The 107,500-nt window shown below is 43.1% G+C and overlaps 1 protein-coding gene and 1 pseudogene across 2 annotated transcripts; both read right to left on the bottom strand.

The window, feature by feature from the left end:
* Positions 1-24,867: 24,867 nt before the first annotated feature.
* Positions 24,868-75,714, bottom strand: LOC147009150 (uncharacterized). 2 transcript variants are annotated; one of them, XM_085862785.1, is made up of 8 exons: positions 75,154-75,714; positions 62,467-62,529; positions 60,855-60,917; positions 55,521-55,664; positions 38,435-47,028; positions 38,040-38,317; positions 33,863-35,837; positions 24,868-26,369 (listed from the first exon to the last, which is right to left on the bottom strand). In XM_085862785.1, exons 1-5 carry the CDS (start codon positions 75,302-75,304, stop codon positions 45,665-45,667), a joined length of 1,785 nt encoding a protein of 594 aa, XP_085718911.1. In that variant the 5' UTR covers positions 75,305-75,714; the 3' UTR covers positions 24,868-26,369; positions 33,863-35,837; positions 38,040-38,317; positions 38,435-45,664. The 2 variants fall into 2 exon arrangements, with proteins under 2 accessions (XP_085718911.1, XP_085718910.1); XM_085862784.1 differs by lacking the exon at positions 24,868-26,369 and having other exon boundaries at positions 33,347-35,837.
* Positions 69,548-69,688, bottom strand: LOC147009151 (signal recognition particle RNA; annotated as a pseudogene).
* Positions 75,715-107,500: the final 31,786 nt, after the last annotated feature.

A 107,500-nucleotide genomic window follows, 5' to 3' on the forward strand; every position in this document is an offset into this window, starting at 1 on the left:
AGTCATTTATATTAGATTAAAAATAATATCATAAATTTTTTTATTTTTGTTGAGTTGAAATAACACATATAGACATAATTGACCACAACACTTGGAATGTTTGATAAACACCATTCTGTAAGAATTTTATGACTTCAACAGGTGGTGGAAGACCAAAACTATCAAAATAATATTTGTCTTGACTATAAAAATACAAACCCAATGAGAACCGTTCCCATTATTATCTTCTAAGTTCATAATAATATTCTTTGTATGTTTCGGCACATTTGTTAATTCATCTCTCATACAAATAACCACATTATGAATTTTTAATTTCTTACAATATTTGACAAGTTGTAAATTTGATGTTGTATTCTTTCCAAATTCTTTAAACCACTCATCAATGCTCATTTATTTATTAGAAAGATATAATCCATTACCTCTTTTCATTAATTTTACACCTGCTTGTGCTATAGAAGAAAGCATATCTCCAACTAACAATCTCGCTTTATCAGGCAGACCTTCAAGTTTTTCAGCAAAATCTACAATTACACCAGTTCCACTAATTTGTTTCTCCAACTCTTTGTTATGTCTTTCCAATTCTTTTTGTGCCTGGAGTTGAGCCTTCCTTTCGTTGGCAGTTTTCACCGCTGTTGAAATACCACCGTCAATGCTCCAACCGCACTTAAACCAGCAAATAAAGGAATTAGAAATGGGAGAAATCCTCCACTCGTCTCTCTTATTGAATATTTTTTCAACATTGGTTTTGTCATTTTAATTTTAAGTGAGCTAGTGTCATTCAAGATTTTAACCTGTTCTCTTGTGAGCAAAACATCAATTCTTACTGCTCCTTTTCTCAGAATTGTATTAACGTTAATCGTACAAGGCTTTTGATTTTGAACACAAGATGATAGTTTATGAAGATTGATTTGATTAACATATACCCCAGTTGGTACTTTGCCACTCATTTATTGAACAAAAAATTATGTGAGACTAATCATCACACCATTATCTGTATTAATCTGCAATTCTGTTTCTTCCAAAAGCAAACAATATGTATCAACTTCTTCACTCTCTCCTCTTTCAATGTATAGGGAAGTATCCACTCGATTAGACTTTATAGTTTCCTTTTGAGCGCTCAGGTCAAACGCATAGATTGTATACAAACTTTTAAATGCTGTCATATCCAAAATAGGTTCTTTATTTCCATTACTTTCACACACCTTTTGGAAAGACTTGTATGCTTCAGCAAAATCATTTTTTTCCCAATTAATTTCCAATCTATCTCGTGGATAAAATGTTCCATCGAGAGAAACGCGAAGTTGTTTCACCTTAGCATTATCACTCAATGCATTATTCTTATCAGTCGCAGTATCACCATCTGGCTTTTTAAAAATGATCCACAGATATCGTGGCTTTCCTTCCAGAACACCCAAATTCCACGTGTAAGTGGTTTGGTTGAGTTTAACATGTTGACATCTTCTTTTGAGGTATGATACACTGAGTGGTTTCTTTGAGTTAAGTCTTCTATTCAAAATCTCTTCTGTTTTAAGATTAGGAGTATATTCACTGATATACCAACTCATTTCCTCAATTACAAATTTATTCTGTTCACCAAAAGCACTACCAACACCAAAAAGCAATCTATTCTCATTATCATTCCTTTGTAGTTGAAATCTAATTTTAAGACCATACAGAACTTTATCATGATCACAAAATCCAAATATACCTTTAAGAGGAACTGCCACAGTAAAGCTATTTTCTGCTTTTGTATCATCATTATACGCTCCTTTCCTTTGAGTATATCCAGGGTCTGTGTTTGTTCCCGTTGACATATCAGGAATAAAGCCTTTGACAGACCCCTTTCCCATTCTATCACTGAATGTATATAGTGTAAATTTCATCATTTCAGATTCAGCAGAGACATAATCAACCCCTTCAACTTCTTGTGTTCCAATATACAAACGCACACTATCAAACATTTTCCAGAAGATCATTTACAAGTGTAGCGTTTGTGTTATTCCCAGCTTTAGTGAATTTAAATTTACACAACAAGAAACTTTCGGAGAGATTCAAATAGGTTTGTTGATTATTTATTTCAAAACTTTTTGTACCATTCGTATTCCAGTCTGTTCCAGTTATTGCATTTACCTTGAAGTAATCTTCTTTTTTAGTGGAGTTTGAGATAATAATAGTATCATCCAAATCATAGATACTATCAATTGCTTCCATACTTGTATTTATTTAGGAAAAAAAGATGTGAAAACTTTTGAAACCCTGATCCAAGTATTCGAATTATTTTCTGTCGTTCTTGGGGGGACAACTGAGTTTTGCCTTTCTTAATTTCTTTCATTGCTTGTAATTTATGAGATTCCTTCTGGGCATCTTTTATGCTCTTTACAGCACCTGCTGCATTTCCCACAGCAGAAGCAGTTGAACCAATTAGATCTTTATGTTTTAGAATAGTTGAACCAATACCCATGAGAGTATCAATTATCCCATCTCCTCTAAATTGATGTCCAACACCCCTTTGTCTCTTAGGTTTATAGTATCCTCTACCAAGATACATACCTTCACCCTTGTAGTATGGGGAAAGGAACATCCCATCCCCTGTAATTATTTTATATTTTCCCAACTCGTGTTTCCTCACAATAACCATCGTATTTATTTATTGGAAAACTTCACGTAGGTGAATTCTGATGGATATAACTTCTCCATTAAAAGAAATCATACGATTATCTTGGTCGGTTATCCTAAAATTTACTCTGTGTATGGTTTTTCCTGACACAGGGAGATAAACCAAATTTTTGGGTTCCATATTGAATTTATAACCAATTGGGGTTGAGTATGTGCTGAATGAAAATATTGTATTTGTTTTTTTTTTTTCCATCATTATAAGCACCATCAAACAAATCACAGTGAATTAACACCGAATTTATTCCTGAGGATATTTGAATGACATTATCACTGTAAAACGTCCCATTAGTTTCAATCTTTTTTGAGGAGAAACCCAATAACTCTCTAAATGAATTATCAATTGTGAAATCAACCTTGTAGTTATTTTTAACTTTAATTGTTGATTTTGAAGTATGTTTTTGAATGTCTATAACAATATTTTTTGGTTCATCACCCTGTTCTTTCATAAGACGCGCAATTTCGGAAGATATTTGAGAAATCTCATATGCTCCGGGTGAGACTGTTATCGTTTTGTATCCACTTCCGGGATTATAACTAAACTTGTCATTTTTATCAGTTATATTAAATAAGGTATCATAACTTTCCATGGACAATAAAGATGCCTCATATTCTTTTGTTGGGTCAAGTTGTAGTGGGTATGGGAATGAAGATGTGTGGTCACTTGTTGTGAAATTAAAACTCAGGATTGTGCTTCTCATCTTATTTAATATGAGATAAAATGTCTTTATATTGAGATTTATTAATTATTTTCATGTTCATCAACTGGTCTAAAATGGCTGATGCTTCATTAAAACAATTGTTATTTCCAGCATTCTTACTATCTAACAACAATAACAGTCTATTAACTAATTGTGATGGGTCATTTGGAAGAAAACTAATACCTGAACCAAGGATACTTAAAGCCTGAATAATGTGTTTCTCCTTCTCATTTTTGCTACTTTTACTAGAAATACGAACCCTATAATTTAGAGTGTTCAGCAGATCAATATATACTCTATCATCATTATTTTTCATATCCAATGGTTTATCAATATACTTTGATTCATCCCTCACAGTTGAACCTTGTCTTCCATCTTTTGTGAGAATAAACATTAATCTCGGAGTTAGTTTAACAGGGGGTTGAGCAGAACCCAAGAACCTTAATTCATCATTAAATATCAATACCTTTTCTTGAACAAGATGAAATATTGCTGGTTGTTCTGTTGGAATGAGTCCTGTTTTGGTTTTTGAATCCGCTGAATATTCATTGTTTTGAAGAGCATTCACAATATAATCAGGGGGTCGATTAATCTCTTTCAGTTGTTGAAATAAACCTTCATCTTCATATTCTAATTCTCCTAAATGCTCTAATTCTTCCTCTGTCATTTGATCAAAATCTTTTCACATTTGAAGTTTTTTAGGATTATATTCTACTGTGGGAACTGTGGAAGCATCTTTCATTTTTTCTTGGGAAGTTTTTAAAAGTGGTTTAAAAAATTTCTCGTTTTCTTTCAAATGCTTCTTCGCCCGTTAGTTTCTGTCTGCGTTTCTTCTTTATGTCTTCCTGTTGTTTTACAACTTTTGAAACCAACTCTTGATGTTCCTTAAATCTTCTTGCTCTTTCTTTTGCATCCATTTATTTATTGTAAAATATCATTTAATGAATTGTAAAGATCAACAGAGAAATTTTCCTTTTCTTCATCATTCAAGTAGATGTGTTCAAATAAATCCTTTTCTTTAAATATTTCATCAAATTCTTTATTAACATTAATGCGAGTTGTAATTTCTTCTTCACTAATACTTGCATCTCTGCTTTTCATACGTTTGCGTTGAGTTTCTTCATCAACATCAAAACCGAATGATAAAATCTTCACTCCGCTCAGATGTTTAATAATTTGTCTCGTTCCTTCTGGATTAGTTTCTAATATCCCAAGACCACCAGATTTTAGTTTCCTTAACTCACTCTTACAATGTGAATATTTTGTTGTACCAAGAGAAACCTCCTCAAATATTTGACCTTCATTCCTCAATCGCATATGTTCCTCCATGGAAATATAGTGATAATCTTCACCTTTTACTTCTCCAGGTCTTATTGCTCTAGTTGTTGTTGATACAATGCGTATCACGGGGTGTTTTTTAAGTAAATTTACAATATTCTCATTTGTACTACACAAGAACCTTGATTTATGAAAGTTTTTTTCCAGAAGCAGATTTACCCACAAGATTTACAATAATAGTTGTCATTTATATATGTAATTGTTTATAAAACAAAAAATATATCCCTTAATATCTCATCTTGTTTCACAACAATATATTTATATTTTTCAGTCGTGTGCTTCATGTAATCCTCAAATTTCTTTTTACTACATTATGCAGAACAATTATCTCTCCAAAAATTATTGATATCTATTGAATTTAACTTGAATAAAATAAAAGTATTAGCATTGTTTCTGATGGAACGACGAGGAAGTTGAAAGTACGATTGACTAAGATAAATACAATTACAAGAAGAATGTCTCCCTCTTGTGTAGTAGCTGTCCATTACCGTTTGGTTTCTCTCATTAACACAATCATCAAAGATAACGAGGTTCTTTTTTGATTTATCCAAATCTTGGGGAGACGGTATATCATCCGTATTATCACTAAGAATACAAGTTATCGGATTTGATTTCTTTTTACATCTGTGTATCACAAAATAGTTGAATTATATCTTCAATGTTATAATCACTTAGATTTTTTTGACGTTAAAATAAACCGATTATATCTTCTTTTTGAAGACCAGCATTAAAACCTTGTGAGAGTAGTTGATACTCTGGTTGAAAACTCGACTTTGTGAAAATTATTAAATTATCATAATCTAAAAAGTTGGGAGTGAGGAGCATCTTTAAAAGTAAGCAGGTTTTTCCACATCCACTTGAACCAACTATGAGACATCTTAATGAATTTGGGAGATTTTTATGGTTGTTAAATTTTATCTTATTTTCCCAAACAGGTAAAAAATCATTCATTTATATATTTGGAAAACAGGTTATTTAATTTATTATTAGCTTTTTTAGAAACTCTATATTTTATCCTAAGTTCAGGTTTAATTTCAAGATAATCCATTATTTTATTTATACAATATCTTGTGTTGATATTTCCCTGAAAATCACATCCATGAATAATATATAACAACAATCCTTTGAACATTTCTCTAATACGTTCAGTTTCTTCCCTTGTAAGGAAAGGTGTGTTATCACCCTCATACTTTACATTCATTTCTCTAATCAATCTTGTAAAGTAATTCATTTTTGGTGTAAATCTAAAAGAATTATTTTCCTTTTTATATTTTTTATTATCATTAATTAGAAGATAATCACAGAATATACATTGTTTATAGGCTTTTGACTCTGTGTTTAATCCCGGTCTTTCACACGCAGGACAATTCTTAAATTTGTCATATGGAGAATCAGGAAAGTCTAGCATATTTATAAAGTAAAACTTTACTTAAACTGAAATTCATCTATACTTTCAGTTGTATATTGACTCATATTTAATAATATTACCATCGATATCGATATACTTTTTTTCATTACCAGATTCAACGACAACATTTTTTTATATTAAAGGTTATTTTCAAATGATCGTTAACTACTATTGAACGAAATGTCATTTCACCTGATATATTAACATCCTTTATTTCATCAGGATTTACATCTTTAGGGTTGTTGAAAAAAATACAAATTTCTCCTTGCATATTACAGATGGTCTTATCTTTTCTTTCTAAAGCTTCATCCAAAAGGTTTTTGTTTTTTGATACTTTTTCTTCTTTCATTGCTTTTTCTAGTTTTGAATATATTACCAGAAGGAGAGGAGAAACTTTTGTGAGAGATACTTTAATTGATGTTCTACCAGGTATACTAAAAGCCCTTCCACTGAAGGAAATTGAAGAACTCATATTATTTACCATAATTGTTTTTATCCAATAGTTGTTATATTTATCTTTGTTCAATTTTACATCCTTGACATATTTCTCAGTATCTTTAACAAATGAAGAGATTGATTGAAACTTGTCTTTTGTGTCTTGAAACATTGTATTTATTAAGTGAAAAAGTTGGAGGATAAAATGGTTTTCACACAACTATTTTCACACAACTTTCACAAAAGTTTCACACAACTTTCACAAAAGCACAGATTCACCTGAAAAAGAAACGAAATTTTCATCAAGAAAATTTTAGTTTCAGCAAAGATTTATTATATAAATATGGTGAATACAACATACTGCGATGTTTGTAATCACAAATATAAACATTATAGAAAACACCTCCGAACCAACAAACACACATTTAATCTATTTCATAAAATATCTCCTCTTGAGTTGGAAAGAAAACATTGTGATATCTGTTCAAAGGATGTTTTGAAGAGAAGTTATAATACACATCTTCAATCACAAAAACACAAGAAAAATGAGTTTAAAGTAAAGGGAGACTATTATATTGAAAACACTGATGGGGCATTTAAAGGGCATATAAAAATAAGGATTTTTCAATTTGGAGAACCCGGTCCATCATCAATAGCTGAATCAATTGAAATAGTGAAACCTGATGTTGAAAAAGTTATTAAAAAGACATTAAAAAAATGAAAACTTTAAAGTTTTATATGGGAGTGAAAATGAATATGAAAAGACAAGATGAAGAACAAACTCCTTATATGAGAACAGATCTTCATTTTATAACATCATTTCAAGATTTTTTGAATAGTGGGGTTTATGAAGAACTATCAAAACAAGAGGAGGATGTTGATAATACAGTGGTAGGAAGTGGATTCAATATTTTAAAAATCATCTTTTTAGATATACACATTCTAAAATCAAACCCTCTTAAAGCTTCTTCTTATATTGAATTACCAAAAGAAATAAAACTAAAGAAGGCAGTTGTTAATATTAAGAACAATTATAACAAATGTTTTCTCTGGTCTGTTCTTGCTCACTTTCAGCCACCAAAATGTAATTCAGAAAGAGTAAAACAATATATGAAATATGAGAATACCTTGGACATGAAAGATTTTAAATTCCCAATGCCACTAACAGATATTCCTAAATTTGAGAAAAAGAATAATCTTTCTATTAATGTATATGGATTAACGGATACAAACAAAGTTCCAATATTAAAAATTTCAAACAACTATAAAAATGAAGAAACACACATTGATCTTTTATATTTTAGTGTTGGAAATAATTCACATTACACATACATCAATAATTTATCAAGATTAATCTCTTCTCAGGTATTCAGAACAGCAAACAAAATATATCCTTGTAAGCGATGTCTTAATTCATTTCATACAAAAGAACGATTAGAACAACATTCAAAATATTGTAGTAATCATAAATCAGCTGTAATTGCAATGCCTAAACTTGGTGAAAAGATTTATTTTGAAGATTATAATAAATCTATCATGCACCCATTTCTGATATATGCTAATTTTGAGTGTATCCTTAAAAAGATAAATACTGCTTCTCCTAATCCAAAAGAATCATATACAAATAAGTATCAAAAACATATTCCTTGTGGTTTCTGTTATTATATCAAATCATCTGTTGGAGAAAAGTATAACAAACTTGAACATTATAGTGGGAAAAAAGCTTCACAAGAGTTTGTAAAACGATTAGAAAAGGATTGTATAAGACTCACTAAATTAATGAAAGAAACAAATGAACCGATGAAATTAAATTAACCAAAGAAGAAAAATTAGAATTTAGAAAGAACAATATCTGTCATATTTGTGAGAGGGAAATTAAGGTTTCCTGTTGTAATCTTCCCGCTCATTCCTGTTGTAATCTTAATTATAAATTACCTTCTTTTATTCCAGTCTTTCTTCACAACAGCGCCAACTATGATACACATCTATTTATAAATGAACTTTCAAAAACACCAGGGAATATTTCTGCCATAACAAACACAAGTCAAAAGTATATTTCATTTACAAAAATGATATTCACAAAACCTTTAACTCGTATTAGGTTTCTAGATTCTTCCAAGTTTATGGGAACACCACTAGCCTACCTCGCATCAAATCTAAGCTCCATGGACTCTTTTCCAAATCTTAATTCATTCTTTCCAAAAGAGGAAATTCTCACTAAATAGGAAATTCAGATTAAAGAGAGAATTCAAAGTAAAGAGGAAATTCAAATTAATGAGGAAATTAATGAAGAAATTCTAACTGAAGATGAAGTTCTAATTATAAAGAAAATTCGAACAATGAATGAAATTCTAACTAAAGAGGAAATTCTGATTAAAGATGAAATTCTGATTTAAGAAGGAATTCTCACGAGAGAGGAAATTCAAACAAGGAATGAAATTCAAAGTAAAGAGAAAATTCTTACAAGTAAGGGAATTTATCCTTATGATTATATGGATTCATTTATGAGATTTAAAGAAACACAACTTCCTTCAAAAGAAAGTTTCTATAATAACCTTTATGAAGAAGAGATAAGTGATAAGGAATATAAACACGCACAAGAAATATGGAAAATATTTAAGATAAAGAACCTTGGAGAATATCATGATTTATATCTAAAAACAGATGTTTTATTGTTAGCTGATGTGTTTGAAGCTTTTAGATCACTCTGTCATAATAAAAATTGTTATGGATTAGATCCTGCCCACTATTTCACAGCTCCTGGTTTAGCTTGGAGTGCAATGTTGAAAATGACAAAACAAGATATAGATTTAATCAGTGATGTTGATATGCTTTTGATGATTGAGAAGTCCAAGAGAGGTGGAATATCACAAGTATGTTCAAAAAGATATGCTAAAGCAAATAATAAATATCTTCCAAATTATGATAGTGAAAAAGATAGTAATTATTTGATGTATTTTGATGCTAATAATTTGTATGGATGGGCAATGTCTCAATATCTGCCTTATGGTAAATTAGAGTGGGTGGAAGAAAAGGATTATGAAAAGGCTTTGATGAATATTGTTATTTCTTCTCAAGAGGAATTGAATGACGAAGAAGAAGGTTATTATTTTGAAGTTGATTTGAGGTACCCGAGTGATCTTCATAATAAGCATAAAGACCTTCCTTTTGCATGTGAGAAAGAAACCCCAAAGAAAGAATGGTTCAGTGATTATCATAAAAGTTTTAATATTAAAGGCAAATCAACAGAAAAGTTATTAACAACATTCTATGATAAAGAGGGATATGTTTTGCATCAGAGAAGCTTAAAACAGTTTTTGAGAGAAGGATTGAGAGTAGCTAAAATTCATAGAGTTTTAAAATTTAAACAAAGTCCTTGGGTGAAAAAGTATATTCAATTCAATACAGATATGAGAGCAAATACAAAAGTAAAATTTGAAGGGGACTTTTATAAATTAATGAATAATGCTGTATTTGGAAAGACTATGGAAAATGTTAGAAACAGGCAAAACATTAGATTCGCAACATCTTGGAAAGAAGCTTCGAGATTGATAAATAAACCAAGTTTTGAGAGAAGAGGATTTTTCAGAGAACTTTTCTGCTATTCATATGAAAAAGGAAAGTATTGTAATGGATAAACCAATTTATATTGGAACAGCAGTTCTTGATTTATCAAAGATATTGATGTATGATTATTTGTATAATGACTTAAAGAAAGAGTATGGTGAAAATGTTTCATTGTTGTATATGGACACTGATAGTTTTATCCTAGATATAAAAACTGATGATGTTTATAAAGATATGAAGAAAAATATTGGAGTATATGATACAAGTAATTTCAGCAAGAAGAGTGAGTTATTTTCCAAAAAGAATGAAAAGGTTATTGGTAAGTTTAAGGATGAGTTGGGTGGAAAAGTAATGAGTGAGTTTATTGGATTGAGAGCAAAGGCATATGCTTATAAGTATGGTGATCAGATTGATAAGAGGTTAAAGGGAATAAAGAAACATGTAATAAAGAAATCAATAACTTTTAGAAATTATTATAATTGTTTGATGAATAAGAAAGAAGAATATAGGAAAATCAATACAATAAGAAGTTATAAACATAACATATATACTGAAGAAGTAAATAAAAAGGCATTTGGAGCCTTTGATGATAAGAGATTTATTTTAGACAATGGAATTGATTTTTTTTTTTTTTTTTTGTATACCTTGGTCGAGGCTCGTATGAGAGCTAACACACAACTCACAGCAAGGAGGCATGAGACAAGAGGGGCGGGAGTGGAAGGGACAAAACAGTGGGGAACAGACACATTAGGTGAACTGTGGAAGGGAGAGGGATGGGGATGGGACGGGGAACATGGCGAAGAGAAGATGGACATTTCAGGGACTTTCAGGAAGGAAAGCAGGAGAAATGAAGGAAGTGGGCTTGGATGGATTATCGGGGGTAGAAAAGATCGAGGATTTGGATGGGGGAAGATAATAGGTGGTGGTGAACAGCTGTTTTGAAAGCCTGGAGGGAAGAATGGGAAAGAATAGAGTGAGGAAGTTTATTCCAAAGGCGGGAAAAAAGAGGAATGAAAGAGTGAAGATGAGCAGTGATTCGTGATTTTGGTAGTTTTACCAGAAGGGGGTTGTTGGCGGACCTTGAGCGCCCTGTGGAAATGTGGTGGGGACAAATCGCAGAGAGAGCAGGGGGGGGGGGCAAGGCTGGAGAGGAGTCGGTAGAAGACAGAAAGACCACCGACCAACCTGCGGTGATTGAGTGAGAGGCCCAAAGACTCAGCTTCATTGCGGGAGATGCCGATGATCTTAAATGCCCTGGTTTTGACAGCGTGAAGCCGAGAAAGGTGGGAGGCAGGAGCACCAGCCCAGAGGGGAGAGCAGTACTCCATCAGGCTACGGACAAAAGCTTTGTAAGTGGTCAGAAGCCCAAACCCACACCACCATCCCGTCGAATCGCCCCGGATCCCTCCTCTTGCCGAGTCTTATTATTTCTGGTTGGAGAAATAAACATCATTAACTCAGTGAAAAGCGACTCGTGCCACCTTCCTCGTGGAAGTGCCACGTCCCGTTTGCGTGCCACAAACGGGAAGTGCCACTCGTGCCACGTCCCGTTTGCGGTAGAGCGATTAGAACCGCCATCTTTGGGTTGTAAAGGATAAACCGCCTCCATCGTTTCGGCTCATTCTACGTTGACGGGACTGTTCAAGTCCCGTGAACGTCACAATATATATGTATATATATATATATATATATATATATATATATATATATATATATATATATATATATATATATATATATATATATATATATATATATATATATATATATATATATATATATATATATATATATATATATATTGTGAGAAAAACCATGTTCTCACCAAATTTAGTGTCCCGATCACAACATCATGTGACCTTTTTCAGGCTCCCAGGGATTGGTGGGTGAATCAGTACGTGGTGGGTGGTCCGCGACAGAGCCGGGGTGCCATTGTTGGCGACGGACGTGGCTCTAAGATCTCGCGTGGAAAAAGATATCGAGCGCTCCGAATCGCATGTTTTAATGCGATTTCAAGTGATTTTAAAGACTCTCGACAGCACCGTCGTGCTGATCGTTGATAGCTCCGTCTAACGGAATGAGTTAAATCCGGAAGAGTGTGATCGTTATTCCCGGATATCGTTGAGCGGAGCTGTGAGTTGTACGACCTGTTTTTGGAACTCTATTGTTGCCAAGAGTTCTGGCAGGTTGTTGTGCTGTGTATTCAATTCTGTTACCAGCCATTTTTGAGATCGAGCCAATAAAATATCGTGCCTACCCCTAGAGGCCGATTTGAAACACAGTGGTGTGTTTTGTTGGATTCGCTATATATGCGAGATATCCGTTATTGTCGGGTTTTCCGTGTGTGTGTGTGTGTGTGTGTGTGTGTGTGTGTGTGTGTGTGTGTGTGTGTGTGTGTGTGTGTGTGTGTGTGTGTGTGTGTGTGTGTCTGCAACGCGAGGCTCCACAGCACGAACCAGCGAACCGATTTCGATGAAACTTTGCCAACAGGTGCCATATGGGGTGGGAATGTGGGCGTTTGAATTTCGTTGCCTAGCAGCCACCCGTTGCTGTGCAGCGGCCGAAAAACCGCGTACAGTATTTTCAATACTTGCCCTTCAGTTTTGAATGTAGAGAAACGAGACTTCGGAATTAAACACTTCGAGATATTTAGAAAATTTTACTCGAGCCGATTTTTGATTGAGGTTTTATTTTTCAAATGGTAGTCCTTCAAAAATCGGGTGTCTATTTACTGTCATTTTTTATGAGGGGCTTAGGAACGTGGGCGGAGCTTAGGGAAAGTGGACGTGGTTGATGAAAAGTGGGAGTGGCGTGGGAAAGTGGGAGTGGCATCGGAAAGTGGGCGTGGCTTATGAAAAATATTGTGTGGCTCAGGAGGTGTGGTCAAACAAGAGCATTGAGAGAAGTTGATCAGGTTTTCCGTCTGTGTGTGTGTGTGTGTCTGTGTGTGTCTGTGTGTGTCTGTGTATGTACACTAGCGTGGACTGGCTCGATGCACCCGCTTCACTACACATTGCTACAGTAGGACAAACTTCACCATGTAATTCGAGACACCTCGCTGCTATATTGCCCAGGGACCTAACACATGCCCAGGGGCCTCCCTGGTACAGGAGTTATACCTGCAACAACTGTAGTAAGCGGGGACACATGAAGTGTCGTTGTTCTCGATCCAAGTCGAAGAACTTGTCTCCTGCTCATCACATTGGGGAGAACCCTGAAGCAGTGGACGATAGGTCACAGAGCACAGCCTTCAGCCAAGATTCAAGTGAGAATCTTCGTGAGGTTTTCTCTGCTGGAACAAAGAGCTCCGATGCTCCAATTATAGTTGATGTAACAATGGAAGTTGATACCGGCACTTCCAGATCAATTATGAGCGAGAGCAAGTTCACCTCCATCTAACCTCCCAGAAAGGCTCCTGCACTCCAGCCTATATCTACTGACTTGAGAACATACACCAAGGAGGTGATTCCTGTAGTTAGCTCAGCTAACGTAACTGTAGGATATGGAAACAGCACTCATGTCCTACCTCCACTGACAGTGCAAGGAGAAGGACCAACCCTCTGAGGCGAGATTGGTGATGAATAATCAGACTTAATTGGAGTGACGTAAACAGAGTCTCCAACTGTGATGCTGGATACAATATGATACCGTGCTCAACAAGTACCCTGGCTTGTTCCGTATTGGTGTTGGCACCTTTGCAGGACCAAAGTGAGGATTCATGTTTCTGCAGATGCTCAGGAATTGTTCCATAAGGCGAGACCTGTGCCCTACATGATGCGATCAATGATCGAATGTGAGCTTGACAGCCTGCAGAGTGAGGGCATCATCTCACCAGTCGAGTACTCCGACTGGGCAGCACCCATCATTCCAATATTCAAAACAGTTGGAACAGTGTGCATTTGTGTGGACGACAAAATGACGATCAACCGCTATTCAAAGCTGGATGGCTACCCTTTGCCCAAAGCACAGGATCTGTTCAACACTCTCATGGATGGCCAGACATTCAATAAGCTTGACTTGACCAATGCCTATGCTCAAATGGAACTGGATGATGATTCCAAGCCCCACACATGCATCAACACTCATCAAGGACTCCACATGTACAACGGATGCCCATTTGGCATACACTCTGCTGCACCAATCTTGCAAAGCAAGATGGAGATATTATTCAAAAATGTAACAAAGACAGTCGCTTTTCAGGATGACATACCAGTGACTGGCAAGTCACAACATGAACACCTCGAGAACCAAAACAAAATCCTCAATCGGCTGTCACAAGCTGGGTTACGTCAAAGGCATGAGAAGTGTACCTTTATGGCACATGAGGTTGAATACCTTGGTCATCAAATCTCCTGCCAAGGCATTTTGCCTTCTCCGAGCAAAGTTGAAGCAATTGCGAATGCATCAATGCCACCAAACATTTCAGAACTTCGTGCATTCCTGGGTATGCTGACCTACTTTGGTAATTTCCTGCCTCAACCAAGCACAACCGTCGAGCCTCTGCATCTTCTCAGGAATGGCATCGTCTGGAAATGGGAAGCCGCCCAAACAAGAGCATTCAAGGCCTCTAAAACCATGCTGTCCTCCTCGCTGTTACTTGTCCATTACGACCTATCCAAGGAACTTGTTCTCAATTGTGATACTTCTTTATATGGCACTGGGTGTGCATTATTGCAACCAAATGAAACTGGTAATCTCCAGCCTGTTGCGTATGCATCACGAACCCGATCTGACACTGAACGTCGCTATGCTCAAGTATTACGAGAGGCGTTAGCATGTGTCTGGGCCACCTTAAAGATGCAACAATATGTCTTTGGAAGACATATTACCATTGAGACTGATCACAAACCCTTGTTAGGTCTCCTGGGAGAAACCAGAGCCATTCTGCCCACATAATCAGGTTGTGTACAATGTTGGGCGTGACCCTTGTCAGTTGTGACTATTCATTGGTTTACCACCAGGGTAAGGAAATGTACTGTGCTGATGCGCTCAGTCGCTTGCCATTTCTCATAACCATCCCAGAACCTCCACAATCTGGTGATATCATTCATCTCATGGCGAACATCATTCACGATGAGGCGCCCGTAACCGCAAATCAGATTGATTGTGCGACCAAAAGCAATCCAGATTGTCACAAATTAAACTCTGTGTTATGTCAGGTGATTGGGCATCACAATCAGAAGGGGCAAAACCTTACCTCACCAGAAGAATGGGCTCTATTAATGCAGACTGCCTGCTTTGGGGTAGCCGAGTGATAATTCCGCTAAAACTCTCCGGGAAAATGATCAGTGAACTCCACAATGCTCATCCAGGCATCGTCACCATGAAGACTATTGCCCGAGCCCATGTTCGGTGGTCTGGTTTGGACAGTGACATCGAGTCCACTGCACGCCATTGTTACACTTGTCAAGCCCATGCCAAGACACCGCCACAGTCTCCATTAGCCATGTGGTCGTGGCCATCAAAACCATGGTCCAGACCGCACATCGACCATGCTGGTCCATTTCAAGGGAAGCTTTTCCTGATCGTAGCTGATGCCTACTCCAAATGGATTGAAACTCTCGTGGCGCCATCCTCATCCTCTGCTGTAACAATTGAAGCTTGATGTGCCATGTTCGCGCAACATGGTATTCCAAACTCCATTGTATCAGATAACGTATCATCATTTACGAGTTCAGAGTTGCAGAACTTTTGTAAAATGAAAGGCATTAAGCCCTGCACATCTGCCCCCTACAAACCTGCCAGTGATGGTCAAGCCGAACGTGCTGTTCAGATCATCAAGAATGGTCGAAGCCGAGTCAAGGAAGGCTCCATTCAATGTCGTCAAGCTCGTGTGTTGCTCAACTACCGCACCAGACCACATCAAACCACCGGTCGCTCACCTGCCAAGCTTCTGATGGGTCGTGAATTAACAACACCGTTATCATTAGTGCACCCGGACGTAACGGTCCAGGTCAAGAAAAAGAAGCATCAACAGAAATGTAATCACGACCAAACGTCTGTACACCGCAATTCTCGATCAATGATCCTGTTTACGTGTTGAACTCCGGATGTGGAACCAAGTGGTGAACTGGCATCATTGTCAATAATACTAGTGAAATGATGTTTCTTGTGAAGTTGTGTGATGGTAGATGTACACGTAAACATGTTGACCAACTCAGGTGACGTCGTGGGGAGCCAAACATTGAACCGGCTCAAGTGCCAAGTTGTCACTCACTCCTGAATCAACACCACCTGTGTTTGAACCTGAGGTGTTTCCTCATGAAAGCTTTTCACCCATCAATGTACCTCAACTCCTTCCTGACCCTGCACCCATTATTGAGAACCCCACAGTCGTCACAAGCAAGGAGAGCCCTCCACTAGCCCCGAGAAGATCAGCTCGTGTCTGGAAGCCTCCTGAGCATCTTGATTTGTAAAATTAAAATAAAAAAATAATAAAGGGGGGGGGAGGGGAGATGAGATGTGTCAGTTGTTTATGATAATGCACACGTGGGTACACCAGGGCGTGGTTCAGTCAGTCATGTGACCCGCCCATGTTCTGATGCTGTGTTGTGTTGTGTTGTGCCTGTGTCCGAATTAAACCTTTTGTTCCAACTTCAGAGCCTTCGTCCCTGTCTATCGAGTGCATTACATCTACCATAAATCCGGCACTGTCTGTGCCATTTTACCTCAGTATTACACGGTAATCTCTGCACTCTTTTACCTCGGTATTGCACGGTAATCTCTGTACCCTTTAACCTCGGTATTACACGGTAATCTCTGTACCCTTTTACCTCAGTATTACACGGTAATCTCTGTACCCTTTTACTTCAGTATTACACGGTAATCTCTGCACTCTTTTACCTCAGTATTACACAGTAATCTCTGTACCCTTTAACCTCGGTATTACACGGTAATCTCTGTACCCTTTTACCTCAGTATTACACAGTAATCTCTGTACCCTTTTACCTCAGTATTACACGGTAATCTCTGTACCCTTTTACCTCAGTATTACACGGTAATCTCTGCACCCTTTTCCCCTCAGTATTACACGGTAATCTCTGTACCCTTTTACCTCAATATTACCCAGTCATCTCGGTACCTTTTTACCTCAGCATTACACGGTGATCTCTGTACCCTTTTACCTCAGTATTACACAGTAATCTCTGTGCCCTTTTACCTCAGTATTACACAGTAATCTCTGTACCCTTTTACCTCAGTATTACACGGTAATATATGTACCCCTTTAACTCAGTATTACACGGTAATCTCTGTGCCCTTTTACCTCAGTATTACACAGTAATCTCTGTACCCTTTTACCTCAGTATTACACGGTAATATCTGTACCCTTTTACCTCAGTATTACACGGTAATATATGTACCCCTTTACCTCAGTATCACACGGTAATCTCTGTATCCTTTTGCCTCAGTATTACACGGTAATATCTGTACCCCTTTACCTCAGTATCACACGGTAATCTCTGTACCCTTTTACCTCAGTATTACACGGTAATATATGTACCCCTTTACCTCAGTATCACACGGTAATCTCTGTATCCTTTTTGCCTCAGTATTACACGGTAATATCTGTACCCCTTTACCTCAGTATCACACGGTAATCTCTGTGCCCTTTTACCTCAGTATTACACGGTAATATATGTACCCCTTTACCTCAGTATCACACGGTAATCTCTGTATCCTTTTTCCTCAGTTTCCCACCCAACTCAGACGATCGGGAGATTCAAATTTTAAATGAGTTCCTGAAACGGTGCACAGCACGAACTCAAGACGGAAACGGGAAGAGCAAGGTGAGGAAAGAACTTTACGTACCGGGTTCCGATTCTTTATCCCTCAGGTGGACCGTTCCTGGATCCGCGGTCTGCTGGAGAACCTCCCGGAGGACCACGTTTCCGCCATCGCAGCCGCTCCGAGTTCTTGGGAGGTTCGATCTGTGATCTTCAGTGGAGAAATCTCGATGCATGGCGCACCGGAGGGGACTGAGGTCGATTGTAAACGAGTCAGGTACTGTGGGGTAGAATGTAATCGAGGAACGTCGTGTAGTGCATTGTTACACCATGAGACGCGAGTAAAGAACGTGAAGAATTCCGATAAAAGAGAACCACGTGCCGCGTAACTTCTCCAAACAATCTTATTCACGAATTCCACAAGGCAGATTCTCCACTTTAATCACGTGACTTCTACAATTGGGATGAATGGCGTAAAAATTTCATTATTCTACTAATCGTGGGGTTTGTGGAGGGAACAACCTCTCCCCACATCGGGTTTGGGGTCTGATAGACTGATGGAGTCCCTACATAGAAAGAGTTTCGACAACCCGGAATTTGACGCCATTTTGTTTCCATTCTTTGCGCCACGCACAAGCGCACTGCCCACTACAGCGTGTACATGTGCTGTGCTGTGAAATTCATGACCTGCCCTGTGTCCCTCGCTTTGAATACGATTTCATCCAAGATTTAGACTGATGATTTTGTTAATTATTGCAATAATCATTGTTTAAACATGTTGTTTTATCAAGGAGAAGTGAGAAGAAAAACGAGGAAAGAAGGGACGGAGAAGAGCGTTCAAGAGGATGGGATATGCAGGGTGGAGTGGGCAGGTATATCAGAAAAAAAAAATAAAGGGAAAATGATATGGACTAAACTGGAAAACTTCTTGTATTTTTCTTTAAATCATGATCATTCAACCACCATGCAGGTATGTCATTTTTACATGGAATCCTGTTTCTACACATTCTCTTGGTTGACATAATTCATTGCAACTTACAATGTTTTTTATGAAATATTCTGTCTCTGTCTCTGTCTCTGTCTCTGTCACTCTCACTCTCCCCTTCACTCTCACCTTCACTCTCACTCTCTTTCCTTCTCTAATTTGCTGGTCTACCTCACGATGATGTCTTATACATGCAAAGGTAAATTGTTGTACACACACATACACAGTGATACACACACCGAACAGCTCTCCCGTTTTCGGTAATATCAGACATGTCAGTCTGACTATATTTCAGCTTTATGGTCGTCAAATCATATATCTGACCCCGTGCTGCCATCACACCAGGTTCAGATTGCAATCGGACTTGGACTCATCATTTTCATCATGTTCATGCCGACCACTACCAGTGGCAGTGGCCAGTGCCACTCACTCACTAGTCGCCCTCCGGTCAATTTGAATTAGATTCCAGACTAATTAAAGTTGTGTTTTCTTCAATAAATAGACTAGACCCCTAGATCAATAATATTCCTGAAAAAAATGAAGACTACACATACACATAGCAATAATATTGTATTTACTTGGTACCGTATTATGAATTTTTATTCAATTTGACTTCATAGACAAAATTAAACTCGCGAGAAGCAATCAACAGTTAAAAAAATAATAAGGCCGCATCAAAGTATGTGTACGGGACTACTATACTATGACTAACCTGACACAAATGACGAGGTCAGTTCCCATCCAACTCTCCGGACTCTTTTCACCCACAGTTTCCTTCTTTCAGGATTTCTCGGGAATCTGTACATGTGAAATCCCTTCTCCGACCGATTACTGCACCCAAAGGCACAGCAACCCGTCATCTTTCAAGAAATTATCAAATGTAGACAACACAAAAATAGTGATCTTCGATGTAAACAAACGCAAAGTGCAAAATGTGCCAAGAAAGCCGGAAACAACATGGCGTCCACAGACCACGTGACCACTTTTTTTCCAGACTCGTCATGTCGTAACTCTTCTATGTAGAGATTCCAGGGTCTGAGACCCCTCCCCCTTCTCCAGTCTCCTGTGTGTCTGTCTGTCTGTCTGGTTGTTTGTCTGTGAGCACGATATCTCAAAAAGTTGTAGATGGATCCGGATGAAATTTTGTGCGCATGTTCGGTTTGTGACAAGGACGAACTGATTCGATTTTGGTGAAGATCCGGATCCGACGACTAGAATTTTTAAAAAGTGATTCTTCACCATTGAGAGATGGGACCAAAAACGATATATTTATTGGGCGTGATATGTTCTGTTGGATCAGGCAATGCGCGGCGGAGTCTGCGTTATAGCGAGTGCCCTTCTAGTTAAAAAATATTTTTCATTCTTTTTCGTCAGATTGGTTGAAGTAATGTGTTTGGGTTATTGAATGTGTGATGTAATTAACCTTGCGATTTGGACAAAGGTAATAATTCCAATTTGAATGGACCAACACATGGCTTCGAGCGGGTTCATTTCCACCACGTGGTCCGAAACACGTATACATGGAGATATTTGGGGTCCTCCCCCCCCCCCCACGCTGAGCCCCGGGACTATGAATCACCTGACTTGAGTCACGTGCACGACCTCGTGCACAACAACCCTTGATAGTTTAATGGGAGGGATTGTGGAGTCATACCTTGAAGTGAAGCATACCATCCATTAAAGGAGCCATGCAGACACAAGGACGACGGACCCACTCCACTAGATCGTGTTTTCCCTTGCTGTTTGACTTGGGTTCCAGTTCCACGCATTCGCTGTTAGTTCAGGAAGGAAGGATAAAGCTAACACCATTGCTGACATGATCAAGGAAACATCTCAAAGTAAGAATGACTCATTGTGTGGAAGTTCAAACGCTGTTATTCAACAGGATGATTGCGCCATTTAATGCGAACTCCATCGATTCTGATTTCATGCTGCATGCCAGAATGTGTCCAAGAGGTTGTGTGAGATCATCAGTGAATTTGACAATGGGGAGAGCAGTATACATTTGGATTGCAGAACATGCAATAAGAGTGCGGAGAACTTTGTTATGCTACATGAACACTCTTCAAACTCAGCAGACCAAGCTTGAAGGAGAAGTTAAGCGTTTGAGATCCGAAATGAAGGACAGCAGTGACAAGTGTGGTGAGAGATAGAGTGAGATGAAGAAGGAATTTGAGAGGATCAGAAATAAGGGAGTTTTTCAGCTGCAGACCAAACATTCATGAGAACTCCCAACAAAATGCCGATTGACTCTGCAACTGAGATGATAGAGAGGTTGGTTACTTCCAAGATGGATAAGTTGAATGAGCGGGAACGTAGAAAGAGTAACCTCATCTTCTTCAGGCTTCCAGAGTCTGAGGGTGATAGTTCAGAACTCACAAAAGAAGAAGGCAAATACAATGTGGAAACTATCATTCATCCGATGAATGATAGTTTCCACATTGTTGAATTTTAACAATGAATTTCATCGGGATCTGAGGGTCCCCCTCATATGAGATTAAGGCAGTATATCGTCTCAGGAAGAAAGTGCAGCATTCGTTTCGGCCCTTAAAAGTCATCTTGGGAAGTTGTGAAACAAGAGGTGAGGTATTGAGTAGAGTACGTGACATCCGTACAGATTGCTAGACACAGGAACATTACGGAATGTAATGAGCACAAGAAGCTCAGTGAAGAGCTGAAGTCCAGACTCGGGGGTGGAGAGTCACCTGACCATATGGAACAGGAGGATAATGAAGAAGAGGTTTCATCCAGGCCCAGCACGAACTGGGAAGTTGATCATGTAGTCAATATGATGACCATGTAAACATGTTTGGTTCAAGTTGAACTTCTACGGGTTCCTTGAGATCAAGTTTGTTGACTTCATGTTGTTCTTCAAATTCAAGGGCAGATACAATCACGAGAACAAGTTTTAAAACTCTGAAATGTCTTTGTACCAAATGTGACTCGATACTCAACAAAAGGGATGTGGTGAAAGCTCGAGTGTCGATTGATTGTCCTGATGTCATTGCATTGACAGATTTTGCTGAAAAATCCTTGTAACGACATTCAACGTTGTGAACTGCATTTACAAGGATATCAACTTTTTGTTCCTGGCATTATGAAGAGAGGAATTGCAGTTTGTTTTGAGGTCACGATGACAGCATCTATTGTCGGCATGGACGAATTGGTAGGTTCATCATACTATTGAAGCAGACTCGAGTTCTTTTTTGGATTGTGTTCATGATTTATTTTTTTAATCAACATGTCAATGAACCCCATGCAGATTCAAGAAGGTTCAAGAGCCAAGCTTGCTCGACTTGGTTTTTATCAAATGAGGAAGATTTGGTAATAAATTTGACTCGGTGTCCACCAATAAGAAAGAGTGACCATGTAACACTGTTTTGAAATATATATGTATCATCAGTTAAAGTGTGATAAGTTGGATGGGAAGAGTCATTATCATGGAGACTATGACAGTAAGAGGAAAAGTTTAAGCTGCATCAACTGGGACAACATTTGGCAGAACAGAACAGGACAAAAAGCATGGAAGATGAAAGCTTGCATCAAAATTTGTTCAAGTGCAGAAGAAGAGTACAGAGAGTTCTCTGTTCTTGCATCTGGCAGCTTGGCTGCCAGGAAGCTACCATTTCTTGGAAACACAGCTGTGCCCCTCTCCCACATTTTTTTTCTCTGGCTAAAATGACCACCTGACTGTTGTCAAAGCTGTGACTATGAAGGTTCAAGTACGGATACACAGCAGAGTTGAAACCGTTTTCATGCACTGGTCGACAATGTTGGTTCATACGGGCCTTAAGGATTTGCCGATTCTCTCCTATGTAGGTCTCGGTGCATGTATGATGGGTCTCCACATCTGATGCCACACACCAAGAAAGTCACGTTTCCTATCCTTCTGTATCTTGTCCTTGACATGAACAAGACAGCTATGCGACCATCTCCCTTTAATCACCAACCAATCTCCATGTGATCTCTCCCTCAATGGTCTCACACTTGTCTGAACATGTTATTTCCCTATTATCTATATATTACTAAAACTCTCATCTTGTGTGTATGTGTATATATATACATATATATATATATATATATATATATATATATATATATATATTGTTACGAATTCCACCGGTTCGACACCACGCACGACCGCTTACGGCCCAACCGCAGTCGCGCGTCCGCCGAAAACCGGAATCCAGTCGTAGCTTCCGGACAACTCCAGAAACCTGCTACGGGTGCCTTAACGCACCATAAACTGCCAATATTCTGTCCATGCGGTACAGGGTTAATCGCCAAATCTCGTTATACCTAATTATCCGCGAAGACAGAAGTACCGAGAATTTATACCTCGACGGAATTCGTACGGAAACGAGCCACTTAGCACACTCGTTCCGTGTGCGATGCCGAGCGGTTTTAATCACCAAGTTCTGTCGGACCAAATGACCACTTTTATTGGCTTTAACAGCCTGCTAATTTCCCGAACATGCCGTGGAAGTCAATGGGAGGAAATGGATGCAACGAGCAGTTTTACATTCAAACAACGGGGCATTTATTAAACAAGCAAGCAATCAATGGGGGAAGGGGCATGACACGAGCAAAGCCTACAGCCGATGTCTATTCACTTATGTACAGGCATGCACTTAAATAATTTCTACTTTAGAAGACAAGGCACCACATAACAGACTTTCATACAAAACCCAGAAAAGAAACGGGACCGTGAGCCTTTATTCGGACTCGGAGCCTGGATGACCGAAGGCTCGCAAGAGGCCGGGCAGGTTACCTGGCCGTCCCTTGTGATGGCTCGAAGGTCTTTGGGTCGGTGACCCCTGGTGTCTCTGCTTGGCCCTCGTGTCGCAACGCGCCAGTCGCTTGAGTGGCCGGGCGGCTTGAGCAGCTGGGCGAGCGGCTTGAGTGGCTGCTTTGTTCCTCTCGGTGGTTGGGCTCTCGTCGCGGCCTTTTGGCGGACCTGGCCGGAAACGTTTTCAGAGGAGTGAACGGGTTCTTGGCTCTTTTAGAGTTGATGCTCTTTAATGACCCGTCCACTACCTCAGCGACGCTGCTCGACCGCCGTCAGGGTCATTTTCCCAGACCACCAAGCTCCGTCGCTGCTGCTGGCTCTCCTTGCCCGGACTCCGACTCTCTGGACTCCACCGCAGCTGGCACTTTGGCTTCTCCCCCGACTGGCACTGACTTCCGAAGCCGCAGGTTGCACTGGTTCCAGACCCACCGACTCTCCACGACTGGCTTCTCTCCACCGCTCCCCTGCCGACTTCCACCCACTCCAGGCGAGCTCCGCCCTTTATAGGTGGGGCGAGCTGCCCCTTGAACTCTCACCCGAGGCCGGGCTCCGCCCACTCTTCACCTCCGACCTCTCACCCCTCAAAAGTCTCGCTGGAAACCCCATGTCCAACGTCACTAGTTGGTTTCGGGGAAGCCATCCTGTGATCCATATATGCAAATCGGCTCGTGTTGTTTGTTCAGGAGATGATGGTTGGGGTTGTTTGTTCGCGTTTGTAGGAGATGATGGTTGTGATGTTTGTTCGCGTTGTAGGAGATGATGGTTGGCGCGGAGATGGTGTTGTTCGTCGAGAAGATGGCGGTTGGTGTTGTTTGTTCGCGTTTGTAGGAGATGATGGTTGCAATGTTTGTTCGCGTTGTAGGAGATGATAGTTGGCGCCGAGATGGCGGTGTTTGTCGAGGAGATGATGGTGTTGCGGAGATCGCGTTGTTTGTCGAGGAGATGATGGTGTTGCAATGTTTTAAAATAAAAGATGGAGAAAGAATAATGGCTTCCTCAAAGATTCACAGCCCGGCACAAGAACAAATCCCTTTACACATCGGTGGGGGTTCTAACCTGAAACACATACTTATCGAAATAACTTATCTCCAGGGAACCTGTATGATGATTTGTGAATTTCCACAACTGCAACAATATATATATATATATATATATATATATATATATATATATATATGTGTGTGTGTGTGTGTGTGTGTGTATGTATGTTCCCAAAATACAGCCAAAACGGTACACAATAGCGCAAAAATTGTAGGGCCACCTTACTCACCATTCTCATGCAGTGTGCAGTATCAAGTTTCGTTCAAATCAGGCAATGGAAAAAATTATTCAAAAATCAATTCCCAATTCAGTGAAGTACTCTTCGGGAGTATTTGATCAATGGAAACAACCTCAGCAGTATAGTTCGCCAGAGCTATCTTTTTTTTTTGAAATGATTTTTTTTATCAACCACTGTCACAATGGGAACCCAACAGGTTCACAGGTCGTCTACTTTACTTTAAAATACCTTAATATTACATTTCATACTCTTTGCCGTCTGGGCATCGATCAGTGAGGTATGGGGGCATTGGAGTCCCTGCATAGAGAGAGTTGCGACATGATGTGTTCGGAAAATTCTAGTCACGTGGTCTGTGTACGCCATTTTGTTTCCATTCCGTGAGAAAATAATGAATATGACATGATCATACGCGGTGTTTTGGTGACAAAATATGACAAAAATATCAATATGGGAGAAAGACCTTTTTCTTGGTGGCCAAATACAATTTAAATTCAGTAGCTTCATTTCGTTGTTATTCTTTTTCTCCTTACAATTGTTTATTTTCTTCACTCGTTCTTCGTGTTCACTGTCTATCTTTTTCTATCTGTGTTTCCATCACTTTTTACTTTCATCTCTTCACAATTTTATCTACTTGTTGCATTTCTCTGCCCATCTTCATTTCCTTTTGCTTTTCTCTTCCTACCTCGAAATATACTTTGTGGACAAAGATTATGTTGCATTAACAGAATAATGTTAAACTTTAAAAAAAAATCATCTAATGGTCATCTTGGATTCAGGGAACGTTTGATAAAGTGGAAGAGACACAGAGCTAATCAAATGCACACTGGGGCGGCATAACAGACAGGCCACTGGAGCCTGCCACACCGCACTAGGCAAGGATAGATTGACATACTAGCATCATGCCGGTGCTTCACAAGCAGAGTGACCAGTGTGCGTGCCATCCGTCGAGTGGACCTTAAGCCGGGTGTCCCGTCTGCTAATCATTAGTTGGTGCATGTTAAAGATCCCACGGAAGTCCTTCACCAAGAATAAGCGAGCTATCACTGGCGTTCTGGCCAAATTACAAATTCCTGCCAAAACTAACCTGCTGGCAATTAAGGCAGTGGCAAACCACCTAGTATCACCTGAGTCAAGCAGCCAAGGACCTCCCTTTAGGAAGAGCATAAATCAATCAGTCAATCAATCTTCTCAAGCTCTTTTTTTCATTCACAATTGTTATCTTTTCGAATTCTCTACTTTCTTGATGGTGTGTACATCTGGTGTGTCTCCATTTCTCTTTCATTTTCCTTCTTCCATTTCTTTCAAATTTCTGCATTCTGTCACTTCCTCTACGCACAGTGTGCTCGCACATGTGTTTCTTCTTTAACATGGCAGGAAAAGACGTCCGAGCCATTCAGAATCCATGTCAATCCTTTATTCCCCAACATGACCAACCAAACCCCCACTCATCACTTCCTGTTGCACCAGGTCCTGAAAACACAAGATCAAATATATTGCTATATTACCACATGAAAGGCAGAATGATGCCGCTACTGTACTCCCCCTCCGAGTTCACTTATCAAACAAAAATATATGTTGATTGTCCATGTTAAAAAAAACAAAGTCACAGCCAACAGAAATAGTCAACAGAAAAATGTACTCATAAATATTGTGCTGGGAAGTGTACATGGTGCCCAGAGCGAGTCGTTTCCAACGGTAAAGGTACCAGTTAGGCGGAGGGTTGGCTCTGGTGCTGCGTCAAGAAAAGCTGGCTTGAAGCGATCTATGGAGACCGTCTCATGACCACCTTCAATATCGAGTATGTTGGTCTTCTCGGAGCACAGTACAATTTTGTAAGGTCCATCATATGGTTTTTGCAAGGGCTTCCGGACAGCATCACGCCACACAAATATGTGGGTGCATGTAGAAAACTCCTGGGGAATAAAAACCGGGTGTGATGAAGGTGTACGTGTTGGTGTCACCCGTTGGCCCTGCATGGCCGAACGAAGTTGGTTGGCATAGTTACTGACGTGGGGAAAGGTGTCATTGGATGCTGAGAAGAATTCTCCTGGCAGAGAAAGCATTGCACCATACACTAGCTCTGCAGTGGAGCATCCAAGGTAGTCTTTTAGAGCAGCTCACATACCAAGTACGACATCTGTCCAATGCATGGAGTTGTCATGCACCTTCAGGGAAGACTTGAGTTGGCCATGGAAATGCTCCAACATACCATTCGCTGCTGGAGGATGGGCAGTGGTTCACACGTGGTCGGTACCCGGGATTTGAGTCGTCTCGCAAAATAGAGTCAATTCGAACTGGCTACCACGATCCATAATAATGGTTGATGGAATCCCAAAATATGCGATCCAGGTGTGGACAAAAGCCCTGACAATGATAGTTGTGGTGATGTCAGCTCTCAGCGTCGTCTCCAGCCAACGAGTGAAGCGGTCAATACAGGTCAGCAAATAGCAGTGCCCATTTGATGGTGGTCGTGGACTGACAATATCTATATGGACATATGGACTCTGTCGAAACGCCAATCTGGTGTTTATAAGCTACCAAGTGGTGCGACAGTACGACGTTGGATCTTGGAGTGTTGGCTGCTTGGCCCAACAGCACACGGCAACATTGATGCATGGCCAGATGTAGCACGTGGTGACAAGCTGCTGGGTTGCTCGAATACCCGAGTGCACAAGTGAGTGAAAAGCGTCGAAGACTGTATGACGGAATGCCACAGGTATGAAAGGGCATGACTGTCCCATCGATGTATCACATACAAGGGTAGTGTCTGTCCTTGGGATTGACACCTCGTGAAATGTAAGCAAACATGCTGCAGACTGTTGACGGTGGAGCTCTGTGTCCTCCCATTGTGCTGCTGTTAGTGTATTAAAATCGATGGCCAGTGTGCTCGTTGAAGACAATGTGAACACCTCGATGCATGAGAGAATCGACCGCAGAGTTCACGATTCCTTTGACGTGCCAGATGTCGGTGGTGAATTGCGAGATATAACTGAGTTGGCAAAGTGTGCAAGGAGCGCGAGACTCTGAATGGGTGGACGGAGTGAAAGTTAAAGTTTTGTGGTCAGTCAGGACAGAGAATTGTCTGGCCACTATGAAGTGGCAGAAGTGCTTGATGACGAGGTATACGGTGAGTAATTCCTGATCGAAGGCACTGTACTTACGCTCTAGTGGTTTCAGCACTTTAGAGAAAAAGGCCAATGGACGTCAGTCGGCATCGACAAACTGGTGAAGGGACACACCCACCGCAACCTCAGGCATATCTACCATCAGGCATGTTGGCACCTCTGACTTTGGATGAATCAGGAGTGAGGTGTTAGCCAGTGCATCTTTGATGGTGTGGAAGGCTGTCAAGGTTGGCTCCACCCATCGGACCACTTCAGGGTGCTTACCAGCTGTGAGTAACTCATTCAGTGGCTGCAGTGTTGTGGCTGCATTTGGAATAAATTGGTGGTAAACTTCCAGTTCCAGTTTTGGAGCTATGGTGGTCTCTGCCAACTTTCTTTAATACATGTTTTCTCAGTTGTTTTGGTTGTGTTTTCCCATGTTTACTGTGCGTTTCTGGTTACCCTCGCCAAAGGATTCAGAGAGGGAATTGCATTTTGGTCCGTTTGTTTGTTTTTCTGTCTGTTTGTTTGTCTGCACTGAACTTTCATGTTTTTCTCTGCAACCGCTTGTCGGATTGAGAGGAAATTTTCACCATTGTTACAACTACTCATGTAGAATGTTTTAATGATAACTAGAACGGGCACTCGACACAGTGCATACCTTCGCCGCGGCCACTTTTCTGAGAGTGTGGAGAACAGAATAGTGAACATTTCTTTTTTAGTGATTTTAAAAAGACGGGGGGGGGGGGAGGGGACTGAACTTACGAAATGTGCAGAAATTATTGGCACGCGCACTTAATAAGGAATTGTTCTTTGCCCTTTTATTAATTAGGAACTAGCTGATGTCATTCTTTATAATATCAAAAATAGCACGATTAGCTTAATGTGTCTATTTTACATGACATTGTCATGATGTGTTCGGCTGTCGTTGCAATTTAAAACAAGAGTATGGGCGTCATTGTGTCATATTGCATATCACAAGATGAGGCGTTGAATTCTGAACATTTTGGCGTTAGTTGCATGCAAATTGAATAAAAATTGACCGTGTTATCGTAAAAAGACGATTTTGACCTTTTCGTGACCTTGACCTTGACCTTTGACCCGAACGATCCCAAAATCTAATCGAATGCTTCCTGGCTAATAACCAATCATCCCACCAAATTTCATGCAATTCGGTTTAACACTTTTTGAGTTATACGAATCACAAGATTATAAATAAATAAATAAATAAATAAATACATGCCAACCAAAACATAACCTTTCGCAGAATGCGAAGTTAATTATGCCGTCATAGGTCACGTGGTGTGGCAGTCATATTGGGAAAATGGGGAAAAATTGGACCTCTGTATCTCTGAAACCACACCAAGGAAAAAATTGAAGCTTGGCACATAATAATGGTCCACAGAAAAAAAACATTCATGACGCCATCGGTCACGTGATTCAGCCGCCATATTGTTTAAAAAAACCCCCCAAAAAAGGTCAGGTCAGGTCAGGTATGGGAGCATGTGCCAGAACAGCGCGTCGCTGCGTCCACTTTCCGCCGGTACTCCAGGGGCCTCCGTCTGGCCATCCCCCAGGCAGATGCCAGGCCCATCCCCATCTCCTTGAGATGATGGTCAACCTGCTGCAACCATGAGGCACGTGGTCGGCCCACTGGCCTCCTCCACTCATGAGACTCCCTCGCTGAGAGAATCTGGTGAGCAGGATCAGCGTCAGGAAAACGAGCCACATGTCCATACAGCTGCAACTGACGCTCACGGACTATGCAGGTAACAAATCTCATCCGAGTCTCTCTCAGCAACCGCTCGTTGGACACAAAATCCGACCAGCGATAGCCAAGGATTCTCCGAAGACACCTGGTACCAAAGGAATTAAGTCTCCGTCTCAGATCCTTGGTCAGAGTCCAAGTCTCGCACCCATAGAGCAAGACTGGAAGTACCAAGGACCTGAAGACTCGGACTTTCGTCCTCCCGCACAGGTACCGGCAGCGCCACACCCCATGATCCAGTGAATCCATGACTCCCCAGGCCCGACCCAGACGTCTATTGACCTCTGACTCGCAGCCAGCAGAGACATGAATATCACTGCCAAGGTAAGTGAATCTCTCCATGACCTCAACATCCTCACCACAAACAGACACAGACAGGACAGCAGCATCCAAGATGTCACCGAAAGCCTGGATCTTAGTTTTGACCCAAGAAACCCGTAATCCCAGCGGCTCCGACTCCTCATTCAGCACCTTGAGGGCCCCCAAAAGGATGTCTAAAGTCTCCGCAAAGATGACTGCATCATCTGCAAAATCAAGGTCCGAGATCTTGACATTCCCAAACGATGCACCGCAACTTGATCTCTCCGACATCCTCCCTAAAATCCAGTCCATACAAGTGCTGAAAAGTGTGGGGGCAAGTACACATCCCTGACGAACTCCAGTAACAACTGGAAATAAGTCAGAGATGGTACCACCACACTTCACAGCACTCTCAGTACCAGAGTAGAGTTCAGACATCAGATCGATCAGTTTTGGTGGCACCCCACGAAGACCAAGAATCCTCCAGAGGACATCCCGATTCACTGAATCAAACGCTTTACAGAGATCAACATAGGCTGCAAGCAGCCCCTGCCGAAACTCTTGTCTGCGTTCGGTGAGGACACGAAGGGCAAGCATACGGTCAATCGTTGACCTCTTTGGTGTAAAGCCTGACTGCTCTGGACGCTGGTGCTCAAGCAGATGGTGGCGAACCCTATCAAGAATTATCCGAGCAAAGACCTTGCCCGGCACTGAGAGCAGCGTCACCCCTCGGTAGTTGTTGCAGTCTTGGCGATCACCCTTCCCTTTCCAGAGAGGAACAACAAGGCCCCTCTTCCAGTCAGTTGGGATGATGCCTGTGTTCCAGGCAGAGCACAAAACTGCATGCAACGACACGAGTGCAGCATTTCCACCAGCCTTGAGAAGCTCGGCATGGATGCCACAGATCCCTGGAGCTTTGCCCCGTTTCAACTGGTTCACCGCAGCCCGTGTTTCCACAAGCGAAGGTGGACCACAGTTGATTCGAGGGTCAGCAACAGGGATTGTAACACCCTTGACGTCTAACTCGACAGCTGGGGGATTAGCCGGGTACAACCGCTCAAAGTAACCGGCCCAGCGGGCCTTCACTTCAGACTCCTCTGTCAAGAGCCTACCACTCTCTGCTCGACCTGCAGTGCTCCGAGGGATGGGCTTGGATGAACATAATGCGCGGAAAAAAAAAAAAAACTTCAATTATCTCTGAAGAGGCTGAACGGATCGAGGCAAAACTTTACATATATGACTGCCTGTCCATGAGGAACAAAAGGTTCACAAATGTGATGTCATTGGTCACATGGTTTGGGAGCCATATTGGATTTATGCTAAAACCAATAAAAATACACCACTCAAAAGAAGTCCTGGTGAGGGTTTGCAATCTCTGATTGCTCTTTTCCTTGTTTCTATTTCGTTTCCTAATCTTGGGAGAATCCCAGAAAACATGACCTCACAATCCTTTGCTTTCACCCGCTTACCCAATATCGTGTGTCTATTTTTCTAAACCTCCGAGTAAACTTTCCCTCAATCATTCACTCCTCGGAGTACCGCAACCAACTTCTTCCTGCCATGACCCGACACTATCATTTACCCTTTCTTCAATGCCCCTAACACCTGCTGCTTCAAAACTGCACAGAATTATATGTCTATGATCTTTCCTGCAGAATGAAGAATCTACATATTTAATTGTCTCATCACCCACAAAAACCGTCTCCTATACCTCATTTGTACCAATTTATATTGCTGCACCTACACCACCACCTGCCCCCGCTGCACCGTCATCACCGCCTGCCCCCACTGCACCATGACCACCGCTTGCCCCCGCTGCACCGTCACCACCGCCTGCCCCCATTGCACAATCACCACTGCCTGTCCCCGCTGCACCATAACCACTTCCAATATCCTCAGCAACCCCACTCCACAACCGTAACCAACTATTATCTACAAATTTCTCACATTCTGCTACTTGCTGCAAATTATTTACGTGTTCCTTCAACCTAATAATAGTAACTATCCTCAAGTGGGCAATTTCCTCACACTTCTTGCAACAGTAAGAACCCTCTGCTTCCCCTATTGTTGATATGGCCCACATTGAGCACTATCACATTTTATGAACACCTCTTACTTTCTCCTTCGGTCTCTATTTATACCCTTTTTTTATCCCCCGACTCCCAAGGCCCCAACTGACTTAACGCGAAACTTAACACAAGGCCTCCCACTGCTTCTTTCAATAAACCAACATAAATACACACTAAAACTGTTATGAATACAAATACAGCTTTATAAGCATAGTTCCACGTTTTGGAGATGTCATATTCACAATCTCTATGAGTTTTCCCTTACTTGCAAACCTACCAAACCGACAGTTAAAATTATTTTGAGCTGATAGGTGTCACAGGCATTGTGAATATCGGCCTCAGCGATTGAGGTTCGTTTATACACCGCCCAAATAGCTATGTGGCATTGTCTCAAGCAGGGCTCAAACCCCTGTCATTACAAATTTGTCTGAGGTCAAATGGCTTTCTCTGCTTGCCAAGCGAAAAGATTATTCCCCGATGATGAATGAGAAAATAATTTAAATATTCTCCAAAAGAAAACATTTAAAACCCATTGAATAAAACCCACTCCATTGAAAACCCATAGACAGGGAATGGGCCGTGGCATGAAGTAATAAAAACGATCCCCCAAAAAAGGTGACATATTGTTGTGGTGCCTGGTTCGGTGGCGAGGACGACCGTCAGACGGAGCAATAGGGCCGTCTTCCACCGAGCACCCGGAATTAAAAGGTCGTCACCCTGGATAACTCCGGAGTCGACGGGTCACTTAAATCAATGGTTCTCAACCTTTTGGAGCCGCGACCCCCCAAAAAATTTAAGTTGGGGTTCGTGACACCCTCCCGACTCACACTTGAAACACACTGCAGTGACGTCACAGAGCGCATAAAAAAATCCACAGTGCCTGGAGCACATTGGTCAACGCCTAGGTACTGCCAGATGTTAAAACTAAACAGAACTAAACTAAACTAAACTGGCATCACAAATTAATTATTTACACTCTGATGTCTAACACAGTAAAAACAGCCAGCCACATTCATAAAAAGGCTTCTGTAATTGCAAAGAGCGGTATGTAACCTATTTGTGCACGGGACACAGACTGGAAGATTGAGCGACCCTCTGCTGCAGACAGAGGATACTATCACACATGACAGCTACCAGACGTACACAAACCTTGCATTCCTGACCAAAAAAAAAAAAACAACAAAACAAAAACTAAATCAATTTGGCTTTAAGTACAGTTTTAAATTTTATTCAAGATCCGACAGCACAACTCATTGTGAAGGAGGCAACAGGACTGCTTTACAAGCTGATGGCAATAGGCTATTATCATTCATTCTCATATAGCTGGGCCTGCAAAACAGCTTTAAACACAGTGCAAATACCTTTCAGTGTCCCTACAGGCTTATTATTCTCAGTTCATTCACAGTTCTTATAACAGTTATGCCTGTTGTCGGCTTGTAGCCTATTATCGTTCATCTCATTTTGCATTTTCCCCTTTATAACAACGATTCTCAATGGGTTTTCAGTTTCATTTTTTTTTCAGATTGAACACAATAATTCAGATAATACTGACTCACAATAATTGAACACAATAATTCAGATAATACTGACTCACAATAATTGAACACAATAATTCAGATAATACTGACTCACAATAATTGAACACAATAACACACAATAATTTTTTTTCACAGTTACATCTGTCAAGGCACAGGCTTGTATTGTCAGATAGTATTCACTTACTCATTTTAGTGGGATGGCTGGGCCTGTTTCTTTGAACAAAGCAGCTGTATTCTTGATTTTAAGCTGGAGACTGCAACACGAAGATCATCCTCAACTCTAATGAGCCATGATCTGTATTTGTTCTTGATAAATGTCAGTGAGGAAAAGGTCTTCTCACAAAGGTATGTAGATCCAAATGGAATAAGTATATCAATTGCAGCCTTTGATAGTCCTGGGTATTCTGCGGCCACTGACAGCCAGAATTCCTCCAGTGTGGATGAGGCAAAAGCGGTCTTTAATGTGCGGTCAGACGAGAGGTCCAAGAGCGCATCCTCAAGCTTCGATCACAGGTGTCGGGCAGATGAGGTGATGAAAGGCTGGCGTGCCCAGGCGTTTCTCTCTGGGGTGTCGTCTTTTGGGAAGTTCCTATTGAAGTGGCCAAGCAGGCTTCTGAGGTGAGTAGCAATAAGTCCTTTTATTGTTTGGATGCTTATGTCAAATTTGTCCATGAAGTCCTCGAGCTCAGGGAACATTTCCACACTGCCTTCTTTGACTCGCGCTGCACACCGCTCAAGCTTCTTAGTAAACACAGTAACCTTGTCAGAAAGCGTGAGGACATTGGTGTTTGGGCCTTGGAGAGACAAGTTTAGACTGTTCAGTTTATCAAATATGCCTGCCAGATATGCAAGGCCAGTAACCCATGTGGGGTCGGTCAGGTGGTCCGCGAGGGGGGAGCCACAATCTGAGAGGAAAATGCGAACCTCCTCACGCAGTTCAAACAGTCTGGTTTAAACTTTCCCCCGTGATAGCCATCTGACCTCTATGTGAAATAGTAGAGATTCGTGTTCTGATCCCATTTCCTGGCAGAGTGTGGCAAACAGTCTGGTATTCACCAGACGGGATTTGATGAAGTTCACCATTTTAATTGCTGTTTGGAGAACATTGGAGAATGAGGTTGTGGCTCGAGGTTCTTTCTGGCGAGGGCCTCTCTGTGAATAATGCAATGAGTGAATTTGACATGCGGCGCCACTTCCAAAACTTTAGCTTTCAGTCCCCTTCTTGTCCCCTGTATGGCGCCAGCTCCATCTGTAAACACAGAGATGCAATTTTCCCAACTTAGCCCCTCCTCACGCATTTTACTGTCCAGTTTGTTAAAAATGTCACGACCAGTGCAAGTTCCTTCAATTGTCAAGCAAAACAACATATCCTCGTACATTTTCCCCTCGTAGCTGTATCTTGCAAAAACAAGTAACTGTGCATCACTGGAAACATCCGTTGTTTCGTCAATTTGGAGGGAAAATCTTCCACTTTTCTTCACTCGGTCAATGAGCCGCTCTTTAATGTCGTTGGCCATTTCACCAATGCGCCTCGCCATTGTGTCATTAGACAGTGGAATAGTCTCAAGTGTGCTAGCTGTTTTTTCACCATGCATAGCTCTGATCATTGCAATCGCTGCTGGGCGGATCAGGCTCTCTGCAATAGCATGGGACTTTTTGGATTGAGCAACCAGGTATGCCACTTCATATGAAGCCAACAGGGCTTTGACAGGGATTATAGAGTGCTCACGTACAGTCGCTTTTGGCTCTGTAGTTCTCCCTCCTTACGATGAAAAAAATCTAATGGTTTGTCAATGTAGGATGGGTGTTTGGTTTGTAAATGTCTCTTCAATTTCACTGGTTTCAAGCTTTCGTGAGCAAGCACTTCTGAACACAGAACACACTGCGGATATCCCACTTCATTTTTGGCTTGGCATGTGAATCCGTACTGCAGAAAGTCAGTCTGATATTTCCGACGCTTGGTAGAGGCCAAATCTGCCGCCTTACGTTTTTCAGTTGAACTTGTAACAGTTGGCCCACCTTCACATGTGTTGTCTTGGTCCGCATCTTGAGCTGGCAGACGTTTTTTGACAAGCCACCTTGCAGTAGTTAGCTAGCGCTAACATTGACTTTCAGCACCCGCCACTGTGCTTCGTGCTTCGTGCTTCTCCTCTCCTCTCCTACACACACACACACACACACACACACACACACACACACACACACACACACACACACACACACACACACACACACACACACACACACACACACACACACTTCACTTGCTGTTCAAATCTGTTTCATAATGACTACATGATAACATTGGTATGGGAGATTTAATTGAAAAATCATTTTCAAAAAATATTTATGAATTTCTTTATTATATATTTGTTTCTTTATTTGTTTTGACAACCTTCCCGCGACCCCTGAAAACAATCTCGTGACCCCCTGGGGGGGGGGGTCGCGAACCCCAGGTTGAGAACCATTGCCTTAAAGGACCGTGGTCGCCAATATTTTGACGGCGTGAAGTGGGGTCCACTTGTCTATTCCAATTTACCTAAGTACTCACACCGTCTAGCTACCGGGGAAGCCACACCCTCAGCCAACTCTGTCCAAACCGAGTCGCATGTACCGACTTGGGTCCGGCGTAACTGAGCGGAGTTACCAGAGCCGCACCTGTCCCAATGACAACTTACCGGTCCCAATTGGTCAGGCAAAAAGGGGCGTGAGCCTCTCCTGATCCGATTTCCCTCTTGCAAAGGCATCCATTTGTACTCGCGGCTCGACGCATTCGGCGACAATCACCGAATGGGCCCTGGACAGCACGACGTTCGTGTTGGCAGGTGGTGTGGTTGATGGTTGCGGAAGGAGAAAGGCGAAGGTGTTGGGGGGTTTGCTGTGGTGGTTTGGTAGTTGGCGGGTGTCATTTGGGAATGGCGGTGAAGCGATGTTTGCGGGGTGGAGTTGTGGAGGTAAAGAGGCGAAGGTGGCGGTGTTTGAGTTGTTGGGGGATTATTGGTCCAAAATAACGATGGAGAAAGAAAAATGGCTAACTCAAAGCGTCGCAGCCCGGATGAATCACACATATTCCCTCTAAACAACGGGTGTGGACTAACTACACATGAACTTATCGATATATCTAACCTGAGGACCTTTCTGGTGTATTGAAAATTTCCACAGCCGTAACAATATGAAACATGGTGGAACCTAAGAAAAAACAATGCTTGTAGAAAATAAAATCCTCAGAAAATAATCTTGTGAATAGTTAGAAGTTTCCTTGTTTTGGCATCTCAGTTGTTGATTTTCAATTGTGCCAGTTTATAATCTGGCCATCTGGCCATCCCTCAGGCAGATGCCTGGCCCATCCCCATCTCCTTGAGATGCCGATCAACCTGCTGCAAACACAAAGAAATGGTGGGGCCATTGGCCTCCTCCACTCACAAGGCTCCTTCGCTGAGAGAAACTGGTGAGCAGGATCAACATCAGGAAAACGAGCCACATGTTCATACAGCTGCAGCTGATGCTCACAGACTATACAGGTAACAAATCTCATCTGAGCCTCTCTCAGCAACGGCTCGTTGGACACAAAGTCCAACCAGCGATAGCCAAGGATTCTCCGAAGAGACTTGGCACTGAAGGAAAGAGTCAAGTCTCCATCTCAGATCCCTGTAGTGAGGTCGCTTATTGGCGAAAGTATGAAGTACCGTTACCGACTGGAAGAAAGCATGAAATTTGGCAGGATGATACTTTAGGGGAAGACAAATTTTTTAATCTGCGGTTACACGCTGGCAAATGACCTTGAGAGGTCAAGGTCAAACTTCAGATACCTAGAAATTTTAGCAAAAAACTAACTTGGTACAATAAAATTTGAAAACTGCACTTGAAACAAGATAATTTCGATGCAGGACGATGCTTTCGATAGATAGCCACTTTTTCATCCATGATTACACGATGGTAAATGACCTTGAGAGTTCAAGGTCATACATCAGATACTTAGAAATATCGGCAAAACCTATTTTGGTACAATGAAATTCGGATACTGCACTTGAAACAAGATAATTTCAATGCAGGCCGATGCTTTCAATGGATGGCTGGGTTTTTAACACGCGGTAACACACCAATAAATGACCTTGAGAGGTCAAGGTCATACGGCCCTTGTAACATGGAAATGTCGATAAAATCGACTTCCTTTGCACGTTGTAGGAGTTATGTACGAGGCGGTTTCAATTCGTATCCTCTAGGCTCTTGAACACACTACCTTTCAATCCTCGGGTCGGATAACCGGTCAAGACGACCATTGACCCTCCCACTGTGATGGTTGCGGTGTTTGGAACATGGGAGAACAAAATGTGCCTCTGTGATACGAAATGCACTCATACCTTCAGGTTTTGCACTGGCATTTGCACAGCGATGTGCATGGCATTGACGACTTCGCACATTTACAATGCGCACAGCTTTTCTTGCAACAACATTTGATGAGCTCTCTGCAGGCTTGGGACACAACTTGTAGTGTGATCCAGACTGGTCGCTAGAATGGACTGGAGTCATCTTTGATCCATCCAAAGCCATCAGGGGACGGTGGACGTCTGTTGTTGTCACTCGTTAGCCATACTCCAGCTTGATACACAGCGCGAAGGAAATGCTGATATAGAGTGTACTGTGGATAAAAGAAGCAATTTCGTAGTGCATACTGACAGGTTCTGATTTATCCCATCAATTTCCATTACATGGACTTTTAGAATCATTTGATTAAAATTCGATTAAAATGGCTCACCTGAGTTGGGGGTAATCTGTCCAGACTGCTTGCCGTGCGGAGGAAGATTTTGCGGTGCGCCTCATTGACGGACTCCGAAGAACAGGTTCTGTCGTACAACTTCACGGTAAAGCGTTCGACGGAACGGAAGTACGGTGAATCGGTGTCAACTTTGATGAATGGGTGCTCACACAAGTAGAGGAATGTCTGTGTCAATTTGGGACACAAGTCCCATGCATGCCAGGCGGTAATCTTCCCTTTGTTGACGAATGATGACGTGTCGGAACCAGTCAAAGCATGGAACAGAGGTAAGCACCATGACCTCGATACACCGAGTTTCTCACAGACAGTCAGGATAGTATGTATCCCATACAATAACTACCCTCTGACATCGCCTCTGTTTGATATATGGGATGAAAACTTGGTTGGCGTAGTCACTTAAAGCCTTCGCCCCTTTGGGTTTCAATGCATGTAGTATTACTGCGCCATCAATGACCTTGCAGCTGTATTGTGGCTCTGGATTGCCGTCGAACGGCAGGAACTTTACGAGGTCTGATTTCTTTTCGATCTTCAAATTTTCGAAGTTGGTTAAAGATTGAGGGAATCGACAGGTTTCATGTCTGAAGAATTCCTCCATCTTCCCATTTCGATGTTGGATAGCGACGTAGAGTTGTGTGAATATTTTCAAATCGTTTCTCAGTAGTTTGATTTTGAATCCTTGTATCGATGCTGGTTTTTCCTTCGTTTTGGTGTCGATGGTGATTTTGTTGCGTTTAATCGGGGCATGTATTGAACGGTCACATGTCGTCAGTACACTTTGGACATAGTCGTTGTACTGGTCTTTCCCAACTTGTTCCAATGTTCTCAAGTTTACCACAGAGTCGTCTGGGGCACAGGCTCTGCTAAGCGTCACTAACTTAGCACAGTCCACTTCGAATGGGTTGCCCATTCTAATAATTGTCTGATATAGGTCTTCAAGATGCCTGCAGAACCTCTGTTGTGCAGCGGAAGCTTGCTTGTGATGGTCGCTCTCACAATCTACATCGCCGCATATAGTATATCTGTCTCGAATTCCTTGATGAGCCGCACCCTTTCGCATCCAGCTAACATCCACTGAGTGAAGGCAACAAGATTACGTTGGACTGGATAAGAAACAGGATGGAGACCCCATTGTGGAAATATAATAATAATGTTCGTTCGTCATACGTACCGAATTCATGATGTTGATTGGCAGAAATTGTCAGAATTTACAAAATCGGCGGAAAAAAAGTTTCGAATTCGTCACTTTCGCCCTCCGACACCACCATTTTGTCGTGCTTTCCACGTTTCTCCAAGGAAAAAAGGAGCATATTCGGGGCGTTCCCAGTGTCTCCACCGCAAAAGAGGAGAAAATGGGTGTGGTTATAGAGAGAAATTTTCGGCAGATCTCCTACATGCACCACAGGATGGTGTTCGTGTAACCGTGGATAAAATTTACTATTATGACCAGCTCTATCGAAATCCAAAAGCCCATGCTTTCTTCCAGTGTGTAACGGTAATTTCCTCAAGCGACCTCACTACTGGTCATAGTCGAAGTCTCACATCCATAGAGCAAGACTGGAAGCACCAAGGACCCGAAGACTCTGACTTTCATCCTCCTGCACAGGTACCAACATCACCACACCCCATGATCCAGTGAATCCATGACACCACAGGCCTGACCCAGGCATCTATTGACCTCGAGCTCACAGCCAGCGGAGACATAAATGTCACTGCCAAGGTAAGTTAATCTCTCCGTGACCTCAGCATCCTCACCACAAACAAGTACAGACAAGACAGCAGCATCCAAGATGTCATTGAAAGCATGGATCTTAGTTTTGACCCAGGAAACCCGTAATCCTAGTGGCTCCGACTCCTCATTCAGCGCCTCGAGAGCTCCCAAAAGAATATCCAGTCTCCGCAAAGATGACTGCAACATCTGCAAAATAAAAGTCAGAGATCGTGACACTCCCAAGCGATGCACCACAGCTTGATCTCACCGACATCCTTCCCAGAATCCAGTCCATACAAGCGCTGAAAAGTGTGGGGGCCAGTACACACCCCTGACAAACTCCAGTAACAACTGGAAACAAGTCGGAGATGGTATCACCACATCTCACAACACTCTCAGGACCAGAATATCGTTTTGCAGAGATCAACATCGAATGCTTTCAGAGATCAACATTGAACACTTTGCAGAGATCAACAAAGGCTGCAAGCAGCCCCTGCCAAAACTCTCATCTGCATTCGGTGAAGACCTGAAGAGCAAGAATACAATCAATCGTTTACATCTTTGGTGTAAAGCCTGACTGCTCTGAGCGCTGGTGCTCAAGCAGATGGTGGCAAACCCTATGAAGAATTATCCGAGCAAAAGCCTTGTCCGGCACAGAGAGCAGCGTCACCCCTCGGTAGTTGTTGCAGTCCTGGTGATCACCCTTTCCTTTCCAGGGAGGGACAACAAAGCCCCTCTTCCAGTCAGTTGGGATAATGCCTGTGTTCCAAACAGAGCACTGAAATGCACGCAACGACACGAGTACAGCATTTCCACTAGCTTTGAGAAGTTCAGCAAGGATGCCACAGCAGCTTTACCCCATTTAAACCGGTTCACCGCAGCCTGTGTTTCTAAAAGCAAAGATGGAACACAGTTGATTGGAGGGTCAGCAGTAGGAATAGTTACACCCCTGAAATTAAACTCAACAGATGGAGGGTCAGCCTGTTACCGCGATGCAGAGTAACCGGCCCAGCGGGCCTTTACTTCGGACTCATCTGTCAACAGCTCACCACCCTGCGCCCTAACTGTAGTGCACTGAGGGATGGCCTTGGAGGAATGCAATTCAAGAATTCCCCCTAAGCAGGACTGCACAGCTATACTAGAATACCATTACTGCAAGTTGGTTTCTAGTCTTGGTTTTGTTTCCTGGAGAGAGGGACAATTTCAGAATTAGTCCAATTCCACATACAACTCTTTACTGCTTATTTTATGCATATTTTTGTGTTGTACCTGGCGGCTTTCTTCTATTCCGAGTTGTTTCTGGGATGCTTCCTTTTCTAGTTCCTGTGTTGTACTTTGATTGATCGAGATGTTGTGTGTTCTTTTTGTTTTACCTTGTACAATGGACATTTAGCGCGTTTGTCAAGACCAAACTCCATTTGAATCTCCTCAGAGTAATGCTTTACTAGTTTCAGTTGATCTGCCAATTTTTTTATCGGTCAGTGCAATGATTATTATCCATGTACAGTAGATGTCTAGTCACCTTTCCTGTTTCTTTGGTCATTTTGCTGTTGCATGTTATATTGTAGATGTGTGCGTGTTCATTGATGAGGCTACTCAGAGGATCCAGAGCCAGATAAAACAGAAGGATGGGGGGGGGGGGGTGGGGGTGTCACCTTGTATGATATCATGTCATATCTTTACTCCTGAGATTTCAATCTTGCCTTCCAAGTAAAGTAGTATCAGCAATGTATTCCAGAGCATCATTGCTTTCTCAATCAGTGTGACTATTTCTGGGTCAATTTTGTATCCTTGCATGTATTTTATAATCCACAAATGTGGGGCACTATCAAAGGATTAAAAAAAATCCAGGCTGTGGATAAGTTGGTTTGTCAGAGCTTGCAATTTTTGAGTATGGTCTTGTTTAATAATAAATGGTCTCTTGTTCCACAGCATGCTCTCTTACATCCTTTTGTTCTGCCTCTAAAGTTCCTTGATAAGTGAGGTGGTCATAAATTGCATCAGTGATTACACCTGTTGAAAGTTTCTATGTTGTTGGTAGGCATGTTATTGGTCTGTATTTGTGGGGTGAATGGGTCTCTTGATGAGAAGAGTGTTTCCTTCTGTGAACCATTCATCCATTGGCTGTTCCCCTTGAATGGGTTTGTTAAATGGTTGAGTGTAGTGAGGGTGGAGAGCATGTAGTTGTTTTAGCCAAAAGTTTGGAATCCCATCTGGGCCTGGGCTATTGAAGATTGGCACTTTTGTGAGATGTTTTCTCATTTTCTCTTCATCGCTTATCATTGGGTGGATTTCCTGTCGAAGTTGCTTTTTCTTTTCCAAGTGTAGTATCCAATCTACTTCCTTGATGTGATATTTTTCGTCTTCAAATATACCTTTTCAGAATTTTTCTCGGTCTTCTTTTTTGGGGGCGAGTTCCCACATTTTGTTTGTTTCCCTAATTCTCGGTAGGAGTTTTTCGGGTTATTTTCAAAGTGTTGATTTTGATTTCTTCTGTTGTTGGCCTCATCATAGTTTTTATTTTCCCTGCTATCTGTTATATTTGGAGTTTATTATAGGCAGCTAATGGTTCTAGTCCATTGTTTTCTCTGTTTTATTTCTTTTTTATTTGTCTGATTCACTAATTGAGCTTTGGACTTCTGTTTTCCCTCTTTATTTGTTCTATTTGTCCCGTTTCCACCCTCAGTTGGTCTCTGCTTCTCATGTCTCTGTTTCCATAGTGGTGTTTTGTTTCTGGTCACATTATCAGATCTATATTTCATTTCGTTTTCACAAAACGCACGTCATTCATTTCTCTCAGATTAGGTGATTTTGGGAGCATTTAAGTGACTGCTTGATTCATTCCCCTCACTTGTATCTTCAGCTGTTTATTGTGGTTTATTCGGTGGAGATGTGGTCTTTGCCTGGGTGATTGCAGTTTGATGTCCTCCATTTTATTAGCGAGCTCTTTTTATAGCCTGTGCTGTTCATTGTCAACATATCAGCCTCTCTCTGGTGTGTATTGCTTGATTCCGCTTCAACTTGGATAGTTGAATAAAAGCCTTGTTGCATTCAAAACACTGGTAGGGATTCTCTCTCATATGTTGTTCTTCTTCTTTAACAGCCACCATTATCCCATATTTCTTGTGGGGGCTGTCATTAGGTGTCACACTTGAGCAATACTTGTTCATTTTCGAGGATCGGATCTGTTTTGTGTTTCCATGATTGTTCTGGGACTGGGATGTTTAAATGTATACAGATGTGCCAGTGGATTACTCTGCAGATGCCATCATGTCTTTCTGTGTGCAGCTTTTCTGAAATGTCTGTTTTTGTACACCCAGAATGGAGGTGGCTGGTACTTTCTGTTTCTTTCCGACAAAACCTGCATTTGTCCGATTGACTGAATCCCAACATTTTCTGAAAAGCATATGTGTAATGTCCTTGGGTCTTGGGCATTGATGAATGCTCATTCTCCATGCCAACTAATTTGACCTCTTCTTAGCCCTTCCAGTGAATCTTTCTTGTCAATCCCTGAACTGTCAAGCTCTTTTTAAAATCTTCCTGCTCTTTTGTCATTCTCCCATTTGTCAGAGTATATCTCCTGATATTTATTTTTGTAGTTTTCAATTTTTATGATTTGCAATCATTAGGGCTCTGTTTGTTTCAATTTTGTTTTCCTGTTATGTGTAGTATCCATAATTTGCACCTGTCTTTGGAAATTTGTTGCTAAATGTATTAAGGATCCTTTTTCTGGTCTGTTGTTTTCTTGTTCGTGTACAAATCTCATCCGGTAGTCTTTTGAGCTCTTCACATATTCCGCGAATCCAACACACGATGTTCTGTGCACTTGGTAAAGCTCCATCAGACCACCTCCTCCTTCTCACCTCGGGAAGTACGACCTCGGTATGCATTGGTTTTTGTTGAATATCTTGTGAATAGCTAGACGTTTCCTTGTTTTGGTATCTAGATTGTTGATCTCCAGATATGGCCAGTTTATAATTGCACAGCTATATTGGAATACCGGCACTGCAAGTTGGTTTATAGCTTTCGTTTTGTTTCTTAGGACGAGGGATGACTTCAGGATTAGTCTTATTCTGTGTAGGTACTCTTTGCTGATTATACTATCCCTGTGTGTTGTAAGAGGCGACCAGGGTTGCGTCAGGAAGGGCATCCGGCGTAAAAACCTATGCCAAATCATTATGCGGACAACAAAACGAATTTCCATACCGGATCGGTCGAGGCCCGGGTTACCAATGACCGCCACCGGTACCGGTGGTCAGCAGGGTACCAGTGGAAATTGTGATTTCCAGCAGGGTACCAGTGGAAAGTGGGGAAAGTATATAAGACGGTAGTGAGACCAGCTATGTTGTATGGTTTGGAGGCGGTGGCACTAACAATAAGACAGGAAGCGGAGCTGGAGGTGGCAGAGTTAAAGATGCTGCGATTCTCGTTGGGAGTGACGAGGATGGATAGGATAAGAAATGAGTAAATTAGAGGGACAGCGCAGGTAGGACGGTTTGGAGACAAAGTGAGAGAGGCGAGATTGAGATGGTTTGGACATGTGCACAGGAGGGAAATGGAGTATATCGGGAGAAGGATGTTGAAGATGGAGCCGCCAGGCAGGAGGAGAAGAGGAAGGCCAAAGAAGAGGTTCATGGATGTGGTGAGGGCGGACATGCGGGTGGTTGGAGTGTCAATGGAAGATGTGGAGGATAGAGTGAAATGGAGACGGTTGATCCGCTGTGGCGACCCCGAACGGGAGCAAGCCGAAAGAGGAAGAAGAAGACTCTTTGCTGATTATTTTATGCATTGTTTTATGTTGTATCTGGGGGCCTACTTCCATTCCCAAGTATTTATAGCATGCTTTTTCTGTTTCCTGTATTGTACTTTCATGAATTGAGATGTCATCTGTTCTTTTTGTTTTTCCTTGTACAAATGTGCATTTGGCACATTTGTCAAGAGCAAACTCCATTCGGATGTCCTCTGGAGTACCGCTATGCTAGTTTCAGTTGATCTGCCAATTTGTTATCATTTTGGGTGAAACGTTTTAGATCATCCATGTACAAACAGTAGGTGTGTTACCTTTCCTATTTCTTTCATCATTTTTCTGTTGCATATCAAATTGTATCCGTGTCCTTGTTCATTGATACGGTTACTCAGTGGGTCCAAAGCCAGGCAAAACAGGAGGGGGGAAAGACTGTCCCCTTGTAAGATACCACATAGTATCTTTACACCAGGGATTTCAATCTTTCATTCCACATGAGGTAACATCAGAATTGTGTTCCAGAGCATCATTGCTTTCTCAATCAGCATGACTATCTGGGGGCCATTTTTGTATACTTGCATGCATTTTATAATCCATGAATGTGGGACACTATCAGAGGGTTTTTGTAATCTATCCAGGCTGTGGATAAGTTGGTTTGTCGGAGGTTGCAGTTTTTGAGCATGTTTTTGTTGAGCAATAAATGGTCAATTATTCCATAGCATCCTCCCCTATTTTGTTTTCTAATGTGGCAAGGCATTTAATGCTCTCGTTTGTGGATTCTGTGATGTCTACATAAACTTCCTGAGTCATTAAATGCCTTGCCACATTGTGAACACTTGTAGGGTTTCTCTCCCGTGTGGATTCTTTGATGTCGATATAAACTTCCTGAGACATGAAATGCCTTGCCACATTGTGAACACTTGTAAGGTTTCTCTCCCGTGTGGATTCTTTGATGTTTATGTAAACTTCCTGAGTCATTAAATGCCTTGGCACATTGTAAACACTTGTAGGGTTTCTCTCCTGTGTGGATTCTGTAATGTTTACGTAAACTTCCTGAGTCGTAAAATCCCTTGGCACATTGTGAACACTTGTAAGGTTTCTCTCCTGTGTGGATTCTTTGATGTACTTTCAAATGCTGCACATTGGTAAAATCTTTCTTGCAAACAGAACACTTGAATGGCCTCTCTCCCGTGTGTATTTTTTTATGTTCTTTTAAAGATGAAGAAGAGGCAAACATCTTGCTACACACAGGACAATTGTAGGGTTTCTCTTCCGTGTGGCTTCTATGATGTCGACGTAAACTTCCTGAGTCATTAAATGCCTTGCCACATTGTGAACACTTGTAAGGTTTCTCTCCTGTGTGGATTCTTTGATGTACTTTCATATGCTGGAGATTGGTAAAATCCTTATTGCAAACAGAACACTTGAATGGCTTCTCTCCTGTGTGTATTTTTTGATGTTCTTTTAAAGACGAAGAAGAAGCAAATGCCTTGCTGCACACAGGACAATTGTAGGGTTTCTCTTTTGTGTGGATTCTGTGATGTCGATGTAAACTTGATGAGCGAATAAATCCTTTGCCGCATTGTGAACACTCTTGGGGTATCTTGCCTGTGTGTATTCTTTGGTGGACTTTCAATGGCATGATATTGAGAAAATCCTTGTTGCAAACAGAACACTTGATTGGATTCTTCTTCTTTCCCACATGTATTTTTTTATGTCGATATAAAGATGATGAAGAACTAAACTCCTTGCTGCACACAGTACATTTGTAAGGCTTCTCTCCTGTGTGTTTTACTTGATGACATTTCAAAGATGACAACTGAGAAAATTCCTTGCGACACACAATAGACTTGTATGGCACCTCACATTTGTGTGTTGTTTGACATCGCTTTGAAGATTTTAATGAACTAAACATTTTGTTGCAAACAGAACACTTGTGCGGCTTTTCATTCCTCTCAATTTTCTCGAATGTCGTAATACAATTGTTCTTCTTTGTTAGAACATGGTTATATTTGTTGACTTCCTGATGAAAAGTCTGTGTCATGCTCTGATTGAAAGAAACTTGTGTGTCAAACAATTGGGAACTTGACTTGGAACAAGAAACCATATTCATTTGATTCACTGGAAAGACAATTCAGAAAGGCATCAATAAATCACTGTTGACTTTAAACATTCAACAACAATAAAAAAAAACTGCATAATGTACTTCATTTCAATCTTAAATTAGTTCTATGTCGATACTGATCTCTCACAAGGCAGAAGCGACATTGGAAGCATTCCATAAATGACAAAAATTACAACTTTCCCATTAACTAACTTGGTTGTTGTATCTGTATGCTCTTATAGCAGTGGACATGAAAGATTATTCCCATGATTTCCCGAACAAAGAAAATCGACACAGGAGGACGCCATTTAGATTCAGCCCAAAGCCTGCAATATTATTACCAACTTATGGTTGTTTGTCCTTGCTCTATCCTGCTCAAATGCTTATCATCAAGCAAGGAAGCAGCACAGCAGGTCCAACATGATACAAGACCTTTCACCTTTTAAACAAGGGGGAAAAAAAAAAAGACACAAAATGTCAGAGCACCCGTTGTTTTAGTAATTTTGCTGTACGTAGTTAAAGGGCGAGCCATTATTTATTTACAACTAAAATGGCCGCCAGTCAGCCATCTTGGATCTGATCTCGAAAAAGAATGACGTGCATTGGTATGCCATCAATCATTATCTGTGTGCCGAGTTTGAAAAAGATCGGTAAATGCATGTCAAAGAAATGGTTGAGGACATGTTTCACATCGGGTTTTTTTTTTTTTACAACTAAAATGACTGCCAGTCGGCTATCTTGGATCTGATCTCGAAACAAAATGATGTGTATATGTAAAGCCATCCTTCCTTATCTGTGTGCCAAGTTTGAACAACATCAGTAAATACATGTCCAAGAAATGGTTGAGGACGTGTTCAATTCCAGGGGGTTTTTTTTACAACTAAGATGGCCGCCAGTCGGCCATCTTTGATTGCATCAAGAAACAAAATGATGTGGATATGTATACAATCATGTGTTGTCCTTGTGCCAAGTACAAATGAAATCGGTCCATACATGTCTGAGATATGGTTGCAGACGCACGCACGGACACGAAAATCGAGACCAAATCCATAAGCCACCGTTTCGGACCAAGTCCAACGGAGGCTAATAATCATAGCCATTCCTTTCACGTCTTCACCTTTCAAAACCAAAGCCAAATTGGTTCATCTTTGAAATAGAATCCACACGTTCCAAGTTTGGTTGTGTTGAAAACTTCTGACCGTGATAAGGGGAGTGTTGCAAACATTTCCAATGTCAGAAATAGGGGGGGGGGGGGAACAATGCAACAGGAACATTAGGCCACAATCAGTGTTTTCATTTCCAATAAAAGTGCACAAAGCATTTCTGCATTTGGCGGAGTAACACAATCGGAGATTCCAGTACCAAAAGTGTCTGTTTCATAAAGTAGAAGCCACAAAGCTATTAATGACCAAGAGAGAGTGGCGTGACAGCCGAGAACGCAACCCGGACATCATCGACTTCATTAAGATGGATGGCACGTTCTGAGTTTTTATATCTTGAACTAAAAATTCATTCTCTTTACCATGCCACATGGTTTATCACATGAGTTATAAGAAGAACACCTCATCGAAGAAAAATGAGTCATATTTCCTGCAAAATTCCAAGTGTAAGGTCAATAACCAGGCTTTAAGCCTGAATACCACAACCATGGCCAAAAGCTACACCATGCAAGAGGTGCTTCCATCTTTCCGCAGCAATTTCCAAAGCTTCACCTCACACGTATTGCAGAGATTGGATAGATATTGCGGAGAATGCAAGCGTGATAATGGTCCAACAATTACCCCTAAAAAAATTAACCCCTAAAACGGGTTAATTTTTCCGGCTAACTGGTCGAGTTCATGAGGAACCAATGCAAATCTGTGGGTGTCACCAAGCCGACATCGAAGCAGACGATTACTCGGGGCACATTGACATGGTCAAGCTCAGGCTCAACTCGTATCCTATCGAAGTGTTGTTTTAAGACGTGTGGCAGATTAGAGTAAAGGGGTGCTGGAGATAAGTTGCCTATCCAAGAGTTGTGAGGGTTTTCAAAATTGCATTGAAACATGTATGTAACTTTGTGGGAGTTTTAAAAGCATTTAACGTGGCATGTTTTACTGTGGGGAGTTTTGGTCACTGAGTGTTTCTTATAAAACATTGTGATGTTATCGTATCATGGAGTGCGGTCGCACTCCATGTAGAGGGAGGATAAGGGAAAGAATGGCGGCCCATTCAAATGTGTATACATTGATGTGCTCAAACTCCGAAAGAGTGGTCATAAACATTTAAAGTCATAACTTATTCTCGAGCATTTTCTGAACTACCAAGACTGAAAAAGATGCCAGAATACATTGCTAAAGTACCACATTGGGAGATCGCTAAAAATGCCAATTTGTACTTCTTCTCCTCCTTGTAGTTCTTCCCCTCTCAAAACAATGTAAAACTGTAGCACGACCTACCTCAATAACTGCTGAAGCTATGATGGTGATTCCAACGGGAGGAAGTTACTTTGTCTCTAGGCCACACTCCACTATGTTTCCCGAATTCAAGCAACACTTCTCATAGTGAGATTTGTGCCTCACTAAACAATGACTTAGAGAATGTGCTGAAGTGGGGTCACAATTAGTTGATAACCTTCAATACCAAGAAGACTAAATTGCTGTCCCTGTCTCATTGTAGAGACAGGTCTTTTCCTCCTGTGCACATGGGTCCTTTAAGTGTTTCTATGTGAATTGGTTGTCCCCATCGAGCCCAGAAATATCTACTCTTGGATGCTATTCTCTATTCGTATAAGACAACTCTATACCCCCTCCCCCCCGCCCCCCAGTCGAGTACTGTTGCCACATTTGGGCTGGAGCACCAGCTTGTCATCTGTCCTTCTAAGACAGGCTCCAGAAGCATGCAGTCAATTTGGTTGGAGGAGAGCTCAGCTGCTCCCCACAAGCACTTCCACATCATAGGTCTGTTGCAACTCGAAGTTTGTGTTACAGATAGGCCGTGGGCCAGATCGGGTCAATGTGCACCCCCCACCACCGAAAAAGATTGTATTTTTCTGAAGCCCTGAGATGGCCGAAGCATGAAATGAAATGTTACCATTGAAAATATAAGGATGCACTAAGTATTTGAGCCCTTTTAAGGGGGTACATAGCATAAAAATGAGAATCGTGGCTCTGCAAAGAACATGAATTCCAAACTGGCGTAAACATGCTTTTCAGGAATCTCAAAATAATTAAATACCCACATATTATATAACAAATAAAGCTTATTACCTCTGCCACCGAAGGTGAAGGAGGTTATGTTTTCACCCCTTTCTGTCTGTTTTTCTGTGTACAGGATATCTCAAAAAGTTGTGGACGGATTCGGATGAAATTTTGACAGGTTGGGTTTGTCGTAAGGACGAATTGATTCAATTTTGGTGAAGATCCGAATCTGGATCTGGATACAAGAATTATTTAATTTTTAAAGTGATTCTTCACCATTGAGAGATAATAGGGCCAAAAACGATATAGTACTGTATGGCATGATATTTTAAAAATGTATTGGGCCCAATATGTTCTCGTGGATAAGGCATTACGTGGCGGAGGTGTGCACTCTACCGAGTGTCTTAGTTTCCTTATGCATCATTCTGTATATTTTGTAGGTTGATACCTTGTCCATTGATTCGGTTAGTGGACTTTGAGTAGTTACACCCTCATTTTCCTTTACCCAAATCTTCAATATTTTTTTTTATTTTCCAGGTGGACATTTCAGAGAAAACCAATTGGTATGATTTTTTTCAGAGAAAACCAGCTATTCAATGGAAATGGTCTTTTGCCTAATACTTTCCATTTGACAACAAAATGAAGCAGATATCATACTAATGTATAATGTAATCACACTTCTAACAGCATATTCTGCTTCAATATTCCCTTGTCTTCTATTTTCAGATCTACATTCATGTACAAGATGTCTGAAGTAAGAAATGCAATGCAGACTACTGGAGAACCAGGTCCACCTTCAAAATGCCATAAGGATAATGGAAATGTCAGACAAGATATCCAACAGAAACCATCATGCATCAATCATATCCCAGGACTACATTATGGACCACTTCAAGAATGCTATTAGGAAACTTGCTGAAGGAGGTACACAAGCAAAGACTCCCTCAACCTTTGGGTTTGATTTACCGGATGACAGAAACATGCAAACTTATCCCTGATGCCATCACAGAGCATCATGGATTTTGCAGAGAATGTTATCAGAGGTTTACGATGAATCTCAACCACCTTGCTAAACAATCTGATTCATCTGAACCATCACGTTCTACCAGAGCAAGTTGAAACAGTTCAGTTAAAGGTGGCAATGTCTTGTTCAAGACAGATTGTATTTTCTGCAATTCTGAAGCAAGGAAGAAAATCAAGCTCAAGGAGACATGGACAACTGAAGGAATGTGATGGTTGGAAATCTGTCTTGGAGATGGCTGAGTAGGGTGTAGATGAGAAAATGCTGGTACGAATCAGAGGCCAAGATTTATTTGCATGTCATGCGAAATATTACAGGTCTTGTAAGGCGAAGTACGTGCAGACGCCTGCAAAGTGGCGGAACAAGAATGATGAGGAACGACAGAAGCAAGATAAGATAGTCGAAGCCTATCTTGTTGCATTTGCTGATGTGTGTAAATTAATCAACACAGACATTCTCCAAAACAAGAAAATTATAAAACTGACGGATCTATGCAAGATGTATATATATATATATATATATATATATATATATATATATATATATATATATATATATATATATATATATATATATATATATATATATATATATATCAGCAGCTGATAGCTCACATACTTCACAAACCTCAACTGCCAGAGTGAGAACCTCAAAATTAAGCTTGCAAAACATGAGGAATAATTAGGACAAGCTGTCTTTCTGCAAGATTGATTGCACAGGAAAATTCCAAACATATTGTGTATCACTCTGATATTGATGTTAGCCAGGCACTTTCACTTGAATACCAACTCGGTTCCACAGACATGATCCAAGAAGGTGCAAGCTTTCCCAACCAAGTGATTCTGGACTGCTTTGCAAAGTCAGATGAACTGAAACAGCCACCCTCTGCTCAGGACCTCCTTGGGAATATGGATGATGTATTACCATCACAACTGAAGAAATTATTGAGTCTTATCAAAGCTGGGAAGGCCACCATGCACACATCAAAAGTACACCGACTTGTCAATTTGATAAGGCAAGATATCTACCGTGCAACTACCACATGCTGATATGCATGACACTACGACACTTGTTCAGGAGTGAGAGATTGATCACCCTCTTGAATAGAATGGGACACTCAGAAAACTACTCATTCTCTCTAGAGCTGGAAACAGCTATAACCAAGGCTGTGGAAGAAACATCAAGTCGATTATATCAACTCAGATCATTCGTTCTGCAGATGCACCCTCTGTGTTCCACTCAGAGTTTCACAACTTTGGCCAGGTGTTGAACAACCTGACTGGAATGGGTTCAATACATACTGCCCATGGCATCATGCTGCAGGATGTTGAAGGGAAGCCAGAGGATCATGGTGACACACGGGTTGAAATCTCCTCCATTGCTAAGACTAGTAAACAATGCTCTCTGAACCCGAATGAGAATGAAAGCCTTCCAGACTATTATGTCACACAGCGTACAAGTCCACAACTTGTGTTGCAGCAGCTCGCATGTCCTGGTGGGGAAGGTGCTCTTGTGGAGGTGAACACGAGACACCTGCTGTGGGTGCTGATTCGGATGAGAAGTTGCAAGTCACAACAAGAAATTCCTGGATGGTCAGGATTCTTCTCTCTGGCAGAACACCAGAAAGTGTGACGACCATCGACTATGACCCTGTCATTGCTCGTCCCATCACTGAATATAAGACAGTACAGGAGTGTTTAATGTATGCTGAAGAAGCCACCAAGGAGGTCAACCAATCTTACATAATTACAACATTTGATCTAGATGTGTGCATGAAGGCATACCCCCTCATCTGGAATAACCCAGACAGACATAAGAAGCACATCATCTTGATCGGAACTTTCCACTTGGCACGCGCTTATATGAAGATGATTGGAAAGCAGATGTACAGATCGGGCCTCTCTGACATTTTGCTTGAAGCAGGCTTAATCGCTTCAGGTTCTATTGAGGGAGCTCTCTCTGGAACACATTATGACAGAGCCATGCAATGCACACAAAGTGGTTAAAAGCCACAAAGTTATGTTGGAGTGCCAAGAAAGACTGTTGCTGTCACAATACATCATTGGCCAAGGCGATGAGGAGGTGCTCGCATCACTGCCAGAACAACCAAGAAAAGTGTTGAATGATGTATTACACTCTCCCTCCACAGATACCTTGAATGCAGCAATGGCAGATGATGCTCTATGGAACTACATCCATATGTATGACAGGTATGCCCAATCACAGTATTCGTGTAGTATGCTACGCAAGTGTTGTGTCATCTTATCATATTCAAATAATCGTGCTCATGTTACTTGTTCTTGAAATGTACCAAGGTTCACTTGGTTTAAATCTATTATATTGTAGATCATGCATGGTTGCTGCTATCACTCATCCAAGCAGTCAAATACAATAACTTTCTTCTATATACCCAATGTCTTCATCTCATGGCTGACCTGTTCTTCAGCTTTGGAGGCCAAAATTATGCCAGATAACTCACATACTTCTCTACCTTCTTAGCCAACATTGAGCTTTCTCATACAGGAGCACAGAGTTGATAAAGAGAAGTGCTGTCAGTGTTGCCCGTTCCTTCATCCCTGGAAACAGATGTGCCGTCGACAAGACTATGGAGAGGACATTTATGTGACATGCTAACTCCCAGGGGGGACCTGGTGTAAGTGGAGTCGGTTTGTTTGGTGTTGTCACGAATCATGATGCTTACCAATGCTGGGATGGAACAACACACGCAAGATCACAGTATGTGAATACCACTCTCAATATGGCTGACATGTTGTCCTGAACGCAAAGAGGGAACCAAGCATCGTGACATTCGTTCTGCTGAAGTTTCGAAGAGTCAGACGCTGATTTTGAAAACTCAAGAAGCAGTGGAAAGCTTAATGAACCCATTCACTGTAGGCAATAAAGATGAATTGTTGATTCTATCCTCTGGTGCAGCTGCATCCAACAAAGTAGAAAAGGATGTGCTTGGAGAGAAACGTATAAGTCAAGATGCCAAATATGCCTTCATAACGAGCCGCCTTCAAACTGGAAAGGATTTTTTTGAGCCAATAAAGTATCTGAATCTCAAAACCTGAGGAGACATGAACAAGACAAGAGTAACAACAACGAAAAACAAAGTGGTTCAGTACAAGCAACAGGGAAACGTTGCTTTCTAATTGTTCATGAAATCACAGAATGAAGGTGTATTGCTTGATCTGAAAGGAAGTGCTCACTTACCCATTGACTCCTGTACCGTTAAGTAAAGGTACTGCTGATGGATTCCTGGCAAAAATGGACAAGTCAAAATCGTTCCAATATCTGACCAAAGATCACGAGAATGCTATGATACTACCCTCCAGTGAAACTCTTGTTGTTCAGGATGGCAATGTGCAGCAAAAATCTCATATGCAGCAAAAGCAACCACCAATTTCATGGAAGATTATTTTTATTTTTATTTCCTATCAGCATGGCATGCCATACTTGCAAGGGTTCTCACTCAGCTTGATTATGATGCTGATCATGATGATGAGGATGATAATGATGATGTTGACTATGAAAAATGAAGAAGGCAATGAGATGGTGATTAAAATGTAACTGACTAGTAAAGAACACATCCTTCTGAACAGGTTAGTTCACCCACTTTCAAGACGTTTTAGGAGTATTTTATTACGATTTGCAATTCCGCCTTCCTTCAGGCGGCATGATACAATACACATTTACAAAGGGAATCGAGGACCTCCCCCCACCCTGAACCCCAGGAACTACGAAACAAAAATATTCTTCCAGCAGTTCAGGAGTGCAAAAGCAGTCGGAAAATAAATTAATTAAAAAAAAAACTATAGTACGGTGATACCCTGCACTGTGCGACCCCACTTTGTGTTCATTCACTTTTGCAGTAACTAATTAAATAGTTTCTAATTACAACAAATATAAATGAACAGGCAAACTAACATAATATGTAAATGTGGGAAAAGTACATGCTCAGACTGGGAATCGGACCCAGGTTCATCGGGTGAACTATACCAGTGCTCTGCCATCTCAACCAACTCGGCAACACACCAGCTGAGCAAGTATTTCTCCCCACATATAGAGATGCCACTCTCTTTCCCCCCGCCGCTTCAATTTCCTGCTCATTGCCAAGTTATAAACACACAAAGTGTGTGAAATGTGCTTGCGACTGCAATTGCATTTATAGATCCTTGTTACATGAAAAAGCTTGAGTAGTCGCACACTGGACAAGCAAGACCCATCCTTTGACATGATGGTGAATTTAAGCATTCCATCATTAAGTGAACAAAACAAGAAGACCAGTGATGTGTGCCCCGCTTACTTTCAGGCAGCTGAGGATTATTATTCACTTCCCGAGGAGGAGAATCACAAGGTTCCTGCTTTACACACTCGTTGCGCAAATAATCCTGTGAACTCTGATGTAAGTCGCTTTGGAAAATTTCCATCTTCACTGGATGAACCAGACCTGCAAACAGTCATCTCATATCATTTCAGGAAAGAGATAACATGAATACAATATTTTTGCAAAAAACGATTAAAATAAATAAATAAATAAATAAAGAACCAGACATAATCTGCTTAACAGAAACTTTCCTCCTTCGAGACATCTCTGACTCCCTAGTTACTTCCTCCTCCGGTATGACAGACCTGAGCATTGTCCTGGTGGTGGAGTTGCTCTCCATCAAAAAAATCAATTTCTCACTCTCCATGCACAACCCTCACTCCCCCACACCCCCACACCCCCAGGAATCCCTCTGGCTATGGCTTCCCCTCCACTCCCACCTCATGTTTATATGTGTGTTGTACCGTCCACCAAACAGTGATGACTCCATTTACACCTCACTATCTGAAAACATGGACCAACTTCTATCTTCTCATCCAAACTCTCTCTTCCTCTTCCTCATATGTGGTGACTTCAATCGTCATCATGCCAGTTGGCTCGGTGTGGGTACCTCTCTCACCTGTCATGGCACCTCAGCAAAAGCTTTCTGCAACTCATTGGGACTGACTCAATCGGTCAACTTCCCTACCCGGATCTCAACCAATGGTACTCCATCTCTTCTGGATCTGATTTTGACAAATCTCCCTGAAAATATCTGCTGTTCTTCCTCCGCTCCAATCGGTTCTTCTGACCATGTCCTTGTCAAAGTGGACATCTCTCTGACGATTATCAGAGAACCCCATCAGCGCCGTCAAGTCTGGCATTTCACTCAGGCCGAGTGGTAGGGTCTTACAAGCAGCCCTCAAACTTCTATACTGGTCTCCCATCGCTACATTCTCCAATATCAACTAATTCTGGGAATTCTTTCAAAGAAACTTGCTCTCCCTCATGGCACAGATTTATCCCTTCTCGTCTTCAGTTGTCCTATCCTTCCTCCTTCCCGTGGATCACTGAAGCTTGTGGTGAGGCAGTTGTCCTGAAACAACTTGCCTTTGCCTCATGGAAAGCAAACCCAACTGAGGGTAATCTCAGTTCCTTCCATCAAGCTCGGAACAAGTGTGTGTCTACCCTCAGGAAAGCCAGAAAACAACATCTTTCTCATCTCAAGTCTGAACTCTCAAACCTCTCCCTCCTACAAATCCTGGTGGCATCTAATCAAACCTGTTTCTGGTGTATGTTTCCCCTCCATCCCCTCCCTTTCCTCAAATGGCCGCACAGCTGACACGGCACGTGAAAAGGCTGAACGCCGAAACTTGGTATTTGCATCGAAATTTTGTGTCTGAAACCCATCGCTTTCTGTACCCACCTCACCCAGTCGCACCCAACTATCCCTGGACTCTGTGTCCTTTTCTTCTGACAAAGTGGAGAGCTTGCGGTCAAACCTCGACTCATAGTCTCCAACCGGACCAGACGGCACCAGCCCACGTGTCCTAAAAACCTGCTCTGCTGCTCTTGCTCACCCTCTCTCTGTTCTATTCACCCTCTCATTTACTCAAGGTTATTTGCCATCCACTTGGAAATCAGCAAACATTACTGTTCCACAATAAAAGATGCAAAAACAGATCCCTGCAACAATAAACCAATCAGCCTTCACCCAATCATCAGCAAGGTTATGGAATCCATCATCGCTTCAGACATTAAGGCGCTGTCACACCTTGACGATTTAACCAGCGTATGCCGACTTATGAAAAAATTGTCTAAAACGCTGGCACACGTCGAATACGTTATGGGTAAGTTTTGTATACATTAAGAGCACGCTGAAAAGCACTGCCATACATCGTAATACGCTGGCTTTCATCGTTGTACTTTGCGGTTGTCCTCAAATTTTTGCATGCTTGAAATTTTACGATGTATGCCAGCGTATGACTCACACGTTCCGCTGCGCTGGCCATAAGTTGTAGGCACGTTATGCGATCGTTGACACACGTCGACACATGTTACTTGTAAGTTACTCATAAGTCGAAACACGTCGAGGTAATGATTAGCGTTCCCGAAGCATTTATAACCTACGAGTAACGTGTTGTAGGCACGGTACACGATCGTTGACACACGTCGAGGCACGTTATGCGATCATTGACACACGACGAGGCACGTTACTTGTAAGTTACTCATAAGTCGAAACACGTCGAGGTAATGCTTAGCGTACCCAAAACTTATTTCTAACCTATGAGTAATGTGCTTTGAACCTATGTGTAACATACCTCCAACGCATATTGACGTATATAGACGTATTTGTTTGACGATTTGTTTGACGACCACAGAACTTACTGAACATGTTTCTAATTTACAGCTTCCATATAATGATGTATTGGCTAGCGTTTAAAAAAAAAAATAAAAATAAAAAAAAACTAACTTCCGATATTTCGTCACGTGCCGTTACGTCACGTCCGATTGCCTCTTCAGTTTGCTCATGTCTTGTTCTTAGTTCCTCCTCTGTGAATATTTTCTATTTGAGGATATTGTCACGTCGACGTCGAAACTTAAAAGCAAATGTCCGAATATGTTTTAAAATTTGTGATAGACGAAAAAAAAAAAAATAATAATAATAATAATAATAATAATAATAAAAAAACAACAACAACAACAACAACAACAACTTCAGATATTTCGTCACGTGACTTCACTATGCCAAGGAGAAAAAAAAATGTGTCTTGACGGAAAAAATAAGTTTCGGGTATGCTAAACATTACCTCGACGTGTTTCAACTTATGAGTAACTTACAAGTAACGTGTGTCGACGTGTGTCAACAATCGCATAACGTGCCTACAACTTATTCCCAGCGTAGAGGAACATGTGAGCCATACGGCGAGTACGTCGTAAAATTTTCAGCATGCTTGAAATTTCACGACGTACAAGACGTACCACGAAATATGACAGCATACTTCATCGTTTTTCAGCGTGCTCTTAACGTATACACAACTTACCCATAACATCTTCGACGTGTGCCAGCTTGGTTCGGCAAATTTTTCATAGGTCGGCATACGCTGGATAAATCATCAAGGTGTTACTGTGATGTTGACACGTTCAATTTTCAGGCGGTTATGATATAAATCGGCATGCGGCAGGTTTTTAACAGGCTATGCCACGAGTTCGTCGGCGATACGTGCAGCGCGCTATGTCTTAAGTTAAACTATCGTTGGGCATAGGTTGTGAACGCCGACAACAGGCTAAGCATTCGTTGGTATAAGTTATCTATAAGACAACGAAACGTTCTGTGCCCGTTACTAATATGTTATGCATACGACCAACACGTTATGAATACGACCAAAACTTAAAAAAAAAAATCAAATTTCAGCGTACGACAACGTTTTACATACATTTTTATACGTTGCCATTGCTGGCTAAATCATCAAAGTGTGACAGCGCCTTTAAATCCTTCCTCTTCTCCAATGACTTCATTTCCGATCATCAATTTGGTTTCAGACCAGGTCGCTCTACCCTGGTTAGCCTGCTTTTTCTCTCCCAACAATGGATGGAGGTACTCAATGCCGGACATGAAATCAGAGCCGTATCCCTAGACATATCGTGTGCTTTTGACACAGTCTGGCACCCTGCCCTGCTCACCAAACTCTCTTCCTATGGTATCCAAGGCCTTCTCCACTCATGGCTCACAGACTTCCTCTCCTGTCGTAGTCAATGTGTGGCCCTAAATGGATTTCTTTCATCTCCTCTTCCTGTCCAGGCTGGAGTTCCTCAAGGCAGTGTTCTGGGCCCTGTTCTTTTCCTGGTTTTCATCAATGATCTCTCCGACTCTGGAAAATCCTCTTTATCTCTTGATGATGACTCCACCCTCCGCCGTACCATCTTTCATCCCTCAGATCGGCAAGCAGCAGCCTCTTCACTCTCTGCAAATCTGGATAAAATCACAAGCTGGTTCAACATGTGGAACATGTCTTTCAACCCTGACAAATCTCACACTCTCACTCTGTCTCTCCGAAAACACCGTCTGGAAGCCCCCCCCCACCCCCCTCATCTACTTTCTTTGGGTCTCTCACTCTCTCATCGCAGGCAGGTCAGTGGTCTTTCTGTATTCTGCCGTCTCCTCTCCAGTCTCTCCACCCCCCCACTCTGTCTGCAATATGCCCCCCCCCCATATTTCCGCAGGGCGCCCAAGGTCCGCCAGCAACCCCCTTCTGGTAAAACTACCAAAATAAAGAATCACTGCTCACCTTCACTCCTTCATTCCTCTTTTTTCCCAACTTTGGAATAGACTCCCACACTCTCTTCAATCCCACTCTTACTTCCAGGTCTTCAAAACAGCTGTTCACCACCATCTCTTATCTTCCCCCATCCAAAACCACGATCTTTTCTACCCTCGCTAATTCACCTCAAACCCACCTCCTTCAAATTCCCCGCTTTCCTTCCTGAAAGTTCCTGTCGTGCAAGGACCTGGAAGTCATTGTAGTGTCCATCTTGTTTACCCTGTGTACCCTGTCCCATCCCTCTCCCTTCCACAGATTACCTAATCTCTCTGTTCCCCACTGTTTTGTCCTTCCCTCTCCCACCCCACTTATCTCCTGCTCCCCTTGTTGTACGTTCTGACCCCGTGGTTGTATGTTCTGACCTCTGATTCCCTCGTTTAACAGACCCTTTGGTAACAGTGATTTCATCCTTTGACAAAAGGGTGTGTTTGCACGTTATGTTTAACTTATTTGGATGAAGACTTCACTGGACTTGTGTTCTGAACAAGTTTGTGGCTGTTAAGAAATAGCAACTCCAGCCATTTCCCAAGAGGGAAACAAAAAAGAAGAAGCACATCACACCTCAAGTGCGTTGGAAAACCCGATTACATAGAAGTTGAAAGTTGGACCACTTACCTCTCACGGGACAATGCACAAGTTCAGGATCAAGCATCAGCCTCCCATCGAAATCCGTAACAACAAAGTCATCCTGTTGTATCATGATGTTACCTCCATTAATGGGAATGCAAGTTGATAACCAAAAGATTATTTCATAAACGTCGATGCGTGAATGTTTCCCAAGTATATCTCAACAAATATTGTGACGTTTCAATGTGTTGAACAAATTTGCTTCATTATCGAGCAGGGTATTCAAGTTGTTTCACATCCTAAAGGCAAGTCTGACAACGAGAGAGAGAGAGACAGAGAGACAGAGAGACAGAGAGAGAGACAGAGAGACAGAGAGAGCTCACAAACAATGTACACTCATCAATGTCTGTCAATGGAACAAGCAGAATGTTGTTTTGGTTCAGACCTTCATCTTGAAAGGATGATTCATCTACGAACTCAGACTTCACCTTCACTTCCACAAAAAAACCTGAAACAAAAATATCTCATTAAAACGAAACAATGGAATGACAGAATCAAAAAACCTTTCATATTTATATCAAGAAAAACCTTAAAACCAAGAAGGGCACTCGGTGGAGTGCATACCTCCGCCTGGATTTGGATCCAGATCTTCATCAAAATTGAATCAATTCGGCCTTGTCACACACCCAACCTATCCACAAGTTTCGTCCAAATCTGTCAACTTTTTGAGATATTGTGCTATACGTAAATCGTTTTTGGCCCCATCTCTCAAGGGTGAAAGATCTACTATCTACTATAATGGATTGTGTGTGCGTGTGTGCGTGCGTGTGTGCGTGTGTGCGTGTGTGCGTGTGTCATGTTTTTGCGGAGTTCTGTGGATGCGGAGAGTTTTTGCGAATGTCAACATCTCTGACCTTGATTTCGCAGATGATGCAGTCATCTTTGCGGAGACTCTTGATATCCTTATGGGGGCCCTTGAGGCGCTGAATGAGGAATTGGAGCCGCTGGGATTACGGGTTTCCTGGGTCAAAACTAAGACTTTCAATGACATCTTGGATGCTGCTATCTTGTCTGTACCTGTTTGTGGTGAGGATGTTGAAATCACAGAGAAATTCACTTACCTTGGCAGTTGCATTCAGCTCTCCACACATTGTGAGTCAGAGGTCAATAGATGGCTGGGTCAGACCTGGGGAGTCATGCATTCACTGGATAATGGGGTGTGATGCCATCGGTACCTAAGAGGACGGAAGTCTGAGTCTTAAAGTCCTTCGTGCTTCCAGTCTTGCTCTACGGATGTGATACTTGGACTCTGACCATAGATGAGACGGAGACTTCACTACTTCAGAAACAGGTCTCTTCAGAGAATCATTGGCTATCGCTGGTCAGACTGTGTCCAACGAGCGTTTGCTGAAAGAGACTCAGATGAGATTTGTTACCTGTATAACCCGTGAGCATGAGCTACGGCTGTATGGACATGTGGCTCGTTTTCCTGACGCTGATCCTGCTCACCAGATTCTCTCAGCAAGGAAGTCTCATGAGTGGAGGAGGCCAAAGGGCCGACCACATGCCTCGAGAAAATGGGGATGGGCCAGGCATCTGCCTTGGGGGTGACCAGATGCAGGCCCCTGGAGTACCGGTAGAAAGTGGACATGGTGACATGTTGCTCCAGTGCATGCTTCCATACCTGACCTGACCTGACACATCTAACCTACCCACCATATTTCATCCAGATATATCTACAACTTTTTGAGATATCCTGCACACAAACAAACAAACAGACAGAGGTGAAAATGTAACTTCTGTTGACCTTAGGTGGGCAGAGGTAATAAAGGAGAAATTGTATAAAAGTCGAGAGGAGTTCATTTGAGCACAAACCCACATCCCGCAGTGCTGGATGTTACTTTTAAGAGTTTCATTTTCAGTATTGTGTTGATGACATTTGTACCATGGGAGGAATAACAAGTACCAGATCTACTGTGGTAAAGTTTACTCTAAATTGCAAGATCATGAGCAAAACAACAAAACTACACCATCAACACTGTGTTTGTGGTTCAAACCTTCATCTTGAGGGAATGAATCATCCACAAACTCTGACTTCACCTTCACTTTCACAATAAAATCTGAAACAAAAACAATGCATTTATAAATGAAACGTTGAAAGACTTAAATTTTAAAAAGTTTTGAAAAACCTTCATCACAACATATTGTTACGGCTGTGGAAATTCGCAAACCACCATTCAGGGCCCGTAGGTGAGACAACTCTAAGTACATGTGTAGTTAGCCCCAAATCCGTTGTATCGAGGGAATTTATGTGATTCATTCGGGCTGCTACGCTTTGAGATAGCCGTTTTTCTGTTCTATCTTGATTTTGAACCAACCACGTCTCAACCGCCATCACACAATAACCACCTTAACCACCACGCTAGCCATCGTCACCAACTACAACCACGCTCCAACCCTCAGACGACAAAACAACGCCAACAGCCATGACCTTTACCTTCACAACTCAATCCCGCAAACATCGCATCACCGTCATTCCCAAACGGCACCATAACCATCAAACCACCACCGATAAACCCTCCACCTCCCTCACCTCTCTCCTTCTATGGCCATTCCCGCACCACCTGTGAACACTGAGCGCCGGGCTGTCTTGGGCTCGTTCAGCGATACGCACCGAGTCGCGAGCGCAAATAGCGGCCTTTCTGAGGGAGAATTCGGATCAAGAACGCGACACGCCCACTTCTGATCCGTCCAATTAGCAAGCGCGGAGCGGCTTGGCCCCGCCTCCAGGCGTGTCTGTGTGAAATCGATATATGCAAATTCTAGGATCAGGGGAGGTTCACGCCCACTTTCCCTCTGTCCAATTGGCGAGCGTGGCTCCGCCCCCGAGGTCATCCTGATCCGGATATTTGCATATTGTTTTCTCCTGCCGGCCTATAAAACGGCGAGGCAAGGCGAATCGTGGCAGAATGTGGCAGTAGCAGTGTGTGTCGGCAGGGCAGAGTGTGGCAGTAGCAGTGTGTGTCGGCAGGGCAGAGTGAGTCGAGTCATCGGTGTGGCAGAGAGTGGAGTCGGGTGGCGAAGTCATCGGTGTGGCATCGAGTTGGGTTCTGCAGTCGGCTGAGGAGAGTTGCGGGAAGAGGCAAAGGAGCTTGGGTCCGAGGCGAGAAGGATGGCGGTCGGCGACGAGGTCGCGGTGTGAGATCGCTCGTCGCGGGACCCAAGCCAGCCAGCCATTCTCCTCCCCCAGGGCATTAACAATTCCCCTTTTCCCCCGCGCTGAGATTGTGCAAAAAGGGGGCCCCGTTCCCACCCCACTCCAAACGTCGTGCCAACGAAACCCGCCAAGGAGCACGGAGTCGGGGCACAGCCACGCGGCCACATCTGCGGCTCGTCCGCCAACGCGTAGGACCCCCCCCCACCCCCCGGTCTCGCGGACCTGGCCGCTCATCCAGGTCACGCGCACATATTGGCCTCCAGGCCTGTCTGCCCGCTTGTCTATGAGGGTGGCTTCTTTCCTTTGCTTTTGAGTAAGTGTGTGTTGGCGCCGTCTGTAAAGTAGAACTGTATAAGTGTTGCCGTGTGTACGTATTCGGTAGTAACTCTGCGCCATTGTTTCTTTTGTTTTAACTGCTACATGTGCATTTTGACTGTTTGGCTGTATACGTGTGCTTTCCATGTGTTGTGTAATAAATGTGCATTGTGTGAACTGTTTTCCTGTTTCGCTTTGTCTTTTCTTTATTGACCCTCCATCCTGCTTCACGTAAAGGGTTCGTAGTGGGCTTAATACGCCCAGTAATTAATCTGAACCGTCCAGGTCGGCGATAACACCGCTCGGTTATCCCGATAGCACGGAACGGGCCGCCCAAGCGGCCCGTGTCCGGAGTCGGCCTGTGGCGTGGTGCGATCGCCTGGTCGATCATTCACGCAGGTACTTAGGTAGATCGAATTTGGCGAGCGACCCTGTCCTGCGCGGGTGGGCAATTGGCACGATCGTGGTGAGGTTAAACCCCCACCCGTGACTAGCTCCCGGCGTTGGTCCGAGAGGGTCACGACTGAATTGTCCTTCCGGTGGGCGACATGCCGCGATCCGAGTTACGTGGCCGTCCGCACGCCGGCGGGCGCGAATTCGCAACACTGGTGTCAGGTCATGGGACACGAACCCATCCCCCTCCTCACAACACTGGTGTCCGGGAGTGGGATTCGAATCCCTCCCGCCTCCAAGCTAAATTCACGGGGAATCGGTCCAGGGGTGAGAGGAGCGATCCCCGATTCCCTCCAAATTACGAGCAATTAAAATTAACCCCTTACGAGAAATAAGATGGAGTGTCAAGGCGAGCGGGAGCCGGGGTATTAGAAATGGATTTAGAATGTGTAGAATCCATGGCCCAGGATGGAATCACCGTGCAGGAAATGCTTGTTGTGCAGGACGAACTCCCCCAACCAAACCCAGAGCCCAAAATGGGCGCGGCAGAGGCGCGGTGTATGACACCCCCCCGCCCACCCCGCCTCCGTCAAAGTCCTCCCCCAGTCCCCGGCGGATCCACGCCTGAGGGCGAAGCGATTGCCGCAGACCCACTTAACGTGGGCCAGGTCAACATGATTTTGCAGGCAATTAGCGGAATGATGCAACAAATGAACGAAAAAAATGGATGGAAATACGCAACAAATGAACGAAAAAATGGATGGAATACGCACCAAATGAACGAAATAAAAACAAATGTGTGCATGATGATAATCAAATGAATGCGAATTTACAACAGGTGAAGAACGGAATGAAGGAAGAAATGAGAGAAATGCGGGGTGAGATGCAGCAAATGGGCCGAAGCCTGCAGGCGGGCATGAAGGCAATACAGGGGAGTGCGTAATGGCGACGCCACGTGTGGGAACGAACGAGCTCGGGGGGAGTGCAACGGCTGTCAGGCCCGCGGTGAAGGCGGGAACAAAAAAAAATTTGGGGGACGTGTTGGGCGAGAAGTATGAAGGTGACGGAAAAAGTGACGGTGACCGAGAGGGAAGAATTAAATGGGGTGACCGAAACGTGTGAGACGAGACACGAGGTGACGACAAAGGAAATAAAAATAGTGGAGACAAGGGAGATAAGGGAAGAGACGGAAATAACAGAGACACAGGAGGTAGAAACGGTAAAGGAGAGATTACACGATGAAGACGGGGTTAGTGACGAGCACACACACACACACAGAGTTAGTGGAGGACGATGAGGGGGAGCTGGCGGACTGGTTAGAGACCCGGTGCGAGCAGCTGGATGGCCTCCTCCAGGAACGAGGGGAGGGAGTATGCCCCCTTGAGGCGACTCACGAGCAGGTGGGTTCGGTCGTGCTTTGTGGGGTCAAGGGGAGGAGTGCTGCGAACGGGTGCACACGAAGCTTGGGGGGTATAGAGGCCCCGGAACCCCTTGTGGGGACACGAATCCCCAGTGTGGTTGTCCCAGTGTGTGTGGTGCGAGGTATGAGTGCGCCCCCGTGTGTGGAAGCGACCGCGTGTGTGAGTGGTGTGGTGGCAAGTGTGCCGAAGTGCGTGCCTCCCAGCACGCCGTGTGTGGATGAGGAAGCGTGTTTGGAAGGGGCCACGGGTGCGGGTGAACGGCCGTGTGTGGATGAGGAACCGTGTTTGGAAGGGGCCACGGGTGCGGGTGAACGGCCGTGTGTGAATGGAACCACGTTTGCAAGGGAAATGGCACGAGTGAGTGAGCGGCCGAGTGTGAGGGAGACCGTGTGTGTGAGAGAGCGGTATGTGAGGGAGATGTCGGTCGACATGCGTGAGCATGCAGCCGCGTCTCCCAGTGTGAATGTGAGTTTGATGGAATGGAGAGTGAGCGTCGTAACAGGCAGGTGTGCGTGTGTCCAATGGCGACGGAGACGGCGACAGAGAGACAAAAGCCGGGTAGCAGCCGTAGTTTCAATGGGCACCGCGCCGGGTTCACCCAGCAGCGAGCGCGCGGTCCGTGCTGTGCAACGCACGAGGCCGCCACGTGCTAGTTTGCGCGAGTGAAGCCCGGTCCGGAAACGCCAGCGGTGGATGTTGCCGATCCCGCGGACGGACAAAGTTTAGGCAGGATTTCGGATTTGGACCGGACGGATTCTCCACGCGGGCGTGTGTGTTAAGCTCCAACGGGCAGAGCACATGTGTTCGCGTGGGGAACCCCTCGAGACGTGGGGCTTGTGTTTTTTTTTTAATGCGCCGGGTGACGTCATGGCTGCGTGTATGGTTGGAATCCGGCAGGAGGGTGAATCCCTGAATGGGCAATTGGCACGATCGTGGTGAGGTTAAACCCTCACCCGTGACTAGGTCCCAGCATTGGTCCGAGAGGGTCACGACTGAATTGTCCGTCCGGTGGGCGACGTGCCGTGATCCGAGTTACGTGGCCGTCCGCACGCCGGCGGGCGCGAATTCGCAACAATATCATCAACAACAAGCTCAAATGAGCGAAGATCCTCGTCCTCTTAATGATAACGTCATAAAAACGAATATGACGTCATTGTGATGTTTCAGGTTTGCGATAAATTATCTGTGCTAATGCCCGGCTTGATTCCCGCAAACAAAATTCAAACAGCTTGCCTAGTTTCGGAGATAATGGTATAGGCGATTTACATTAGCGGCGATATTATGACATCAACTTTTTTTCTCGGAAGAATTTCTAAAATCGGAGATGATTTCTGCCTGCTCGTGGGCTTTCTGCATATACATGGCAAGTTTCACGAAGATCCGATGAAAACTCTGGGTTGTGAAACAAAAAATGTCAAAAAATAGGAATGACGTCATAAAAATTGATATGACGTCATAGTGATGTATCATATGTGCGGTAATTCATCTCTGCTAATGCCCTGTTCGATTCCCGCAAACAGAATTCAAAAAGCTTGCCTAGTTTCGGAGATAATGTTTTAGGCGATTTCCATTAGCGGAGATATTTTGACGTCATAACTATTTTTTCTAGGAGGAATTTTCAAAATCGGAGATGGTTACTGTCTGCCGCAGGGTATTTCTACATATATATAAATATATATATATATATATATATATATATATATATATATATATATATATGCCAAGTTTCAGGAAGTTTTGATGAAAACTGTAGGCTGTGAAACAAAAAAGTCCACAAGAAGAAGATGAAGACCAACAACGTGAGTAAGACTTAGAGATCCTCCACGAGAATTTAAAAAAAAAACAACCGAAGAAATAGAGAAGTGAAGAGAAAGAAAATCAATCGAAGACTTTTTGAGAAAAATGTAAAACCTGCTTGTTGAAAAGGGAAGGATATAACTGTTAGGAAATACATGACAAATTAAAGGATTCTTGAGCTGGACAGTGAAGGGAAGGAAACAAGCATCATATACGGCCCACCCTTGAGTTACCATTGCCACACAATAATCATATGACGTCATGGCTTACCGAGTATTTTGTGGTGTAGCTAATGGCAGAGGTATACAAGCAAACAGTTCTTCGAAACAGAAACCGAAGTAATATCTATAGAAAAGGAGAAGAGATCCAACACGACAGTGCAATTCAAGCAAGTTGAGTTTTGAGGTGACATTAGGATTGTTTACAAGCCAGATTGCTTTAGACTTAACTTTGTGAAGTCAATATGTGTACCTTCAACCTCCCCAGATGTGAGAGCAGTACTCTACACAAGAATAAATCAGTCATTTATATAATCATCTGAGGCTCCATTAACACGATATTCCTCAGCGCCGGGATCCTTTGTCCCAGAAAATGCCCTAACGGTTCACATCTTCCACTGCAGTGTGTTCAATTATTCTACAACTTTTACCGTTCCCCAAGGTCGCCAAAATAAGCTGAAACTGACGGCACACACATAGAAGGCAGATTGCTCGTAAACATTTTCTTAACTTTTAAAGGGTTTACTTTTAGCTTATCTGGACATTAGTCCGGTGAGGTTATGCGATCGAGCAGTGTCCGTAGGTGAGTGAATGAGTCAGTCAGTCTGTAAACACTTCAGTCATTATCGCTTGAACCCGAGATACAATTTTGATGAAACTTGGCCACAAACTTTATATTCGATGCCGAACGAAGGTGCATTGACCACATCAAAATCTGTGCTTATTAAGGGGGTCTATGGGGGGGGAGGGGTTGACCCCCCAAAATAGGTATTTGCACTTCTCCGAAACTTTTCAAACAATTTTGACGAAACTTGACCACAACCTTCACAACCTTAATCACCCATGATGTGCCAAAGTGTATCAACCACATCAAAATCTGCACTCATTAAAGGGGTCTACAGGAGGGGGGGGGGTCAAAATAGGTATTTGCTCACTTCTCCGAAACTACACACACAATTTCGATGAAATGACCACAACCTTCATCACCTGTGATGTACCAAAGTTTGTTGACGGTATTAAAAAAAAAAAGTCCAGGGAGTCTGCAGGGGGTTTGAGTGATTGTTGCTCCTGATCCAGGTGAGCTTCAGAACATGTCCCATTTTTTAATGAATATAGTGGAAAAGGAGGATGAGATGAGCAGTTAAGAACAAACCAAGCGAATCAAAAGACAAACAGTGAAATAAGAAGTAAATGAAACCGAACCCACACTCGGCATGACAGATCACACTTGTACAAACATTAAAATTGCAGGTGAAGTAAACCAGTTACAAAGTAAGCCAACAATGATCAGCCCTTCTCGACTTGCACCCTGAAACAGCCCTCCATTCTCTCCTCCATCTGAGAAGTTGCTTCTGCGCACTTCTTCTTCAAACTCGAGCCCACCTGCACGCGGGTAGCTCTCGTGTGTCCCCTCTTCAGGCCCTTCTTCCCAATGTCGATCCTCCTTATTTCTTCACACTGGTAGCTCTCTCAAGCCGCTCCTTGTTTTCCTTCTTGTCTGACTTCTCTTCCAAATGCTCCTTCTCTGACAATCTGGGCCCATAGAGAAACCCAATAAAAGTAAAAGCTAATCTCTGCTTCTGTGCATTACACCACCATGGCTGGCACACACTGGCCAGACAGATCTTCCTCTTCTTCTTCTTCTTCTTCTTTCGGCTGCTCCCGTTAGGGGTCGCCACAGCAGATCATCCGTTATGATCCGCATACTGATTTGGCATAGGTTTTACGCCGGATGCCCTTCCTGACGCAACCCTGGTCACCTCTTACGACACAGGGATAAGGATTGGGTTTCGCCATGATTCCGGGCTGCTCTACACCCTCTCATAGAGTGGCCCAGCACAGAGCTCCCGTCTTCAAGCGATCCTCCAACCCAAGCCTCCGAGTAGCCGGATTACAGGCGCACGCCACTACGCCCGGTTACTGGCCAGACAGATCATGACGGCCTTTTCAGAGCGTGTGACACGTTTCGTGATGGGAGTTACTCACCCAGCCCCACCCGCAAACAAGAGGTGTTTTATTCATACAATATTACCCTGACTATGATCCATCCATCCATTGGGACCATACTCTGTAAAGTGTCGGTGCTGCCGAAGCAGTCTACTGGGCTATTGGGCACAATCCTGGATGTGTCGCCACTCCGACGAAGATGGCTATAATCTATGGCTGACTATGATCCTGTCTATAAAGTGTACACGCTGTCTCCTTGGCGTCATGCATAACAGAACGACTTACTCTGACAGGTCCTTGTTACATGGCAATCTAACATACTTGAAACACAAAGACTGTATTACACTTAACAGTCTAGCTATGGATCCAACCTTTAGATATAATAAGTATAGCTTGACCCTCCCTCGATGTGAGGGCAGTACTCTTGACAAGGATGAATCAATCATTCACATAATCATAGCAACTGTTCTTCGACAAGCGAACAGGGCTCCCAATTTTTTTTTGTCTTGCTAGACTTGTGTATATCCGTGTGTTTTGCTAAACGTGTGCACGGTCTGCTCGTTGATCGTGCACACGTTAAAATCTACGAAGTCAATAACTTCCCCACCCCAATTCCCCTCACCTCTTCCCACTCCCTCCGCCACCCTCCCCCCCCCTTCCAAAAAAAAACAAGTGAAATCCTTCAATACAGCACGTGTGGTGAAGCAAATGAGTACACTAATGTTAAAATATGCAATTTATGCTTTTTCAGTTGAAAAACAGTTAAAAAGCGTACTTAATATTTGAAATGTAAAAATCTTGTTATTATTGTGATAAGCAACTTTATATATGAGAAGGAATGAAATCATTCGATACAGCGTGGCAGGGAGCCACAAAAGAATGATAGCATAAGAAAAACTTATCTTTCAGCGTTCGACGATTGGCGCGAAATGCGATGGTGGGCGGAATTGACGTCTTTAGTTCGTTCGTACATGAGAGGGGCGTGTTTCTTCGTTTTTTTTCCGTCAAGCAATAAATTAAATGGTTTTCACATATATAACACATTAGTTTCACAAATTTCCATTGAAATACTCGGGTATTTCCGTCAATTGTCGCCATTTCCGTCGAGGTTACGCACTGCATCTACCGGACGGCCGTCATTGGCTGTCTTGAGGCACGTGGGGGGGGGGGGCGGGGGGACACCGGAGACGTGGTAGACGCCGGGGACATTTCAAACTCGGTGCAATTGTATACAGCGCACGCGCTGTAATTAAAGAGCAGCAGACATAAATGAAAGAGTGCTTATGCAAAAACAAATGTTTTATTTACGTCCGTGCCATAAAAAATGACATTTAACTTTAGTTGTTTTTAAGTAATAACGTTAATTTTCACTCAACAGACACAAAAAAATTCCATTTAATCCAATGGAAGTTAAAGATTTCTTCATGAGCAATTTTGTCACATATCACATTAAACAACAATAACAACATTAACAACAACAACAACAACAACAACAACAACAACAACAGTTTTGATGGTGGAAATAAATGTAGTAATTACGTTCCATTTATTTTGCAGCTTTAACTGATGAAATAATACGTAATGAGAAAGAGTAAAGACGTTTACATAAAAAAAAAATTATAAAATGACGTATTTTATGGGACGGTTGTTTATTTCATATTTCCTTTCGTCTCGATTTAAAAGGCATGGATTTTCGTTTCAAGTCAAAGTAACTCAATAGCAACGGCTCAAGAATGCAGCCACCAATACATATCTGTCGATGGGAAAAGTGCCTACAAAAAACATGGCTGCAATAAAAATATATTTGCAGGTCTCGCCTCTCTTCACCCCACCTAACACCATAGGGAACTGATCTGATGGGCTGGTGGCATAAAGCACACCCTGAATAGAGCAGACGGATGGGTGGAGACTGCATTTAGAGGTCGGCTCTTTTTATAGCACACATTAACAATGGAACGTTTACAAGTTTACAGATTTTTTCTGAACGTTTATAATTTTCTGTGTACACATATACAGTCCCAGGCTTTTAAAAACAGATAGGCAAGACATGTGGATTCTTGGACTTAGTGGGGTGCCACCAAAACTGATCAATCTGATGTCTGAACGATACTATGGTACTGAGAGTGCTGTGAGATGTGGTGGTACCATCTCTCACTTATTTCCATTTGTTACTGGAGTTCATCAGGGGTGTGTACTGGCCCCCACACTTTTCAGCACTTGTATGGACTGGATTCTGGGGAGGATGTCGGAGAGATCAAGCTGTGGTGCATCATTTGGGAACGTCAAGATCTCTGACTTTGATTTCGCAGATGATGCGGTCATCTTTGCAGAGACTTTAGATATCCTTTTGGGGGCTCTCGAGGTGCTGAATGAGGAGTCGGAGCCGCTGGGATGACGGGTTTCCTGGGTCAAAACTAAGATCCAGGTTTTCAATGACATCTTGGATGCTGCTATCTTGTCTGTACCCATTTGTGGTGAGGATGTTGAGGTTACGGAGAGATTCACTGACCTTGGCAGCGATATTTATGTCTCAGCATGTTGTGAGCCAGAGGTCAACAGACGTCTGGGTCAGGCCTGGGGAGTCATGGATTCACTGGACCATGAGGTGTGACGCTGCTCTCAGGCGCATGTTCTTCTCCGACACAACATGAGTGGTCGCAAAAGGTGAGCCGCATGGACCCCTCCCACAGTTTGGTCTACTTTTATTGGGCATGTGACGTTCCTGATCCGAATCACTCTCCTGTCACAGCATGCTGGAGATTGGTCGGTTCAACAAGTTCGGGGTGAGAGAGATGGTGGGCAAAAAACGGCAACAGGATATCACTCGGCTGGTTCAAAAAGGTTCAAGAAGGAATGAATGAGAAAGAGAATAAATGGATATTTAGTGAAAAGAAACACGACAGATGGGGAAAAGAGCATCGATCGAATACATTTGCAACACACATTTATCATTATGTAAAACAATACAGTTAACTCAACAAATATTTTGAAACAACTGCAGTTATACATTATACTAAAGATGCATTATTTAACCCCTCGGAGCCAGAATCACAACATCGTGTGATGTCCTAAACCCTTACGTGCTCAAGCTCTCCCACGAGCCTCGACTTTGCACACAAAACAAGACACGTCGTGAGAGAAAACAAACTCGTAAGAGACTTTCTGGAGGGAAGATTTCAATGAAAAAGAATAAGAGGAAGGAAGAGAAGATCAATGATGGAGATGGATAACGTGGAAATTAAAGGGAACTCAAAAGACTTTCACCTCGGTATTACACAGTAATCTGTGCCCTTTCACCTCGGTATTACACAGTAATCTGTGCCCTTTCACCTCGGTATTACACAGTAATCTCTGCACCCATTTTCCTCAGTATTACACGGTAATCTCTGTACCCTTTTACCTCAGTATTACACGGTAATATCTGTACCCATGTTCCTCAGTATTACACGGTACTCTCTGTACCCATTTACCTCAGTATTACACAGGACTCTCTGTACCCATTTACCTCAGTATTACACGGTAATCTCTGTACCTTTTAGGTTCAGTATTACACGGTAATCGCTGTACCTTTTAACCTCGGTATTAAACGATAACCTCTGTACCCTTCTACCTCATAATTACACGGTAATCTCTGTACCTCTTAACGTCAGTATTACACAGTAATCTCTGTACCCTTTTAACCTCATAATTACACGGTAATCTATGTACCCTTTAACCTCAGTATTAAACGGTAACCTCTGTACCCTTTAACCTCGGTATTAAACGGTAACCTCTGTACCCTTTAACCTCGGTATTACACAGTAATGTCTTCAGCCTTTTCCCTCGGTATTACACGGTACTCTCTGTACCCTTTTACCTCAGTATTACACGCTAATCTCTGTACCCTTTTACCTCAGTATTACACGGGACTCTCTGTAGCCATTTACCTCAGTATCACACGGTACTCTCTGTACCCATTTACCTCAGTATTACACAGGACTCTCTGTACACATTTACCTCAGTATTACACGGGACTCTCTGTACCCATTTACCTCATAATTACACGGTAATCTCTGTACCTTTTAACCTCGGTATTAAACGATAACCTCTGTACCCTTCTCACTCATAATTACACGGTAATCTCTGTACCTCTTAACCTCAGTAATACACGGTAATCTCTGTACCCTTTTAACCTCATAATTACATGGTAATCTATGTACCCTTTAACCTCGGTATTACACAGTAATCTCTTCAGCCTTTTCCCTCGGTATTACACGTAACGGTACTCTCTGCAACTTTTAACCTCGGTATTACACGGTACTCTGTACCTTTTAACCTCAGTCTTACACGGTAATCTCTTGTACCCTTTTAACCTCATAATTACACGGGACTCTCTGTACCCATTTACCTCAGTATTACACGGTACTCTCTGTACCCTTTTACCTCAGTATTACACGCTAATCTCTGTACCCTTTTACCTCAGTATTACACGGGACTCTCTGTAGCCATTTACCTCAGTATCACACGGTACTCTCTGTACCCATTTACCTCAGTATTACACAGGACTCTCTGTACACATTTACCTCAGTATTACACGGGACTCTCTGTACCCATTTACCTCATAATTACACGGTAATCTCTGTACCTTTTAACCTCGGTATTAAACGATAACCTCTGTACCCTTCTCACTCATAATTACACGGTAATCTCTGTACCTCTTAACCTCAGTAATACACGGTAATCTCTGTACCCTTTTAACCTCATAATTACATGGTAATCTATGTACCCTTTAACCTCGGTATTACACAGTAATCTCTTCAGCCTTTTCCCTCGGTATTACACGTAACGGTACTCTCTGTAACTTTTAACCTCGGTATTACACGGTACTCTGTACCTTTTAACCTCAGTCTTACACGGTAATCTCTTGTACCCTTTTAACCTCATAATTACACGGGACTCTCTGTACCCATTTACCTCAGTATTACACGGTACTCTCTGTACCCTTTTACCTCAGTATTACACGGGACACTCTGTACCCATTTACCTCAGTATTACACGGTACTCTCTGTACCCATTTACCTCAGTATTACACGGGACTCTCTGTACCCTTTTACCTCAGTATTACACGGGACTCTCTGTACCCATTTACCTCAGTATTACACGGTACTCTCTGCACCCATTTACCTCAGTATTACACGGGACTCTCTGTACCCATTTACCTCAGTATTACACGGTAATCTCTGTACCTTTTAACCTCAGTATTACACGGTAATCTCTTGTACCCTTTTAACCTCATAATTACACGGTAACCTCTGTGTCCCTTTACCTCAGTTTCCCCAGCTTAAATCATCATGAGATTCCCCATTTAAATGAATTCCTGAAATAGTGCACAGCACGAACCAACACAGACCCGGCACGGTGATGGGAAGAGCAAGGTGCGGAGAGAACGTCACGTACCATGTTCCGACTCCTTATCCTCAGGTGGACCGACCCTGGCCCCGCGGTGTGTGGGAGAACCTCCCGGAAGGACCGCGTTCCCTCCATCGGAGCCTCTCGTGGTTCTTGGGAGGTTCGATGTGTGATCTTCACTGGAGAGATCTCGGTTCATGGCGAACCGGAGGGGAGGGACTGGAAGGTCGAGTGAAGTAAAGTAAGATACTGAAAGGCAAAGTGTAATCGAGTGAGGTGGTGTATGTTGTTACACGGTGAGACGTGAGTAAAGAACATGAGGTATTCCGATAAAAGCGAACCACGTGCCGCCTACCTTCTACAAACAATCTTATTCACGAATTCACGGCGGCAGATTCTCCACTTTAATCACGTGACTTCGACCATTGGGTGAATGTAAAAATTCATTCTTCAAATGATTGTGGAGTTTGTAGACGGAACCTCCTCCCCCTGGGGTTTGTAGAGGGAACCCTCTCCCCCCTGAGGTTTGTAGAGGGAACCCTCTCCTCCCTGGGGTTTCTGGAGGGAACCCTCTCCTCCCTGGGGTTTGTGGAGGGAACCCTCTCCTCCCTGGGGTTTGTGGAGGGAACCCTCTCCTCCCTGGGGTTTGTAGAGGGAACCCTCTCCTCCCTGGGGTTTCTGGAGGGAACCCTCTCCCCCCTGGGGTTTGTAGAGGGAACCCTCTCCCCCCTGGGGTTTGTAGAGGGAACCCTCTCCTCCCTGGGGTTTGTGGAGGGAACCCTCTCCCCCCTGGGGTTTGTAGAAGGAACCCTCTCCCCCCTGGGGTTTGTGGAGGGAACCCTCTCCCCCCTGAGGTTTGTAGAGGGAACCCTCTCCTCCCTGGGGTTTCTGGAGGGAACCCTCTCCTCCCTGGGGTTTGTGGAGGGAACCCTCTCCTCCCTGGGGTTTGTAGAGGGAACCCTCTCCTCCCTGGGGTTTCTGGAGGGAACCCTCTCCCCCCTGGGGTTTGTAGAGGGAACCCTCTCCCCCCTGGGGTTTGTAGAGGGAACCCTCTCCTCCCTGGGGTTTGTGGAGGGAACCCTCTCCCCCCTGGGGTTTGTAGAAGGAACCCTCTCCCCCCTGGGGTTTGTGGAGGGAACCCTCTCCCCCCTGGGGTTTGTAGAGGGAACCCTCTCCCCCCTGGGGTTTGTGGAGGGAATCCTCTCCTCCCTGGGGTTTGTGGAGGGAATCCTCTTCTTCCTGGGGTTTGTAGAGCGAACCCTCTCCTCCCTGGGGTTTGTAGAGGGAACCCTCTCCCCCCTGGGGTTTGTAGAGGGAACCCTCTCCCCCTGGGGTTTGTAGAGGGAACCCTCTACTCCCTGGGGTTTGGACTCCACCCCTCCCCCTTCTTCGGTTTCATTGTTCCAGGGAAGATTCAAAATGATTAATTTGTGCAGCTAACAGCTCACAGCTAACAGCTCACAGTTAACAGCTCACAGTTAACAGCTCACAGTTAACAGCTCACTGCTAACAGCTCACTGCTAACAGCTCACAGCTCACTGCTAACAGCTAACAGCTCACAGTTAACAGCTCACAGCTCACTGCTAACAGCTACAGTTAACAGCTCACAGTTAACAGCTCACAGCTCACTGCTAACAGTTACCAGCTCACAGTTAACAGCTCACAGCTCACTGCTAACAGCTCACAGTTAACAGCTCACAGCTCACTGCTAACAGCTCACAGTTAACAGCTCACAGTTAACAGCTCACAGCTCACTGCTAACAGTTACCAGCTCACAGTTAACAGCTCACAGCTCACTGCTAACAGCTCACAGTTAACAGCTCACAGTTAACAGCTCACAGCTAACGACAACAGAGGACGGAGTTGGAGCAGCAGGCAGAGACAACCTGATGGTCTATCACATAAGCCCAGCCCTCAACAGCGTGCAGGAAAGGAGTGTTGGAACCACCGGTGTTTCGGTACTGAGGCATGGAGGTGCATCCCTCCTTGCAGTTTCACTGGTCATCCTACATCTTATCAGGGAAATGACAGGGTCCAGTGACGAGTGGAGACGAGTCCAGCTGGCATCCATTCTAACAGTCGCCTGTTCTACCTTGTCGACGGGACAGCAGGTGCACGTTTTTTTTATTGATACAGGAGCAGAGGTCAGGGTAATTCCTCCTTCCAAAGCTGATAAACATCCATTTACAAAGGGACACTTGCAAGCTGTTCACCACTCCAGAACTGCAACCTATGGGGAGCAATCTGTGACACTTGACATCGGTTTACGTCGAACCTGTTGATGGGTTTTTTATCATCGCCGATATCAGAGCTTCCATCGTTGGCGCTGACTTTTTGAGGCATTTGGGGTTTTTTTGGTGGATGTTAAACACCAACGACTTGTAGACACCACGACGAACCTATCGATTTGGGGAATGACATCATCCATTTCCTCCATCAGTCTGACATTCCTGAAACTTGAGGGGGGAAACAAAGTACGAGTCACTTTTGGATCAGTTTCCTGATGTTACTCATCCTGTTTACAAAGAGACTACTGTCAAGCGCGCAGTGACACATCACATTGAGACGTGCAGAACTCCTGTGGCAGCTCGCCCGCGTCGTCTTGCTCCAGATCGTCTCAGCATAGCTCAAGCTGAATTTGACCAAATATTAGAGCTTGGAATCATACAGCCATATGGTAGTAATTGGTCATCTCCATGACACGTGGTACCTATAGAAGACTCCTGGTGACCGGAGGCCTTGTGGACATTACCAAGCATGAAACAGGAATACAGTACCCGATAGGTATCCTGTACCTCATTTTCAAGATTTTGCTGGGGGGTTTTTTTTGGAAGGTCAGGTCAGGTCAAGTATGGGAGCATGCGCCGGAGCAGCGCGTCGCTGCGTCCACTTTCTGCCGGTACTCCAGGGGTCTCCGTCTGGCCATCCCCAGGAAGATGCCTGGCCTATCCCCATCTCCTTGAGATGCCGATAAACCTGCTGCAACCACGAGGCACGTGGTCGGCCCGTTGGCCTCCTCCACTCATGAGACCCCCTCGCTGAGAGAATCTGATGAGCAGGATCAGCGTCAGGAAAACAAGCCACATGACGCTCATGGACTATGCAGGTAACAAATCTCATTTGAGTCTCTCTCAGCAACCGCTCGTTGGACACAAAGTCCGACCAGCGATAGCCAAGGATTCTCCGAAGAGACCTGGTTCCAAAGGAATAAAGTCTCCATCTCAAATCCCTGGTCAGAGTCTAAGTCTCACATCCATAGAGCAAGACTGGAAGCACCAAGGACCTGAAGACTCGGACTTTCGTCCTCCCGCCCAGGTACCGGCAGCGCCACACCCCATTATCCAGTGAATCCATGACTCCCCAGGCCCGACCCAGACGTCTATTGACCTCTGACTCGCAGCCAGCAGAGACATGAATATCACTGCCAAGGTAAGTGAATCTCTCCACGACCTCAACATCTTCACCAGGCAAGAAGGTATTTTTCCAAATTGGACTAAGAGCATACCATCAGATACCTGTGAATCCAGCAGATGTACACAAGACAGCCATCGCCAACATTTTGGCCTTTTTGAATTTGTTCGCATGCCATTTGGACTCCAGAATGTTGCACAGACTTTTCAGAGGTTCATCGATGAAGTGCTGCGTGGCTTACACTTTGCATATGCAAACATTGATGATGTGTTCGTGGCGAGCAATTCGGTGGATGAACACGGTGAACATTGCGTCTCCTTTTTGCATGATTTGCACAGTACAGAGTTGTTATTAGCCCAACAAAGTGTCAGTTTGGTGTAACCGCGCTCACTTTTCTGGGTCACGTGGTCAATGAGAGTGGTATTTCTCCCCTGCCTGAGATGATGAAGCACTGTCCAAATTTTCCCAACTCCTCCCTCACTGTGCAAGCTCTGAGAATTCCTCGGTTTGGTGAATTTCTACCTACGGTTCATACCAAGCTGTGCAGACTTAGTACAGCAGCTCACTGACATTTTGAAAAGCAAGACCAAAAAGAACCAGGCTATCATTCTTGATGAGATGGAGCTTGCAGCATTTCAAAAGGTTAAATTGGCAATGTCCCAAGAGACACTACTCGTACACCCCAAGACTGATGTATTCAGCTATTCACTGATGCTTCAGATGTAGGAGTTGGAGGTGTTTTGCAACAACACAGTGATGGGGAGTGGCAACCTTTGGCTTTCTTCTCCAAGCGACTTCAACCTGCCGAGACAAAGTACAGGTACAGCACCTTTGGTCGTGAACTCCTCATAGTTTATCTGAGTATCAGGCATTTCAAGCATTAAAATTGCTTTTACAGTTCAGTGATCTGTTGATTTTCAAAGAGCAAATGTATAAGATACGTTATGGTGTTGGGATTCGTACCTGTTTTTTTCGTTTTTCTATTGTTTTCAGAATTTAGATTAACATTTGGAAATTACCCATGGAAAAATTCACAACTGAACAAAGAACCAAAATCGTGGAATTTTATTCTAAATTTCATCGATCAATTATTCTCACCCAAAGAGCACGGACACCGAATCATTTCGCGAAATTCAGAAATTTCTTGGCCATCACGTTCTCCTGATTTGACGCCTCCCGATTATTTTCTTTGGGGTTACCTAAAGGAGGGAGTATGCATCAATAAGCCCCAAACAATTCAGCAGCTCAAGGACAACATCTGTGCAGAAATTCGAGGGCTGCAGCCGGAGTTATTGTCCGCTCTAATGGAAAATGCTGTCGAAAGAGCCCGTCTCTGCGAAGCAGAAAATGGAGGACGTCTAAGCTGCATCGTTTTTCATAAACAAAGCAAATTTATCTCTATTTTGTAAATTTACTTTTGGTACAAAAATAATCATAAATTGTTATTAAAAAAACATAAATTTAATTTAATTTATAAGTCCCGAGGTGACTTTTGGGACACCCTGTACAAGCTTATTTAGTGCTTGCCTCATCAAATATTCAGAGAAAAACTTCAAGTTGATGGCAGATGCAATGACGTGAGAATACCAAGGCACAAGAAGGATGAACAATTGGGTGTAATGCTGCGCTTGATGCTGCAAGCAAAAGACATTATTAATGATGGACTGAATGTTCATACTTTCAGGCCTTTGAGGACATGTTTTGCAGCTCGTGGCAGCTGCTGGTGACCAGGCCGTGAAGAAGGTGGCTGAGTTATTGGCGGCACGTTCATCAACCGAGCTAGGGTGCTATTGGAAGGGTTTTCTTCCAGCATCCTTCTCCGAGCACTCACTGCCAATTAATATGAATGAACTTGAATCAAAGAGCTCTTTTCTCCTCTAGGAACTGGGTATGATGAATCATGGGTAAAATTGATTTAAATTGTCCCTTTCAGGGAAAACTGGAAGAAAAACAATTAATTCCATCGTGTGAAATGTATAATATTCTGCCCCAACTATTTTCTGTCATGTTAAGGTGATGATAAAGCTCTTGACTATTGCCAAGCCTTGGTGTACTTTATTAATCATGCTGAAACAAGTTTTTCAGTGTGAGATTGATGCTCTTTGTCCACAAATATACACACTTATTTCCTCTTGTAATTTTTTTTCAAATGCTTTTAGATGCTTGTTGAGGCTTTTAGATGTTTAGATGCTTTTAGATGCTTTTAGATGTTTAGATAAAAACTCTCGTAAAGCATTGTAATTTATTAAACTAGTTTTGTCACCATAAAATGAGTTGTTCACCAAAAGGGATCATGGGGAAAAGGATCTGACTCATAATCGAGGCAAATTAAAGGGTTTTTGCAAAGCATGTTCATCATGTCCTCGAAAGGAGAAAGCACATCCCACACCCTGGCCTTGCTGCCCTAAAGGGTGCGTTTCTTTCATATATGTGTTCAACTGCTTGTTTGTAATCAAACTACCAATGTGTGGGAGATAAATTCCCATGCTCGCACACAAACCATATATGGTGTTCTGCTAATTAAGAGAACTAGTGTGTGCCCATACGTGCGTGGAAAAAAAAAAACTTTCAAACAGCGAGCCAGAAACAACAACCACACAGGCCGTTCCTTCGCTCTCGCGTGCCCATATGTGCGTGGCCGTACGTGCAAAAACAAAAAACTTTCAAACAAACTCACAGGCCATTCCTTCTCTCTCGTAAACGACGACTGGATTGGGGTATTGTGTTTATCTATAAATGCGCATAAGAAATCGAGAAATTATTAGAATACACGAAGTCATCACTATCCGGAAATCCGTACGTTGTGACCCGTAATGGGGAACGCGGCTGAGGATCTCTTCCCCATCGGCCACGCCTACGCAGCAACGTGTCCTGTCATTGGTTTGGTAAATAAATGGCCATAACTTGGGAACCACTTGTCCGATTAATATCAAACCTTGAAAAGGCACATCCTCAGGTCCCCAGCAATATACCTGGCAAGTTTCAATTAGATCGGACCAGCGGTTGTCGAGAAACAGCGGTCACAGACACACAAACACACACACACAGATTGCTGGAATTATAGATAGATGAGGAACATTGAGTGATATGTTGTTTTGCTAAGATTTCACAAAGCCTTGGTGTATGCTTTGTCAGAATATGATGACTACCACTCCCCGTTTTCTTATCTCCTGCTGTTTACTCAGGCAGAAAAATGCCCATAACTATATTTTATATAAACGAGTGTTCTGTCCCACAAAGATAGAGAGATTTCGTACTTTTCTGCTTCAATCTTTCTCCGTACGTATGTAATAAAAAAAGGTTTTCAACTCAGAGTATTGGTGATTGCTTGATCGGGTTGAGTTTTCTCCACAACAGCTGGCTCTGTCATGGGACAAGATGCTGTCTGGAAACAGCAGCGTCTTCCTTTACCATCAAAGCTCTGCATTTACAGAACATGTTTCCTACCTGTTCTCCTCTATTATGTGATACCTGGACACTTTTGAAAAAGGACCAAAACACCTTCAACCCTTCCACATGCAATGTCAACGCCGCATCCTTGGGGTTCAATGGTATGACCGAGTCTCCAACAGGACCAGCTGTGAGATCACTAGACTTGGCCCGGGTATCCTAGATATCGCAAGGAGAAGCTATTTCCTGTTTGGACATGTCCGCTGCTTAAGTGAACATGTATGGCCCATATCTCCCTGGAATTTGCCACAAATATTTACCACCATCACTGACCTGATCAAACCTGGCGCCGTCCCCGAGGATGCCCAAGATTCTCTTGGTTACACCAGTGGGCCAATGAGTTTGTCTTTAGCCCACGTGAATGTTGGCAGAAGGCGGAAATATAAATACAAGGAAATCAGACGTAGGTGGAGGCCATTCAGCCCATCATTCCTGCACGAACACCAAACGAATTTATCAACACAAGATCCAAAGAATTAATTTTTTTAATCCATTTATTTTAAGTTTTTTTTGTCGTTTTTGTATTTGGTTTTTCTTATTCCTCTCAGGGGAGGGGCATGGGCTTAGTTAAAAACACACCCCAACCACACAACACCCCTTGATGAGACCCCCACCAACAGCACTTTCCACATGGACACAATCACCCATCAATGCTCAAACTACCTAAAAGTCCTGTCAACATCCCCATACCCCTCAATCTCCGTAACTTCCAGGTACCTATCTAATTCTAATTTAAACTTATCTACTGTTTCTGCTACCACTGTCTTTCCAGGGAGGTCACTCCATGCATTAACGACTCTCTGAGTAACAGTCCCCTACCTGACTACCATCGAAACTCTCCTTACTCTCAGGCTATGGCCCCTGGTCCTATCACTATCTACTCTGTTGAATAATTCATCTGCACTTATTTTATCTCTACCTTTCATTATCTTAAACATCTCTATCATATCTCCTCGTAACCGCCTCCTTTTGAGTATATAAAACTGTCTCCTTCAGCCGCTCCTCATAGCTGAGTCCAGCTCGGCCCGGAATCAATCTCGTAGCCCTGCACTGAACCCTCTGCATGGCATCTATGTCCTTGCTGAATTGTGGTGACCAAAACTGCACAAAATATTCCAGATGTGGCCCTTACTAAATTCCTGTACAATGTTAACACCACCTCTTAATTTATAATTGATCCCCCTCCGAATACAACCTAAAACACGATTTGCTCAACCTATAGCTGCCTGGCCCTGTGCTGCCTGCTTATCTCCCCTATGTATGACCACCCCCAGATCCTTCTCCTGTGTGACATGCTCCAAAATTACCCCTTACATCCTGTAATCTCTATATTTATTGTTCTGTCCTATCCTCAACACCTTACACTTGTTCAGGTTAAACAACATCTGCCGATCTTTTTGCCCAATCTATGCAAGTATCAATACTTTCCTGTATCTGATCACCACCCCCTCTGCTATCCACCTCACCTCCAAGCTTTGTGTCATCTGCAAATTTGGAAAGTTTACTCTTCACCCCACTATCCAAATCGTTGATGTAAATAATGAATAGTAATGGTTTGAGTACCGATCCCTGAGGTACCCCGTTACTTACATCCTCCCAGCAAAATATCCTCCCACTCACAGCCACTCTTTGCTTCCGACCACTAAACCAGTTTGCAATCCAATTAGCGACCTGTCCAGCCACTCCACAAACCCTCATTTTGGCTAACAACCTCCGATGTGTAACCTTATCAAATGCCTTCTTAAAGTTGAGATACACTATGTCCACTGCCTTTCCCTCATCCACCCAACCAGACACTGATTCATGGAACTCTAAAACATTTGTTAGACAGGAACTACCTTTGGTAAACCCCTGCTGACTACCTTTAATTAGTTTGTATTTATGTAAATGGTTCCTCATGTGGTCTTTAATTAATGTCTCCCACACCTTCCCCACAACTGGTCAAACTAAGAGGTCTATAGTTTCTCAATTCTTCTCTGGATCCTTTATTAAATAATGGTGTTACATTTACTACTCTCCAATCCTCCGGTACCTGTCCTGACTCCAGTAATCTATTGAAAATATCCGTTAACATCTCGCTTACCTGCTCAATCACACCAAGGATGGTGGTCTTGAAGGCACTCCACAACTCTTCAGGATTCCCCAAAGCACTCAGGCTCCTCACCCTGCAGTTCCGGATCATCCTCCAGCGACCATCAACGAGGACATGGTCAATCTCCTTTGTCACTCCACCAGCGTTGGAATACCAAGTCCAGCAATGAGCCTGTGGGTGCTGAAACCATTAACTAGCCAACAAAAGTCCATGAATTCTTGCAAAGTCAAGGAACTTCGTGCTATTCTGGTTCACAGTTCCAGACCCATGGGGACCAACACACGTCTCATAACCATCCCTAACAGTTCCAGTCGATGCATTGAAATCCCCAAAGACTAGAAGAGTATCTCACCTGGGAAACTGATCAACCACAGACTCGAGCGCGGCACAGAACGCGTCCTTCACGGTGAGATCACTCGCCTCAGTCGGAGCATATACAGAGACCAGGGAAATAACACCCAAGGAGTGATGAATCCTTAGTCTCATAATACGCTCGTTGACCGGTGTTACCTCAATTATCGTTGGAGTCAGCTTATTTGACACAGCTACCACAACTCTTGGGCATGGTAACCATCAGAGTGACCAGACAAATAGTAGGTGTAACCACCCACCATTATCTCACCACCATCCAGTCTCTGAACCTCAGAGAGAGCTGCAATACCGATGTTCAAACGCTTGAGCTCAGATGATAACAGACAGGTGATCATCCTCTCTTCGGGATGGGACATTCCAGGCACCCACCCGAAGGGACCGCCTCAGGTTAACCCAAGGAGACCGCCGTCTAGTGGACGACACCTCAGCACCACTCCACTACACACCACCGCAATCTGACTCAGGAAGTTTACCCCATGCTTTTCCCAAAGTAATGAAAGAAAAGTGAAGAAAGCCCTTATGTGTTGCATGACTACCTTTCAGACTGAGTCAGACACGCGTATTTAACAGTTATAAATTCCATTGCTATTTCTCAACACGTACCAAGATGGATTTGATTTCACACAATTTACACTCTACCCCTGGTCCAGAACCTGTAACTCAAATAAAAAGGAACAAAAAAAACGTGAAGTAGTCGCTCCTCGGTTCCCTCTTGCAGCAGGCGTCCAGCAAGATGTTTTTGTCTTCAACCCTCTCCGGGCTTTTATTTGACACTCTCCAGGCTTTTAGGAAGTTCGCACCTCAATTGGTCCTTGGAGCAAGATGGGGGGGGGAGGGTGGAGCCTGGTACATGGGGTCTCTTGACAACTTTGCACACAGTGGGCCACAGAACAGGTAGTCCCTTTGGGAAATTCAGCATATGTGGCCACAGCACAGGCAGTCCACTCAACGTCGTGGCAATATGCCACAACATGACGTTGTGGCACCATGCCACAGCTCAGCAGTCCCCACGACACCCAGCAACATGCAGCCACCTGTCTGCAACCGCATCTGGAACTGAGGAAGATGTGACAGGGTGACAGGTGAGGAAACAGGCAAAGCAAAGGCATGACAAAGGCAAACAAGGCAGGGCATAACTGGCATACGAGGCTGGCAGACGACACTGGCTGGCCTCATGGTGGTCTTGTTTTGTCATGGTGGGCAGGAACATGCGGGGCATCAGATCAGGTGGCTGGCTTCGGTCCTAACTTAATCTGAACCCCACTAAACCCTCAAACTACCCTTACCCCCTTTAGTCCCTCTTAACTCTATCTCTAACCTAACTCCTGTACCTCTGAGTCCTGCTATCTAACCTATCCCTCCAACTATCCTATCTCCTGAGAGGAAATCAACTCACACATAGCAACAAACTAATGAGGTGGCGTTGATCCACAAAGCTTGTTGGCGGAGCAGCCTGATGGGGGAGGGAGGGTGCAAATCCCTACACTAAAACTTGGGACAATGTGTCCATGCAGAATCCAATTACCCTACTCCATTACTCCAGCGACCACAAACACACAACGGTACCAAGGAGTAGCATCCCAACTCTATCCAATTACCCTACTCCATTACTCCAGCGATCACAAACACACAACGGTACCAAGGAGTAGCATCCCAACTCTATCCTAACATCACAAAACTCCATTTTTATTTTGCCATTATAACCCCCCACCCTACAGTAGTTCTATGCAACCAATTATCCTGTCATTCCACACATTGGTGTTCCATCAAATTAGTGCCCGGCCCTCAACTTTTCCAACTATGCATTTGCACGATATCATGGCTGAGCAGTGTGGCTCCACTGGCATGTCTACCTACCTGCATAAACTCATACATGGCACCTCTGGGTCACTAGGGCCTTCACTGAGCTTACCTGCTCTCCATTCCAAATTATTTGGGAGCCCTCTCCAGTGTCCCCCCACCCCTGGTGGTAGAGTAGGTGAGGTATGGGAGCATGCACCAGAGCAACGCGTCGCTGCGTCCACTTTCTGTCGGTTCTCCAGGGTCCTCTGTTTGGCCATCCTCCAGGCAGATGCCTGGCCAATCCCCATCTCCTTGAGATGCCGATCAATCTGCTGCAACTACAAGCCACTTGTCCATACAACCGCAGCTGACGCTCACGGACTATGCAGGTAACAAATCTCATTTGAGTCTCTCTCAGCAAACGTTCATTGGACACAAGGTCCGACCAGCGAGAGCCAAGGATTCTCCAAAGAGAGAGCCAAGGATTCTCCGAATTGACTGGTTCCAGTTTTTGAGCAACGGTGGGTTCTCTCCAGAGGTCTCCGCCAAATTTCTCAAAGATAAGGTTCCAGTCGTTGTTTGTCGCGTTTTGGCTGTTTATTTTGTTGCCTCCATATTTGCTGTGTGTTCCTTGTTAGGTTTTGTTTCAAAACTTGTGCTAATTTGGTGAGTATTCCTCAGTCTTGTCATATCGGGTTTCCTTGAGGCCTACCTGCCTTCCCGTCGATATTCACGATCATGATTATTTGTATTTTCTCCTTATTACCATCAGTTTTAATTTCTCCACTTTTCCCTCTGCCCTCCTTCTCTCCCTCCCAATTATAACTTCTGTTTCATGTCTTAAAATGTAAAAAAAAATACAACCCCAAAAAACCTTTTCCCTCCTCACTTTATAACCCATGTAACCACGTGATTTCTCCACCATCATGTAATGTCTTTAACTGTATCGCTGACTTAAAAAATATTAAAAATCCCAGTTTGCAATGCATGTTCATGTTCCATCAATCGTCCTTTTTTTTTCCAACTTCAGTGCCAATTGACCCCACCTCCTTAAATCTATGTCCTCCTAACCCCTCTCCTCTTATATCTCCTCCTTATCCCTCCCATCTTCCCCCTCATCCTACCTCTGCTCTTAGCACCTCTTCACTGTCTTCTGCTTTAGTATCAGCTCCTCCTCTGCTGTCCTAAACTGCGTGGTGTTCTAACATCTGTGGGCTCCATTCCAACCGAACAGATATCTCACTCTCAATCAGTACACTCCTCAACATCTCAAACATGCTCTTTCTTTCCTCTCATCACACCTCCCCATCTTCCCAATCCCTTTAAATATTGTACCTCCCCCTGCCCGCTCCCTTCTTCACCATACCACTACCAAACTCATCACTCCCCTCTCCTCCACCTCTCCCATCCTCCTACCCCTTGGCCGTGCTTGCTCTCATAGTCTCCCCTCCCTCTCAAAGCTTCTCTCTCACAGCATCCTTCACACTCTTGCCCTTCTAAGCTTCCCTCTCACCTTTCTCAAAAACTCCCCCCTCACCCTTCTCCCTGCAATCTCTCCACTCACTCCCCCTTCTCAACGTTAAACCTCCCTCACATCCATAAAACTGCCTCCTTTCCCTGCCCCCTCTCTTCCATCTCATCCCTCCACCTCCTCCAATCTTCAACTTACCTCTACCCCATCTATGACACCCCACTGTGCCTCATCCCATCACCACCGAGCCTTTTCTCCTCCTCATCCGGCACTTTCACCAAGCTCTTTTGCAACCCCTCATGCTCTGTCTGCAATTCCCCTACCCCCCTCCAAATCCTGGTGGCGTCTGGTTAAGTCTGTTTCTGGTGCATGTTCCTCCTCCATATTCTTCCTTACCTCAAATGGCCACAAAGCTGACACTGCACGTGAAAAGGCTGAATGCCGAAACTCCATGTTTGCTTCTAAATCTTGTGTCCCAAACCCATCGCTTTCTGTACCGACCTTACCCAGTCACATCCAGTTGTTCCTGGACTTTGTGTCCTTTTCTCCTGACAAAGTGGAGAGCTTAATGTCAAACCTTGACTCAGATTCTGCAACCGGTCCAGACGGAATCAGCCCACATGTCCTAAAAACCAGCTCTGGTGCTCTTGCTCACCCTCTCTCTGTTCTATTCACCCTCTAATTTACTCAAGGTCATCTGCCATCTGCTTGGAAATCAGCAAACATTATCACTCTGCATAAAAAGGTGCAAAAACAGATCCCTGCAACTGCAGACCAATCAGCCTTCTCCCAATCATCAGCAAGTTTATGGAATGCATCATCGCTTCCGACATTAAATCCTTCCTCTTCTCCAATGGCCTGATTGCCGATCAACAATTTGGATTTAGACCAGGTCACTCTACCTTGGCCATGCTACTCCTGCTTTCCCAATAATGGATGGAGGTCCTCAATGTCAGACATGAGATCAGAGCCATCTTCCTCGACATATTGCGTGCTTTCGATACGATCTGGCACCCCGTCCTGCTCACCAAACTCTCTTCCTATGATATCAAAGGCAATCTCCACTCATGGCTCACAGACTTCCTCTCCTGTCGCAGTCAACGTGTGGCCCTTAACTGAATTCTCTCATCCCCTATTCCTATCCAGGATGGAGTTCTTCAAGGCAGAGTTCTGGGCCCTGTCCTTTTTCTGGTTTTCATCAATGATCTCTCCGACTCTCTGGAAAATCCTCCTTTTCTCTTTGCTGATGACTCCACCCTCTGCCGTACCATCTGTCATCCCTCAGATCGGCAAGCAGCACTCTCGGAAGATCTGGATAAAATCACAAGCTGGTTCAACACGTGGAACATGTCTTTCAATCCTGACAAATCTCACACTCTCACTACGTCTCTCCAAAAGGACCGTCTGGAACCCTGCCCCCCTCCATCCATGTACTTTTTCAATACTCCTCTTGAAGAAGTCTTTTCATTCAAGCTTTTGAGTCTCACTATCTGCCATTATCTTTCTTGGGAAAGCCACATTTCCAAGGTGACTTCCAAAGCTAGTCCATCTCAGATCCTTGGCCAGTCGACAACCCGGCCATGAAGCATGTTAGTACAGGTCTACATGGTACCTGTAGCATGTCACAGATCTGATCTGGCCTGACCTGACAATAATAATTTTTTTACGGCCTCATGGGCATGCCAAAGTCTGAAGCCTCGGCCTCGTGTTAGGTGTGCTTATATCTTCTTTATTTATTAAACATCCTGAGGATGTAAATGAACACTCGTTTTTCTCTGAGCAAGGTGCACATCACGTGCAGCGATATTCACCTCCCTGTGCCTTGTATTTAATGTTATTTTGTAAAACTGCTTCTGTACACCGCCCTTGAGAATCGATTTGCAAGTCACCATCTACAATTCCAACTGAAGAGACGTAATTACGATTTTATAGAATATGTTTTTTTTTCGAGTTTTTTTATCCTCAAAAATCGATACCAGTCATGTTAAAAGATTGGCCTTTAAAACCAAACTTAAATTGTCCTTATGAAGGGGACAGACAAATACACAGATACACATTGTGTGTTATATTATGAGAAGATAGAAGACACCCAAATATATTTCGAGGAATGTAATTGCAATAAAAGAAACACCACACGATACAAATACTTTGAATCAATATTCCGATTCAACCCTCATTGTTAAACAAACTACATTCACAGTCCACACAAACTTCATGTTTTGAGGTTTTGAGATTATATTATTCACATGATTCTTGATTATTCACAATCTACACTTGGATTTGATATTATAAAAATGAACAATATGATGCACTCGATGAAACATTCCAACACAACAAAACATCGACTCTGAGGATGAAGAACCTTTACTTCACAAGTATATTATTTTAGCTTAGAATACCTGATATTTTGGTACGTGCGTGGCCGTACGTGCAAACCAAAAAAAACAAAAAACTTTCAAACAACCACACAGGCCGTTCCTTCGCTCTCGTAAACGACGACTGCATTGGGGCATTGTGTTTCTCTATAAATGCGCATAAGAAATCGAGAAATTATTAGAATACAGTAAGTCATCACTATCCGGAAGTGGTGCGTGCCCGTACGGAATGTTCACATGCATTCCACGAATCATCGCTTTCATTGAAGTAACAACAACTGCTGTGATACTTACACACACAGAGTTAATTAAAATCCAAATTAAAATCAAGTTTACCTCCCTGTCGTTGCTTGCCATGACATTCGCTGCCATTGACCATTGCCACTCCTACGCCACGGTAACTATGGCGCCTTTTCCCCATCGGCCACGCCTTCGCAGAAACGTGTCTTGTCATTGGTTTGGAAAATAAATGGCCATAACTTAGGAACCTCTTGTCCGATTAATATCAAACCTTGAAAAGGTAAATACTCAGGTCCCCAGCAATATACCTGGCAAGTTTCAATTAGATCGGACCAGTGGTTGTTGAGAAACAGCGGTCACAGACAGACACACACACACACACACACACACACACACACACACACACACACACACACACACACACATTGCTGGAATTATAGATAGATGAAGACACAGGGGCCCAGGTTGGAGAAACTTGTTGAAGGAAGGACAATCATACATATATCATTGGATTTAATTATTATGAGCAACATCCGCTTCGATCAGCTATGATCAAAGGACCGTTTACATAACACCTTCAAGTCCAATAGTAAGGGGTCAGCTAGTAGGGTTACCTTTGTACCAACTAAGACAGGGTGGGAAACAAGATGAACAGCAGCACGATACACCTCCCCAGACACCAGGGAAGATTTAACAGAGTAACCGATCAACATCATCGTGCGAGCCAATTCGGAGGAGACGAAATCAAAATGGCAGAGGACGAAAGTGTGGTTCCATCTTTAGGATAAGTCTCACATGCAGGCTGTGAATATGCTATGGTGTCATGATCCCGTAGAGTTTTGGTAACTTTCTTTCTTGCAAGGGAAATGTTGTTTAGTTCACATTGTCACAGACTAAAATTAAGCAAAAAGGAACGGAGTTTGTGCTGTTTTTGAGACAAGTGTCACTTGTTCAGCCTTTGGATTTTGTGCAGAGCTTTTCCTCACTTCTCACTCACTCCCAAATCTTGTATACTTGAGAAGGCGGAATCAAAAATATTTTCTGCACACCTTCAGCATGTTTTAGTATCGCGAGAAGACACCTCGAGTCTTCAGACCCGAAAAATGGTGAGCTCCACTGGAGCAAGGTAAAGCCAAGGGAAACTCATAGAAAAACCAACTACAGTACATGATTCTGATATGCGAATTGATTACATGGTCTGGACATGGGGGTGAAGGACCAATCATTCCATCTTGCTCTTGAATTTTGGAATTTTAAGCAGATTCCCTATCCCTCTGGTCACTGATTATTCCATGGACCATCTTTCTAAAGAGCCTTTTTCAGCCAAATTGGACTTCTCTAGTTGGTTGGAACCTCCCTCGGTGGGTGTCAGGAGGGGGAACAGACTCATTTCAGGATACAAAGTCTCCACCTTCGTTTATGGAATCATATTGAGGACAAAGTTCTTATGTTTTGCTCATTTCACTGCATTCTGGACAGTTTCCCATTTCCTAGGATGTGGATGACTGTCCATTCAGATTACATTTCCCTGCTTAGTTGTAATCTCCATGTTGGTGTTTCAGAAGGTGAAACAGAGTCCCCTCAAATCTCAAAGGAGCCATCCTCTGTTTTTATAAGAGCACACCTCGAAGAAGAATTTGTGAAGTTTTCTCATTCTTAAAGTTTTGCTCCGAGAGTTCTTTTCAGGATCATCACTGAATCCCGAGACAGCCTCCAATTGTAGTTTGTTTGTAGTAATATTCCATGGGATGTTTTTTTATGATCTCAGTGTGGTTTATTTGTCACTGCCATTGGTCCACCAATCACTCACACAATGTCGGCACGATTCACCTCCAGGCTTCTCTCAACTTCATTTTTCAGATCCCTGTACTTGGGCATATTCCTGATTTCCATGTTATTTCTACCAAAGTCGCTGGGTAATGACACTTTGATGAGCAAGCCATGTTACCCTTTTTATGTGCGAGTACTATGTCCATGCGCAATGCTTTCTTTTCTATGTTCACACTTGAAGGGATGGTCAGGTCATCCATGAGCACAACACACATGTTTTCAACACAACATCCTCGCTTTTAGAGTCAGTTCAGTCTTTTGGGACGGCCACTGGTAACGTGTAACCCAGTGATACCTGCCGCATGGTCGGGTTGTCGGTGATTAAACTGACAACCCTCACTGCCTTTACTCATGGGGAGGGTAACTGTAACACCCTGCCAGGACGAAAAACAACACCTGACAAAGGGTGGATAAGCTCCATTCGGGAGCCAACAGACAACCACTACAGAGATGTTGTCTCCAGTAAAACACCCAATGGGGGTAGGAAAATTAATTTTTCCACCTGGTCACGTTACCCCCTCCTGCACAGTGGTCCTATGAAGATGTTTCCTTGTTTCAGGACTAGGTGAAGGTTTTGCCAATTTTCCTCTTCTTCTTTTTCTTTCTTAGCACCTTACCTAAGGTGGTTTAATGCCTTGTTTGGGGAAATTTCCACTTTAAACAAGCTCAAATGAGCGAAGATCCTCGTCCTCTTAATGATGACGTCATAAAAACTAATATGACGTCATTGTGATGTACCAGGTTTGTGATAAATTATCTGTGCTAATGCCCGGCTTGATTCCCGCAAACAAAATTCAAACAGCTTGCCGAGTTTCGGAGAAAATGGTATAGGCGATTTCCATTAGCGGCGATATTATGACGTCAACTTTTTTTCTAGGAAGAATTTCCAAAATCGGAGATGGTTACTGCCTGCACGTGGGCTTTCTGCATATACATGGCAAGTTTCACGAAGATCCGATGAAAACTCTGGGTTGTGAAACAAAAAATGTCAAAAAATAGGAATAACGTCATAAAAATGATATGAGGTCATAGTGATGTATCATATGTGTGGTAATTCATCTCCGCTGATGCCCTGTTTGATTCAGGTCAGGTATGGGAGCATGTGCCAGAACAGCGCGTCGCTGCGTCCACTTTCCGCCGGTACTCCAGGGGCCTCCGTCTGGCCATCCCCCAGGCAGATGCCAGGCCCATCCCCATCTCCTTGAGATGATGGTCAACCTGCTGCAACCATGAGGCACGTGGTCGGCCCACTGGCCTCCTCCACTCATGAGACTCCCTCGCTGAGAGAATCTGGTGAGCAGGATCAGCGTCAGGAAAACGAGCCACATGTCCATACAGCCGCAGCTGACGCTCACGGACTATGCAGGTAACAAATCTCATCCGAGTCTCTCTCAGCAACCGCTCGTTGGACACAAAATCCGACCAGCGATAGCCAAGGATTCTCCGAAGAGACCTGGTACCAAAGGAATTAAGTCTCCGTCTCAGATCCTTGGTCAAAGTCCAAGTCTCGCACCCATAGAGCAAGACTGGAAGTACCAGGACCTGAAGACTCGGACTTTCGTCCTCCCGCACAGGTACCGGCAGCGCCCACCCCATGATCCAGTGAATCCCATGACTCCCCAGGCCCGACCCAGACGTCTATTGACCTCCGGCTCACAACCTGCGGAGACATGAATATCACTGCCAAGGTAAGTGAATCTATCCACGACCTCAACATCCTCTACAAACAGACACAGACAGGACAGCAGCATGCAAGATGGCTGCGAAAGCCTGGATCTTTGTTTTGACCCAAGAAATCCGTAATCCCAACGGCTCCGACTCCTCATTCAGCACCTCGAGGGCCCCCAAGAGGATGTCTAAAGTCTCCGCAAAGATGACTGCATCATCTGCAAAATCAAGGTCCGAGATCTTGACATTGCCAAACGATGCACCGCAACTTGATCTCTCCGACATCCTCCCAAAAATCCAGTCCATACAAGTGTTGAAAAGTGTGGGGGCAAGTACACATCCCTGACGAGACTCCAGTAACAACTGGAAATAAGTCAGAGGCGGTACCACCACACTTCACAGCACTCTCAGTACCAAGTAGAGTTCAGACATCAGATCGATCAGTTTCGGTGGCACCCCACGAAGACCAAGAATCCTCCAGAGGACATCCCGATTCACTGAATCGAACGCTTTACAGAGATCAACATAGGCTGCAAGCAGCCCTGCAGCTTCTCGTCTGCGTTCAGTGAGGACACGAAGAGCAAGGATACGGTCAATCGTTGACCTCTTTGGTGTAAAGCCTGACTGCTCTGGACGCTGGTGCTCAAGCAGATGGTGGCGAACCCTATCAAGAATTATCCGAGCAAAGACCTTGCCCGGCACTGAGAGCAGCGTCACCCCTCGGTAGTTGTTGCAGTCTTGGCGATCACCCTTCCCTTTCCAGAGAGGGACAACAAGGCCCCTCTTCCAGTCAGTTGGGATGATGCCTGTGTTCCAGGCAGAGCACAAAACTGCATGCAACGACACGAGTGCAGCATTTCCACCAGCCTTGAGAAGTTCAGCATGGATGCCACAGATCCCTGGAGCTTTGCCCCGTTTCAACTGGTTCACCGCAGCCCGTGTTTCCACAAGCGAAGGTGGACCACAGTTGATTCGAGGGTCAGCAACAGGGATTGTAACACCTATGACGTCCAACTCGACAGCTGGGGGATCAGCCTGGTACAACCGCTCAAAGTAACCGGCCCAGCGGGCCTTCACTTCAGACTCCTCTGTCAAGAGCCTACCACTCTCTGCTCGAACTGCAGTGCTCCGAGGGATGGGCTTGGATGAACGTAATGCGCGAATTCCCCTGTAAGCGGGACGAGAATCACCTGTCCACAGGTGATGCTCTACCCCCTCACAGATTCCTCGCACATAGGCCTCCTTGTCCACCCTCAGTGCACGTACAGTTTTACGCCTCAGCTCCCTGAACAGCTCAGCTCTGCCATTCAGCCTGGCCCTGCGACTCTGGTCAATGGTATCCAGTGTCCGTTGAGAGACAAAATTCTTCTTTGCCCTGCGGTGAACTCCAAGGCATCCACCGGCAACATCAAGGACGGTGGTCTTGAAGGTGCTCCACAACTCTTCAGGACCCCCCAAAGCACCCAGACCCCCCAAGTGTCCACTCAGCCTGTTCGCAAACTCCTCAGCTACTCTCTCATCCCTGAGCTTGGCAACATCCAGCCTAGGCTGGGATGGTACCATTCTCCAGGATTTAAGGTGCAGCTTTAGAGTTGCTACAACAAGCCTGTGGTCAGTATTGAGGAACTGAGCACTCCGGTAGACCCTGCAGTTCTGGATCATCCTCCAACGACCGTCAATGAGGACATGGTCAATCTCCTTTGCCACACCGCCAGCGTTGGAATACCAAGTCCAGCGATGAGCTTGCGGGCGCTGAAACCATGAACCAGCCACCCTAAGTCCATGACTTCTTGCAAAGTCAAGGAACTTAGTGCTATTCTGGTTCATAGTTCCTGACCCATGGGGACCAACACACACCTCATAACCATCCCTATCAGTTCCAGTCGATGCATTGAAATCCCCAAGACTAGAAGTGTATCTCGTCTGGGGCACTGATCAACCACAGACTCGAGTGTGGCGTAGAATGCATCCTTCACGGTGAGATCACTCGCCTCAGTCGGAGCATAAATAGAGACCAGGGAAATGACACCTAAGGAGTGACGAATCCTTAATCTCATAATACGCTCGTTGACCGGTGTTACCTCAATTATCATTGGGGTCAGCTTATTGGACACAGCTACAGCAACTCCTTGGGTATGGTAACCATCAGAGCGACCAGACCAATAGTAGGTGTAACCACCCACCATTATCTCGCCGCAATCCGGTCTCCGAACCTCAGAGAGAGCTGCAATCCCGATGTCCAAACGCTTGAGCTCAGATGATAACAGAGACAGGTGATCATCCTCTCTTAGGGATAGGACATTCCAGGCACCCACCCGAAGGGACCGCCTCAGGTTAACCCAAGGAGACCGCCGTCTGGTGGACGACACCTCAGCACCACTCCGACACACTCTCCCGCAATCTGACCCAGGGATGTTACCCCGTGGTTCCCACAAACGTGGTGTTTGATTCCCACAAACAGAATTCAAAAAGCTTGCCTAGTTTCAGAGATAATTTTTTAGGCGATTTCCATTAGCGGAGACATTTTGACGTCATAACTTTTGTTCTAGGAGGAATTTTCAAAATCAGAGATGGTTACTGTCTGCACAGGGTATTTTTACATATATCTGCTAAGTTTCAGGAAGTTTCAATGAAAACTGTAGGCTGTGAAACAAAAAAGTCCACAAGAACAACAACGTGAGTCAGACTTAGAGATCCTCCACGAGGATCTAAAAAAAAATCACTTTTGGTTCTTGCTTCCATTATTTTTCTGAGAGCTGGATATTAAAGTTTTTTGCAATTGTGCCAGTGGATTACGCAAGACATTGTGGTACCTTTATGTGTACACGTGCTCTGACATGAGTTTTTTTTACATCCCAAGAGAAGGTGATGGTGTTTTCTGTTTCTATCTTCCAGAACATGCACTTGTCCAATTCACTCATTCCTGCTGTCTTCTTAAAGCCCTTGTTATCGTGTTCTTGGTCTTGGATGACACTTATGACTTGTTCTCCATCCCAGTTAAGTTCTCTACTGAATGTATTTTTGATGTCGAGATAAGATCGATAAACAAGTAAAATTATTGTTTCAGTGAGATCTTGTGTAGGGCTTCTCTCGTTGGCTGTTATCTCCATTTGTGTGTTTCAGGAGGTGGGGAGGGGGGTGGAGTTCTCCCTGAACTCAAAATCTCCACTTCCTATTTTTTGCTAAAGGATCATGATTCATGAACCAAACTGTCAAGTTTCGTTCTCATAGCCTCGTTCCAAGGGCTCTTTTCAGAATCTTCACTGAACCTCAGACAGCCTCCACTTGTAGCTCGTTTGTAGTGATATTCCCGGGAATTATTTTTAAGTACTCAGTAAGGGTTTTCTTTCTCATTCCTATAAATCCAACTATCACTTGTGCAATTTCTGCTTTCTTCAATTTCCACATCCTCTTGACCTCATTTTCAGATCCTGGTGTTTGGTCATTTTCCTAATTTCTGGAGCATTTAGTCCAGTCATTGGGAACTGAAACCTCGATCAACAATGCTGACTTTTCCTTTTTGTGTTTGAGCACCATATCCAGACGTAATCCTTTGTTTGCAATGTCCACACTTGACGGGATCATCTTGTCATGCACGTGCATTATTTGTTCATTTTCAAGGATTGGATTTGGTTTATGTTACCATGATTGTTCTGGGACGAGGATGTTGAAATCTTTAATGATGTGCCAGTGGATTACTCTGCAGACACTGTCATGTCTTTCTCTGTATAACTGTTCTGACATGAGTTTTTAGCTTGTCTGGAATTTACATTCCAGATAAGGTATTGTCATCACGCACAGTCCGTCCATCTGTCCATCTCCTTTTTCGACTTCTCCGGCCAAACTGCTGGGATGATTTGGCTGAAATTTTGCAACAAATTTCCTCTCCCAACTGGTAACAGGAATTGCAAAGCTCGTTCCGGTCACATGACTTTAAGTAGGTCACATGACTTTAAATCTCTTCCAAAATCTTCTTCTCAAGACATACCTGTCAGAATACGAACAAATTTGGGTTACAGCATTAGGACAGGGTCGTGATGTTAAATTGCGGCTGTCATGCTGATCACATGACCGGAAGTGCATCGAAAGGGCGAACTTCGTAAAAATTTTGGAAAATCGTGTAAATTCCTTCAAATATCTTCCTCACCAGACCCACCAATCAGAATTTTATCAAATTTTGGTGACAACATTAGGCCATTAGGTCAGGGCTACAAGTCCAGTGGTCATATTTTTTTACATCCCAAAAGGAGGTGACTGGGACTTTCTGTTTCTACCCCACAAAACCTGCATTTATCCGAATGGCTCAATCCCGCCATCTTCTTAAAGGCATTCGTGTAGTGTCCTTCGTCTTTGGCATTGATGAGTTGTTCTCCATCCAAACTAACTTGATCTCTTCTTAGCCATTTCAAAGAGCCTTCCTTGTCAACCCCTGTCCTGTCAAGATCTTTTTTTTTTAAATCTTCCTGTGCTTTTGTCATTCTTCCATTTGGCAGAGAACATGTGTTAATATTTATTTTTGTAGTTTTCCATTTTTATTCTTTGCAATCATTAGGGCTGTGTTTGTTTCTGTTTCGTTTTTTCTGCATAGTATCCATCATTTGTACTTGTGTTTGGAAGTTTGATGCTGAATAGATTAAGGATCCCTTTTCTGGTCTGTTGTTTTCTTGCTCGTGTACAAATCTCATCCAGTAGTCTGTTGAGCTCTTCCCATACTCCGCTAGTCCTACACACGATGTTCTGTGCACTTGGTTAAGCTCCATCAAACCACCTCCTCCTTCTCGTCTCGGTAAGAACAACTTCGGTGTGCATTAGTTGTTGGAGAATATCTTGTGCATAGTTTTGAAGTTTCCTTGTTTTGGTGTCTATATTATTGATCTCCAATTGTGGCCAGTTTATAATTGATAATTGCACAGCTGTATTGGATTACAAGCATTGTAAGTTGGTTTATGACTTTGGTTTTGTTTTTTTTGAAGAGAGGGATGACTTCAGAATTAGTCTTATTTTGCTTTGGTACTCTTTGCTGATTATTATACGCATTTTTTTTTTGCGTTTTACCTGGGGGGCTTTTTCTATTCCGAGGTATTTGGAGGATGCTATATTTTCTCGTTCCGATAGTGTTGTGCTTTGATCGATTGAGATGTTGTCTGTTGTTTATGTTTGTATGCAAGTATCCATATTGTATACGTGCATGCATTTTATAATCCATGAATGTGGGACACTGTCAAAGGCTTTTTTTGAAATCTATCCAGGCTGTGGATATGTTGGTTTGTCGGAGCTTGCAGTTGTCGAGTGTGGTTTTGTGTCTTCGAGTATTGTTTTGAGTATCGTTTTTTCTGAGCTCCTGTGTGGATTTTTTGATGTCGACATAAACCTGATGACCGAGTAAACGCCTTTCCACACACAGGACACATGTAGGGTTTCTCTCCTGTGTGTATTTTTTGATGTATTTTCAATGACGTGCTAATGGCAAAATCCTTATTGCAAACAGGACACTTGTAAGGTTTCTCTCCTGTGTGCATTCTGTGATGGTGACGTAAAGTTGATGACCGAAGAAATGATTTTCCGCATTGTGAACACTTGTAGGGTTCCTCTCCGGTGTGTATTTTTTTATGGTGACATAAATATGAAGACGACGAAAATGCCTTGCAGCACACAAGACACTTGTACGGTTTCTCTCCTGTGTGTATTATGTGATGTCGACGTAATGATGAAGACCGAATAAATGATTTTCCACATTGTGAACACTTGTAGGGTTTCTCTCCTGTGTGTATTCTTTGATGTACTTTCATATCCGTGGAAGTGTTAAAATCCTTCTTGCAAACAGAACATTTGAACTTAATTCCTGTGTGTATTGTTTTATGTACATATAAATATGAAGAAGATGCAAACACCTTGCTGCACACAGGACACTTGTAAGGTTTCTCTCCTGTGTGTATTCTTTGGTGATTTCTCAATGTCCTGCTTTGAGTGAAACATTTATTGCAAACAGAACACTTGAATGGCCTCTCTCCCGTGTGTATTTGTTTATGTTCTTTTAAATATGAAGGAGACGCAAACGCCTTGCTGCACACAGGACACGTGAAGGGTTTCTCTCCCGTGTGTATTCTTTGATGTATTTTAAATGACTGCATATTGGTAAAATCCTTATTGCAAACAGAACACTTGAATGGCTTCTCTCCCGTATGCATTCTGTAATGTTGACGTAAAGGTGATGGCCGAATAAATGCCATGCCGCATTGTGAACACTTATAAGGTTTCTCTCCTGTGTGTATTTTTCTATGTCCACGAAGAGATGAACAATGCACAAAGGCCTTGCAGCACACAGGACATTTGAAAGGTTTCTCTCCTGTATGTATTCTGTGATGTTTACGTAAACTTGTTGACTGAATAAATCCCTTGCCGCATTGTGAACACTTGTATGGTTTCTCTCCTGTGTGTATTCTTTGATGCGTTTTCAATGATGTGATATTGGTAAAATCCTTATTGCAAACAGGACACTTGTAAGGTTTCTCTCCCGTGTGGATTCTGTGATGCTTATGTAAACTCGATGAGTGTTTAAATGATTTTCCACATTGTGAACACTTGTGGGGTTTCTCTCCTGTGTGTACTTTTTGATGTCGGCTTAAAGCTGATGACCTAATAAATGCATTGCGGCACACAGGACACTTATAGGGTTTCTCGCCAGTGTGTATTCTTTGATGTATTTTTAATGACGTGCTATTGGTAAAATCCTTATTGCAAACAGAACACTTGTGGGGTTTCTCTCCTGTGTGTACTTTTTGATGTCGGCTTAAAGCTGATGACCTAATAAATGTATTGCGGCACACAGGACACTTATAGGGTTTCTCGCCAGTGTGTATTCTTTGATGTATTTTCAATGATGTGATATTGATAAAATCCTTATTGCAAACAGAACAATTGTGGGGCTTGTCTCCTGTGTGTTTTCGGAGATGATCATTCAAAGAGGATATCTGAGAGAATTCCTTGTTGCACATCGTACACTTGCATGGCATCTCACGTTTGTGTAATGTTTGACATCTCTTTAAAGATTTTAATGAACTAAACGTTTTCTTGCAATCGGAACACTTGTGCGGCTTCTCGTTCCCTTCAATTTTCTTGGATGTCGTAATGCAATTCTTGTTCGTTAAAATACGGCTGGAGTTGGTGACTTTCTGAGAAGAAGTGTGTGTCATATTCTGATCAAATGAAACTTTTGTGTTAAATGACTGGGAACTTGACTTGGAACAAAAAAACATTTTGATTGGCTTCTCTGCAAAAAAAAAAAAAAAAGAATAAAAATAAAATTCAGAAAGGGATCAATACATCACTATTGTTGTGAAACACGCAACATTAAAAAAAACAAAGCATAATGTACTTTATTTCGATTAAAATTGCTCCAATATCTTTACTCATCTCTCACAAGGCAGAAGCTACATCGGAAGCATTCAAAAATGGCAGAAATGAAAACTTTCCCAAATAACTAACTTGGTTGTTGTGGTTTCTGGTGGGAGGCATTAAGTGTTTTGACTTGGTGTTTGTGGTGTCCCACTTTTGGAAGAATATTTTTTTGTTATTTAAATTTCCTACTTTATTTTTCTCTAACCACAACACCACTAAATCTGGTTCAAAAGAGTCCATTCACACATGATTCCCCACGTGACAAGGGTCGAAAAACTTATAGTTGGGATTATTCGCTACCATCGAGAGTCAGGCCAATGAAGGGCTTGGAAAGGAATGAAGAAGGCTGACTTCTGTTTTTATTACAAAACATTGCAAACTTGCAAAATAGAATTTGCTGCGAACACGTCGTTGGATATGTCTCTGCTCACATTAGCGTCAACCCACTGATACGTTTGACCTCAATTGCTTCCAATTTGAGTTATGGTGAGAAAAATTATCTTTAAAGACAAATACCCTTTGACCTTGTGAATCCAAACTTTAATCAGTTTATCTTTATGATAATCCATACTTGGACCATGTTTGGTTAAAATCTCTTCAGTGGTTCACTAATTATCATGGCAACGAGGATTCCTTCCAATTAATGGGCACATGACCTAAGACCTTTGACCTTTTAAAACCAAAATATAATCGGTTCATCTTTCAATTACAGTCCATACTTCGGTTTGGTTGAAGTTTGGTTGAAATATAAGCTTGGTACTAAGTTTGGTTGAAATCTCTTCAGTGGTTCACAAGTTATCATGGTAAGAAAAAAAAAGTGAAAACGGATGGACGGAAAGCCACAAGGACAACCTGTCTTTTCCATCACCATTATTAACTTAAAGGTCATCTATTCTCCTTTTATACAATGCCACCGAGCTGTTAGCAAGCACGAAACTGATGTTTAATTTAAGCATTTCATTATTAAGCAAACAAAACAAGAAGAGCTGTGCTGTGTGTTCTGTGCGTGGCTCTGCTTACTTTCAAGCAGCTGAGGAGCATTCTTCGGCTCCCTGAGGGGAGAATCACAAGGTTCCTGCTTCACATACCCATTGCTCAAGGCATTCTGGGAATGCTGGTATGTGTCACTTTGAACATTTTCCATCTTCACAGGATGAACTTTACCTGCAGACAATGTGATGTGATATGTCATTACAGGAAAGAGATAAAATGCTTTTTTTTTTTTAAAAACGATTTTGAAATGAAACGGTCAAACCTCCAACACAATGAACAAGAAAATAATCAATAAGTTTGGCAATTATAATGTTATTTTGCTTCAAATACAAAATGCACTTCAATTCAACTAACATTGGACAATTAAAAAAAAAAATCCATATTTTGAGACAATAGCTCCCAATGGGAGCATTGGGAAGTCATTGTTCCCCACCCCCACCCCCACATCTGGAATTGGAATTCCAGATGAGGTATCATCATTGTGCACTATCCGTCCGTCCGTCCATCCATCCATCCATCGGTCTCCCCTTTTCAGTTCTCCAGCTAAACCACTGGGCCAATCCAGCTGAAATTTGGCATCAATGTTCCGCTCCTGCTTAATTGCTATGGTAGTGGGCTTGGAATCCTAGGATCCTGAGTTCAAATCCCACTCAGCTGTTGAATTAATACCAGGTGGGGTTAACTCGGCCTGTCATCCTTCCGAGGTTGGCAAAATGAGTGCCAGCTTGCTGGTATACTGTGTCGGAGTGGCGACCCGTCCAGGATTGTGCCCAATAGCCAAGGAGACTGGTTAGGCAGCAACAATGCTCTGCACAGAGTGTGGTCCCAATGGATGGATGGGTCCACTCCTGACTGGTAACGGAGATTGCAAAGCTTGTTCCCCTCACGTGACTTCAAGTACGTCAAAATGGCTGACTTAATAAATTCCTTCCAAAATCTTCTTCTCCAGACCCACCAGTCACAATGCTACCAAATTTGGGTGACAACATGAAGCCATGGCCCAGATAAGCTACAGGTACAGTGGTCCTATTATTTTCTATGATTTTCAGATGTGCATACATACATACGAGGGTGAGTCAAAAAGTATCCGCAATATATATTTATTTAAATAATATGACGACAATTAAGCATGTACAAGAGGATCATTTTTCCACATAGTCCCCTTCCTTTTCAACACACAAAGTCCATCGGTTCACAAGCTTCTGTATGCCCTCAGAAAAAAAACATGTTTTTGGCTGAGTAATGAGCCACACATGTACTGCTTCTTTCACTAGTTGATCACTGACAAAGTGGTGGCCTCTTTAAGTGCCTTTGAGTGGACCAAACAGGTGAAAGTCCAAGGGAGCCGGGTCAGGACTGCAAGGAGGATGCTCAAACATCTCAAAGTTCAATTGCTGGAGGGTTTCCACAGTATGGGCGGCAGAGTGTGGATGGGCATTGTCATGCAACAATGCAACACCTTTTGACAGTAGCCCTCGGCGTTTGCATCGAATAGCTGGTTTCCGTTGGTCCTGGAGGATTTCACAAAAATGGACATTGTTTACCGTTGTACCCCCCTCTTGGTAGTGTTCTAAAATTGAACCTTGTGAGTCCCAGAAAAGTGTGAACATCACTTTTCCAGCCAATGGTTGACTTTTGAACTTCTTTTTGATTGGTGATGTCGATGAAACATTTTCCACTCCATACTCTGGTGTTTGCTTTCTGGCTCGTAATGGTGGATCCACATCTTGTCTCCAGTGACAATGCGTCTCAAAAAAGCATTCCCTTCATGAGAAAAGCAGTTCAAAAGGCTTTGGCAGATTGTCACACAGTTGTGCTGATGCTCTTCTGCGAGTTGATTTGGAACTCATCTTGCAGAAACTTCATGAAAACCAAGTCGGTTGTTGATGATTTCATGTGCAGAACCATGACTGATGTTCAGATGTTGTGCCACTTTGTCAATAGTCGACCGTTGGTTATCCAGAATCATGGCGCGGACTTGTTCAATGTTTTCCTCTGTTGTGGACGTGGATGGGCGTCGAGATCTTTCATCATCAGTGACACTTGAGCGACCGTTTTTGAATATGATAATCCAATCATACACACTCCGCTGCAGTCAATCACTGTTCCCATATTGTGCTGAAAGTCTGCGATGGATTTCTGCTCCTAGTACACTTTCAGCCCACAAAATCGTATCACTGCACACTGCTTTTCTTTGGTGCAAACGGACAGCGGAGCAGACATGTTAATTTCCTTACAACGACACAACTACTGACTGCTCAAGATTGAAACTACTTCACAACAGCGCAGACAGTTCATGCTTGTACCTGCAAGTACAATAAGCAATGTCGTCAACACAACACAGTTTTTCATAAATCATTGAGGATACTTTTTGACTCACCCTCACACGTACATACATACAACATATAAAGAATTGCCTTAATTAATGTAGTTGGGTTTAAAGTAATTGGTTCACGAAAAAATATTTTCACAAAAAAAATAAGTGACCACTATATTCGTTGTTGTTGTGTGTGTGTGTGTGTCTGTCTGTCTGTCCCGAGCATAACTCGGTGGGTTTTGATCCGATCCTGATAAAATTTTGGTGGGAGGTTTATATCATGATCGAGTTGTGTTTTCCTGAGAATGGGCGTGGTGTGCCAAATATGGACGGAGCCACGCCCAAAAAACGTATTTTTAGGGGGTAGCCGATTTCAATTTGCATCTTCTCCAAGGGAGTTTGTCGAATCTGACAGGGGTTTTGGTATTTGGTTAGCCCAATGGCACCTGCATAGCCCCACGGAGCTCGATTTTTCATTTTCGTCCCAAGGTCAAGGTCACAAGGTCACGAACTTAGAAAATTGTGAATTTTGATATAAAAATCATATGACCGCCCAAACATTGAGAGCTAGGATGACAACATTTTTTATGCATAATCTTGAGGTCATTCCCCACCTACAGTCTTGAAACCATTTTGCTCTATCTCGAACACCTTGCCCGTGGCACCCCCTTCAAGTTTGTTTTTACGCTGATTTCATCAAAGTACGGATAATCCGAGGAGTGCGAAATGCCATAAAGCCTATATGACATTATATTGTTCCTGGAATGTTCCAGAAGAAGTTTTGCACCAAAGGTCATAATCCTTGACCTTTGAACCTTAAAGTTCACAAAGGTCAAATTTTCAAAGTTGTGGGAATCGAACCGAGTTTTCGATCTTCTTCGACGAACTAACTCCAATAAGCTATAGCACGTATCCTGTTTCCTTATTTTAATGTCCACAACATTGTTTGGGACCTTCAAAGGTTATGCAAAGGTCAAATTTTGAAAGTTGTTGAACGAAACCGGGATTTCGACATTTTGCAGCGAAAAACCCGTCACTCGTACCACATCATGTTGATCATTTTTATAACTTGGTCAAAAATTATCACATTGTCTCATCCTTGACTTCTGAAACAATCTACATCATCAAATACCGCTCGTGAACTATTGTCGTCTTCAGACTTGTCACAATTAAAGCCAAAAAACATATGTGTGTGTGTGTGTATGTATATATATATATATATATATATATATATATATATATATATATATATATATATATATATATATACATATACATATATATATATATACATATACATATATATACATATATATATATATATATACATATATATATATACATATACATATACATATATATATACATATACATATATATATATATATATATATATATATATATATATATATATATATATATATATATATATATATATATATATATATATATATATACACATATATATAGATATATATATATACATACATATATACATATATATACATATATATATATATATATATATACATACATATATATATATATATATATATATATATATATATATATACATACATATATATATATATATTTTTTTTTTTTTTTTTGTATACCTTGGTCGAGGCTCGTATGAGAGCTAACACACAACTCACAGCAATGAGGCATGAGACAAGAGGGGCGGGAGTGGAAGGGACAAAACATTGGGGAACAGACACAGGTGAAGTGTGGAAGGGAGAGGGATGGGGATGGGACGGGGAACATGGCGAGGGGAAGATGGACATTAAAGGGACTTTCAGGAAGGAAAGCAGGAGAATTGAAGGAAGTGGGCTTGGGTGGATTATCGGGGGTAGAAAAGATCGAGGATTTGGATGGGGGAAGATAAGAGGTGGTGGTGAACAGCTGTTTTGAAAGCCTGGAGGGAAGAATGGGAAAGAATAGAGTGAGGAAGTTTATTCCAAGGCGGGAAAAAAGAGGAATGAAAGAGTGAAGATGAGCAGTGATTCGTGATTTTGGTAGTTTTACCAGAAGGGGGTTGTTGGCGGACCTTGAGCGCCCTGTGGAAATGTGGTGGGGACAAATCGCAGAGAGAGCAGGGGGGGGCAAGGCTGGAGAGGAGTCGGTAGAAGACAGAAAGACCACCGACCAACCTGCGGTGATTGAGTGAGAGGCCCAAAGACTCAGCTTCATTGCGGGAGATGCCGATGATCTTAAAAGCCCTGGTTTCGACAGCGTGAAGTCGAGAAAGGTGGGAGGCAGGAGCACCAGCCCAGAGGGGAGAGCAGTACTCCATCAGGCTACGGACAAAAGCTTTGTAAGTGGTCAGGAGCTCAAGAGGGCCGAGGAAGGACTTTGCACGACGGAGGATTCCCAGTCGGCGACTGGCTTTTGAGGCAAGGTTGGAAATGTGACTTTCCCAGGAAAGGTCATGGCAGATAGTGAGACCCAGAAGCTTGAAAGAAAAGACTTCTTCCAGAGGATTGTTGAGAAAGTGGATGGGGGGTTTTGTAAACGGTCCTTTCGAAGAGACATAGTGAGAGTGTGAGATTTGTCTGGATTGAAAGACATGTTCCACGTGTTGGACCAGTTTGTGATTTTATCCAGATCTGCAGTGAGCGAAGAAGCTGCTGCTTGCCGGTCTGAGGGATGACAGATGGTACGGCAGAGGGTGGAGTCATCGGCAAAGAGAAATAGAGGATTTTCCAGAGAGTCCGAGAGATCATTGATGAAAACCAGAAAAAGAACAGGGCCCAGAACGCTACCTTGAGGAACTCCAGCCTGCACAGGAAGAGGGGATGAAAGAACTCCATTTAGGGCCACACGTTGACTGCGACAGGAGAGGAAGTCTGCGAGCCATGAGTGGAGATGGCCTTGAATACCATGGGAAGAGAGTTTGGTGAGTAGGGCAGGGTGCCAGACTGTGTCAAAAGCACGTGATATGTCCAGGGATACGGCTCGGATTTCCTGTCTGGCATTGAGGACCTCCATCCATTGAT

Source organism: Eptatretus burgeri, chromosome 17 (assembly GCF_056783735.1).
Source record: "Eptatretus burgeri isolate ZD-2024b chromosome 17, Ebu_testis_v1, whole genome shotgun sequence".
In the NCBI taxonomy this organism is placed as follows: domain Eukaryota; kingdom Metazoa; phylum Chordata; class Myxini; order Myxiniformes; family Myxinidae; genus Eptatretus; species Eptatretus burgeri.

What these genes read in the sequence shown, in the direction of transcription:
- LOC147009150 (XM_085862785.1), bottom strand. Translation starts at nt 75,304, where the DNA reads ATGAACCGAGATCTCTCCAGTGAAGATCACACATCGAACCTCCCAAGA. An exon ending in TTCATTCCCTCAAGATGAAG is followed by an intron (nt 60,918 to 62,466) that starts GTTTGAACCACA and finishes TTTTTGTTTCAG; the next exon opens with GTTTTTTTGTGGAAGTGAAG. An exon ending in TAATCCTCAGCTGCCTGAAA is followed by an intron (nt 47,029 to 55,520) that starts GTAAGCGGGGCA and finishes TTGTCTTTCCAG; the next exon opens with TGAATCAAATGAATATGGTT.